This window comes from Conger conger, chromosome 16 (genome assembly GCF_963514075.1).
Source record: "Conger conger chromosome 16, fConCon1.1, whole genome shotgun sequence".
Classification (NCBI taxonomy): Eukaryota; Metazoa; Chordata; class Actinopteri; order Anguilliformes; family Congridae; genus Conger; species Conger conger.
The window spans coordinates 18,963,271-19,085,166 of record NC_083775.1 but is presented as its reverse complement, the minus strand read 5'-3'; the positions used below and the strand labels follow the sequence as shown (position 1 = coordinate 19,085,166).

General features: G+C 41.7%; 8 protein-coding genes and 3 pseudogenes across 13 annotated transcripts; 4 read left to right on the top strand and 7 right to left on the bottom strand.

Annotated features, from left to right (window-relative positions):
* The first annotated feature begins 3,870 nt into the window (after positions 1-3,870).
* LOC133114252 (GTPase IMAP family member 9-like) lies at positions 3,871-5,178 on the top strand (annotated as a pseudogene).
* A 1,962-nt stretch (positions 5,179-7,140) lies between these two features.
* LOC133114098 (medium-chain acyl-CoA ligase ACSF2, mitochondrial-like) lies at positions 7,141-25,305 on the bottom strand. The gene is made up of 16 exons (XM_061223288.1): positions 25,301-25,305; positions 23,671-23,866; positions 20,706-20,834; positions 18,008-18,061; positions 17,599-17,717; positions 17,059-17,221; positions 16,037-16,132; positions 11,825-11,976; positions 10,868-10,959; positions 10,668-10,744; positions 10,428-10,535; positions 9,828-9,979; positions 9,438-9,579; positions 8,851-8,961; positions 8,337-8,405; positions 7,141-8,162 (listed from the first exon to the last, which is right to left on the bottom strand). The coding sequence occupies exons 1-16, from the start codon at positions 25,303-25,305 to the stop codon at positions 8,112-8,114; spliced, it is 1,716 nt and encodes a 571-aa protein (XP_061079272.1). The 3' UTR covers positions 7,141-8,111.
* Positions 25,306-27,037: 1,732 nt separating this feature from the next.
* Positions 27,038-30,554, bottom strand: LOC133114247 (GTPase IMAP family member 4-like). Of its 3 annotated transcripts, XM_061223466.1 has the most exons (4): positions 30,447-30,531; positions 30,031-30,215; positions 29,235-29,505; positions 27,038-28,746 (listed from the first exon to the last, which is right to left on the bottom strand). In XM_061223466.1, the coding sequence occupies exons 3-4, from the start codon at positions 29,494-29,496 to the stop codon at positions 27,962-27,964; spliced, it is 1,047 nt and encodes a 348-aa protein (XP_061079450.1). In that variant the 5' UTR covers positions 29,497-29,505; positions 30,031-30,215; positions 30,447-30,531; the 3' UTR covers positions 27,038-27,961. The 3 variants fall into 3 exon arrangements, with proteins under 3 accessions (XP_061079450.1, XP_061079451.1, XP_061079448.1); XM_061223467.1 differs by lacking the exon at positions 30,031-30,215 and having other exon boundaries at positions 30,447-30,554; XM_061223464.1 differs by lacking the exon at positions 30,447-30,531 and having other exon boundaries at positions 30,031-30,437.
* Positions 30,555-32,931: 2,377 nt separating this feature from the next.
* On the bottom strand, positions 32,932-33,861 carry LOC133114097 (GTPase IMAP family member 4-like; annotated as a pseudogene).
* A 10,691-nt stretch (positions 33,862-44,552) lies between these two features.
* On the top strand, positions 44,553-48,549 carry LOC133114251 (GTPase IMAP family member 9-like; annotated as a pseudogene).
* A 3,663-nt stretch (positions 48,550-52,212) lies between these two features.
* LOC133114096 (medium-chain acyl-CoA ligase ACSF2, mitochondrial-like) lies at positions 52,213-64,150 on the bottom strand. Its single transcript, XM_061223287.1, has 15 exons — positions 64,142-64,150; positions 63,473-63,601; positions 60,772-60,825; positions 60,363-60,481; positions 59,815-59,977; positions 58,796-58,891; positions 56,142-56,293; positions 55,198-55,289; positions 55,020-55,096; positions 54,778-54,885; positions 54,179-54,330; positions 53,827-53,968; positions 53,239-53,349; positions 52,725-52,793; positions 52,213-52,549 (listed from the first exon to the last, which is right to left on the bottom strand). Exons 1-15 carry the CDS (start codon positions 64,148-64,150, stop codon positions 52,499-52,501), a joined length of 1,524 nt encoding a protein of 507 aa, XP_061079271.1. The 3' UTR covers positions 52,213-52,498.
* LOC133114249 (GTPase IMAP family member 9-like) lies at positions 64,125-68,566 on the top strand. The gene is made up of 2 exons (XM_061223470.1): positions 64,125-64,260; positions 67,285-68,566. The coding sequence occupies exons 1-2, from the start codon at positions 64,236-64,238 to the stop codon at positions 68,106-68,108; spliced, it is 849 nt and encodes a 282-aa protein (XP_061079454.1). The 5' UTR covers positions 64,125-64,235; the 3' UTR covers positions 68,109-68,566.
* Positions 68,567-71,000: 2,434 nt separating this feature from the next.
* On the bottom strand, positions 71,001-88,431 carry LOC133114094 (medium-chain acyl-CoA ligase ACSF2, mitochondrial-like). Its single transcript, XM_061223286.1, has 16 exons — positions 88,427-88,431; positions 86,819-87,014; positions 83,789-83,917; positions 81,091-81,144; positions 80,682-80,800; positions 80,142-80,304; positions 79,120-79,215; positions 74,961-75,112; positions 74,004-74,095; positions 73,804-73,880; positions 73,564-73,671; positions 72,964-73,115; positions 72,574-72,715; positions 71,987-72,097; positions 71,473-71,541; positions 71,001-71,298 (listed from the first exon to the last, which is right to left on the bottom strand). The coding sequence occupies exons 1-16, from the start codon at positions 88,429-88,431 to the stop codon at positions 71,248-71,250; spliced, it is 1,716 nt and encodes a 571-aa protein (XP_061079270.1). The 3' UTR covers positions 71,001-71,247.
* Positions 88,432-90,163: 1,732 nt separating this feature from the next.
* Positions 90,164-93,290, bottom strand: LOC133114246 (GTPase IMAP family member 4-like). Its single transcript, XM_061223463.1, has 3 exons — positions 93,121-93,290; positions 92,365-92,635; positions 90,164-91,872 (listed from the first exon to the last, which is right to left on the bottom strand). The coding sequence occupies exons 2-3, from the start codon at positions 92,624-92,626 to the stop codon at positions 91,088-91,090; spliced, it is 1,047 nt and encodes a 348-aa protein (XP_061079447.1). The 5' UTR covers positions 92,627-92,635; positions 93,121-93,290; the 3' UTR covers positions 90,164-91,087.
* A 3,939-nt stretch (positions 93,291-97,229) lies between these two features.
* LOC133114243 (medium-chain acyl-CoA ligase ACSF2, mitochondrial-like) lies at positions 97,230-116,298 on the bottom strand. 4 transcript variants are annotated; one of them, XM_061223452.1, is made up of 16 exons: positions 116,184-116,298; positions 114,430-114,625; positions 111,512-111,640; positions 109,232-109,285; positions 108,823-108,941; positions 108,275-108,437; positions 107,266-107,361; positions 104,572-104,723; positions 103,636-103,727; positions 103,436-103,512; positions 103,194-103,301; positions 102,593-102,744; positions 102,203-102,344; positions 101,615-101,725; positions 101,101-101,169; positions 97,230-100,925 (listed from the first exon to the last, which is right to left on the bottom strand). In XM_061223452.1, the coding sequence occupies exons 3-16, from the start codon at positions 111,578-111,580 to the stop codon at positions 100,875-100,877; spliced, it is 1,455 nt and encodes a 484-aa protein (XP_061079436.1). In that variant the 5' UTR covers positions 111,581-111,640; positions 114,430-114,625; positions 116,184-116,298; the 3' UTR covers positions 97,230-100,874. The 4 variants fall into 4 exon arrangements, with proteins under 4 accessions (XP_061079436.1, XP_061079434.1, XP_061079432.1 ...); XM_061223450.1 differs by lacking the exon at positions 116,184-116,298 and adding an exon at positions 115,204-115,848; XM_061223448.1 differs by lacking the exon at positions 116,184-116,298 and adding an exon at positions 115,735-115,842.
* On the top strand, positions 97,986-99,142 carry LOC133114093 (GTPase IMAP family member 9-like). Its single transcript, XM_061223285.1, has one exon. It carries the CDS (start codon positions 97,986-97,988, stop codon positions 98,538-98,540), a length of 555 nt encoding a protein of 184 aa, XP_061079269.1. The 3' UTR covers positions 98,541-99,142.
* Positions 116,299-121,896: the final 5,598 nt, after the last annotated feature.

Sequence of the window (121,896 nt, the reverse complement as noted above, 5' to 3'; positions counted from 1 at the left end):
GTAACCAGATAATCATAAGTGAATTGCATTGAAAAGTTTAATTGAAATTTGTAAAATGGAAATATTGTAACCTTATTTGGAGTGGGGGTGGGGGGGTTGCATTATTTTGTTATTGAAATATCTTTATACATACTGGTGTTCATGATCACCTCTATCACAGATGCTAACCATGATCACCTCTAACTTAAAACATTTAAGATAGAGAAAAATATTAAAGCATGTGGTTTTAATGTTGCAGCTGATCGGTGTATATACATTCACTGGGCACTTCATTAGGAGTACAGTCCAGGCTGGTGGCGGAAGTGTACAGTAATGGTGTGGGGAATGTTTTCTTGGCACACTTTGTGCCTGTCAAAACCAATCAATCATTGCTTGAATGCCACAGCCTATTTCAATATTGTTGCTGACCATGTGCATCCCTTAGAAGAATGTGCACATCTTCTAATGGCTACTTCTAGCAGGATAATGCACCATGTCACAAAGCAGCTGACAAATTCTGACAAGCTGATAGAATCATGGAACAGAATCTCAAAGGAACGGTTTCAACATCTTGTGGAATCCATGCCACAAAGAATTGAGGCTGTTTTGAGAGCAGGGGGGAGGCCCTACCCAGTCGTAGAGTAGTGTTTATAATAAAGTGCTCAGTGAGTGTTTATATACGGTATTATAGTATTAAGAATTTATTATAGAACCTAAGACAGGTTGAGGGAAATCAACCTTGACAGAACCTGCCCTCCCCAGAACGGTCTTTCCTGATTTGCTCTTCCATACTCCAGCTAACTAGCACCATCTTCAAGGGAAGTCAATTCCAGTCTAGAAAACTTATCTCTGCTAACCCAATGGGGTATTGCCAGAAATTCCACCTCTGGGTACATTGATTTTCACAAGGGAAACACTATTCGGAATGTTATTGCTCCTGTCTTTTCAATACCTTCTCTTTGGCTTTTCTATTGTTCCTCAAAAACATACACACTTGATACATTCTACAGCCTTTACTTCCCAGAACCTATGAGTATAATTATAGGAAAATGTAAGTGGTACTGTTAGCCACGGGTGTAGGTTTGCTTTTAAATTGTACAACATTGGTTAACAAAACAAAACAAAGAACACAAAAGCATCTCCAAATCCTACCAAGACATTACATGCTTTACAATGGAAATTTAGTCAGCCAGACTTAAGTCAAGTGTACAGCAAGACCCTTCATTGTATGGCTTAAGTACTGCATAAGTTGCAGGCTACCCACTGAGCAGGGACCTTCCCTCTCTCTCATGAGACCCTTAGAAGCTGCCAGAGCTCCCAGCACAGATTCATAACACTTGGTACTGCCAGCAACATTCAAACTGTCCAGCCGACGAACAAATAAACGCAGGTCCAGTCCCAAACCTCCCGCCTGTCTCAGCAGGCTACAGACCAGCTCTATCCACATTGTGATGGTAGAGTAGTCTTCGTGCTGCCTGCAGGCTCAATGCTGCAGCTCCACTCTCCGGGTTGGCGAGACCGTGTCCGCCTTCTTGGAGAGGCAAACATAACTCCGCTGCCCTCAGCCAGTGCTGTCCTGACCAGAAGGAATCAGGACCCTCTGCACTTCCTTTAGCATATGCTGTGAACTAGCTGCCATCAAATTGTTAATCACCAGGGCACTGTCCCAGTACAATAGTGGCCCAAGCCATTTCCAGTTGGATAGCCTGGTAGAAACATTCCCCAGGGTTTCCTCCCAGTTCTATACTCAGGTGAACTCCTAAAAACTTAAAACCATTTTACTAAAGTATGTTCTCCTCTCTATGTTCCTGTCAAAGAAAAGCCCAGGAGTAAATCTGCACATATCCAAAGTATACTGTCCAATGAGGTAAAAGGCTTGTGTAACCATTAGACTTTTGGTTATCGCTTAGCAGAAGCTGAAAGGATCTTCAGCGCACCCAGGAGGTTGAAAACCTAGCTCAGTATGGCAATGTCACCAATGCATTTAAACAATGTGGCAGTATGCCATGTCCTTCAGGAGCAGCAAAAACAATGTACGTCTTCTGTGTGTGTGTGTGCGCAACTACATAGTTATGCACATTAACACAATTAAAAGTGTCCCTCCTAATGATAACACCAAACCTACGCCCTTGGCTATAGTGCCACTTTCATTTTCTCTAGGCAGAGAAAGCTCTGGAGAGTTTCATGTGTTCATCTCTCTGTATAACTACAGAAAAGGCAAAGAGGAAGCATCGAAATGGCAGGAGCAACAACTGGCACAAGTGAGTATTTTTTCAATCTTCAGAACACTCTTGTTCTTACGCTCACCTTTGTGAAAATAAATGTACCCAGGGGTGGAACTTCCCCAGGGGACATGACTCCTTGAATGGCATTTCAAAAAGTATAAAAAACGAAACAAAAAACCCCACAAAAAACATGAAATACATGCAGACAAAATAGTAATACTTTTTGTCTCATAATCATTGCTTGATTTTAAATACAAATGTGGTGAGTACAGAGGAAAAAACACCATTTTGACAGGACATATTACATGACATAAGCTCGTTTCACTCTTTTTCACTCACAGATCACAATTTCTTATCAAGCCGCATTTCACAAAATTGCAAGAGCAAAGAAAGCTGCGGTGACTACAGAAGGTTTTTTCCTCACAAATACCGCGTTTCTTCTGATAGTGCTGAAACACGGGCAGCTTCCTCTGCAAACTCCAGAGACGATATGACCGTGAAATTCCCAGGAGATCAGCAGTATCTGAGATACTCAAACCACCCTGTCTGGCACCAACAATCATTCCACAGTCAAAGTCACTTAGATCACGTTTCTTCCCCATTCTGACATTTGGTCTGAAACACAGCTGAACCTCTTGACCTTGTCTGCATGCTTTTATGCATTTCGTAGCTGCCACATGATTGGCTGATAAAATATGTACATTAGCAAGCTGGTGTATCAGCCTACCAAATAAACTGCTCACTGAGTGTACATATACACCGATCAGCCACAACATTAAAAGCACCTGCTTAAACAAGTTTTTTCATGATTAAAAATGCTTTAAACTGTATAAACTTTCTATAGACACTTAATATTTCATTATATGATACAGTATGTGAGTTTATGTAACCAGATAATCGTAAGTGAATTGCATTGAAAAGTTTAATTGAAATTTGTAAAATGGAAATATTGTAACCTTATTTGGAGTGGGGGTGGGGGGGTTGCATTATTTTGTTATTGAAATATCTTTATACATACTGGTGTTCATGATCACCTCTATCACAGATGCTAACCATGATCACCTCTAACTTAAAACATTTAAGATAGAGAAAAATATTAAAGCATGTGGTTTTAATGTTGCAGCTGATCGGTGTATATACATTCACTGGGCACTTCATTAGGAGTACAGTCCAGGCTGGTGGCGGAAGTGTACAGTAATGGTGTGGGGAATGTTTTCTTGGCACACTTTGTGCCTGTCAAAACCAATCAATCATTGCTTGAATGCCACAGCCTATTTCAATATTTTTGCTGACCATGTGCATCCCTTAGAAGAATGTGCACATCTTCTAATGGCTACTTCTAGCAGGATAATGCACCATGTCACAAAGCAGCTGACAAATTCTGACAAGCTGATAGAATCATGGAACAGAATCTCAAAGGAACGGTTTCAACATCTTGTGGAATCCATGCCACAAAGAATTGAGGCTGTTTTGAGAGCAGGGGGGAGGCCCTACCCAGTCGTAGAGTAGTGTTTATAATAAAGTGCTCAGTGAGTGTTTATATACGGTATTATAGTATTAAGAATTTATTATAGAACCTAAGACAGATGCCACTCATCAAAACACTTTCACATTATTAAAATCATGTTCTGCCCTGTTTTTTCTTTTACCAGAGTTTCCCCTAAGGATGGTGCTGCTTGGTAAGAGTGGAGCAGGGAAGAGCGCATCAGGAAACACCATCCTGGGGAGGAATGCTTTTGAAGAGGATGCGTCCCCAATCCTGTAACCATGGCTTCAACATGTCAGAGTGCAGAGATTGATGGAAGAAAAGTTTCTGTGATTGACACCCCAGGGCTTTTCAGCACATCCATGGATGAAGTGAAAGTTAAAGATGAATTTGATAAGTGTATTCTTCGCTCAGTCCCAGGACCCCATGCGTCCTGGGACTGAGACGAGACGAGACGAGAAGTCTGCTGTGCGGTGGATCCAGAAGCACTTCGGGGAAGACACCTCACGGTACACATTGGTGCTGTTCACTGGTGCTGATCAGATAATGAAGAAATCACTGGATGAGTTTCTGAGCCCATCCAAGGAAATTCAGGACCTCATTGATTACTGTGGCGGCAGATATCATGCTTTCAACAATGAAGATAAACAGAACCTCACTCAGGTCCCCAAGCTGATGCAGAAAATAGAGAAGATGGTGATGAAGAACGGAGGAAAACACTACACCAATGAGATGTACGAGGAGGCTGAGAGAAAGATGAAAGAGGAGGAGGAGAGGAGGAAGACAGCTGAAGAATGGGAAGCAACAAAGAAAAATGTAACAGTGTTTGCGGTTGGGGCTGTGGCTGCAGGAGTAACAGTTGCAGCTGCTGCAAATCCAGCTACAGCAGCAAAGATAATCACCACAGCAGGAACAGCAGTGTGGAAAATGGCTGAAAAACACCTTGCAAATGTACGGTTGTGATGGATGGAATTTGGCAGCATTTAGCCACCATGGAGCAAAACTCGGGAATAATCTTCCAAAGGATGCAAGAGAAGCAGCATCTGTTGAAAAACATACCTTTTACTTAATCACACAAGCTGGTCTGTTTCTTATTTGAATTGTTATGTTTTTATTACAAATTGTCATTTCCAAGTCTAAAGTAATTTCTTAGTCTACGTTTATATATAATGATTTACTCGTTTCATTTTTAGAATGTTATTGTTGTTGATCTAGTCCCTTAGGTATTATTATTGGTATTCATGACTCCTACGTAAAATTTTGGGATACTGTGCAATTGCTTTTTATTTCCTTTATATTTCCTTTTGCTGTCATTGCTTACATTTTTTCTCTCATCTTTTGTAAAGCACATTGAGCAGCAATTGTTTGAAAAGTGCTATACAAATTAAATGTGATTGATTTAATTTGATTGATTGATCCCACTTTTTTGATTAAATTTTAATCTTGGATTACCTATGCCTCTGAAACTGTCTCTATTAAAACACACGATAGACATATATACATAATACTATGTATACTTCAGAAAATCTCACCAATCATTTAATATGAGGCGGAACGGATGGTGCAGTGGGTAGCACTGCCGCCTCACAGCAAGAAGGTCCTGTGTTTGAATCCCCATCCAAAGACATGCAGGTTAGGCTGATTGGAGAGTCTAAATTCCCTGTGGGTATGAGTGTGTGAGTGAATGGTGTGTATGCCCTGGCGACCTGTCCAGGGTGTATTCCTGCCTTTCACCCAATGTATGCTGGGATAGGCTCCAGCCCCCCTATGACCATGTTCAGGATAAGCAGGTTAGGATAATGAAAGAATTAATGAATGAATTTAATATGAATTGCTATGAAACAAGTCTTAAAGCCCTGAAAGACAGAGAAATGCAAGAAACGGGAAAAGGTGTGGCCTGAAAGTTGTATCCATATACAATGAAATACAATGAAAACTATGCCATGATCAAGAAAGGTTTGCTTTATGTCTGCATGTGGGTCAGTCGCAGATCTTAGGGGGGCACTTTTAATTCAGGGCACAATGTGGTGTGTTTTGGCACACTTACTGTTAGGTTGGGGCTGGGCGGAGAGCCAGAAGCAACCGAGGATAAAACCATCTAAAATGAACACGCGAACGTTTTCATCACTAGACCCCAGGGAACAACGGGAATGGGATATACACAACAGTAACTGAACAATAGAAGGAAAGAGAAAAGCCAAAAAACGGCTATAAGAAAACAAATCAACCCTTTTAAAACAGGGCGAACCGCACCACTGACTTAGGTGCCCCAAACGACTGTGGACCAAAATAAAATACAATCTAGCCGGGAACAAAGGCTAGGCACGAAAATAAAACCTCGAGACGCAGCTTGGGACCAAAACGCAAACCAAAATACATACCAGGGGACAACGTCCCCCAACCACTGACTCACACGAGTCCAAAGAAAGAAAAAAGAAAACCAAAACCTTTGAGGAAGGCGCCAGCCAGCACAACACCAGCTGAACGCCTTCCTTACCTTTTTAATCTTTTTTGTTTCTTGACAACGAAACACACACCAGCACAGTACCGGACTCTTAACTCTCACCGAGTCTACCATGTGCATTACCGGCTTTGTGTCAGAGCGCACAGTTAACACAAAAGCATTGGTAGACTGCCAGCACTGGCCTTAAATACTCTGTAGGAGGGGGAAAACTCCTCTGCCAATAATGACAACCAGGTGAAGCCAATGAGCACCAGCCCTCTGGTGGACACCATAGGTATTACCTCACAATGACACTTACCTGGTCACGTAAAGATTTCTAGCAATGCGGAAGCATGCTGAATTGATTATCTAGTCCCCCTAGTGGCTGTATCTACCACAGCTTTTTGGATGTCAAAATAAAGGTTCATTCATCATTCTGCCATGAAAAAAATGATGAGAATTATTTTTTTTACTTATTTTTTTAGAATTATTGGATCTTTTCTCTTGGTCCCAAAAACTTTTTAGTTTTTAAAATAATTTGCTTACCAATGCAGGCCTGTATATATCCACCCTCATTTCGAAAAATATGTGGAAAGGTGATCAGGCTTTGGCTGTTAGGGGCTCCGGTGCTTTGGAACAGCCTGCCTGAAGATAGCAAGCTGGCAAACTGTGTCTGCTTTTAAATCACTTCTTAAAACATACTTTTAGAGGACGGCATTCCTCTAGTTTTCTTTCATGCTGCTTTTAGCTGGTATTTATTCTGTTATTATAAATTCCGTTGCTGCCATTTATGTTTCTATGTGCTTGCTTTGTATTTTAATCACATTATTGTTATTTTATTTTATTTTGTGTCAAGCACTTTGCAACTTCTATTATTTTCATTTGCAAATATTATTATTATTATTATTATTATTATTATTATTATTATTATTATTATATCATTTGGATTTTTCCCATCCACATTCATGGAGCAACCCCATTGCACAGCACACACAGCTGTCATGCCTGAGTGCAGATCCACAAGTTTCTGGTCCCATCTTTTTCCCAGTTTCCTATTGTAAGATGTCTGATATCATCCACAAGGGCCGTGTAGTCCCCTGTAGTATCAGGCTGTTTCTAGGCTGATGGCTTCTTGCCCTGTAAATTTTGTCAAAAGAATCTTTTCATTGCCTGTTTCATGTTAAAACCTGACTTTGTTTGTAAAAGATGCATTGATTTAGTTTGATGCATGTCGAAAGAATCTGATGTATAATAGACCAAACAAAACAGAAATTCTGAATCTCCAGGCTATAAATTCATAAATGTCACTGACCTTGTCAGAAAATCAGAGAAGGGCAAGGCGTTTCAATGTCAGAACTCGTAAAGTTATTTTTCTTATTCTGAGATGCCATTTTTATGACATCCAGACAAATGGGACACCTTATATGGCATGTAAAAGGCTCATTTACGAAGATGTGGGCATCGTTTTCATCAGCATTTTGGACAGTTGTCTGAAGTTACAAGAGTGTCTGTGTTCAATCTGATGTGGCACACTGGTATGAGCTGCCCGTATGGAAAAAAAGTAAGAGAAATATATGATAATACTAAAATATTTTTGCATGAGGCCCAATGAAAGGTTCTACATGGAGGAATGGTCAAATCCCTCCAAATGTATTCTATAACTTATCTCAAATTACAGGAAAAGAAAAGACTCATAGCTGTCATCTTTGCCAGGTGTAGGTTGCACAAAGTATAAAATCAGAGGTGCTAATAATTGTGAAACCTGAGCTTATGGCAAAGACCTATGGGACATCCAATTTCTTGAAGAATACTCATCGATGCTGCCTTCAAATATAACCAGAATAAGGCACCTAAGAAGGATTTTTTTTTGATGATTTCAGTTTGGGACACGCCTACGAAGGACAAGTGTGTAAAATTGTGAAAATACTGAAAATGGTGCCTTCTGCTTGAGACACAGCCACACACTCAAACTGGCCCATCATACTCCCAGGCTCTTCTCCATCTCTGCACGCAGCTTGTGCTTCTGGACCTGAGGACGAGAACAGAGAACAGTTGGTGGGCGTCATGCGGTTGCAAGCAAATTTTTAAAATGTTTTTTTGCATTGATTAAAAAATAGATATTTTGTGATTGCCACAGTTAAGGACATAATGCTAATTTCCAGGAGTCTCCTTGATGTTCATGCCCTGAGAAGTCAGTTCTTACCTTTCCACTGATAGTGAGCGGGTAGTCCTGCACAAATGTCACATAGCGTGGGATTTTGAAATGAGCGATCTGCAGGAAGAGACAAGAAGTATTCACAGATTCATTAGGCCTCTTTGTGCAGGTACTGATGCCTTAGTACAAGGCACATGACTGAGTGCTAAGGCACATGACTGGGACACGGAAAGTTGGTGGTTCAAGCCCTGTAGTAGCCACGATAAGATCCGCACAGCTGTAGGGCCCTTGAGCAAGGCCCCCAACCCAGCATTGCTCCAGGGGGGATAAGTCACTTTGGATAAAAGTGTCAGTTAAATAACTTAAGTAAAATAAATATTATCACAGGTGTATCAGAGTGTGTCAGAACAGGTACAGGTGTGTAATAGCAGTTAGAGGTGTGTTATAACAGACATGTTATAACATGTGCAGATGTATTCGTACAGGTGCAGGTGAGTTGGAAAATATACATTTGTCTCGGGTGACCCTGTTCAGGTATCTCTGGACTGGGTGTGTCTCTGACCTGGCCCTTGCAGTAGGCTTTGATTTCCTCAGCAGTGCAGTCCTGTCCCTCCTTCAGCTTAATGCAGGCACATAACTCCTCCCCCATCCTCTCATCCCGCACCCCAACCATCTGCAGGGCACACACAGGAGAAAAGCATTTTCTTTGATTGGTTCCTGCCAGTCAGTGACTGATAGCATGTCAGTGTAAGTTGCCATTCCACTCAATAACTCCAGTGTGAAGAGTGAAGTGGGGCAGGCATAAATGCCACAGGTTGTAAAACTGGAAAGAAAATATCAGGTCATGGCTATGGACAGCCTCACAAACTTGTAACCTACTGGCATAGATGTAAAACTTGGTTCCAAGATACAAGTCCAGTGCTCAGCACCAAAGCATATGCAGTTATCTCAGGGTGACTCATGCTTCAATAGTACCTTTCCTGCTTGTACTATATTCAATATTCAGGCAATATTCTGGTCACAGTCAAATAAATGCGTTTCCTTCCTACAACAAAATCTTAGTCCTTACTTTAGCTCCACCCATTCTGGGGGGTGACAGAGCTGCAGTGTACCAACACACCAATCCCCACCCTCTATCCCATGACTTACCTGCACATCATGCACTTTGGGGTAGGTGTGAAGGAACTGCTCGATTTCGGCAGGATAGATGTTTTCTCCTCCTCGGATGATCATGTCTTTGATCCTGCCCTCGATTCGGCAGTATCCATACTTGTCTAGCCTTGCGATGTCACTGTATGTGAGGGGAGACGTTTTAACAGAGTGGTCATGTGACCACCAACAGGTAAATAGATTTTCATAATTTAAATTATAATAACTACTGCTTATAACAATATGAACTGAAAGCAAATCTTTTTTGGTAATATTTGCACAATGGCTGGCTTTAATCTTTTCTGACTCCTTTTTTCGTCTTTACTATGTTTGTGTGAACAGGAAATTTGTCCAGGTTCACTCTCCGAGTTCATTTTCACACAAACTCACCCGGTCTTGTACCAGCGGTCCTTGGAGATGCACTCCAGTGTTTTGTCAGGATCGTTCCAATACTCCTGCATCACACAATATCCCCGGATCATCAGCTCTCCTGATGTCCCCAGGGGCACAATATGCCCAGTACTGGGGTCCACCACCTTCGCCTGAAAAACACATTCACTTCAGACCATCATTGTGATCACCACCATCAGGATCATCACCTTCATTTTCACCATCGCCACCCCAACCATCACAGTGCTAGAGTAGAGTATCTAGAAAAGTGCTATATAAATGCTATGATCTATCTATCTATCACCACCATTGCCCACTGTCTCCCAAAACCTTATAAACGCTAAGAAATTAGACAAAAAACATATAGAAAAAACACAGAACCTGACCATTTTCATCACCAGCAAATCTGGCCAGGCCGAATGACTGAAAATGTTTCTCATGCAAGATGCACATGCAAGTGTAGGTACATATCAGAGTGAATGGTATAAGCAGACAAACAATGGTCGTGAAACAGATGTGGGAACACACAAAAACAGCTGTAGCTGACAAAAGTGCAATGAAAAAGGTATAGATGAACATTGGCAGAATTGGATACCTCACCTCAGTATGGTTCATGATACAACCTACAGTCTTTGTCTTTTTCTCCAGGTTGTCCAGTGGGTACCCCAAAAATGTGAGAGGGCTGTTCTCTGTGGTGCCGTACCCGATCTTCCCCATAGGAAAGCCATCAGCAGCAAGGAGGGGTGCAGACAGGGAGACCACATGTTCAGCTCTTTCTCAAGTCATATTGCTGTCCAAATGTACATTTTGACAGGGCCTGTGTGTGTGAGTGAGACTCACCACCACCTCCTTCATATTCATGGTAGTCATGACCTTTTTCATGACCTCAGGTAGACAGGGAGAGCCACCTATTAATCCTGCAGATGCACCATCAGATGCAATCATTTTAACATACAAGCAGTTGCCCCCACACACAATTACCCTCACACACATCATTATCATCATCACAACAGGTTTCCATCCTGACCCCTTTCACCTACCTGCTTCTAGAGAGGACAGGTCATACTTGTTCAGTTCTGGTTGCCCCAGCATGTCGATGTACATGGTGGGCGTGCCATAGAAAATGGTGCACCTGAGCAGAGATAAGACACACATTATTGTACGTCGCTTTGGATAAAAGCATCTGCTAAATAAAAGCATAAAAGCATCTGCTAAATAAAAGTAATGTGGAGATATTGCTTTATCAATTGCGGGGGTATTCCAAATCAATCCATTTCTGACCTCACCCATTTAGATTTGAATTATTTTATACATTAGACACACCCCTGGGAGGACAGAAGAGCTGAACATAGGGAGATACGAAAAACATTGGTTTTCACCACTGTTTATCTAGAGCAACAGGAGCCTCACAGGATTTGGGCTGGAATAACAAACAAAAATAACAAATGTAAAGAAAATAGCCCGACTTGCATAGTTTATAAGCTGGCTTGCGTCTCACATAGCTTTTAAGCTTTTCCACTTCGCATCTTGGCTCTCTCTCCTATTCCGTGTGTTCCCAGTCTCAGCCACACAGTTTTTTTGTAAGCCCATTTTTTGGCCTTTGTCTCAGTAAAGTTTTGTTTTCTCAGTCGCATAATGACTTTCCTGACTTTCACCTTTACAATACATTACATGAAATGACATTGCCATTTGGCAAATTCTCTTATCGAGAGTGACATACAGTGGGGTGTAAGAATGTGGGCTCCCCTGCTTTAGATGTATGTTTCAGAGACATTAGGGTAAAAGGGTAAAGGATTGGGAAGAAGGGTGTGGACTGGGGAGTTGGAATGCACACTGCAGACCGAAGAGTAACTGGTCCCGTCTGCCTATCCAAATCCAAATAAGTTTTTTAAGATGGCTCAAAATTAATTCAATTTTTGTCAGCAGGCTACTCCTACATGCGTGAAGGGTGAGAGGTGGGCATGGTAGCAGTGTGAATGACAGGTGGGAGGAGGTACCTCTCTTTCTGGATGGCCTCCAGGTTGGCTCGGCCGTCATAAGCAGTTGAGGGGAAAACGAGGGTGATGCCATGCTGGGCCATGTTTAGTGCTCCTACCACCGAGCCGAAGCAGTGATACAGGGGTACGGGTACACAAGCACGCACCTGTGGCTGATACCCCAAAATCACAGATGCCTATTACCCTCAAGCTAAGGCATTCACATCAACCAAGTGCATCTACTCATGGAGTTTTTATACATGTATAGAAGTCTAGGATACCTAGTTTTTTTATATCAAAAGGAACAAATGAGAAAGAGCAGAGAAATACATAAGAATTCTTCAAATGGTGAAGAAATATCAATTTGTAACTGCACAACAGATCACAATCATTCTCCAGTACGTAGGCATAGATAACCATCAAGGAAAGACTATGCCAGCATAATCTCAGAGGGTTCAAACCCCTGGCAAGCCTCAAGAATAGAATATTTGTTTGCACAGTTACAGATGCCAGAAATGTACATGAAGAAAAGGTGTTATGGACCGATAACATAAGGTAATGTAACAGGCCATTTAGCCCAGCAATGCTCGCCTTTTCCTATCCCTGTACCTCCTGGTTAGTTTGCCTAAATGATGAATCGTATCTAGCACTGTATCAAGCCTGGTCATCAAAACCCCCAGTATTTCTGCCTCTGCTACATGTCTTGACAAGCTTTTTCATGCGGTACCTTAACAAATGTTTTTTGGAAATCTAGATTTACAATATCATCAAAACACGTAGCTTCCTCAAAGAATACCAAAAGGTTTGTCAGGCATGACCTACCCTTTCGAAAACCATGCTGGCTAACCCTTAGAATGTTATTATTTTCAAGAAATAATTCCAGTTTGTCCCTAATGATAGATTCCAGTATTTTACATATGATGCAAATTAGACAAACAGGCCTGTAGTTTCCTAGATCAGTAAGGCCCCCTTTCTTATACATTGATATTATATTACCTTGTTTCCAGTCCTTTATATTTATCCAGTTTCTAAAGACTGTCTAATACTTGCCAGTGGTTTCAATATAATCACATTTAACTCCTTGAGTACCCTTGGGAATATGCCATCAGGGCCTGCTGCCTTATTTTTCTTAAGTTTATGTCATTTATCTAGTACTTCTTTATTCCCTAACTTGATATCGGCTGAGACATTCTGAGGATTGAGTATTCCTTCCGGTCTAATCGTAACCTCCTCCCTGGTAAAACTCTCAACAAAGTAGCCATTTAAGGCATCAGCAATATTTATATTCTTAAACAACAGTTCTACGTTGTTATTGTTAATGCAGTTAACCTCCTCTTGAAATTTGGCTAACCTTAGCACACACATTACAATATTCAGCTTTATTACTCTCAGTGCTGTCCTTTTCATATATTTTATACAGTTTATATGGCATCAGCAGGATGAATACTGAAGTATACAGAAACATTGGGCTCATAAGAAAAGACAGGGAAATAGAGAAAATGCTCATTAGGCAAATGGAATGACCTTGCTCCTTCAAAATCTGTTCGAAGCCACGTCAGTTACAGAAGTGCGGCAAATAGGGATCCACAGGTCGATCATTTATACATCAGACTTTCCTAAATTTATCCGCAAGGATGTGGTTTTCTTGCTCCTACTTCTAGCTCCTAGATGGAACATTTAAGGAGTTGGTATGTCCTTAAAGATGGGAGACCTTGATCAATTTTTGTCCAATTACTTTTGAGTCTATGTATAAAAAAGGCTGCCATTCCTACATGGTTCACCCAATATGGATATAAAAAAATATATATAGCTTAAAGCACTTTGCACTAATCACATAGTGATTGTTTTACTTCAACTGTTTGTTTGCTGGAGTATAGAGCAAAAACAAAAAATGTGTCACTGTCTAAATACTATTATGCACTGTATTAATGTTTCAATGGAACCAACCAAAATAAAAATAAAATAAAATGAATCACCAAAATGAAGGTTTGGAATTATTGGCACCCATGGTTTTGTACCTAGGGCATCTACCTCTGGCAATGGTAACAGCATGGAGTCTTTTCCTGTAATGCTTGATAAGTTTAACGAACACATTTGGAGGCATTTTCCTTTATGCCATTCCTCTATGCAGATCTTTGCACATTTGTAGATTTGAGCATATCAACTGCCCTCTTCAGTTCGGCCCACAGGATTTGTGATTGGATTGGATTGACATTTTATTGTCACAGAACCATTTCTGTGTGATTTTTGAGGTATGCTTTGGGTCTTTGTGTTGGAAAGTCCACCTACAGCCAAGTTTCAGCTTTGTGGCAGAGGCAACCAGATTCATTGTCAGCCTAAAATGTCTGATACTTGGTGGAATCCGTTGATATTAACCAGTTCCCCTGGACCTTTGGATTAAAACAGCCCAAAACATCACTGATCCACCAGTATATTTCACTGTGGGTATGAGGTACTCTCCTGTTATGCATCTTTGTTTCGATGCCAAACAAAACATATACATGTCACGTTTCAGGTCTGTCTCACCATGTTTTATGTTGATTTATGTTTATTCATGTTGTCTTAGTCACGTAGTGTTTTATCATGTATTATGTTAGTCTAGGTTCGTCATGTTGTTTAGTTTATTTCTTGTTACGATTTATTTTCTCGTCATGTCTAGTTATGTTTCGTTACGATTATATTACCTGGTTATGTTGAGTGATTATCGTCTTAGTTTCGCTTTGTGTTATGTTTCGATTTATGTTTATTGTACGTTAACTGGTCGTTGTTATGCATACACTTTTACATGTTTTTCCGCAAACCTTGCGTTCCGCCTTTTCTCTCTCTCTCTCTCTCTCTCTCTCTCTCGTTCTGTCCTTCACTCCCCTAATGTTTCTATTTGTCTATTTACTAAAACTACTAACGCTAGATCAGGATTGGGTAGAAACTAACAAGACTAATCATGTGTTCATGTTACCTTACGTTTCTCGTGCATGTCATTTACTAATTTACTAATGCTAGGGCAGGATAGGTTTATTACTAACGATTACTAATCTCCTTGTTAAACTTGTCATCCATCGCACCTGTTTTCCATTTCCTTGCTACGCTCTAACTAATTGTCTACACCTGTCTACACCTGCATTTATAGCCCAGTCGCGCAACTGTTCACTGCGAAATTGTCTGCCTCTGTTTACCACGCAACTCTTGAGCATTATTTACTGTTTGATTACACGTTACGATCCACGCCTGTTTACTGACCATCGACTATTGATTTCTGTTTTGTGACCTTCGTTTTGTTTCTTGACTACGTCCCCGCCTACCGTTTTTGTACTTTTGCCCCGCTGATTGTTTCATGGTTTCGACTCCCGCTTCGTCCACGACTACGCCTCTGCCTGCCGTCCGTCTGTTCATCTGCCCCGCTGACAGCTCTCCTGCTACCGGACCTCCCTGCACGCCTACCGACTACGAGATTGCCTCTTCCCTCGGCACCGTGCTTTTTGTTTGTTTTGTATTTGTTTGGCTGGATCTACGTGTATGGACTTTGCTTGTGTTGACTACTCTCCTGGGATTCGTCCCGAATAAAGCCCTGAGGGGTCTTTATATTACTATTGTTTCTGAGTCGTGCATTTTGGGTCCAACCCCCACGCACCCGTCTCAATACAAGTCTTATTTGGTCTCATTTGGTCATTGAAATCATGATTGAAAGAAGGTGTGGTCAGATGAGAAGTTTTTGTCAGATACAGCATCAGCATGTTTGGCATTGAACGAGAGATACATAAATTGAGTGGCACCTTATACCCAAAGTGAAATATGGTGGTGGGTCAGTGATGTTTTGGGGCTGTTTTAATTCCAGAGGTCCAGGAGCACTGGTTAAGATCAATGGCCTAGTGGATTCCATCAAGACATTGGGGGTTTTCAAGACCAGGCTTAAAATAAAATGTACATATTTAGTGCATGTGCAATTTCTATTTGGTTCCGAGCAGTCATTTATTGCTTATAGTTAATAAACAAATTAATCTCAAGCCTAATATACAGCTAGGTTTGACTTCCTAAAGTTTACTGTCAGACTAACCCATCAACAAGTTTGAAGACTCAAATATTTATTCTTTTGAATAATTGTCCATAATTGGCATTGTATAATAAGTTAGCACATATATGGCATATAGAGGTTTTCTGGGGACACCCTAAATTATGACCAGATCCTACTTGCCTGAAATGTGTGATGTATGTGTGCTTGTGTGCATCTCTACTTACCCTCCAGGCATAGCCAATACGCATCCCTATGAAGTAGGCATTATTGACGAGGTTGTGGTGGGAAAGAGTAGTACCTTTTGGACTACCTGTGGTGCCCTGCACTCAGACAGACAGATAGACAGAAAGACATACTGAGAAGTGATGTAGGGGGGCCTGTAGCATAGTGGTTAAGGTACATGCCTGGACCTGCAAGGTCGGTGGTTTGATCCCCGGTGTAGCCTCTATCCGCACAGCTGTTGTGCCCTTGAGCAAGCCCCTTAATCCTGCATTGCTCCAGGGGAGGATTGTGTCCTGCTTTGTCTAATCAAATGTACGTCGCTTTGGATAAGAGCGTCTGCCAAAAACGCCATTAATGTTGTCTCTCTACCAGGGAAATCAGGCTGAAATCACAGCATACTGCTTTCCTGTATAGCAACATTTAAGTGCTTAACTGAATGTGGAAATTTGAAAGAGTCAAATGTATTCCTCCATATGATTGTCAGTAGAAAAATAAATGCAGCTACGTCTTTCTTTCAAATAGATTGTGTAATATAGTAGAGGAACTAGTGGGTCTGTTCCCCAAGTACAGATCAACAAGAACCAACAACTGAGGGAGAATGGACCAAATGGCCATTGCCATGAATGAAAACACATCACAGGAAGTGACGAGGGGGGTGATTAGATCTTGTCTGGGGCTGAGGGATGGGGTAGAGTATATAACACAGAGGTACTGATCAAAGAAGTAAATTTGAATGGATTAGGGGCTCGATAGGGTTGTAGATTGACCAACAAAAAGGTCAGATACTTCAGGGAGTGGTTGACTGCACTGGACTTGGCTGCCATGTTTTCCAACATTGATGACTAGTTAGAGCCTTATTTCTAATAGTCTGCTTCCTGAAACCAAACCTGAAAAACCTGGAGCCACTATGGATCCTCAGGAGTGGAGTCTGAGGCCCCTGGTCGAGAGAGTATACCCGTGGATACAGACTGAAAGGCAGCATGGAAATCATTAACATGCACATTCATGTATGACTGATACTTACCGATGTGAACAGGATGTTAATGGGGTCATCGAAGGATAGTTTCTTCTGCAGACTATCCAGTTCCTGCCGATGGTGGCTGTCTGCTGCCTGCATCACATCGTCCATGTGGAACATTCCAGTTTGCCGGCTGTCTGTCACAATCACCATGCGCAGGTCTGGCAGTCTGGAGATGCACGTGAGAGAGAGTGTGTGTGTGTATGTGTGTGTGTGCGTGTGTGAGAGAGAGAGAGAGAAAACAAGAGAGAAAGAGAGAGAGCATAAACAAGTCTCAGAGCCACTCTGTGCCAAGGCAATTCATGTCTCGGGAACATTGTGCCAGTGTCCGCATCAGTATATCAGTGTCCATATCACGTGTTCATTTCCAGATTTTCCTAAACTGGCTCAAATTTGGAAAATGTGAGCTGTGAGCTGCTGTGTGATAACCCCTTTGTAAAGGGCCCTATACAAACTTGAAGACTGATCGACTGACAAATTATATTTGTCTGTCAATGTACTGCATCAGTGTTTTAATGCTCCAGGTCAGTGCAGCAGGGCACATACCTGGCACTCTTGAGGCCTCCAGGCGTGGCTGTCTCTACCTCAGGGCAGAGCTGCCTCAGCATGTCACAGTAGTTCTGGGTCTTAAACTTTGTGGGACACACGATCGCTTTGCACTGCACCTGCAGCCACAGGACCAGACACAGGATCAGGAAGCAGCCAAGAGCCTGATGTGATTCATCAGTGTGTGCTACACTATACTGGGTTCACTGTGTATGGGGTCAGTTTTTGCTGCACTGTACTGAAGTAGTCTGGGGTCAGTAAACCAGCCCAGTGCCAAGATTTATGCTGCAAACCTTTGACTTCTTCCTTTGGGAAAATTCCAGTTCCCTTTATATAACAGCCCAAGCGCAGACACGCACACATGCAGGCAGGGAAGCACACACAGACACAGACACCACCTTTTACCCACCTTCCTCAGGGCAAACTCCAGCTCCTGAAGCTGATAGGCTGGGTTCACAGACACCTGCAGAGGAAGACAATTGAAGGATACGAATCTATAAATTGACATGCAGTTTGTCTTGCATAAAAATTGTATAGTCAATGGAGCTACATTTTGGGCATCGTAGTGGGGGGAAAGGGAAAAGTGGAACTGAGTACAGGGGCCCCAGCAAAATGCTTTCCCCCAAGAAGGCCAAAAGATAAAAGGAAGGGAGACTAGAGAAACAAAGGAACATGAAGGAAGGCAATTATTAACAACTTTTATTCAGAAGAAAGGTGAGCGCAACTTGCTCACACTGTTTAAGTGTTAACATTTCATGTCATTTAGATTGAAGGCAATCCATGCAGCCAGGATAGTTTGTGCTTTAAATTAGAATTTCATTTGGGGCAAACTGAAACCACCTATCCAGGTATGTTGTTCATAGTTGTTAACATTAGCTATCCATTTTATTTTTATATCTAGCCATTCAAAACAGAGAGTGCAACAGCTGACATTAACACTAAAATGAAAGTCTATTGTATTTTGGAGTGTAATATAATAGAAATTGTTCTGAAAGTTAGGATGCTTTTTCTCATTTGAACTATGTGTTTACTAAACATGCGCATAAATAGCGTATAAATGCCAGTGGGGCGTGTGCTTCATATACACTCACTGAGCACTTTATTAGGTACACCTGTACACCAGCTTGTTAATGCAAAGATGTAATCAACCAATCATTTGGCAGCAACTAAATGCATAAAATCATGCAGACATGGTGAAGAGGTTCAGTTGTTTTTCAGACCAAATGTTAGAATGGGGAAATACGGATGGCCTGTAGCATAGTGGTCAAGGTACATGACTGGGACACGCACGGTCGGTGGTTCGATCCCCGGTGTAGCCACAATAAGATCCGCACAGCCGTTGGGCTCTTGAGCAAGGCCCTTTACCCTGCATTGCTCCAGGGGAGGATTGTCTCCTGCTTAGTCTCTGGTCTCTACATTGCTCTGGATAAGAGCATCTTCAAAATGTCATTAATCTAATGTAATGTAATGGAAGAAATGTGATCTAAGAGACTTTGACCGTGGAATGATTGTTGGTGCCAGACAGGGTGGTTGAATATCTCAGAAACTGCTGATCTCCTGGGATTTTCACACACAACAGTCTCTAGAGTTTGCAAATGATGTGAAAAACAAAAAACATCCACTGAGCAGCAGTTCTATGGGAGAAAATGCCTTGTTAATGAGAGAGGTCAGAGGAGAAGGGCCAGACTGGGCAAAGCTGACAGGAAGGTGAGAGTAATGCAAATAAGCACACATTACAACAGTGGTATGCAGAAGAGCAGCTCTGAACACACGTGTCAAACCTCTTAAGTGGATAGGCTACAGCAGCAGATCAATAAGTTTTTAAAAAGTCTAATAGTTAATATTGCTCACTGAGTGTACATGCATATGTACCCCAACATTTTCTTCCTTTTTTATACTGTACACAGCAAAGCTTTCTCCCAGATACACTTTAAGCAGACTGCTCTTCAGACAGGACACAATCTGAGAAGTGGTCTTCACAGATAGAGGGGTGTCAACAGGCCGAAAGATGGCCCCAGGTCTAGAAGTTCCAGACACCAGACATCTATTTAAAGAAGTCAAAGTCAACATATTTAGGAAATGTATCTGGAACGATAGGAAACCCGGAAAGAAAATGACGCAAAACCCCTTGATTTCATTTCCCCTGTGAAATTACAGAAATATTTCAAACCCTGGTTAGTTTTAAGTGACAACTCACCGGATATCCCCCCGTGGGATAACTATAAGTTTCCTCAGGGGGGAACGTCCTTGAAAAGAAAGGGTATTGTAAGACTGGTGTATGTGATGGGGCTTCAGGTGAGAAAATTATTAACTTTCTCACAAGCCAAGGCCAGCTATGGATAGAAACTTAACATAAATGCAGTTATGGTCACAGTTATTACGCTTTTGGGCCAAGTAGTGACTATACCAAAGCTGTCAAAAATAGAGGCTGATCAACCATCCACAAAAAAAAAAAGGAGGAGGTATACTCTGTGTGAGTGGGCCCCAGTGTAGTGGGCGGGGCTAGAATTGCCCATTCAGTGGGCATGGTCCAGTGGAGTGAAGCACTAAGGTGGCCTGGCTTATCAAGACAGCCTCTTAAGTTACACAATGCCTTCCTGGAGTCCATCAGAAGTGCAAAGTCCGACACCATTTTAACCATGTTTTAAAACACAGTTGTTTAAAGATATTGTTTTAGCCCTGCCTACTTACTATGGTTTCTTTATTTTTATCACTACGTTAGTTTTCAGTACCGTTTTGATCTCTTTTTATGATGGCACCAAACCTCATCATCTTCCATGTGCCTTTTTTCGTGTGTGTTTATAATTTGCCTTTTACTTAAACTGCTGCCTTAATTCTTATTTTTCACTGCATTCTTTGGTATTAAATTGTTTAAGGGAAAAAATATATAGATATAAAACACAATGTCACAATCACTGTTGGTAATTGAGAGCAACTACCAACATCAACACTGAAATAACAGCCTACCAAAGAAACTATTCTAGAACATGAAGAGCACCCTACTTAGTCCACTACACAGGGAACTAGTGGACTATTTGAGACACAGCCATTATTTGTGAGTGTATCTGTGAAGTGGGTGGAGTGTAAGTGCAGTGGACAGGGCTCACCAGTAGGATGCCGGCCTTGGCTGTGGCGAACTGGACCAGGATCCACTCGTAGATGTTCGGCCCCCACATCCCGAGCCGGTCCCCCCTCTTTAGCCCCAGAGCAAGGAGCCCAGCAGCCGCCTGGTCCACCTGTAAGGCCACACACCTCCGTCAGCCCTGTGGCTGCTGCGTGCCACCTCCTCAATTGTTAAGGCCGATACCACCCATATCTGGATTGTTTAAAGAATATTTATAAGAATTCAGGAAAGCCCACACAAATAATCAAGCTAATCAATCTAAGAGGCAATGTAACTGCAGCACACTCCCAGTAATAAATGAAACAACAATGTAATTCAAGGAGGAAATGTTCTTTTGAAGAAGGAAGTGTTTTTGTTCTTGTCCTTGTTCTGTAATATCATCCCATTAACTGGACTTTTATAAAGAAATAAACAGCAATTCAAAGAAATTCTGCAATACTCCAGAAATGTGGATGGAGGAGGGCCCCCTCTTGGGAATGAAATTGTGAATTTAAACATTCATATTTTTTGCAACCCATTACACAATCGCAAAGGTGATGTTTTGTCCTTAAAACTGGCAAAACACATGTACAGTATATGTTGGGTAGGTAAGTCTGAAGTAATAAATCCTATTACTTCAGTTTATCATCATATTTCTGAAAAACTGAAATTTTAAATGAAATCACATAACAAGGACGCCAAAGTCAGAAGACATGGGCTGTGTCAGAAACTGCATAGTAAATTTCAGGCTGATTTTCATTGAAACGTAGATGAAGTAGTATGCCAAATATGCAATTTCGGATCCAAACCAAGTCTTCACACCTTCACTAAGCAATATGAATATTGTTACTTTTCATTTTGAAGGGCAGATGATGCTTTGCTCATGTCAGGCAGAATGCTCTGCCTGTCGCTGTGGATACCTGGACAGGAAATGATTAATTTCTGATGGAATGCCCCACAAGTAAATAAAACATTAAACCACAGAACTATTATGCAACCTATTTTAAAATAAATGGTTTGCTGGGATGACGTGAATGGCCTTAAGGTCTGAAGTCTAGTGACTCCAGAAATGTGTTTTTATATCCACAAATATTGTTCAACTGGCCAGCTTCTTCTTTGGTTGTTGTGGTGTTTTACCAACCTTTCTTGGAACGAGTGTAGCTGCAAATCTTAGAGGACTGCTGCAAATCTACACTATTCCCATGGTCATCGTGATGTATCAACCTCTTATTGGATACAATGCTATCACATGACTGATACATAACATATACTTTCAGTTAACTTAATAGCTGATCACTAGCAAGGTACATATAGCTAAAAGGCCTGCCAAACTAATGAGCTAGCCATTGTGAATTCCAGGTGACAGCAAGTGTTAGTGAGCTGGGAACCTTCCAAAATCATTAAGTCAGGTACAGAAGTATAGCTAGCTTATGAGATGGTAAAATTCATATCACTTAATTGTTGGATTCACTCTGTGGAAAGGTGTCACAAAGACAGCCCTTACTGAGCACAATAAACGAAACCAAGGATCAATAGTTTGCCATACGTCATTGGAATTATGACTGGAAGAGAGTGCTATGGTGAGATAAGACCAAAATTGAATGTTTTGGCCATGCACACCATTGACATGGCACGAAACGGCAGCCTCAACTGGAGTTGTGACATTGAGATATACGGGTCTATTGTGGCCAGGGCGGGGCCCCACTGCTGTTCTCTACAACTCAGCATCAGTTTCACTGGACCAGACTGTCAGTGCAGGTCTGTCTCCATCGCCACCACCAAGGGAACCCAAGTCTTGAATCATTTGTGAATTTCTACAGGTGAGGAAACTTGCCGCCCACTCCCTTTCTGTCAATGGGAAAACCAGATCTGTCAGTTTTGGAAATGTTGACATGAAAATATTTGTAATATCAAACATTGCCTTTTCTGTCCATTAAATCAACAATCTTTTGTCCGGCAAATTGTTTTCATAAAAGCATATTACTTAAAGTCAGTCATTTTCTTCCCTTTTTCTCTCATATCTGTCAGTTTTGGCTGGGCACGCCTCTTGCGTCCAGCAATGGGGCGCACTCGGAGTGTGCCCACATGAGTGTTCGATTGCAGGAGCGTGTTCTCTCTTTCGGATTATATATTTCGGCCACACAGATTGGCTACAGCAGGGGACACTTTATTGTGCCCAGGGCCATAGATATACTACAGCCAGAGAACTTTCGCAAGAGCTGAGACTGCTTGCAGTTGGTCTCTAACAGTGAGGGTTCGATTGAGATACTAGGGTGCCTCACCAGTATCTCTGGCAAAGAGCGTAAAAGAAAGCTTAACCATAGCCTTGGTACCTCCACATATTTCCGGACAGGAGACGAGGAAAGGAGGTGAGGAGTGGAGTAGTGTAACGCACCCCGAGTTTGCCAGCCTGCTTAACTCATGTGTTCAACCTTGTTCTTTCACAATTCGACGAACATCTAGCTTGTAACCGGAGAACCAAGTAACTCACTTAGCCTTAAGCAGGTTTGTGCCCAAGACACTGCTGTCCCAGCAACAAGCCTATCTGAATTGTTTAATCTCTTTATGAAAATGAACATCCTGACTTCATCCGAAAACATCAACAACCTAATCAGGTTAACCGAGTTGGCGATGTTTATGAAATAGGGCCCTGGTCTTATTTCTCGTAACACAGACACCACAGATAATTCTTCATTATTTTATTAACCCTATTCACTTTACTAAGCGTCCAAGGTTAAGATTGCAAAAATAAATGTTTCTGTATATAGTTCATATTGGCATTGCTTTGTCTGTCCTTTGTAATTACGGAGGCTGGAGGTAGGATTTGCGTGCGTGTCCATGCGTGTGCACATAGCAACCCACATAAGTAAATGGCCACCAGTTGCCTCCGTGTCTGCTAGGACAGTAAGAAAGGGTTAGAGGCCTTAGATGATTGGTTGTTAAAGAACAGAAGGTTGAACCAGACTCACTTCTTGTTGGAACTGTGCGAACATCTTGCGGATGCCGTCCTGCAGGAAGACCACAGCCTCACGGTCAGGCCAGCGCTCTGCAGTGTTCTGCAGGGTTTGGCCAATGGTTTGGGACAGCAAAGATCTGGAGGAAGTGCCGTGGACATAGCTGGTGGTGACCTCTGGCACACTGGGAACACTGTCCACATGGAGGGCACTGGAGGGGGGCGGGGAATCATACTAATCATAGTAATACAGTAATAATAGTCATCACACTCTTCTAGAAAAGCAAGTGACAATTAAGCACAATGGTTAGGGAACTACACTTGCATGAGCAGTAGGGGAGACCAGGGAACAACTAAATACTTTTGGGTTTTCGCTGAATTAAAAAATATATATATATTTGAGCAAATGTTTTTCATCCTGAAAGAAGACTTTGCTATGACTGTATAGACCATCGGAAAAGTTCTAGGACATTCCTGGTGATGACAGTTCAGTGGAGTGAATCTGACTACGCGGAAAGTGTAAACAGCTCTGGGGCACATTGAAACAGCGTCCGAAATGTCGGAAAACGGCTTTAATACAGTAAAAGTTCTTCTAATACAGTAAAATGCAACATTCTTACCGTTTACATTTGCAATCTGATAACGCATATTTGTTAACTATTGATGGCGTTTTCAAATCATCCTGCCACTCACTCAAATTTTTCAACATGCCCCGTGTTAGTCTCCGCTACTCGACCTGAATTCGGTAAAATGTCCAGCTGAATAAATTGATTGAGAATATGCGCAGTGGATAGGAGCGTTTGCTGAACGCATACAAATCACACGCATACAAATCACAAAAACGTCACAATCAGGCAATGATTTGATGAGTGTCTGGACACCCAAATTAATTCCAAGAATACATGTAAAAGCTTACGCGACTCCAAGACAATTGGGGAGCGCAACACATTCATGTAAACATGGGTAATCGCTAATATCATTAACTACATGCCATGCAGCAGTGGTTCCCATCCGTATTCCTGGAAATCTACCGTCCTCTGGGTTTTCACCCCGAAGTCACACATAATTCAACATCCCGAGATCTCGTTGAGCTCTAAATCCACGAAAATGTGGCCAGTAGCCGTGTCTCTCACCGACACCCAATAAACTGCAGACTGGGTCGCTAGGATCTCCAAGGGGTCTGTGGAGCTTTCGCGCACTTAAATAATCGTAGTATGATGTATGACATATTTACGCATGCAGTGTCCCTTTCGCAATTCGAAATAGCGAGTTCCCTAGTCGGCTTGAACACAAGCGGTGTTTATATGCAGGTGCGATCTCTCTCTCTCTCTCTCTCTCTCTCTCTCTCTCTCTCTCTCTCTCTCTCTCTCTCTCTCTCTCACTCACTCACTCACTCCTCTCTCTCTCTCTCTCAGATTCAAATGTGCCCCCCCATCATCTGAACCCCCTAACAATCTTACTTTCCTCTTCTCCCTGCTCTGGGCAGCTGCCCGGAGCTCTAGCCCAACTTTCCTGAGCACCCCCTCCTGCCCCAAGCCCAAGACCAGCTGTGTACCTCCCTCCTGCCACTGTTGATTCAGCTGCAGCACCAAGCCTGTCCCCCTGCCTGACAGTGCCACCCATTGGTGTTCCTGCCATCCCTCTACCTCATATGTTCTTGGACTTCATTCATTCGGATTGGACATTTATATACTTTCATTCATCCGTTTATATTTAAAACCATTTTTTCAACAAACCGGTGTCAACCAGCGGCAGATGGGTTCCAATAGGCAACAGTGGCATGGAACAGGAAGAAACTTTGATTAGAACTGGAGTAACCGGTAAGCTCACTTTAAAATCAATGCACGTTCATAACCAGGCGTATTATTGCGGTTCTAAACTATTCTAAACTAGCAATCCACAAGTTTCTGTAGTTGGAGCAAGCCAATTCAGGGTGTTTAAAATGCAAACGCCACAGGGATTTGAATGCTTCCGTATTTGAGTTAGCAAATAATTTCTGTTACTGTTGGTTGACTAATGGCCTATTGTAACGTTATGTCGTTTCTTAAGATTCACAGAAGATCTGTGTTTATTCGTTGACACGCGAATTCAAACTACCATCAAACTGAACGTTTCCACTATGCGGTATCTAAAAAAATAAAAATGAACAAAGCAATACATCATTGGACAAATGTTGCAGGAAATATTACAATACGCTTTTTACATTCAATCCACAAGCTACAGTCGCGCAAGCAAGCAATCTGCGGCCATTTCAGAGGGTTAAGAATGCAAACACGGCATGGAATTGAATGCTATAGTAGCCTACTATAGTTGTCAAATAGTTTGTGTGTTTTAAATCCGTAGCTGTTCGTTCATTTATGGCTTATTGTATGGGGTTTTTCATCCGTGTTTATTCGTTGACACGCGAGTTCAAACTATCGGCAAACTGAACTTCGCTTTCCACTATGCGATATCTGCATAATAATAAACATAGCAATACATTATCATTAGGCTATTTATGCATCGGATATTGAAATCGAAAATTCGCTGCTTTCAGCGAAACTTTGATACGTTAATCTCATCACCACGATTGTCCCGCGCCATATAAAATGCATTGGCATTTTAAAATGCAAGTTTACCGTAACATACAAATGTATAATTGTACAGAGACCTGTACTGGCATGAAAGTAAAATCACTAGACCAGTTGCCTATGGTAAAATAGACCCGGTGTTATATCAGGCAAATGTTGCGTGACCACGGAATTTTGAGTGCACAACCCAGTATGTAACAATAACAGCAGCATATTTAATATACAGATTTCATGCCAGTCAGGTCTATCAGGCAGAAGCCATAGGGAAGAGGGAAGAAAAGATGGAAGAATTATCATTTTAATCATTTTATCATTTTTATCATTTTAACAGATGCATTTAAAATACACGTTCGACCACCATGCCTGGACGTAAACCACAGGGATTTAACTACAGATTTCTGCAACTGTTACACTGCACAATGTCAATGTAAATGTAAATATTTAATTTGGCTATTAGGCGGATTTACTATTATGTGACTTACAGTGTTGTCATTTAACTATTGAAATGGCTAAAAGTGACGTTTAAAAATTCAATAAAATTTCTCAGGAATCCGGTTAAAAAATAATAATACAACCCCTAGAGGTCATAAGCAGTATACATTAACTGGTTAACCGTTTAAAGAATTGGATGGTAACCGGTTTCAAAAACTGATGACTGGTGACTGATTTGTCACATCCCTCGTTCCAACTCTATCAGAAATAATTTACAGCTGAATGTAGTCCCACAAAGATAGATGAGACTGCACAATGATGTTGATATGAACCAATACATAATGGTATGTGTAATGATTATTGCTTGTTTAACAGACATGGTAATTATATCTTCATATTTATTTTTGTATTGATATTACACACAGTTTCTAAATTTAGACTGTTCATAATGTGTGGGACTGCAGCTATCATTTTAACTATAGTCACGTAATTTCTGTGTCTATTGTCAATCGTCACATTACGCACAGGGCAAGAAAAAGAACAAAATACAGTACCCCAGGGATCACAGTATAGGATGAGAACAGCCACAAACAATTGAAAAAAATAAATAAATAGATTAACTAAAAAATGTAAGTAAACAGTGAACAATAAATGCATGGAAGGTGTTCAATTATATTCTGCCTCACTTTATGAAGCACCAATCCTAGGGGACAAAATAAAACATTACTCCACATCCTCTCCATGTTGTCTAAAATCATGGCTGTGTGTACATATTTTAAAATATAAATCACAGAGCGGTCTCAATGTACTAGGACTAATGGAAATAAATCATCCCAACAAAACTGAAAGACAGGTGGGTACTGGAGTCCATCAAGGAATCTGTGGCTGTGAAATTATCCTTCCTTCACACAGGGTCGTTTGTAGTCTGAATCAGAATCCATTCCAAAATTCAGAATTGATCATATCCCTGAAATCATATCCCATGTGAAGAAATGTATCATCTCATTTATTTATTCCAAAAGGGTGAACTACACTCAAAATCAGGAAATAGTTCTGAGCACCATCTTGTGGCTCCGAACAACACTGTCACTACAGTTTCTCCTGAGCTGCTGGTATACTCGGCATTTTGTCTCCAAAGTGTTTCCCATAAAATGTTAAGCAGGGAAGCGGATTTGTTCTGGCATACCAGCATTATGTTCCTGAAAAAACATGATCAGTGAAATATTAGTGTGATTTCATTTCATGAGATCCGGGAGAGTGTAGAAAGAACAGTCTATGATTTCTTGCGATTATCGCAAGGGCCACTCATATGAACGGTAGTGGTTTATCTAAAAAATCTCTCACGTCATCTCTCACTCTTCTCACTTCCCTCATAAATTTACTTTCTCTGATCTGTCTTACAACCGTTTCCTGTCTCTCTTTCTCCTCTTCTTCTCTCCTCTTCCTGTCCTCCTCCTCTCTTATCCTTCGCTCCACCTCCTGATACATCTCATTGGTGTAGCATTGCCCTCCGTTTCCCTCCACCATTTCCTCCACCTTCCGCGTCAGCTCGGAGACCTGAGCACCGTCGCTGCCGTCTTTGTTGTTGAAGACGTGATACCCACCGCCACAGCTGCCGACAACGTCCTGGAGGTCGCGGCTGTAGCTGAGGAACTCCCACACCGGCTTATCCAGCTGATCCCCCCCAGTGAACAGCACCATGGTGTAGCGTGAGGCTTCCTCTCTGAACTTCTCCTGGATCCAGCGCACGGCGTTCCTCTCCTCCTGTGTGAAGCGGCCCAGCCTGATCACCAGCAGGAAGGCATGCGGTCCTGGGACGGACAGGGTGATGCACCTCTCGATTTCACGCTTAACTTCTTCCTCTGGCATGGAAGTGTCAAAGATCCCCGGGGTGTCAATCACGGTAATGCGCCCCCTGTCTGTTTCCTTGTTACTGCTCTCACTACTCCTGGTCACGGAACCCGGAGAGAACTCCGATTTGAAGGCTTTTCTCTCCAAGATGGTGTTTCCCGATGCACTCTTCCCTGCTCCACTCTTACCAATCAGCACCATCCTCAAGTCAGGAGAACAACGTCTCTCTCCAGACCACGCTGTGGGGAAAACACACCCGTTTACAATGCAGGAAGATAGGAGACTGGATCATAAGCCTGCCACTTAATAGCTTTCTGCACAAAGATTTGACACCAACAGTGACGAAAGCACATCTACAGAATCACAGTCTTCTTACAATTAAGCAATCTTTACTTGACATAGTTGTTGAGGATAAACCTAGGGCCTAAGCTTAATTAACTGCATGGAGGGTTTTCAATTATATTCTGCCTCACTTTATGAAGCACCAATCCTAGGGGACAAAATACTCCACATCCTCTCCATATTTGTCTAAAATCATGGCTGTGTGTACATATTTTAAAATATAAATCACAGCGCGGTCTCAATGTACTAGGACTAATGGAAATAAATCCACAAAAAAACTGAAAGACAGGTGGGTACTGGAGTCCATCAAGGTATCAGTGGCTGTGAAATTATCCTTCCTTCACACAGGGTCGTTTGTAGTGTGATATTAGATATTGATGCTTACTGTGATCTTTCTCCAGTCTCTGAGCGAGGTCATTCTGGTCCGCTTTCCTCAGGGCATGCAGTGCCACCTTCCCTGCATCTTTTTCCCCAAAGGCCGCTATCATCTGCTCCACTATGTCAACCACAGGTTTGTTCTCCAGTCTGCCCTTTCCAATGGGTTTAAAGCCCTCAGGCAAATCGTTTGAGAGCCAGAATTTAAACCTCCTCAGATCCTCTGCCAACATATCATCCAGGGTGGAAATGAGCAAGGACTGGACAGACATTGCAGGTCACTAGAGAATGTGGAGAAATGGGTAGATAAACCTCATATACTTGTGTACAATGTACAAACTATTGGATAGAAATAATGGAACTGGTATACACATAAAGAAGAAAATGCCCAAAAACTCAGATTTTCCTGCACTTTTAACAATTGTTACTTTATCTTTGTATAAAACTACGAAGTCCCCTTGCTACACTGAGTTTCCCCAATGTAAAACATCACAGTAAGACAGTTATTTACTCTTACTTACTTACTCTTGCTGTTAATTTTTTTTTAAAGATTTGAGTAAAGTACGCCCTGACACCACCGTACAAAACAATAAAACACCACTAGGACCACTTCAATAACATTCAGAAAAATAATAGGTAACCAAGTCCCGCAGCAGTAGCGTAAACTCTACCATATAAAGCATGGGTACACACAGCATGTCACTCCCCTGCTTACTTCCCTCCACTGGCTGCCTGGCGTGGCTCGCATCAAATTCCAAACATTGGTGTTAGCCTCCCAAACAGTTAAGGGGTCTGCCCTAGCTTACCTCCAAAAAATCATCAGACCCTACACCCCTGCCAGACCTCTTCATTCGGCTTCCACAGGCTGCACCCACGCTGGCCCTTTTAGGATAAGATTGAACACCACTGCTCTAGGGTCTGTCAACGCAGTTATCCCTGGTTATGGGTATGCACTTTGCACTTTCTTGTACGTCGCTCTGGATAAGAGGGTCTGCCAAATGCCATTAATGTAATGTAATGTAATGAAATGTAATCCAGCGAAACACGTGAATACAAAATCAAAATGAATATTAATCACTCGCAAATAGATCCTGACTGAATTTTTCCAAAGAAGCGCGTTTACCACCCGTTTTAGTCGAACATTAGCAGCAGTCACGGGTTAACTCACTGCACACGGCTCGTGGCGTTTTCAATCTGGTTCGAAATGCGGATTAACACTTACCAATTAAAAACGCAGTTATACAGACGCCGACCACAAAGTTACTTTACTTGAAAAACAAAAAAACAACGGGAACAATACGGTAGACTGTTAAGTGGAAGTGAAAGCATTCTTCACATCCGGAATATTTACGCAATGGGAATTTCCCGGTAGAGCGCTTCCCGTCAGAGCACGACAGTACAATTTACTGTAGGTCGCGAGGTGGAGGCAAGGCTGGACAATGGGCCAGGGATTGACATGAGAAAAAATATGAGCCGTCAGATATGGCCATAATTTCTGAATAAGTTATTCTTGTTCTGTCAATGACATATTTCGCCTATACCTATGCGTGAGGGTTCTAAAAAGAAAATAACATCACGGTCAATTTCAATTAAATCATTGCGGTTTCATAAAGCATTGCCGAGACGAGATAATGTGCATTGTGCTCATTATATAGTCAAATAAATGTACCTAAACACAGAGATTTCTGTTCTGCTCTGCAGTAATCCCTCAGGGACAACACCTCCCATCCTTCCATTGTTTTTGTACCCCACTAGATCACATTGCACATCCACTAGTCTGCCATCCCCCAGTTATCAGAGATTTTTTCGAAATGCATACAAATTCACCCTCATTTAACACTGCCCCTGCTAATCACCAACTTAACTCCTTGATTTTAATAAAAGGTTAATGCATTATTTTATTTTGAACAATTTATTTTAACTTAGCAATGTTTGTTTCCACTCCGATTGATTATTACATCCAATATATTTTTTTTTACATACTATACACCCCAAATATGAGAAACAAAATAACTACATTATGTGCTAAAATATGGCACAAAATTATATTCCTAAAATGCATAACTAATGTATGATGATATTTGTTCATTCTCAAAACTATTTGTATTATACAAACCCTGTACATAATCAATGTGATTTTACTCTACGGAAACAGTCAGTCCACACAAATTATGTATGTCCAAATCCCACAAAGAGGAAGTCCCTCTGAGCATATGTCACGTTTCAGGTCTGTCTCGCCATGTTTTATGTTTATTCATGTTGTCTTAGTCACGTAGTGTCTTATCATGTATTATGTTAGTCTAGGTTCGTCATGTTGTTTATTTCTTGTTACGATTTATTTTCTCGTCATGTCTAGTTATGTTTCATTACGATTATATTACCTTGTTATGTTGAATGGTTATCGTCTTAGTTTCGTTTTGTATTATGTTTTGATTTATGTTTATTGTTACGTTAACTGGTCGTTGTTTATGCATACACTTTTACATGTCTTTCCGCAAACCTTGCGTTCCGCCTTTTCTCTCTCGCTCCTTCTGTCATTCACTCCCTAATTGTTTCCATTTGTCTATTTACTAAAACGACTAACGCTAGATCAGGATTGGGTAGAAACTAACAAAACTAATCATGTGTTCATGTTACCTTACGTTTCTCGTGCATGTCATTTACTAATTTACTAATGCTAGGGCAGGATAGGTTTATTACTAACGATTACTAATCTCCTTGTTAAACTTGTCATCCATCGCACCTGTTTTCCATTTCCTTGCTACGCTCTAACTAATTGTCTACACCTGTCTACACCCGCATTTATAGCCCAGTCTGCCTCTAGTTTTACTACGCAACTCTTGAGCATTATTTTCTGATTGATTCACGTTAAGATCCACGTCCGCCTGTACATCTGCCCCGCTGACAGCTCTCCTGCTACCGGACCTCCCTGCACGTTTACCGACTACAAGTTTGCCTCTTCCCTCGGCACCGTGCTGTTTGTTTGTTTAATATTTGTTTGGCTGGATCTATGTGTATGGACATTGCTTGTTTTGACTACGCTCCTGGGATTCGTCCCGAATAAAGCCCTGACGGGACTTTATCTAACCTTTGTTTCTGAGTCGTGCATTTTGGGTCCAACCCCCACGCACCCGTCTCAGCATATACATTATTCATATCCCGTAATCTCATTTACATGAGTTTACATTAGCCACAAGAAAAATCATCACTTCTGGCACACAATACCTAAATAAGATTAAGAGAGCTGAGACAGCTTGAGCAGCACATGCAGCCTCCCTCCACCTAAACCACTGCATTAGTGTGAGTTCAAATTATTAGGATTATTTATTAGTTGTAGTATTTGGATAATATTAATGTTTGTGATATTCATGAAAGTATATAAACATCTAAAATGTAAGATTTGTATAATTAATCCCCACATTTTACAACTCTCACACATCTTACTTTAGATTTTTAAAAACAGCTATTCCAACTCCAAGAATTCCTGCACACAAGATGCCTGCTGCAGCTCCTTTGACCATGTTTCCCTTATCTCTATCTGACCTCAGTCTCTCTTCCTCTATTACACGTTTTCTCTCTTTCTCTGCTCTGATCTTTTCCTCCACCTCTTGCCTCTTTTTCTCCTCCTCTTCCCTAATATTTCGCTCAGTCTCCTTCCACTTTCTCTCCTCCTCTGCTCTGATCTTTTCCTCTTCCTGCCTCTTTATCTCTTCTTCTCTCTTCCCCCTGTCCTCCTCTTTGATCCGTCTCTCAGCCTCATTGAACATCTCAATGGTGTAGTGTTTGCCTCCGTTCTGCTTCATCATCTCCTCTATTTTCAGCATGAGCTGTGTGAGGTTCCTTTCATCTTCTCTGTCGAAGACATGGTATCTGCAGCCACAGCAGTTGATGAGCTCCTGAAGTTCCTCGGAACAGTTTAGAAACTCACCCACAGTTTTTTTTCTTTATCTGATCAGCACCAGTGAACAGCACCATCGTGTACCGTGAAGCCTCTTCCCCAAAGTGCTTCTGGAACCACTGCATGACAGATTTATCTTCCTGTGTGAATCTTCCCAACCTGACCACCAGCAGAAACACATTAGGTCCTGGGTCAGACAGTTTGATGGACTTCTTGATTTGATTTTTCACCTTTTCATCCATGTTTGCGCTGAAAAGCCCTGGGGTGTCAACCACATAAATTGATTTTCCCTCAAGCTCTGCAGACTGTCCTTTTGAAAATGTGGTTACAGCCTCAGCAGAATCATCCTCAAAAAAAACATCGTCCCCCAAAATGATGTTTGCTGCCGAGCTCTTCCCTGCTCCAGTTTTGCCGATCATCACCATCCTCAGACCATGCACTGAAGAAAATAAAAACAGTGCAGTACAAGGTAAACAAATGTGTTTGGTTTAAAAAAAAAAGCATTTATATAGCACTTTTATCCAAGGGGCTTTAGAATGAATACCTCTCATTCACCCATACTCACATGCCAATTGTGAAAGGCAGCCATGCAAGGCACCGATCATCTTGTTGGGGGCAATTGGGGGTTAGGTCTCACACTTTCACACACCCAGGGCAGGGAATTGAACCCTCTGACTGCCAGACAACCGCTCTTACCTCCTGAGCTAATGTCGCCCTGAGTGACACCTCGGTCAAACATGGTGTGTGCCTACATACAGTGCTGGGTATATTACATAGGAAATGTAATCTGACACTGATTAGAAATTACATGACTGAAATTAAGGCAGAAACGAGTTGTTAATGAGAGCGGTCAGAGGAGAAGGGCCTGTCGAAGCTGACAGTAAGGTGACAGTAACGCAAATAACCACACATTACAACAGCAGTATGCAGATGAGCATCTCTGAACACACAATGTGTAAAACCTCTAAGTGGATAGGCTACAGCAGCAGAAGACTGAATAAGTCTATACTATTTTTTTTTAATAAATACCTGCTCACTGAGTGTATATACACACACAGTATATACAGATAAAAGTTAAAAGATTGGGACAGTGTGACAAATTGATTGTCTTTCCTCTGTCATCTGTATATTTCAAATCACAGTGACTAAATCTGCACATATCCAAAGTATACTGTCCAATGAGGTAAAAGGCTTGTGTAATCATTAGACTTTTGGTTATCACTGTTATCACAGAAGCTGAAAGGATCTTCAGCGCACCCAGGAGGTTGAAAACCTAGCTCAGTATGGCAATGTCACCAATGCATTTAAATGTGGCAGTATGCCATGTCCTTCAGGAGCAACAAAAACAATGTACGTCTTCAACAAAAAATGTTTATTGCTATTTGGTCTGCATTTAATGTGGTTTTTAAATATATTTTAAATGCCATTCAATGAGACAAGTATACTTTTTTATTTTTTTATTTGGCAAGTACCATTTTTACAAACCAGAAAAGCTAGTGCATATATTAATTTTCACAAGAGTGTGCACAAAAACAGTGTACAGGACATTTAAAAAATACTTACTTTTGCCAGTTGTTGCTCTTGCCTTTTCAATACTTTCTCTTTTCCTTTTCTTTTGTTCCTCAGAAAGATGTGCGTGTGACACTCTCCGCATTTGTCTTGAGAAAATGAAAACAATTCTGTTAGCCACAGGTGCATGTTTGATGCCATCATTTTGAGGGATACTTTTTAAATGTCATTGTTCAATTAATGTGCATAGTCAGGCAGGTGTGTGCACACACACACACACACACACACACACACACACACGCATCCACGCAGAGAGGGGGAAGTTCTGCAAAACTATTGTTTTGATGCATTTTTGAAATTGAACCAGGTTGTCAATCTCCTGAGTGTGCTTTCAGTGTCTGCTGAGGCAACCAGGATAATAACATCTGGAGGTTTCTTCATTCCTTTTGCCTTGAGAACAGCTGATATACACGACTGCAGCCTGCATACCTGCAATGGAGCATCTCTCTTATGAGGCTTTATGGAGTCCAAGGACAGTTTTCTCTTTCTGGAAATGGTCTTGGAGACTATCAGCCCTATTCTGAATCATTAAGTAATCTCTTCCTGTCAGGGTTCAGTGAATGAATCCAATTGCAGAGTACAAAGGAACACCGAGGCAGAGATATGATAATTAAAAAATATATTTAATAGCATAAGCAGCAAAAAATTATACAACAAACCAAAGCAAGCGTGAATAATAACAGAATGGATCGTTCTTAATGCTCATCACAAACCATCATCTGCTATGTTGGAGGACAAGCTGGCATAGAACTAAATATATTTCCTCACCAAAACTGCACAGTTGAAGACTGGAAAAAAACATAGAATGGTCTTATGAATCTTGATTTCTGCTGAGGCATGCAGATGGTAGGGTCAGAATTTGCCGGCAACAGCATGAATCCATGGACCCAACCTGCCTCGTGTCAACAGTCCAGGCTGGTGGCGGTGGTGTAATAGTGTTTTCTTGGCACACTTTGGGCCTGTTAATACCAATCAATCATTACTTGAATGCCACAGCCTATTTGAGTATTGTTGCTGACTATATGCATCCCTTCACGGCCACAATGTACCCATCTTCTAATGGCTACTTCCAGCACGATGCACCATGTCACAAAACAAAAGTCATCTCAAACTGGTTTCATGAACATGACAATGAGTTCAATGTTCTTCTGTGGCCTTTCCAGTCACCAGATCTGAATCCAATAGAACACCTTTGGGATGTGGTACAATGGGAGATTCTTTTCTTTGGAAGGTCTCAGACACTCTAATTAGCACCAGTGTACTGTGAGGCTTCTTCTCCAAAAAGCTTCTGAATCCACTGCCAGGCAGATTTATCTTATCTGCCCAATCTGACCACCAACATAAACAGCAGAGGTCAGGCAGATCACTGCACCTCTTGATTTCATTTCTCACTTGTTCTTCATCTATGGATGTGCGGAAAAGCCCTGGGGGGTCAATCACTGAAATCCGTCTTTTGAAAATCTCAATTCACTCTGTCTTGTTGATACCATGGTTACAGGTTGAGGGAAATCAACCTCGACAGAACCTGCCCTCCCCAGAATGGTCTTTCCTGATTTGCTCTTCCAAACTCCAGCTAACTAGCACCATCCTCAAGGGAAGTCAATTCCAGTCTAGAAAACTTGTCTCTGCTAACCCAATGGGGTATTGCCAGAAATTCCATCTCTGGGTACATTGATTTTCAATCAGGGGAAACACTATTCGGAATGTTATCGCTCCTGTCTTTTCAATACCTTCTCTTTGGCTTTTCTATTGTTCCTCAAAAACATATGCACTTGTTACATTCTACAACCTTTACTTCCCAGAACCTATGAGTATAATTATGAGAAAATGTAAGCGATACTGTTAGCCACGGGTGTAGGTTTGCTTTTAAAGTATAAAACATTGGCTAACAAAACAAAAAAAAAACACAAAAGCATCTCCAAATCCTACCAAGACATTACATGCTTTACAATGGAAATTTAGTCAGCCAGACTTAAGTCAAGTGTACAGCAAGACCCTCCATTGTATGGCTTAAGTACTGCATAAGTTACGGCTTGCTCCACACCAAACTGCTTGAAAACTAAAATCTTTCCGCAACTGGGCATGAGCATATGGAAAACTGTACCCCAAAAAAAGTAATGAACCCCCAGCCACAGATACAATTCCTTAATAGCTCAAACTGTCCCAGGCTTATGGAGTGAAATGAAAAGATATATCCAACTGCTCTGCTATCGACCCAAAGGCCCTCCACCCTCTCCCCTCTGGATTTTGCAAAAGTGCACCAATTTACAGTTTCCTGCTCCGTTCCTGCAAACCAGCAATGGACAAGCCCCCCCCCCAAAGCCATCAGAGGGTTCCCAAATAGAGGTTCCTCCGATACCCACTGAGCAGGGACCTTCCCTCTCTCTCTCATGAGACCCTTAGAAGCTGTCAGAGCTCCCAGCACAGATTCATCACTTGGTACTGCCAGCAACATTCAAACTGTCCAGCCGACGAACAAATAAACGCAGGTCCAGTCCCAAACCTCCCGCCTGTCTCGGCAGGCTACAGACCAGCTCTCTCCACATTGTGATGGTAGAGTAGTCTTTGTGCTGCCTGCAGGCTCAATGCTGCAGCTCCACTCGCTGGGCTGGCAAGACCGTGTCCGCCTTCTTGGAGAGGAAAACCTAACTCCGTTGCCCTCAGCCAGTGCTGTCCTGACCAGAAGGAATCAGGACCCTCTGCACTTCCTTTAGCATATGCTGTGAACTAGCTGCCATCAAATTGTTAATCACCAGGGCACTGTCCCAGTACAATAGTGGCCCAAGCCATTTCCAGTTGGATAGCCTGGTAGAAACATTCCCCAGGGTTTCCTCCCAGTTCTATACTCAGGTGAACTCCTAAAAACTTAAAACCATTTTACTAAAGAATGTTCTCCTCTCTATGTTCCTGTCAAAGAAAAGCCCAGGAGTAAATCTGCACATATCCAAAGTATACTGTCCAATGAGGTAAAAGGCTTGTGTAATCGTTAGACTTTTGGTTATCGCTGTTGCCTTAGCAGAAGCTGAAAGGATCTTCAGCGCACCCAGGAGGTTGAAAACCTAGCTCAGTATGGCAATGTCACCAATGCATTTAAACAATGTGGCAGTATGCCATGTCCTTTAGGAGCAGCAAAAACAATGTACGTCTTCTGTGTGTGTGTGTGCGCAACTACATAGTTATGCACATTAACACAATTAAAAGTGTCCCTCCTAATGATAACACCAAACCTATGTAACATGGTTAGCTCAGCTAGTTCGCTAGTAAGCACGGACGTGCAGTGAAAGCGAAGGCTGGTAACAGATTACCTCGACAACACTCCCCGATGACGTATCCCTCAAATTCAAAAGAACGTTGTTGCCCTTGGTTAGTGGCGAGTTCGTCTTTAGCTGACTGGTAACGCGTTCGTTCAACAAATAATTTGGACAAGTGAGAGGCCGGGGTTCAAATCCCACCTCGGACTCAGGCAATTTCTCACCTGTTACACGCGGGGGCCAGTCGCGGATTGCCGTAACAGATTATTTGACCGAAGGTGACCCCTCTCTTGAAATAAGGGTTCGAATCCAGCTCCGGCTGTTATTTAAACATTATAAACCTCACCTTTTTAAGTTAATGTGATCCACTCAAGTGATGTTGAACAATAACCTTTTATAGCAACTTACTTTGGAATGTACATTTGTTTCCCCCCCTCAGATAACAGCCTTAAAAGGGTATTCAAAGCCATTCCTTATAGCGGGATTACGATAAAGTCCACTGAATCCAGAGTGCATTGCCTGTATCTGTGACAAATGCTGTTCCAGCAGATAAACATAATTTTTCAGTTAAAAAGACTTTTCATAATTAAAAATATTTTTTCATTTAATATTTGTTTTGTATAATTCCATAATTTGATAATAAACCAAGGAAGATTCATTCCTTTGAGGTCCTGACACTCATTAGATATTTGATATTTGAATGCTTTGCGATCGTGAGCATAATGATTTTTGATTCATTGATTTTATACAGGGGCCTAAGAGATAAATAGGCCTAACAATTATTTCATTGATAAAACCACCTTCAACTGCACAAAGAGCATGACTCTCTTAAAGGTCATTTTATTTTGATCTTTTGATAATTTAAATCAAAATGTTCTTAGTTGATTAGTTATATTACACAAAGTGGTTCAAGATAAAAAGTTTAGTTTCTTGACATTTCAGTAAAATAATCATAAAAATGAATATCATCAAGAAGAATACATTTCCTGCTTCAGTGTTCTTTGATGGTCACCTAACACCTCAACCCTACTCGATGATCAAAGGGGGTTAGGAACAACCATTTGGTTTCCTTCCACATCACATGCGTACAAAACAATGCATATTCGTCTGCCTGTCACCTCATCAGGGACAGGTACCTGCATTTTATTTCAGCATTTTACTTCAGGAGGTTTGGGGCATAAAAGCTCATTCTAATACAACATGATTTTGTGATTGAAATGATACGCTTCATTCTGTAATTAAGACTATTTTTGCTGTATTAATAAATTGTTATTGATCTGAATTTTGGACTACAAGTTTTACTTCACAAAGGACCAAATTCCTACACATATCAACACTGGAGTCATTGCTTTAATACAAACAATTTTTTAATTTCAGTGATATTAACAGACACACATACACATCCTGATACAGTACCCAATACACACACATATTAAGACACCCTTATACAATATAAACTCTTTAATTACTAGGTATGCAACATCTATGTAAAAAAACTGCGGCAACAGCACAAACATACACTTAAACAAAGGGAACGAATATATAAACCTTTCCCAAAAAAAGGCATTTTACAATGTTCCAATGTTCAATGTTGGGGGGTGGGGGCCTGGAAGAACCGTGTGTATCTGTGTGTGCGTGTGTGTGTGTTCATGTAAATATAATGAATGATGGCTTTTCACAGAGTATTTACTATTGGGTAAGATTCAATGCCATACTTTGCGCTACTGCTTCAGTGAGCGCCACAAACACACACAGAAGTTCCACTGGGACTGGAATGGGGGCCTTCACTGGCACTGAAGGTACATCAGTACCCTCTGTTCTTGACAGAATGGCTGCGGGCTGATTTTTGGAGGCTGTACATGGTGCAGGAGAAGCTATTCAGGCAAAGAAAAATCTATGTTAGGATCTAATTTCAGCATAAACAACTAAAGTGATGTAATGATTATGAATATATTTACCACGCAAGGAGGAGGCACGCACATATACAGGACTGCCTCTGGACACTGTTGCTGTGGGACCACTCAGCTCTGAAGGAAAAAGTCACATTAGAAAGAGTCAAGCTCACATTCTGAAACCATTTTTATCCCTTTTTATAAATGCTATATTTCAGAGATTACAATTGTAAACTCGCCAATCCATTAAAAGATGTTTGACACTGCAAGGTTCTCGCTAAATAGAACGTAAAGAAGTCAAGAAGATAGGCAGAACACGGCCAAAAAAACAAACCAAGGTAATAAAATATTTGTTATGAGAGGATAGCCTCTCCATACCTCTGCCTGTAGACTTAATTGGCGCTCTGGTGACTGCAGCAGGTGCTGAAGCTGAAGAAATAGACAAGACATTGCTCAGAGGACATGTAATTGTTCATGAGAAATAACCAAATTTGACAAGTAAAAAATCTTTTGGAGAAAAAGATTATTTAAATTTTAACAAAAGTCAGAGCAGCTTAGACCACACAAGCTGAACTGTAAATGTCTGACATTTGTATGTATGCACTATTACATCTGTAGAATGAAACAGGTGTACAAAAAGTGCCAATAGTAATAACAACAACAACAAAAATAATAATAATAATAATAATAATAATAATAATAATAATAATAATAATAATAATCGCTACCCCCTAGTAGTAGTAATCTAACTTCGTAGTAACGTTACACCCACAGCTGCTGTGAACAGCGTCCCTAGATACCACGGCTGCTGTGAACAGCGTCCCTAGATACCGTAAAAGTTAACTTTACAAATGACTCCCACTACTAGCTACCCAGACAGCTACCAAAAACTTTTCCCATCGACATTATTCAAAAGTAGCTTTTCATAAACGTTGTGCCACTTTCCATTCGCGCGACGAAAGGTTACCAATAAATTACGTTCACAATAAATTAACGTCGTGTTGCTATCGGATGAGGTAACTTACCTTAATAAGTAGACTGACTGACGACAGGATCGGCGATCCAGATGATTTAAGTGTCGATTCTTTCGTCCTGACGATGGCAATGGTCAAAAGAAATCTTCGGTTCGGTCGGTTTAAAAATGTAAACGCGAATAAAATATCAATAAAATCCGATCAAACTCGTCGCTCTCTCTCGCTCTCTCTCTGTGGCCGGCTCTCGCTCTCTCTCATTCCGTCTTCTCATTGGCCGCGGCGGAAAACGGGAAATAGCGCCAGGGCTCCGTCGGGTTCAACGCGGTGGCGGAAAATATATTACATCCGTAGTGGTTTAGGACTACCATCGAGAATGAATGGGTTTCGGTTTAGGGAGTTTTAGCTAAACAATACGCGGCTCCCGGGGAGCCATCTTGTTCATCTGACCATCCAGTAGACTTTCTGCTTCTGGTCAGCATCCTGAGTGCAGAGTGCTTGAGTTCAGCATTGAGCTGTAGGAGATGATTCAGGGTCAGAGGCTCAAGATCGTTCAGGTCATCTGACACGGTGGAAATGGGATGATCATTGAGGATGGCCTCGGCTTCACATAGGGCGGTTTGGAGAGCCTTGTCATCCAGAGTCTGCTGGCGCAACACTGAATACAACACCTTCTATATGGATCTTACAAGTCTCTCCCATACACCTCTGTGGTGAGAACCAGAGGGTGGTTTAATTATACACTGAATTCCTTCACTGAGCATTTCATGCTGGATCTTACTGTGGTTCAGGTTGGTAAGTGCTTCTCGCAATTCCTGCTCAGCTCCTACAAAGTTGGTTCCGTTGTCCGATACCATTTCTTTAACTTGACCTCTTCTGCAGATGAACCGCCGTAGTGCTGAAATGCGGGAGTCAGTATCTAAAGAATAGGCAAGTTCCAGGTGGACAGCACAACTGACCAGGCATGTAAAAACCAAGATTCCCCCACTTCCTTCTCTTCACTTCTATGGGTCCAAAATGATCTGTTCCCACATATGTGAATGCTGGTAAGTCTGGAGAAATACGATTCCTTGGTAGGTCGGCCATTTTTTGTTCTATTACAGTGGCATGCCATCGTCGACACAGAAGACAGTCGCTGACTATTTTCCTGGCAGCAGAGTTGACTCGCATTATCCAGTACTTCTGTCGGAGCTTTGAAAGCATATGGCTTCTTCCAGAATTACCTACAACCATGTGGATATGGCTCAGAAGAAGTCTGGATAGATGGCTGTTTTTAGGGAGGATGGCTGGATGTTTGGACCTATAGAAGTGAAGAGAGGGAGGAATCTGGTTAAAAGGTACGGAGTACTTTTTACATGCCTTCTATAAAATACCTGTTTCTAGTGTGGCAGTAAAAGAAACATTGACAACAAAAAGATCAGAAGGAACTTAGGGCCAGATTTACGTACATGGAACTCGCAGCACAAAATGCGGCCTGAAGAGGGTGTGTTGGTGCAGTTGCAGTCTGCCTGAAATTAGCATCTTATTTACAAAGGCTACAGCTCATTACGCAATCAGTGAATAGGACTGCCTATGCAACGCATGTCTTAAACAGCGTAGGTAAAACAATTAAAACACGGGTTTGAATATCTATCAGGTATTGAATATTCCTTGTTTCGGCTGCCACGTAAAAAGCACATTCAGTGCAAGAAAAAATGTGTACATATTCCAGCTGTGTCGGCTATTGTCGTTTGCCGGGATAGAATGGAAACGTTGTGTCGGAGGTTCCATGACACATTTTATTTCTCCCTGAAGCACAATTATTTATATGGTTGTTTTGTCACAGAAGTCTTTCCCTTTTTTTCCCTTTCCCTTTCCCTTTTTCTTTTCCGTGATTGTTTTGGAGGATAACTAATACAAACAAGCACACAACCCTGTTTTAAGGCAAAAAGCATGTCTTTCCACAATGGACAAAAGTGATTCTTCTCTGAAACGATTATTTGAAACTTCATACTTGTTACTGTGACTCTGATTGAGCATGTTATTTCAGTAATTTCCTACTGCTTCACATGAGATATTGATTAATTTCATAAATTATTTTCTAAATATTTTCTGTGACAAACACCCTGCTTTAATTATTGCTTGGCTGTGATCATTAATTAGTATTAAGCAGTTTGATGATTTCTTGGAGTTAAAATAGTGTGATTTTTGTTGGAAAGATTATTTTAAGTTACTTAAAGATTCAGAGCCTGTGTCTCTATCTCACTTATGCCTCAGTTTACGCCTGCTATTTAGAGGCGGATACATTTTTGAACAAATCGACCCTGATTCATTGGTGATCTGTAGTAAATTCAATGGAATACATAATCAGCCATACTATCTCCCCCCTTTATTTGTGCAATCCACCCTTAAATATACTGTATATGCATTAAGAAGAGAAGTGTACCTTACGACGACTCGCCTAGATCACACACATACGGCGGTTCCAGCCCCGTGCGCCAGTTTGATACATATCGCAACGCATCTTTCCTGGGAAGAATTCCTCATATGTGCACCTGAAAATCATCGCAAAGGGCATAGTAAATCTCCCATAATGCAGAACTGGACATCCCACAGCCTCAAGAACATTTTTCAGTAATTTCTAGCTGCAGGACTATGATATGTGCACAACACTAATGACATGGTGCAGATGTCATTGCAGTTCACAGAGATCTACAGAGCACTCTATGCATGTAATCCACTGAATAACATACACTTCTTCTAACAGTTTTTTCAGTGAAGATTGGTATTGGTACTTTAAACTCCTCTATGTGACTTAAAAACACATTGGATGTATGTACATAAAACTAAAAAATTTGGCCTGACAAGGGTATGTTGGTGTTGGTGTGTACCCCGTCTGCGCTAATTACAGTATGTGTATATCTTTCATATGAAGTGGAGCTTTAAAGGCATAGTTATATGAATATCGTCATTTGATGTATCTTCTGGTGTGATGTAAGAGCAACTGTGATATTCCAGCTGACCCGGTAATTGTAGATTGATTTAATCCAGAGATAGCGTAATGTTGAAAGGAGTTTGACATAATGGGAACATTTCATGGGAGGTTCTAGGTCATTTTTTATTTCTCCCAGAAGAGTAATTATTTCTACAGCTGGGTTTTTGTCACAGGGCGCAGGTGTTATCAATTCAATGATTTTTGTTTCCTGTTTTTAGTACTTTCTGTGATTCTTTTGCAGTTTTGGATGGTAACTATACACAGCCTGCCTGTCAGTTGTCATAAAATGTTGGATGCCGTTTGCTCCTTCTATAGCGACAGTAACAAATACTAAAACCACTCATAGCCAATTTATTCACTGAGACAAATTCAGTAAAGTCAAACCCCTGTGTGGGGAAAAAAAACAACCATTAATGAAGCAAACTGCATTAGCTAGCTAGAGGACAGTGGATGAAAATGATGTGTTCACTGTCATATTTGGAGTAGGCTACCATTTTTCAACATGTCAACAGATTATCAAAACACATTTTTCGTCAGTCTTCATAATACAGTCTTCATGTGAATCTATTTTTTTTTTATTGCGTTGAAGCAGAGAGTTTATTTTAGAATTACATTGGTTCGACAGTTATTTATTATTTAGATAGCTACTGTAGTTAGCTGTTGTTTGTTCAACTTCTGAAGCAACTGATTGATAGTGTTAGCTAGCTCAGTCATATCAGTCTGGGGAATATAAATATAGCCCTTATAAATATAGCCCTTGGCTATAGTGCCACTTTCATTTTCTCTAGGCAGAGAAAGCTCTGGAGAGTTTCACGTGTTTATCTCTCTGTATAACAACAGAAAAGGCAAAGAGGAAGCATCGAAATGGCAGGAGCAACAACTGGCACAAGTGAGTATTTTTTCAATCTTCAGAACGCTCTTGTTCTTACGCTCACCTTTGTGAAAATAAATGAACCCAGGGGTGGAACTTCCCCAGGGGACATGACTCCTTGAATGGCATTTCAAAAAGTTTAAAAAACTAAACAAAAAACTAAACAAAAAACATGAAATACATGCAGACAAAATAGTAATACTTTTTGTCTCATAATCATTGTTTGATTTTAAATACAAATGTGGTGAGTACAGAGGAAAAACCACCATTTTGACAGGACATATTACATGACATAAGCTCGTTTCACTCTTTTTCACTCACAGATCACAATTTCTTATCAAGCCACATTTCACAAAATTGCAAGAGCAAAGAAAGCTGCGGCGACTACAGAAGGTTTTTTCCTCACAAATACCGCGTTTCTTCTGATAGTGCTGAAACACGGGCAGCTTCCTGAAATAATCTTTGTGATAACGCCAACCCTTTCATAAAATGTAGGTGCGCATCTACATTGCGCTTTATGGTAAATCATGTTTTGAGGACAATATACACTCACCGAGCACTTTATTAGGTATTTATTATACTTTTACATTACATTAATGGCATTTGGCAGACACTCTTATTCAGAGCGACGTACAACAAAGTGCATACCCATAACCAGGGATAAGTGCGCTGAAAGACGCTAGAGGGAAGTACAATTTCAACTGCTACCTGTACAACAAAGATAAGGTGTCATGGTGGGAGGTAATTCTCACTGGTGCCACGAGAGGGCCGATGATCATTGTTTCCACCTGTTCCTCGTTTACTCCAGGGGAATTACCTCCCTGGAGAGCATTTAAGACCAGCATGGACTAGTTTTCAGTGCTTTTGTGTTCAACCGTTCGCCCTTGGCACAAAGCCGGTAAAGCGCCCGGTAGACTCTAAACCTATACGAGTCAGGTACGGTGCTGGTGGATAATTATCTCATTGCTAAGGAAGAGAAATATCTAAATGGCAAGGAAGGCGTACAGCTGGAAGTGTTGTGTGTGCTGGCGCCTTCCTCAAGGGTTTTGTTTTTTCTTTTGGACTCGTGTGAGTCGATGGTAGAGGGACGTTGTCCCCGGTGTTGTATTTTGGTTTGCATTTTTGTCCCGAGCTGCGTCTCGAGGTTTTTATTTTCGTGCCTAGCTTTTCTCGCTAGGTTGTATTTTATTTTGGTTTTCACTTAGTGCCCAGCTATTTGGCACGGTACCAAAGTTATTGGTTCGCCCTGGTTATTAAGGGTTGTTTTACGTTCTCTAGCCGTTTTTGAGCTACTTTTCTGTTTGCGATTTCGAAGATTGGTTTGTTTAATTTCTATTCCTCCCATTGTTCCGGGAGAAGTGCTGTTCCTAGCTGGGTATCCCTATTTCTGTTCTCCCTGGGATTTAGTGACGAACACGTTCGCGTGTTGGTTAAAAAAGATTCTACCCTGGCTCTCCGCTTAGCTTCCCACGCTGCATAAGGACCAGGGCCTATTTGAATTTTTTTTTTTTTTTAACAAACAAACAAAGCAAAAGTGACCGAACTTAGCTAGCCAAACACTGCTTACCTAGCCAACTAAAAATACTGATACACAAAGACGTAAATGCTGTTTTTTGCACCATCCTCTGCAAACTCTAGAGACGATGTGTGCGTGAAATTCCCAGGAGATCAGCAACATCTGAGATTCTCAAACCACCCATTCTGACATTTGGTCTGAAATACAGCTGAACCTCTTGACCTTGTCTGCATGCTTTTAGTAGCTGCCACATAATTGGCTGATAAAATATGTACATTAACAAGCTGGTGTATCAGTCTACTCGCTGAGTGTACATATACACCGATCAGCCACAACATTAAAACCACCTGCTTAAACCACTTTTTTCATGATTAAAAATGCTTTAAACTGTATACATTTTCTATAAACACTTAAACTCACATATAATATAATGAAATATTATCTAACCAGATAATCATAAGTGAATTGCATTGAAAAGTTTAATTGAATTTTTTAAAGTGGAAATCTTGTAACCTTATTTGGAGTGGGGGTGGGGGGTGCATTATTTTGTTATTGAAATATCTTTATACATACTGGTGTTCATGATCACCTCTATCACAGATGCTAACCATGATCACCTCTATCTTAAAACATTTAAGATAGAGAAAAATATGAAAGCATGTGATTTTAATGTTGCGGCTGATCGGTGTATATACATTCACTGGGCACTTCATTAGGAGTACAGTCCAGGCTGGTGGCGGACATGTACAGTAATGGTGTGGGGAATGTTTTCTTGGCACACTTTGGGCCTGTCAATACCAATCAATCATTGCTTGAATGCCACAGCCTATTTCAATATTGTTGCTGACCATGTGCATCCCTTAGAAGAATGTGCACATCTTCTAATGGCTACTTCTAGCAGGATAATGTCACAAAGCAGCTGACAAATTCTGACAAGCTGATAGAATCATGTCAACATGGAACAGAATCTCAAAGGAACGGTTTCAACATCTTGTGGAATCCATGCCACAAAGAATTGAGGCTGTTTTGAGAGCAGGGGGGAGGCCCTACCCAGTCGTAGAGTAATGTTTATAATAAAGTGCTCAGTGAGTGTTTATATACGGTATTATAGTATTAAGAATTTATTATAGAACCTAAGACAGATGCCTCTCATCAAAACACTTTCACATTATTAAAATCATGTTCTGTCCTGTTTTTTCTTTTACCAGAGTTTCCCCTAAGGATGGTGCTGCTTGGTAAGAGTGGAGCAGGGAAGAGCGCATCAGGAAACACCATCCTGGGGAGGAAAGCTTTTGAAGAGGATGCGTCCCCAATCCTGTAACCATGGCTTCAACATGTCAGAGTGCAGAGATTGATGGAAGAAAAGTTTCTGTGATTGACACCCCAGGGCTTTTCAGCACATCCATGGATGAAGAGAAAGTTAAAGGGGAATTTGATAAGTGTATTCTTCGCTCAGTCCCAGGACCCCATGCGTTTCTGCTGGTGGTCAGGTTGGGCAGATTCACACAAGAGGAGAAGTCTGCTGTGCGGTGGATCCAGGAGCACTTTGGGGAAGATGCCTCATGGTACACATTGGTGCTGTTCACTGGTGCTGATCAGATAAAGAAGAAATCACTGGATGAGTTTCTGAGCCCATCCAAGGAAATTCAGGACCTCATTGATTACTGTGGCGGCAGATATCATGCTTTCAACAATGAAGATGAACAGAACCTTACTCAGGTTCCCGAGCTGCTGCAGAAAATAGAGAAGATGGTGATGAAGAACGGAGGAAAACACTACACCAATGAGATGTACAAGGAGGCTGAGAGAAAGATGAAAGAGGAGGAGGAGAGGAGGAAGACAGCTGAAGAATGGGAAGCAACAAAGAAAAATGTAATAGTGTTTGCGGTTGGGGCTGTGGCTGCAGGAGTAACAGTTGCAGCTGCTGCAAATCCAGCTACAGCAGCAAAGATAATCACCACAGCAGGAACAGCAGTGGGGAAAATGGCTGAAAAACACCTTGCAAATGTACGGTTGTGATGGATGGAATTTGGCAGCATTTAGCCACCATGGAGCAAAACTCGGGATAATCTTCCAAAGGATGCAAGAGAAGCAGCATCTGTTGAAAAACATACCTTTTACTTAATCACACAAGCTGGTCTGTTTCTTATTTGAATTGTTATGTTTTTATTATAAATTGTAATTTCCAAGTCTAAAGTAATTTCTTAGTCTACGTTTATATATAATGATTTACTCGTTTCATTTTTAGAATGTTATTGTTGTTGATCTAGTCCCTTAGGTATTATTATTGGTATTCATGACTCCTACGTAAAATTTTGGGATACTGTGCAATTGCTTTTTATTTCCTTTATATTTCCTTTTGCTGTCATTGCTTACATTTTTTCTCTCATCTTTTGTAAAGCACATTGAGCAGCAATTGTTTGAAAAGTGCTATACAAATTAAATGTGATTGATTTAATTTGATTGATTGATCCCACTTTTTTGATTAAATTTGAATCTTGGATTACCTATGCCTCTGAAACTGTCTCTATTAAAACACACGATAGACATATATACATAATACTATGTATACTTCAGAAAATCTCACCAATCATTTAATATGAGGCGGCACGGATGGTGCAGTGGGTAGCACTGCCGCCTCACAGCAAGAAGGTCCTGTTGTCATGGTGGGAGGTTATTCCCGCTGTTGCCACGAGAGGGCCAAGGATCATTGGTTCCACCTGTTCCTTGTTAGCACCAGGGGAATTACCTTCCTGAGAGTATTTAAGACCAGCGGGAACTATCTTTCAGTGCTTTTGTGTTCAACCGTTCGCCCTTGACACAAAGCCGGTAAAAGCACCTGGTAGACTCTGCGCTATTACGAGTCAGGTTCGGTGCTGGTGGTTTATTCGCTAAAAAGAAAGTATTTATGAGAAAAGGTAAGGAAGGCGTTCAGCTGAGAGTGTTTATGTGCTGTCGCCTTCCTCAAGGGTTTTGTTTTTCTTTGGACTCGTGTGAGTCAGCGGTAGAGGGACGGTGTCCCCGGTACATGTATTTTGGTTTGCGTTTTGTCCCGAGCTGCGTCTCGAGGTTTTTATTTTCGTGCCTGGTCTTTTTCTCGCCAGATTGTATTTTATTTTTGTTTCTTGGTCTGTGACCATTTGTGCCCAGCTATTGGCACATATCCTGAGTTATTGGTTCGCCCTGTTTGTTAAGGGTTGTTTCCTGTTTCCCATAACCGTTTTTGGGCTATTTCTGTTTCCCCTTTATAAGTTTTGTGTTGTTTATTTCTTTTCCGAGAGAAGTCCTCCCGTGGCTGTGTACCCCTATCTCTGTCTACTAGTCTAGAAGGGTTCTAGCATTGGTCGCCCCTGGCTCTCCGCCCCGCTCGCCACCTTACACCTGTGTTTGAATCCCCATCGGCCCGTGTGCAGTTTTCATGTTCTCCCCTGCATGGGTTTGTGTGGGTTTCCTCTGGGTACTCACAGTCCAAAGACATGCAGGTTAGGCTGATTGGAGAGTCTAAATTCCCTGTGGGTATGAGTGTGTGAGTGAATGGTGCGTATGCCCTGGCGACCTGTCCGGGGTGTATTCCTGCCTTTCACCCAATGTATGCTGGGATAGGCTCCAGCCCCTCTACGCCCATGTTCAGGATAAGCAGGTTAGGATAATGAAAGAATGAATGAATTAATGAGAATGAATTGCTATGAAACAAGTCTTAAAGCCCTGAAAGACAGAGAAATGCAAGAAACGGGAAAAGGTGTGGCCTGAAAGTTGTATCCATATACAATGAAATACAATGAAAACTATGCCATGATCAAGAAAGGTTTGCTTTATCTCTGCATGTGGGTCAGTCGCAGATGTTAGGGGGGCACTTTTAATTCAGGGCACAATGTGGTGTGTTTTTGTACACTTACTGTTAGGTTGGGGCTGGGCGGAGAGCCAGATGCGACCGAGGATTAAACCCTCTAAAATGAACACGCGAACGTGTTCGTCACTAGACCCCAGGGAACAACGGGAATGGGATATACACAACAGTAACTGAACAATAGAACGAAAGACAAAAGCCAAAAAACGGCTATAAGAAAACAAATCAACCCTTTTAAAACAGGGCGAACCGCACCACTGACTTGGTGCCCCAAACGACTGTGGACCAAAATAAAATACAACCTAGCTGGGAAAAAAGGCTAGGCATGAAAATAAAACCTCGAGACGCAGCTCGGGACCAAAACGCAAACCAAAATACATACCAGGGGACAACGTCCCCCAACCACTGACTCACGAGTCCAAAGAAAGAAAAAAGAAAACCAAAACCTTTGAGGAAGGCGCCAGCCAACACAACACCAGCTGAACGCCTTCCTTACCTTTTTAATCTTTTGTTTCTTGACAGCGAAATACACACCAGCACAGTACCGGACTCTTAACTCTCACAGAGTCTACCATGTGCATTACCGGCTTTGTGTCAGAGCGCACAGTTAACACAAAAGCATTGGTAGACTGCCAGCACTGGCCTTAAATACTCTGTAGGAGGGGGAAAACTCCTCTGCCAATAATGACAACCAGGTGAAGCCAATGAGCACCAGCCCTCTGGTGGACACCATAGGTATTACCTCACCATGACACTTACCTGGTCACGTGAAGATTGCTAGCAATGCGGAAGCATGCTGAATTGATTATCTAGTCCCCCTAGTGGCTGTATCTACCACAGCTTTTTGCATGTCAAAATAAAGGTTCATTCATCATTCTGCCATGAAAAAAATGACGAGAATTATTTTCAAGAATTACTTTTTTAACTTATTTTTTTAGAATTATTGGATCTTTTCTCTTGGTCCCAAAAACGTTTTAGTTTTTTAAATAATTGCTTACCAATGCAGGCCTGTATATATCCAATTTTCACCCTAATTTCGATAAAATATGTCGAAAGGTGATCAGGCTTTGGCTGTTAGGGGCTCCGGTGCTTTGGAACAGCCTGCCTGAAGATAGCAAGCTGGCAAACTGTGTCTGCTTTTAAATCACTTCTTAAAACATACTTTTAGAGGACGGCATTCCTCTAGTTTTCTTTCATGCTGCTTTTAGCTGGTATTTATTCTGTTATTATAAATTCCGTTGCTGCCATTTATGTTTCTATGTGCTTGCTTTGTATTTTAATCACATTATTGTTATTTTATTTTATTTTGTGTCAAGCACTTTGCAACTTCTATTATTTTCATTTGCAAATATTATTATTATTATTATTATTATTATTATTATTATTATTATTATTATTATTATTATTATTATTATTTCATTTGGATTTTTCCCATCCACATTCATGGAGCAACCCCATTGCACAGCACACACAGCTGTCATGCCTGAGTGCAGATCCACAAGTTTCTGGTCCCATCTTTTTCCCAGTTTCCTATTGTAAGATGTCTGATATCATCCACAAGGGCCGTGTAGTCCCCTGTAGTATCAGGCTGTTTCTAGGCTGATGGCTTCTTGCCCTGTAAATTTTGTCAAAAGAATCTTTTCATTGCCTGTTTCATGTTAAAACCTGACTTTGTTTGTAAAAGATGCATTGATTTAGTTTGATGCATGTCGAAAGAATCTGATGTATAATAGACCAAACAAAACAGAAATTCTGAATCTCCAGGCTATAAATTTATGAATGTCACTGGCCTTGTCAGAAAATCAGAGAAGGGCAAGGCGTTTCAATGTCAGAACTCGTAAAGGTATTTTTCTTATTCTGAGATGCCATTTTTATGAATGACATCCAGACAAATGGGACACCTTATATGGCATGTAAAAGGCTCATTTACGAAGATGTGGGCATCGTTTTCATCAGCATTTTGGACAGTTGTCTGAAGTTACAAGAGTGTCTGTGTTCAATCTGATGTGGCACACTGGCCACATCAGCTGCCCGTATGGAAAAAAAGTAAGAGAAATATATGATAATACTAAAATATTTTTGCATGAGGCCCAATGAAAGGTTCTGCATGGAGGAATGGTCAAATCCCTCCAAATGTATTCTATAACTTATCTCAAATTACAGGAAAAGAAAAGACTCATAGCTGTCATCTTTGCCAGGTGCAGGTTGCACAAAGTATAAAATCAGAGGTGCTAATAATTGTGAAACATGTTTAACTGAAGTAAGAAACCTGAGCTTATGGCAAAGACCTATGGGACATCCAATTTCTTGAAGAATACTCATCGATGCTGCCTTCAAATATAACCAGAATAAGGCACCTAAGAAGGATTTTTTTTTGATGATTTCAGTTTGGGACACGCCTACGAAGGACAAGTGTGCAAAATTGTGAAAATACTGAAAATGGTGCCTTCTGCTTGAGACACAGCCACACACTCAAACTGGCCCATCATACTCCCAGGCTCTTCTCCATCTCTGCACGCAGCTTGTGCTTCTGGACCTGAGGAGGAGAACAGAGAACAGTTGGTGGGCGTCATGCGGTTGCAAGCAAATTTTTAAAATGTTTTTTTTGCATTGATTAAAAAATAGATATTTTGTGATTGTCACAGTTAAGGACATAATGCTAATTTCCAGGAGTCTCCTTGATGTTCATGCCCTGAGAAGTCAGTCCTTACCTTTCCACTGATAGTGAGCGGGTAGTCCTGCACAAATGTCACATAGCGTGGGATTTTGAAATGAGCGATCTGCAGGAAGAGACAAGAAGTATTCACAGATTCATTAGGCCTCTTTGTGCAGGTACTGATGCCTTAGTACAAGGCACATGACTGAGTGCTAAGGCACATGACTGGGACACGGAAAGTTGGTGGTTCAAGCCCTGTAGTAGCCACGATAAGATCCGCACAGCTGTAGGGCCCTTGAGCAAGGCCCCCAACCCAGCATTGCTCCAGGGGGGATAAGTTACTTTGGATAAAAGTGTCAGTTAAATAACTTAAGTAAAATAAATATTATCACAGGTGTATCAGAGCATGTCAGAACAGGTACAGGTGTGTAATAGCAGTTAGAGGTGTGTTATAACAGACATGTTATAACATGTGCAGATGTATTCGTACAGGTGCAGGTGAGTTGGAAAATATACATTTGTCTCGGGTGACCCTGTTCAGGTATCTCTGGACTGGGTGTGTCTCTGACCTGGCCCTTGCAGTAGGCTTTGATTTCCTCAGCAGTGCAGTCCTGTCCCTCCTTCAGCTTAATGCAGGCGCATAACTCCTCCCCCATCCTCTCATCCCGCACCCCAACCATCTGTAGGGCACACACAGGGAGAAAAGCATTTTCTTTGATTGGTTCCTGCCAGTCAGTGACTGATAGCATGTCAGTGTAAGTTGCCATTCCACTCAATAACTCCAGTGTGAAGAGTGAAGTGAGGCAGGCATAAATGCAACAGGTTGTACAACTGGAAAGAAAATATCAGGTCATGGCTATGGACAGCCTCACAAACTTGTAACCTACTGGCATAGATGTAAAACTTGGTTCCAAGATACAAGTCCAGTGCTCAGCACCAAAGCATATGCAGTTATCTCAGGGTGACTCATGCTTCAATAGTACCTTTCCTGCTTGTACTATATTCAATATTCAGGCAATATTCTGGTCACAGTCAAATAAATGTGTTTCCTTCCTACAACAAAATCTTAGTCCTTACTTTAGCTCCACCCATTCTGGGGGGTGACAGAGCTGCAGTTTACCAACACACCAATCCCCACCCTCTATCCCATGACTTACCTGCACATCATGCACTTTGGGGTAGGTGTGAAGGAACTGCTCGATTTCAGCAGGATAGATGTTTTCTCCTCCTCGGATGATCATGTCTTTGATCCTGCCCTCGATTCGGCAGTATCCATACTTGTCTAGCCTTGCGATGTCACTGTATGTGAGGGGAGACGTTTTAACAGAGTGGTCATGTGACCACCAACAGGTAAATAGATTTTCATAATTTAAATTATAATAACTACTGCTTATAACAATATGAACTGAAAGCAAATCTTTTTTGGTAATATTTGCACAATGGCTGGCTTTAATCTTTTCTGACTCCTTTTTTCGTCTTTACTATGTTTGTGTGAACATAGTAACTCACCCAGTCTTGTACCAGCGGTCCTTGGAGATGCACTCCAGTGTTTTGTCAGGATCGTTCCAATACTCCTGCATCACACAATATCCCCGGATCATCAGCTCTCCTGATGTCCCCAGGGGCATAATCTGCCCAGTACTGGGGTCCACCACCTTCGCCTGAAAAACACATTCACTTCAGACCATCATTGTGATCACCACCATCATGATCATCACCTTCATTTTCACCATCGCCACCCCAACCATCACAGTGCTAGAGTAGAGTATCTAGAAAAGTGCTATATAAATGCTATGATCTATCTATCTATCACCACCATTGCCCACTGTCTCCCAAAACCTTATAAATGCTAGGAAATTAGACAAAAAACATATAGAAAAACACAGAACCTGACCATTTTCATCACCAGCAAATCTGGCCAGGCCGAATGACTGAAAATGTTTCTCATGCAAGATGCACATGCAAGTGTAGGTACATATCAGAGTGAATGGTATAAGCAGACAAACAATGGTCGTGAAACAGATGTGGGAACACACAAAAACAGCTGTAGCTGACAAAAGTGCAATGAAAAAGGTATAGATGAACATTGGCAGAATTGGATACCTCACCTCAGTATGGTTCATGATACAACCTACAGTCTTTGTCTTTTTCTTCAGGTTGTCCAGTGGGTACCCCAAAAATGTGAGAGGGCTGTTCTCTGTGGTGCTGTACCCGATCTTCCCCATAGGAAAGCCATCAGCAGCAAGGAGGGGTGCAGACAGGGAGACCACATGTTCAGCTCTTTCTCAAGTCATATTGCTGTCCAAATGTACATTTTGACAGGGCCTGTGTGTGTGTGAGTGAGACTCACCACCACCTCCTTCATATTCATGGTAGTCATGACCTTTTTCATGACCTCAGGTAGACAGGGAGAGCCACCTATTAATCCTGCAGATTAACATACAAGCAGTTGCCCCCACACACAATTACCCTCACACACATCATTATCATCATCACAACAGGTTTCCATCCTGACCCCTTTCACCTACCTGCTTCTAGAGAGGACAGGTCATACTTGTTCAGTTCTGGTTGCCCCAGCATGTCGATGTACATGGTGGGCGTGCCATAGAAAATGGTGCACCTGAGCAGAGATAAGACACACATTATTGTACGTCGCTTTGGATAAAAGCATCTGCTAAATAAAAGCATAAAAGCATCTGCTAAATAAAAGTAATGTGGAGATATTGCTTTATCAATTGCGGGGGCATTCCAAATCAATCCATTTCTGACCTCACCCATTTAGATTTGAATTATTTTATACATTAGACACACCCCTGGGAGGACAGAAGAGCTGAACATAGGGAGATACGAAAAACATTGGTTTTCACCACTGTTTATCTAGAGCAACAGGAGCCTCACAGGATTTTGGCTGAAATAACAAACAAAAATAACAAATGTAAAGAAAATAGCCCGACTTGCATAGTTTATAAGCTGGCTTGCGTCTCACGTAGCTTTTAAGCTTTTCCACTTCGCATCTTGGCTCTCTCTCCTATTCCGTGTGTTCCCGGTCTCAGCCACACAGTTTTTTTGTAAGCCCATTTTTTGGCCTTTGTCTCAGTAAAGTTTTGTTTTCTCAGTCACATAATGACTTTCCTGACTTTCACCTTTACAATACATTACATGAAATGACATTGCCATTTGGCAAATTCTCTTATCGAGAGTGACATACAGTGGGGTGTAAGAATGTGGGCTCCCCTGCTTTAGATGTATGTTTCAGAGACATTAGGGTAAAAGGGTAAAGGATTGGGAAGAAGGGTGTGGACTGGGGAGTTGGAATGCACACTGCAGACCGAAGAGTAACTGGTCCCGTCTGCCTATCCAAATCCAAGATGGCTCAAAATTAATTCAATTTTTGTCAGCAGGCTACTCCTACATGTGTGAAGGGTGAGAGGTGGGCATGGTAGCAGTGTGAGTGACAGGTGGGAGGAGGTACCTCTCTTTCTGGATGGCCTCCAGGTTGGCTCGGCCGTCATAAGCAGTTGAGGGGAAAACGAGGGTGATGCCATGCTGGGCCATGTTTAGTGCTCCTGCCACCGAGCCGAAGCAGTGATACAGGGGTACGGGTACACAAGCACGCACCTGTGGCTGATACCCCAAAATCACAGATGCCTATTACCCTCAAGCTAAGCCATTCACATCAACCAAGTGCATCTACTCATGGAGTTTTTATACATGTATAGAAGTCTAGGATACCTAGTTTTTTTTTATATCAAAAGGAACAAATGAGAAAGAGCAATGAATTACAGAAGAATCCTTCAAATGGTGAAGAAAAATCTATTTGTAACTGCACAACAGATCACAATCATTCTCCAGTACGTAGGCATAGATAACCATCAAGGAAAGACTATGCCAGCATAATCTCAGAGGGTTCAAACCCCTGGCAAGCCTCAAGAATAGAATATTTGTTAGCACAGTTACAGATGCCAGAAATGTACATGAAGAAAAGGTGTTATGGACCGATAACATAAGGTAATGTAACAGGCCATTTAGCCCAGCAATGCTCGCCTTTTCCTATCCCTGTACCTCCTGGTTAGTTTGCCTAAATGATGAATCGTATCTAGCACTGTATCAAGCCTGGTCATCAAAACCCCCAGTATTTCTGCCTCTGCTAAGCTTTTTCATGCGGTACCTTAACAAATGTTTTTTGGAAATCTAGATTTACAATATCATCAAAACACTTGGCTTCCTCAAAGAATGCCAAAAGGTTTGTCAGGCATGACCTACCCTTTCGAAAACCATGCTGGCTAACCCTTAGAATGTTATTATTTTCAAGAAATAATTCCAGTTTGTCCCTAATGATAGATTCCAGTATTTTACATATGATGCAAATTAGACGAACAGGCCTGTAGTTTCCTAGATCAGTAAGGCCCCCTTTCTTATACATTGATATTATATTACCTTGTTTCCAGTCCTCCGATATTTATCCAGTTTCTAAAGACTGTCTAATACTTGCCATTGGTTTCAATATAATCACATTTAACTCCTTGAGTACCCTTGGGAATATGCCATCAGGGCCTGCTGCCTTATTTTTCTTAAGTTTATGTCATTTATCTAGTACTTCTTTATTCCCTAACTTGATATCGGCTGAGACATTCTGAGGATTGAGTATTCCTTCCGGTCTAATCGTAACCTCCTCCCTGGTAAAACTCTCAACAAAGTAGCCATTTAAGGCATCAGCAATATTTATATTCTTAAACAACAGTTCTACGTTGTTATTGTTAATGCAGTTAACCTCCTCTTGAAATTTGGCTAACCTTAGCACACACATTACAATATTCAGCTTTATTACTCTCAGTGCTGTCCTTTTCATATATTTTATACAGTTTATATGGCATCAGCAGGATGAATACTGAAGTATACAGAAACATTGGGCTCATAAGAAAAGACAGGGAAATAGAGAAAATGCTCATTAGGCAAATGGAATGACCTTGCTCCTTCAAAATCTGTTCGAAGCCACGTCAGTTACAGAAGTGCGACAAATAGGGATCCACAGGTCGATCATTTATACATCAGACTTTCCTGAATTTATCCGCAAGGATGTGGTTTTCTTGCTTCTACTTCTAGCTCCTAGATGGAACATTTAAGGAGTTGGTATGTCCTTAAAGATGGGAGACCTTGATCAATTTTTGTCCAATTACTTTTGAGTCTATGTATAAAAAAGGCTGCCATTCCAAAATATATATAGCTTAAAGCACTTTGCACTAATCACATAGTGATTGTTTTACTTCAACTGTTTGTTTGCTGGAGTATAGAGCAAAAACAAAAAATGTGTCACTGTCTAAATACTATTATGCACTGTATTAATGTTTCAATGGAACCAACCAAAATAAAAATAAAATAAAATAAATAATCACCAAAATGAAGGTTTGGAATTATTGGCACCCATGGTTTTGTACCTAGGGCATCTACCTCTGGCAATGGTAACAGCATGGAGTCTTTTCCTGTAATGCTTGATAAGTTTAACGAACACATTTGGAGGCATTTTCCTTTATGCCATTCCTCTATGCAGATCTTTGCACATTTGTAGATTTGAGCATATCAACTGCCCTCTTCAGTTCGGCCCACAGGATTTGTGATTGGATTGGATTGACATTTGATTGTCACATAACCATTTCTGTGTGATTTTTGAGGTATGCTTTGGGTCTTTGTGTTGGAAAGTCCACCTACAGCCAAGTTTCAGCTTTGTGGCAGAGGCAACCAGATTCATTGTCAATGGCCTAATGGATTCCATCAAGACATTGGGGGTTTTCAAGACCAGGCTTAAAATAAAATGTACATCTTTAGTGCATGTGCAATTTCTATTTGGTTCCAAGCAGTCATTTATTGCTTATAGTTAATAAACAAATTAATCTCAAGCCTAATATACAGCTAGGTTTGACTTCCTAAAGTTTACTGTCAGACTAACCAATCAACAAGTTTGAAGACTCAAATATGTATTCTTTTGAATAATTGTCCATAATTGGCATTGTATAATAAGTTAGCACATATATGGCATATAGAGGTTTTCTGGGGACACCCTAAATTATGACCAGATCCTACTTGCCTGAAATGTGTGATGTATGTGTGCTTGTGTGCATCTCTACTTACCCTCCAGGCATAGCCGATACGCATCCCTATGAAGTAGGCATTATTGACGAGGTTGTGGTGGGAAAGAGTAGTACCTTTTGGACTCCCTGTGGTGCCCTGCACTCAGACAGACAGACAGATAGACAGAAAGACATACTGAGAAGTGATGTAGGGGGGCCTGTAGCATAGTGGTTAAGGTACATGCCTGGACCTGCAAGGTCGGAGGTTTGATCCCCGGTGTAGCCTCTATCCGCACAGCTGTTGTGCCCTTGAGCAAGCCCCTTAATCCTGCATTGCTCCAGGGGAGGATTGTGTCCTGCTTTGTCTAATCAAATGTACGTCGCTTTGGATAAGAGCGTCTGCCAAAAACGCCATTAATGTTGTCTCTCTACCAGGGACATCAGGCTGAAATCACAGCATACTGGTTTCCTGTATAGCAACATTTAAGTGCTTAACTGAATGTGGAAATTTGAAAGAGTTAAATGTATTCCTCCATATGATTGTCAGTAGAAAAATAAATGCAGCTACGTCTTTCTTTCAAATAGATTATGTAATATAGTAGAGGAACTAGTGGGTCTGTTCCCCAAGTACAGATCAACAAGAACCAACAACTGAGGGACCAAATGGCCATTGCCATGAATGAAAACACATCACAGGAAGTGGGGAGGGGGGTGATTAGATCTTGTCTGGGGCTGAGGGATGGGGTAGAGTATATAACACAGAGGTACTGATCAAAGAAGTAAATTTGAATGGATTAGGGGCTCGATAGGGTTGTAGATTGACCAACAACAAGGTCAGATACTTCAGGGAGTGGTTGACTGCACTGGACTTGGCTGCCATGTTTTCCAACATTGATGACTAGTTAGAGCCTTATTTCTAATAGTCTGCTTCCTGAAACCAAACCTGAAAAACCTGGAGCCACTATGGATCCTCAGGAGTGGAGTCTGAGGCCCCTGGTCGAGAGAGTATACCCGTGGATACAGACTGAAAGGCAGCATGGAAATCATTAACATGCACATTCATGTATGACTGATACTTACCGATGTGAACAGGATGTTAATGGGGTCATCGAAGGATAGTTTCTTCTGCAGACTATCCAGTTCCTGCCGATGGTGGCTGTCTGCCGCCTGCATCACATCGTCCATGTGGAACATTCCAGTTTGCCGGCTGTCTGTCACAATCACCATGCGCAGGTCTGGCAGTCTGGAGATGCACGTGAGAGAGAGTGTGTGTGTGTGTGTGTGTGTGTGTGTGTGTGTGCGTGTGTGAGAGAGAGAGAGAAAACAAGAGAGAAAGAGAGAGAGCATAAACATGTCTCAGAGCCACTCTGTGCCAAGGCAATTCATGTCTCGGGAACATTGTGCCAGTGTCCGCATCAGTATATCAGTGTCCATATCACGTGTTCATTTCCAGATTTTCCTAAACTGGCTCAAATTTGGAAAATGTGAGCTGTGAGCTGCTGTGTGATAACCCCTTTGTAAAGGGCCCTATACAAACTTGAAGACTGACCGACTGACAAATTATATTTGTCTGTCAATGTACTGCATCAGTGTTTTAATGCTCCAGGTCAGTGCAGCAGGGCACATACCTGGCACTCTTGAGGCCTCCAGGCGTGGCTGTCTCTACCTCAGGGCAGAGCTGCCTCAGCATGTCACAGTAGTTCTGGGTCTTAAACTTTGTGGGACACACGATCGCTTTGCACTGCACCTGCAGCCACATGACCAGACACAGGATCAGGAAGCAGCCAAGAGCCTGATGTGATTCATCAGTGTGTGCTACACTATACTGGGTTCACTGTGTATGGGGTCAGTTTTTGCTGCACTGTACTGAAGTAGTCTGGGGTCAGTAAACCAGCCCTGTGCCAAGATTTATGCTGCAAACCTTTGACTTCTTCCTTTGGGAAAATTCCAGTTCCCTTTATATAACAGCCCAAGCGCAGACACGCACACATGCAGGCAGGGAAGCACACACAGACACAGACACCACCTTTTACCCACCTTCCTCAGGGCAAACTCCAGCTCCTGAAGCTGATAGGCTGGGTTCACAGACACCTGCAGAGGAAGACAATTGAAGGATACGAATCTATAAATTGACATGCAGTTTGTCTTGCATAAAAATTGTATAGTCAATGGAGCGACATTTTGGGCATCGTAGTGGGGGGAAAGGGAAAAGTGGAACTGAGTACAGGGGCCCCAGTAAAATGCTTTCCCCCAAGAAGGCCAAAAGATAAAAGGAAGGGAGACTAGAGAAACAAAGGAACATGAAGGAAGGCAATTATTAACAACTTTTATTCAGAAGAAAGGTGAGCGCAACTTGCTCACACTGTTTAAGTGTTAACATTTTATGTCATTTAGATTGAAGGCAATCCATGCAGCCAGGATAGTTTGTGCTTTAAATTAGAATTTCATTTGGGGCAAACTGAAACCACCTATCCAGATATGTTGTTCATAGTTGTTAACATAAGCTATCCATTTTATTTTTATATCTAGCCATTCAAAACAGAGAGTGCAACAGCTGACTTTAACACTAAAATGAAAGTCTATTATATTTTGGAGTGTAATATAATAGAAATTGTTCTGAAAGTTAGGATGCTTTTTCTCATTTGAACTATGTGTTTACTAAACATGCGCATAAATAGCGTATAAATGCCAGTGGGGCGTGTGCTTCATATACACTCACTGAGCACTTTATTAGGTACACCTGTACACCAGCTTGTTAATGCAAAGATGTATTCAACCAATCATTTGGCAGCAACTAAATGCATAAAACCATGCAGACATGGTGAAGAGGTTCAGTTGTTTTTCAGACCAAATGTTAGAATGGGGAAATAGGGGTGGCCTGTAGCATAGTGGTCAAGGTACATGACTGGGACACGCACGGCCGGTGGTTCGATCCCCGGTGTAGCCACAATAAGATCCGCACAGCCGTTGGGCTCTTGAGCAAGGCCCTTAACCCTGCATTGCTCCAGGGGAGGATTGTCTCCTGCTTAGTCTCTGGTCTCTACATTGCTCTGGATAAGAGCATCTTCAAAATGTCATTTATCTAATGTAATGTAATGGAAGAAATGTGATCTAAGAGACTTTGACCGTGGAATGATTGTTGGTGCCAGACAGGGTGGTTGAATATCTCAGAAACTGCTGATCTCCTGGGATTTTCACACACAACAGTCTCTAGAGTTTGCAAATGATGTGAAAAACAAAAAACATCCACTGAGCAGCAGTTCTATGGGAGAAAATGCCTTGTTAATGAGAGAGGTCAGAGGAGAAGGGCCAGACTGGGCAAAGCTGACAGGAAGGTGAGAGTAATGCAAATAAGCACACATTACAACAGTGGTATGCAGAAGAGCAGCTCTGAACACACGTGTCAAACCTCTTAAGTGGATAGGCTACAGCAGCAGATCAATAAGTTTTAAAAAAGTCTAATAGTTAATATTGCTCACTGAGTGTACGTGCATATGTACCCCAACATTTTCTTCCTTTTTTATACTGTACACAGCAAAGCTTTCTCCCAGATACACTTTAAGCAGACTGCTCTTCAGACAGGACACAATCTGAGAAGTGGTCTTCACAGATAGAGGGGTGTCAACAGGCCGAAAGATGGCCCCAGAAGTTCCAGACACCAGACATCTATTTAAAGAAGTCAAAGTCAACATATTTAGGAAATGTATCTGGAACAATAGGAAACCCGGAAAGAAAATGACGCAAAACCCCTTGATTTCATTTCTCCTGTGAAATTACAGAAATATTTCAAACCCTGGTTAGTTTTAAGTGACAACTCACCGGATATCCCCCTGTGGGATAACTATAAGTTTCCTCAGGGGGGAAAGTCCTTGAAAAGAAAGGGTATTGTAAGACTGGTGTATGTGATGGGGCTTCAGGTGAGAAAATTATTAACTTTCTCACAAGCCAAGGCCAGCTATGGCTTACAGGACAGAAACTTAACATAAATGCAGTTATGGTCACAGTTATTAAGCTTTTTGGGCCAAGTAGTGACTATACCAAAGCTGTCAAAAATAGAGGCTGATCTACCATCCACAAAAAAAAAAAGGAGGAGGTATACTCTGTGTGAGTGGGCCCCAGTGTAGTGGGCGGGGCTAGAATTGCCCATTCAGTGGGCATGGTCCAGTGGAGTGAAGCACTAAGGTGGCCTGGCTTATCAAGACAGCCTCTTAAGTTACACAATGCCTTCCTGGAGTCCATCAGAAGTGCAAAGTCCGACACCATTTTAACCATGTTTTAAAACACAGTTGTTTAAAGATATTGTTTTAGCCCTGCCTACTTCCTATGGTTTCTTTATTTTTATCACTACATTAGTTTTCAGTACCATTTTGATCTCTTTTTATGATGGCACCAAACCTCATCATCTTCCATGTGCCTTTTTTCGTGTGTGTTTATAATTTGCCTTTTACTTAAACTGCTGCCTTAATTCTTATTTTTCACTGCATTCTTTGGTATTAAATTGTTTAAGGGAAAAAATATATAGATATAAAACACAATGTCACAATCACTGTTGGTAATTGAGAGCAACTACCAACATCAACACTGAAATAACAGCCTACCAAAGAAACTATTCTAGAACATGAAGGGCACCCTACTTAGTCCACTACACAGGGAACTAGTGGACTATTTGAGACACAGCCATTATTTGTGAGTGTATCTGTGAAGTGGGTGGAGTGTAAGTGCAGTGGACAGGGCTCACCAGTAGGATGCCGGCCTTGGCTGTGGTGAACAGGACCAGGATCCACTCGTAGATGTTCGGCCCCCACATCCCGAGCCGGTCCCCCCTCTTTAGCCCCAGAGCAAGCAGCCCAGCAGCCGCCTGGTCCACCTGTAAGGCCACACACCTCCGTCAGCCCTGTGGCTGCTGTGTGCCCTACTGCGGCACCTCCTCAATTGTTTTCACAAGAACTACATCAATCTGGTTTTTAAGGCCGATACCACCCATATCTGGATTGTTTAAAGAATATTTATAAGAATTCAGGAAAGCCCACACAAATAATCAAGAGACATCATGAATCTAAGAGGCAATATAACTGCAGCACACTCCCAGTAATAAATGAAACAACAATGTAATTCAAGGAGGAAATGTTCTTTTGAAGAAGGAAGTGTTTTTGTTCTTGTCCTTGTTCTGTAATATCATCCCATTAACTGGACTTTTATAAAGAAATAAACAGCAATTCAAAGAAATTCTGTAACACTCCAGAAATTATAACAATGAAAATTGACTAAATTACAGTTCATAAATAATTTTATTCACCTAACTTTTATTTTGATAAATGCGAACCTGAAGTCTCCAGCAACATTTGCCAACTTCACGGAACTGCCCCTCCTAATGACAACACCAAACCTACGGCCTTAGTTATCGTACCACTTTCATTTTCTCTAGGCAGAGAAAGCTCTGGAGAGTTTCATGTGATTATCTTTCTGTATAACGACAGAAAAGGCAAAGAGGAAGCATCGAAATGGCAGGAGCAACAACTGACACAAGTGAGTATTTTCTAAATCTTTTTTTTTTTTTTTTTTTTTTTTTATCTAGCTCTTGTTCTTACACTCACTCTTGAACTTCCCCGGGGGACATGACTCCTTGACTGGCATTTCAAAAGGTTTAAAAAAACAAACAAACATGAAATACATGCAGACAAAATAGTGTGGCAAGCGCTGGATCCAAGGACTGAGGCCGAGACATAATGGTGTTTTCGAATCGCTTGGCAGCTTCGTTTTATTAACCCTCTAAAGAGGTTCGGGTCTGTGGGACCCGTTTTCAATGTTTACACAAAAAAAATGATACAAGAAATATTTTTTTCAACCTTTGACTCATAACCCTTGGCTCATTTTCTGTGAAGAACATGTAAATGAACTCATTTTCATTGAGTACACACTGTGCACCCCCCTACACATTTACATTACATACAGCTATTCGGGTCCACTCGACCCGAAGGCTATAAGTATGAGGTTTATATGTTTTATAAGTATAAGGTTTGCTGTGTACCTTTACCTGGTCTTCCTCCTATCTTGGACTATTGTGTGTGTGTGTGTGTGTGTGTGTGTGCGTGCGTGCATGCATGCATGCATGCTTGCCTGCGTGCGTGTGTACTTTCTCCTTTAGATTATTAGATTTAGATTTAGATCCACACTGTCAGACTGTGCCCCTCGTGTGGTGTGTAGATATTGTGTTCAATCAGGGCCGTTTGAGTAATGATTGGGTCTCTGAACTAAAGTCCACTGAAAGGGCCCTCCAGTTTTTTATGACTGGACTGCATTTGCCCCCTCCTTGTGGCTGGGCCCCAGAAAGCTTTGCTGTTTTCCACCTTATTGTGGGCATGTGTTCATTGTTAAATTTGTGTTCTGTATCCTAATTTAAATTTTATTTAAATCAATAAACACCAATATTGAAGACAGCCTTCTCTCCTTTATATTTATTGAAGAAAAACATGATTTATTCCTCCCAGTTTTGATTATTATTGATTTGTTTGACCAAAATCACATTTCATCACAAAAAACGAATACTAGTGAATTATGAATGATTTAGCAGGCGTAAATGGCACATATTAACCATATATGCTCTATGTTATGGTCTATATTGCTTGTAATTAAAATAAGGTCAACATCTGTGAAGTATTTTTACATAAATTGTTATGACTGTATTGTTTTAAGACCCCAATAATGGTATGGGTCCACCAGACCCGCGAAAAGGTCCTGAGTAACAGAAATATGTCCGCCGCACAAGGGTTAAAACAGACTAACAGTAATGCTCTTAACAGCATTGTTGTTTGATTTGAAATACAAATGTGGTGAGTACAGAGGAAAAACCACCATTTTGACAGGACATATTATAAGACATAAGCTCGTTTCACTCTTTTTCACTCACAGATCACAATTTCTTATCAAGCCGCATTTCACAAAATTGCAAGAGCAAAGAAAGCTGCGGCGACTACAGAAGGTTTTTTCCTCACAAATACCGCGTTTCTTCTGATAGTGCTGAAACACGGCAGCTTCCTGAAATAATCTTTGTGATAACGCCCACCCTTTCATAAAATGTAGGTGCGCATCTACATTGCGCTTTATGGTAAATCATGTTTTGAGGACAATATACACTCACCGAGCAATTTATTAGGTATTTATTAGACTTGTACTGCTGTAGCCTATCCACTGAGAGTTATGATGCCTTGTGTGTTCAGAGATGCTCTTCTGCATACCACTGATGTAATGTGTGGTTATTTACGTTACTGTCGCCTTCCAGTCAGCTTTGACGAGTCTGCCCATTTGTGTCTGCAGAATTGTTGTTCACTGTATTTTTTTGTTTTTTGCACCATCCTCTGCAAACTCTAGAGACGATGTGAGCGTGAAATTCCCAGGAGATCAGCAACATCTGAGATACTCAAACCACCCTGTCTGGCACCAACAATCATTCCACGGCCAAAGTCACTTAGATCACATTTCTTCCCCATTCTGACATTTGGTCTGAAACACAGCTGAACCTCTTGACCTTGCCTGCATTTCATAGCTGCCACATGATTGGCTGATGAAATATGTGCATTAACAAGCTGGTGTATCAATCTCCCGAATAAACTGTTCACTGAGTGTACATATACACCGATCAGCCACAACATTAAAACCACCTGCTTAAACCACTTTTTCATGATTAAAAATGCTTTAAACTGTATTAACTTTCTAGAAACACTTCATATTTCATTATATGATATGTGAGTTTATGTAACCAGATAATCATAAGTGAATTGCATTGAAAAGTTTAATTTAATTTTTTTTTAATGGAAATCTTGTAACCTTATTTGGAGTGGGAGCGGGGGGGGGGGTGCATTATTTTGTGATTGAAATATCTTTGTACATACTGGTGTTCATGATCACCTCTATCATAACAGATGCTAACCATGATCACCTCTATCTTAAAGCATTTTTTATCATGAAAAAAACTGGTTTAAGCATGTGGTTTTAATGTTGTGGCTGATTGGTGTATATACATTCACTGGGCACTTCATTAGGAATACAGTCCAGGCTGGTGGTGGACGTGCACTGTTGCACTGTTATGGTGTGGGGAATGTTTTCTTGGCACACTTTGGGCCTGTCCATACCAATTCATCATTGCTTGAATGCCACAGCCTATTTCAGTATTGTTGCTGACCATGTGCATCCCTTCATGACCACAATGTACCCATCTTCTGATGGCTACTTCTAGCAGGATAATGCACCATGTCACAAAGCAGCTGACAAATTCTGACAAGCTGATACAATCATGTCAACATGGAACAGAATCTCAAAGGAACGGTTTCAACATCTTGTGGAATCCATGCCACAAAGAATTGAGGCTGTTTTGAGAGCAGGGGGGAGGCCCTACCCAGTCGTAGAGTAGTGTTTATAATAAAGTGCTCAGTGAGTGTTTATATACAGTATTATAGTATTAAGAATTTATTATCGAACCTAAGACAGATGCCACTCATCAAAACACTTTCACATTATTAAAATCATGTTCTGCCTTGTTTTTCCTTTTACCAGAGTTTCCCCTAAGGATAGTGCTGGTTGGTAAGAGTGGAGCAGGGAAGAGCGCATCAGGGAACACCATCCTGGGGAGGAAAGCTTTTGAGGAGGATGCGTCCCCTGAGCCTGTAACCATGGCGTCAACATGTCAGAGTGCAGAGATTGATGGAAGAAACGTTTCTGTGATTGACACCCCAGGGCTTTTCAGCACATCCATGGATGAAGAGAAAGTTAAAGATGAATTTGATAAGTGTATTCTTCGCTCAGTCCCAGGACCCCATGCGTTTCTGCTGGTGGTCAGGTTGGGCAGATTCACACAAGACGAGAAGTCTGCTGTGCGGTGGATCCAGGAGCACTTCGGGGAAGACGCCTCACGGTACACATTGGTGCTGTTCACTGGTGCTGATCAGATAGAGAATAAAACACTGGATGAGTTTCTGAGCCCATCCAAGGAAATTCAGGACCTCATTGATTACTGTGGCGGCAGATATCATGCTTTCAAAAATAAAGATAAACAGAACCTCACTCAGGTCCCCAAGCTGATGCAGAAAATAGAGAAGATGGTGATGAAGAACGGAGGAAAACACTACACCAATGAGATGTACGAGGAGGCTGAGAGAAAGATGAAAGAGGAGGAGGAGAGGAGGAAGACAGCTGAAAAAAGGGAAACAAGAAATAAATATATTAAAGGGTTTGCGGCTGGGGCAGTGACTGCAGTAATCGGTGCAGGAGTAACAGTTGCAGTTGTTGCAAATCCAGCTACAGCAGCAAAGATAATCACCACAGCAGCAGCAGCAGTGTGCGAAAAGGCTGGAAACCACCTTGCAAATGTACGGTTGTGATGGATGGAATTTGGCAGCATTTAGCCACCATGGAGCAAAACTCCAGAATAATCGCAAGATTAATCGTGGATGCAAGAGAAGCAGCATCTGTTGAAAAACATACCCTTTACTTAATCACACAAGCTGTCTGTTTCTTATTTGAATTGTTATGTTTTTATTACAAATTGTAATTTCCAAGTCTAAAGTAATTTCTTAGTCTACGTTTATATATAATGATTTACTCGTTTCATTTTTAGAATGTTATTGTTGTTGATCTAGTCCCTTAGGTATTATTATTGGTATTCATGACTCCTAGGTAAAATTTTGGGATACTGTGCAATTGCTTTTTATTTTTTATTTCCTTTATATTTCCATTTGCTGTCATTGCTTACATTTTTTCTCTCATCTTTTGTAAAGCACATTGAGCAGCAATTGTTTGAAAAGTGCTATACAAATTAAATTTGATTGATTGAATTTCATTCATTGATCCCACTTTTTTGATTAAATTTTAATCTTGGATTACCTATGCCTCTGAAACTGTCTCTATTAAAACACATGATAGACATATATACATAATACAATGTATACTTGAGAAAATCTCACCAATCATTTAATGTGAGGCGGCACGGATGGTGCAGTGGGTAGCACTGCCGCCTCACAGCAAGAAGGTCCTGGGTTTGAATCCCCATCGGCTTGTGTGGAGTTTGCATGTTCTCCCTGTGTTTGCGTGAGTTTCCTCTGGGTACTCCGGTTTCCTCCCACAGTCCAAAGACATGCAGGTTAGGCTGATTGGAGAGTCTAAATTGCCCATAGGTATGAGTGTGTGAGTGAATGGTTTGTATGCCCTGCCGACCTGTCCAGGGTGTATTCCTGCCTTTCACACAATGTATGCTGGGATAGGCTCCAGCCCCCCTACGACCATGTTCAGGATAAGCAGGTTAGGATAATGAAAGAATGAATTAATGAATTTAATATGCCTTAAAGCCCTGAAAGACAGAGAAATGCAAGAAACGGGAAAAGGTGTGGCCTGAAAGTTGTATCCATATACAATGAAATACAATGAAAACTATGCCATGATCAAGAAAGGTTTGCTTTATGTCTGCATGTGGGTCAGTCGCAGATCTTAGGGGGGCACTTTTAATTCAGGGCACAATGTGGTGTGTTTTGGCACACTTACTGTTAGGTTGGGGCTGGGCGGAGAGCCAGAAGCAACCGAGGATAAAACCATCTAAAATGAACACGCGAACGTTTTCGTCACTAGACCCCAGGGAACAACGGGAATGGGATATACACAACAGTAACTGAACAATAGAAGGAAAGAGAAAAGCCAAAAAACGGCTATAAGAAAACAAATCAACCCTTTTAAAACAGGGCGAACCGCACCACTGACTTAGGTGCCCCAAACGACTGTGGACCAAAATAAAATACAATCTAGCCGGGAACAAAGGCTAGGCACGAAAATAAAACCTCGAGACGCAGCTTGGGACCAAAACGCAAACCAAAATACATACCAGGGGACAACGTCCCCCAACCACTGACTCACACGAGTCCAAAGAAAGAAAAAAGAAAACCAAAACCTTTGAGGAAGGCGCCAGCCAGCACAACACCAGCTGAACGCCTTCCTTACCTTTTTAATCTTTTTTGTTTCTTGACAACGAAACACACACCAGCACAGTACCGGACTCTTAACTCTCACCGAGTCTACCATGTGCATTACCGGCTTTGTGTCAGAGCGCACAGTTAACACAAAAGCATTGGTAGACTGCCAGCACTGGCCTTAAATACTCTGTAGGAGGGGGAAAACTCCTCTGCCAATAATGACAACCAGGTGAAGCCAATGAGCACCAGCCCTCTGGTGGACACCATAGGTATTACCTCACCATGACACTTACCTGGTCACGTGAAGATTTCTAGCAATGCGGAAGCATGCTGAATTGATTATCTAGTCCCCCTAATGGCTGTATCTACCACAGCTTTTTGGATGTCAAAATAAAGGTTCATTCATCATTCTGCCATGAAAAAAATGATGAGAATTATTTTTTTTACTAATTTTTTTAGAATTATTGGATCTTTTCTCTTGGTCCCAAAAACTTTTTAGTTTTTTAAATAATTTGCTTACCAATGCAGGCCTGTATATATCCACCCTCATTTCGAAAAATATGTGGAAAGGTGATCAGGCTTTGGCTGTTAGGGGCTCCGGTGCTTTGGAACAGCCTGCCTGAAGATAGCAAGCTGGCAAACTGTGTCTGCTTTTAAATCACTTCTTAAAACATACTTTTAGAGGACGGCATTCCTCTAGTTTTCTTTCATGCTGCTTTTAGCTGGTATTTATTCTGTTATTATAAATTCCGTTGCTGCCATTTATGTTTCTATGTGCTTGCTTTGTATTTTAATCACATTATTGTTATTTTATTTTATTTTGTGTCAAGCACTTTGCAACTTCTATTATTTTCATTTGCAAATATTATTATTATTATTATTATTATTATTATTATTATTATTATTATTATTATTATTATATCATTTGGATTTTTCCCATCCACATTCATGGAGCAACCCCATTGCACAGCACACACAGCTGTCATGCCTGAGTGCAGATCCACAAGTTTCTGGTCCCATCTTTTTCCCAGTTTCCTATTGTAAGATGTCTGATATCATCCACAAGGGCCGTGTAGTCCCCTGTAGTATCAGGCTGTTTCTAGGCTGATGGCTTCTTGCCCTGTAAATTTTGTCAAAAGAATCTTTTCAATATTTTTGCATGAGGCCCAATGAAAGGTTCTGCATGGAGGAATGGTCAAATCCCTCCAAATGTATTCTATAACTTATCTCAAATTACAGGAAAAGAAAAGACTCATAGCTGTCATCTTTGCCAGGTGTAGGTTGCACAAAGTATAAAATCAGAGGTGCTAATAATTGTGAAACATGTTTAATTGAAGTAAGAAACCTGAGCTTATGGCAAAGACCAATGGGACATCCAATTTCTTGAAGAATACTCATCGATGCTGCCTTCAAATATAACCAGAATAAGGCACCTAAGAAGGATTTTTTTTTGATGATTTCAGTTTGGGACACGCCTACGAAGGACAAGTGTGTAAAATTGTGAAAATACTGAAAATGGTGCCTTCTGCTTGAGACACAGCCACACACTCAAACTGGCCCATCATACTCCCAGGCTCTTCTCCATCTCTGCACGCAGCTTGTGCTTCTGGACCTGAGGACGAGAACAGAGAACAGTTGGTGGGCGTCATGCGGTTGCAAGCAAATTTTTAAAATGTTTTTTTGCATTGATTAAAAAATAGATATTTTGTGATTGCCACAGTTAAGGACATAATGCTAATTTCCAGGAGTCTCCTTGATGTTCATGCCCTGAGAAGTCAGTCCTTACCTTTCCACTGATAGTGAGCGGGTAGTCCTGCACAAATGTCACATAGCGTGGGATTTTGAAATGAGCGATCTGCAGGAAGAGACAAGAAGTATTCACAGATTCATTAGGCCTCTTTGTGCAGGTACTGATGCCTTAGTACAAGGCACATGACTGAGTGCTAAGGCACATGACTGGGACACGGAAAGTTGGTGGTTCAAGCCCTGTAGTAGCCACGATAAGATCCGCACAGCTGTAGGGCCCTTGAGCAAGGCCCCCAACCCAGCATTGCTCCAGGGGGGATAAGTCACTTTGGATAAAAGTGTCAGTTAAATAACTTAAGTAAAATAAATATTATCACAGGTGTATCAGAGTGTGTCAGAACAGGTACAGGTGTGTAATAGCAGTTAGAGGTGTGTTATAACAGACATGTTATAACATGTGCAGATGTATTCGTACAGGTGCAGGTGAGTTGGAAAATATACATTTGTCTCGGGTGACCCTGTTCAGGTATCTCTGGACTGGGTGTGTCTCTGACCTGGCCCTTGCAGTAGGCTTTGATTTCCTCAGCAGTGCAGTCCTGTCCCTCCTTCAGCTTAATGCAGGCACATAACTCCTCCCCCATCCTCTCATCCCGCACCCCAACCATCTGCAGGGCACACACAGGAGAAAAGCATTTTCTTTGATTGGTTCCTGCCAGTCAGTGACTGATAGCATGTCAGTGTAAGTTGCCATTCCACTCAATAACTCCAGTGTGAAGAGTGAAGTGGGGCAGGCATAAATGCCACAGGTTGTAAAACTGGAAAGAAAATATCAGGTCATGGCTATGGACAGCCTCACAAACTTGTAACCTACTGGCATAGATGTAAAACTTGGTTCCAAGATACAAGTCCAGTGCTCAGCACCAAAGCATATGCAGTTATCTCAGGGTGACTCATGCTTCAATAGTACCTTTCCTGCTTGTACTATATTCAATATTCAGGCAATATTCTGGTCACAGTCAAATAAATGCGTTTCCTTCCTACAACAAAATCTTAGTCCTTACTTTAGCTCCACCCATTCTGGGGGGTGACAGAGCTGCAGTGTACCAACACACCAATCCCCACCCTCTATCCCATGACTTACCTGCACATCATGCACTTTGGGGTAGGTGTGAAGGAACTGCTCGATTTCAGCAGGATAGATGTTTTCTCCTCCTCGGATGATCATGTCTTTGATCCTGCCCTCGATTCGGCAGTATCCATACTTGTCTAGCCTTGCGATGTCACTGTATGTGAGGGGAGACGTTTTAACAGAGTGGTCATGTGACCACCAACAGGTAAATAGATTTTCATAATTTAAATTATAATAACTACTGCTTATAACAATATGAACTGAAAGCAAATCTTTTTTGGTAATATTTGCACAATGGCTGGCTTTAATCTTTTCTGACTCCTTTTTTCGTCTTTACTATGTTTGTGTGAACAGGAAATTTGTCCAGGTTCACTCTCCGAGTTCATTTTCACACAAACTCACCCGGTCTTGTACCAGCGGTCCTTGGAGATGCACTCCAGTGTTTTGTCAGGATCGTTCCAATACTCCTGCATCACACAATATCCCCGGATCATCAGCTCTCCTGATGTCCCCAGGGGCACAATATGCCCAGTACTGGGGTCCACCACCTTCGCCTGAAAAACACATTCACTTCAGACCATCATTGTGATCACCACTATCAGGATCATCACCTTCATTTTCACCATCGCCACCCCAACCATCACAGTGCTAGAGTAGAGTATCTAGAAAAGTGCTATATAAATGCTATGATCTATCTATCTATCACCACCATTGCCCACTGTCTCCCAAAACCTTATAAACGCTAAGAAATTAGACAAAAAACATATAGAAAAAACACAGAACCTGACCATTTTCATCACCAGCAAATCTGGCCAGGCCGAATGACTGAAAATGTTTCTCATGCAAGATGCACATGCAAGTGTAGGTACATATCAGAGTGAATGGTATAAGCAGACAAACAATGGTCGTGAAACAGATGTGGGAACACACAAAAACAGCTGTAGCTGACAAAAGTGCAATGAAAAAGGTATAGATGAACATTGGCAGAATTGGATACCTCACCTCAGTATGGTTCATGATACAACCTACAGTCTTTGTCTTTTTCTCCAGGTTGTCCAGTGGGTACCCCAAAAATGTGAGAGGGCTGTTCTCTGTGGTGCCGTACCCGATCTTCCCCATAGGAAAGCCATCAGCAGCAAGGAGGGGTGCAGACAGGGAGACCACATGTTCAGCTCTTTCTCAAGTCATATTGCTGTCCAAATGTACATTTTGACAGGGCCTGTGTGTGTGAGTGAGACTCACCACCACCTCCTTCATATTCATGGTAGTCATGACCTTTTTCATGACCTCAGGTAGACAGGGAGAGCCACCTATTAATCCTGCAGATGCACCATCAGATGCAATCATTTTAACATACAAGCAGTTGCCCCCACACACAATTACCCTCACACACATCATTATCATCATCACAACAGGTTTCCATCCTGACCCCTTTCACCTACCTGCTTCTAGAGAGGACAGGTCATACTTGTTCAGTTCTGGTTGCCCCAGCATGTCGATGTACATGGTGGGCGTGCCATAGAAAATGGTGCACCTGAGCAGAGATAAGACACACATTATTGTACGTCGCTTTGTATAAAAGCATCTGCTAAATAAAAGCATAAAAGCATCTGCTAAATAAAAGTAATGTGGAGATATTGCTTTATCAATTGCGGGGGCATTCCAAATCAATCCATTTCTGACCTCACCCATTTAGATTTGAATTATTTTATACATTAGACACACCCCTGGGAGGACAGAAGAGCTGAACATAGGGAGATACGAAAAACATTGGTTTTCACCACTGTTTATCTAGAGCAACAGGAGCCTCACAGGATTTTGGCTGGAATAACAAACAAAAATAACAAATGTAAAGAAAATAGCCCGACTTGCATAGTTTATAAGCTGGCTTGCGTCTCACATAGCTTTTAAGCTTTTCCACTTCGCATCTTGGCTCTCTCTCCTATTCCGTGTGTTCCCAGTCTCAGCCACACAGTTTTTTTGTAAGCCCATTTTTTGGCCTTTGTCTCAGTAAAGTTTTGTTTTCTCAGTCGCATAATGACTTTCCTGACTTTCACCTTTACAATACATTACATGAAATGACATTGCCATTTGGCAAATTCTCTTATCGAGAGTGACATACAGTGGGGTGTAAGAATGTGGGCTCCCCTGCTTTAGATGTATGTTTCAGAGACATTAGGGTAAAAGGGTAAAGGATTGGGAAGAAGGGTGTGGACTGGGGAGTTGGAATGCACACTGCAGACCGAAGAGTAACTGGTCCCGTCTGCCTATCCAAATCCAAATAAGTTTTTTAAGATGGCTCAAAATTAATTCAATTTTTGTCAGCAGGCTACTCCTACATGCGTGAAGGGTGAGAGGTGGGCATGGTAGCAGTGTGAATGACAGGTGGGAGGAGGTACCTCTCTTTCTGGATGGCCTCCAGGTTGGCTCGGCCGTCATAAGCAGTTGAGGGGAAAACGAGGGTGATGCCATGCTGGGCCATGTTTAGTGCTCCTACCACCGAGCCGAAGCAGTGATACAGGGGTACGGGTACACAAGCACGCACCTGTGGCTGATACCCCAAAATCACAGATGCCTATTACCCTCAAGCTAAGGCATTCACATCAACCAAGTGCATCTACTCATGGAGTTTTTATACATGTATAGAAGTCTAGGATACCTAGTTTTTTTATATCAAAAGGAACAAATGAGAAAGAGCAGAGAAATACATAAGAATTCTTCAAATGGTGAAGAAATATCAATTTGTAACTGCACAACAGATCACAATCATTCTCCAGTACGTAGGCATAGATAACCATCAAGGAAAGACTATGCCAGCATAATCTCAGAGGGTTCAAACCCCTGGCAAGCCTCAAGAATAGAATATTTGTTAGCACAGTTACAGATGCCAGAAATGTACATGAAGAAAAGGTGTTATGGACCGATAACATAAGGTAATGTAACAGGCCATTTAGCCCAGCAATGCTCGCCTTTTCCTATCCCTGTACCTCCTGGTTAGTTTGCCTAAATGATGAATCGTATCTAGCACTGTATCAAGCCTGCTCATCAAAACCCCCAGTATTTCTGCCTCTGCTACATGTCTTGACAAGCTTTTTCATGCGGTACCTTAACAAATGTTTTTTGGAAATCTAGATTTACAATATCATCAAAACACTTGGCTTCCTCAAAGAATGCCAAAAGGTTTGTCAGGCATGACCTACCCTTTCGAAAACCATGCTGGCTAACCCTTAGAATGTTATTATTTTCAAGAAATAATTCCAGTTTGTCCCTAATGATAGATTCCAGTATTTTACATATGATGCAAATTAGACAAACAGGCCTGTAGTTTCCTAGATCAGTAAGGCCCCCTTTCTTATACATTGATATTATATTACCTTGTTTCCAGTCCTTTATATTTATCCAGTTTCTAAAGACTGTCTAATACTTGCCAGTGGTTTCAATATAATCACATTTAACTCCTTGAGTACCCTTGGGAATATGCCATCAGGGCCTATTCTAACTTGATATTGGCTGAGACATTCTAAGGATTGAGTATTCCTTCCGGTCTAATCGTAACCTCCTCCCTGGTAAAACTCTCAACAAAGTAGCCATTTAAGGCATCAGAAATATTTATATTCTTAAACAACAGTTCTACGTTGTTATTGTTAATGCAGTTAACCTCCTCTTGAAATTTGGCTAACCTTAGCACACACATTACAATATTCAGCTTTATTACTCTCAGTGCTGTCCTTTTCATATATTTTATACAGTTTATATGGCATCAGCAGGATGAATACTGAAGTATACAGAAACATTGGGCTCATAAGAAAAGACCGGGAAATAGAGAAAATGCTCATTAGGCAAATGGAATGACCTTGCTCCTTCAAACATCTGTTCGATGCCACGTCAGTTACAGAAGTGCGGCAAATAGGGATCCACAGGTCGATCATTTATACATCAGACTTTCCTAAATTTATCCGCAAGGATGTGGTTTTCTTGCTTCTACTTCTAGCTCCTAGATGGAACATTTAAGGAGTTGGTATGTCCTTAAAGATGGCAGACCTTGATCGATTTTTGTCCAATTACTTTTGAGTCTATGTATAAAAAAGGCTGCCATTCCTACATGGTTCACCCAATATGAATATAGCTTAAAGCACTTTGCACTAATCACATAGTGATTGTTTTACTTCAACTGTTTGTTTGCTGGAGCATAGAGCAAAAACAAAAAATGTGTCACTGTCTAAATACTATTATGCACTGTATTAATGTTTCAATGGAACCAACCAAAATAAAAATAAAATAAAACAAATAATCACCAAAATGAAGGTTTGGAATTATTGGCACCCATGGTTTTGTACCTAGGGCATCTACCTCTGGCAATGGTAACAGCATGGAGTCTTTTCCTGTAATGCTTGATAAGTTTAACGAACACATTTGGAGGCATTTTCCTTTATGCCATTCCTCTATGCAGATCTTTGCACATTTGTAGATTTGAGCATATCAACTGCCCTCTTCAGTTCGGCCCACAGGATTTGTGATTGGATTGGATTGACATTTTATTGTCACAGAACCATTTCTGTGTGATTTTTGAGGTATGCTTTGGGTCTTTGTGTTGGAAAGTCCACCTACAGCCAAGTTTCAGCTTTGTGGCAGAGGCAACCAGATTCATTGTCAGCCTAAAATGTCTGATACTTGGTGGAATCCGTTGATATTAACCAGTTCCCCTGGACCTTTGGATTAAAACAGCCCAAAACATCACTGATCCACCAGTATATTTCACTGTGGGTATGAGGTACTCTCCTGTTATGCATCTTTGTTTCGATGCCAAACAAAACATATACATGTCACGTTTCAGGTCTGTCTCACCATGTTTTATGTTGATTTATGTTTATTCATGTTGTCTTAGTCACGTAGTGTTTTATCATGTATTATGTTAGTCTAGGTTCGTCATGTTGTTTAGTTTATTTCTTGTTACGATTTATTTTCTCGTCATGTCTAGTTATGTTTCGTTACGATTATATTACCTGGTTATGTTGAGTGATTATCGTCTTAGTTTCGCTTTGTGTTATGTTTCGATTTATGTTTATTGTACGTTAACTGGTCGTTGTTATGCATACACTTTTACATGTTTTTCCGCAAACCTTGCGTTCCGCCTTTTCTCTCTCTCTCTCTCTCTCTCTCTCTCTCTCTCTCGTTCTGTCCTTCACTCCCCTAATGTTTCTATTTGTCTATTTACTAAAACTACTAACGCTAGATCAGGATTGGGTAGAAACTAACAAGACTAATCATGTGTTCATGTTACCTTACGTTTCTCGTGCATGTCATTTACTAATTTACTAATGCTAGGGCAGGATAGGTTTATTACTAACGATTACTAATCTCCTTGTTAAACTTGTCATCCATCGCACCTGTTTTCCATTTCCTTGCTACGCTCTAACTAATTGTCTACACCTGTCTACACCTGCATTTATAGCCCAGTCGCGCAACTGTTCACTGCGAAATTGTCTACCTCTGTTTACCACGCAACTCTTGAGCATTATTTACTGTTTGATTACACGTTACGATCCACGCCTGTTTACTGACCATCGACTATTGATTTCTGTTTTGTGACCTTCGTTTTGTTTCTTGACTACGTCCCCGCCTACCGTTTTTGTACTTTTGCCCCGCTGATTGTTTCATGGTTTCGACTCCCGCTTCGTCCACGACTACGCCTCTGCCTGCCGTCCGTCTGTTCATCTGCCCCGCTGACAGCTCTGCTGCTACCGGACCTCCCTGCACGCCTACCGACTACGAGATTGCCTCTTCCCTCGGCACCGTGCTTTTTGTTTGTTTTGTATTTGTTTGGCTGGATCTACGTGTATGGACTTTGCTTGTGTTGACTACTCTCCTGGGATTCGTCCCGAATAAAGCCCTGAGGGGTCTTTATATTACTATTGTTTCTGAGTCGTGCATTTTGGGTCCAACCCCCACGCACCCGTCTCAATACAAGTCTTATTTGGTCTCATTTGGTCATTGAAATCATGATTGAAAGAAGGTGTGGTCAGATGAGAAGTTTTTGTCAGATACAGCATCAGCATGTTTGGCATTGAACGAGAGATACATAAATTGAGTGGCACCTTATACCCAAAGTGAAATATGGTGGTGGGTCAGTGATGTTTTGGGGCTGTTTTAATTCCAGAGGTCCAGGAGCACTGGTTAAGATCAATGGCCTAGTGGATTCCATCAAGACATTGGGGGTTTCCAAGACCAGGCTTAAAATAAAATGTACATATTTAGTGCATGTGCAATTTCTATTTGGTTCCGAGCAGTCATTTATTGCTTATAGTTAATAAACAAATTAATCTCAAGCCTAATATACAGCTAGGTTTGACTTCCTAAAGTTTACTGTCAGACTAACCCATCAACAAGTTTGAAGACTCAAATATTTATTCTTTTGAATAATTGTCCATAATTGGCATTGTATAATAAGTTAGCACATATATGGCATATAGAGGTTTTCTGGGGACACCCTAAATTATGACCAGATCCTACTTGCCTGAAATGTGTGATGTATGTGTGCTTGTGTGCATCTCTACTTACCCTCCAGGCATAGCCAATACGCATCCCTATGAAGTAGGCATTATTGACGAGGTTGTGGTGGGAAAGAGTAGTACCTTTTGGACTACCTGTGGTGCCCTGCACTCAGACAGACAGATAGACAGAAAGACATACTGAGAAGTGATGTAGGGGGGCCTGTAGCATAGTGGTTAAGGTACATGCCTGGACCTGCAAGGTCGGTGGTTTGATCCCCGGTGTAGCCTCTATCCGCACAGCTGTTGTGCCCTTGAGCAAGCCCCTTAATCCTGCATTGCTCCAGGGGAGGATTGTGTCCTGCTTTGTCTAATCAAATGTACGTCGCTTTGGATAAGAGCGTCTGCCAAAAACGCCATTAATGTTGTCTCTCTACCAGGGAAATCAGGCTGAAATCACAGCATACTGCTTTCCTGTATAGCAACATTTAAGTGCTTAACTGAATGTGGAAATTTGAAAGAGTCAAATGTATTCCTCCATATGATTGTCAGTAGAAAAATAAATGCAGCTACGTCTTTCTTTCAAATAGATTGTGTAATATAGTAGAGGAACTAGTGGGTCTGTTCCCCAAGTACAGATCAACAAGAACCAACAACTGAGGGAGAATGGACCAAATGGCCATTGCCATGAATGAAAACACATCACAGGAAGTGGGGAGGGGGGTGATTAGATCTTGTCTGGGGCTGAGGGATGGGGTAGAGTATATAACACAGAGGTACTGATCAAAGAAGTAAATTTGAATGGATTAGGGGCTCGATAGGGTTGTAGATTGACCAACAACAAGGTCAGATACTTCAGGGAGTGGTTGACTGCACTGGACTTGGCTGCCATGTTTTCCAACATTGATGACTAGTTAGAGCCTTATTTCTAATAGTCTGCTTCCTGAGACCAAACCTGAAAAACCTGGAGCCACTATGGATCCTCAGGAGTGGAGTCTGAGGCCCCTGGTCGAGAGAGTATACCCGTGGATACAGACTGAAAGGCAGCATGGAAATCATTAACATGCACATTCATGTATGACTAATACTTACCGATGTGAACAGGATGTTAATGGGGTCATCGAAGGATAGTTTCTTCTGCAGACTATCCAGTTCCTGCCGATGGTGGCTGTCTGCTGCCTGCATCACATCGTCCATGTGGAACATTCCAGTTTGCCGGCTGTCTGTCACAATCACCATGCGCAGGTCTGGCAGTCTGGAGATGCACGTGAGAGAGAGTGTGTGTGTGTATGTGTGTGTGTGCGTGTGTGAGAGAGAGAGAGAGAAAACAAGAGAGAAAGAGAGAGAGCATAAACAAGTCTCAGAGCCACTCTGTGCCAAGGCAATTCATGTCTCGGGAACATTGTGCCAGTGTCCGCATCAGTATATCAGTGTCCATATCACGTGTTCATTTCCAGATTTTCCTAAACTGGCTCAAATTTGGAAAATGTGAGCTGTGAGCTGCTGTGTGATAACCCCTTTGTAAAGGGCCCTATACAAACTTGAAGACTGATCGACTGACAAATTATATTTGTCTGTCAATGTACTGCATCAGTGTTTTAATGCTCCAGGTCAGTGCAGCAGGGCACATACCTGGCACTCTTGAGGCCTCCAGGCGTGGCTGTCTCTACCTCAGGGCAGAGCTGCCTCAGCATGTCACAGTAGTTCTGGGTCTTAAACTTTGTGGGACACACGATCGCTTTGCACTGCACCTGCAGCCACAGGACCAGACACAGGATCAGGAAGCAGCCAAGAGCCTGATGTGATTCATCAGTGTGTGCTACACTATACTGGGTTCACTGTGTATGGGGTCAGTTTTTGCTGCACTGTACTGAAGTAGTCTGGGGTCAGTAAACCAGCCCAGTGCCAAGATTTATGCTGCAAACCTTTGACTTCTTCCTTTGGGAAAATTCCAGTTCCCTTTATATAACAGCCCAAGCGCAGACACGCACACATGCAGGCAGGGAAGCACACACAGACACAGACACCACCTTTTACCCACCTTCCTCAGGGCAAACTCCAGCTCCTGAAGCTGATAGGCTGGGTTCACAGACACCTGCAGAGGAAGACAATTGAAGGATACGAATCTATAAATTGACATGCAGTTTGTCTTGCATAAAAATTGTATAGTCAATGGAGCTACATTTTGGGCATCGTAGTGGGGGGAAAGGGAAAAGTGGAACTGAGTACAGGGGCCCCAGCAAAATGCTTTCCCCCAAGAAGGCCAAAAGATAAAAGGAAGGGAGACTAGAGAAACAAAGGAACATGAAGGAAGGCAATTATTAACAACTTTTATTCAGAAGAAAGGTGAGCGCAACTTGCTCACACTGTTTAAGTGTTAACATTTCATGTCATTTAGATTGAAGGCAATCCATGCAGCCAGGATAGTTTGTGCTTTAAATTAGAATTTAATTTGGGGCAAACTGAAACCACCTATCCAGGTATGTTGTTCATAGTTGTTAACATTAGCTATCCATTTTATTTTTATATCTAGCCATTCAAAACAGAGAGTGCAACAGCTGACATTAACACTAAAATGAAAGTCTATTGTATTTTGGAGTGTAATATAATAGAAATTGTTCTGAAAGTTAGGATGCTTTTTCTCATTTGAACTATGTGTTTACTAAACATGCGCATAAATAGCGTATAAATGCCAGTGGGGCGTGTGCTTCATATACACTCACTGAGCACTTTATTAGGTACACCTGTACACCAGCTTGTTAATGCAAAGATGTAATCAACCAATCATTTGGCAGCAACTAAATGCATAAAATCATGCAGACATGGTGAAGAGGTTCAGTTGTTTTTCAGACCAAATGTTAGAATGGGGAAATACGGATGGCCTGTAGCATAGTGGTCAAGGTACATGACTGGGACACGCACGGTCGGTGGTTCGATCCCCGGTGTAGCCACAATAAGATCCGCACAGCCGTTGGGCTCTTGAGCAAGGCCCTTAACCCTGCATTGCTCCAGGGGAGGATTGTCTCCTGCTTAGTCTCTGGTCTCTACATTGCTCTGGATAAGAGCATCTTCAAAATGTCATTTATCTAATGTAATGTAATGGAAGAAATGTGATCAAAGAGACTTTGACCGTGGAATGATTGTTGGTGCCAGACAGGATGGTTGAAAATCTCAGAAACTGCTGATCTCCTGGGATTTTCACACACAACAGTCTCTAGAGTTTGCAAATGATGTGAAAAACAAAAAACATCCACTGAGCAGCAGTTCTATGGCAGAAAATGCCTTGTTAATGAGAGAGGTCAGAGGAGAAGGGCCAGACTGGGCAAAGCTGACAGGAAGGTGAGAGTAATGCAAATAAGCACACATTACAACAGTGGTATGCAGAAGAGCAGCTCTGAACACACGTGTCAAACCTCTTAAGTGGATAGGCTACAGCAGCAGATCAATAAGTTTTTAAAAAGTCTAATAGTTAATATTGCTCACTGAGTGTACATGCATATGTACCCCAACATTTTCTTCCTTTTTTATACTGTACACAGCAAAGCTTTCTCCCAGATACACTTTAAGCAGACTGCTCTTCAGACAGGACACAATCTGAGAAGTGGTCTTCACAGATAGAGGGGTGTCAACAGGCCGAAAGATGGCCCCAGGTCTAGAAGTTCCAGACACCAGACATCTATTTAAAGAAGTCAAAGTCAACATATTTAGGAAATGTATCTGGAACGATAGGAAACCTGGAAAGAAAATGACGCAAAACCCCTTGATTTCATTTCCCCTGTGAAATTACAGAAATATTTCAAACCCTGGTTAGTTTTAAGTGACAACTCACCGGATATCCCCCCGTGGGATAACTATAAGTTTCCTCAGGGGGGAACGTCCTTGAAAAGAAAGGGTATTGTAAGACTGGTGTATGTGATGGGGCTTCAGGTGAGAAAATTATTAACTTTCTCACAAGCCAAGGCCAGCTATGGATAGAAACTTAACATAAATGCAGTTATGGTCACAGTTATTACGCTTTTGGGCCAAGTAGTGACTATACCAAAGCTGTCAAAAATAGAGGCTGATCAACCATCCACAAAAAAAAAAAGGAGGAGGTATACGCTGTGTGAGTGGGCCCCAGTGTAGTGGGCGGGGCTAGAATTGCCCATTCAGTGGGCATGGTCCAGTGGAGTGAAGCACTAAGGTGGCCTGGCTTATCAAGACAGCCTCTTAAGTTACACAATGCCTTCCTGGAGTCCATCAGAAGTGCAAAGTCCGACACCATTTCAACCATGTTTTAAAACACAGTTGTTTAAAGATATTGTTTTAGCCCTGCCTACTTACTATGGTTTCTTTATTTTTATCACTACGTTAGTTTTCAGTACCGTTTTGATCTCTTTTCATGATGGCACCAAACCTCATCATCTTCCATGTGCCTTTTTTCGTGTGTGTTTATAATTTGCCTTTTACTTAAACTGCTGCCTTAATTCTTATTTTTCACTGCATTCTTTGGTATTAAATTGTTTAAGGGAAAAAATATATAAATATAAAACACAATGTCACAATCACTGTTGGTAATTGAGAGCAACTACCAACATCAACACTGAAATAACAGCCTACCAAAGAAACTATTCTAGAACATGAAGAGCACCCTACTTAGTCCACTACACAGGGAACTAGTGGACTATTTGAGACACAGCCATTATTTGTGAGTGTATCTGTGAAGTGGGTGGAGTGTAAGTGCAGTGGACAGGGCTCACCAGTAGGATGCCGGCCTTGGCTGTGGCGAACTGAACCAGGATCCACTCGTAGATGTTTGGCCCCCACATCCCGAGCCGGTCCCCCCTCTTTAGCCCCAGAGCAAGGAGCCCAGCAGCCGCCTGGTCCACCTGTAAGGCCACACACCTCCGTCAGCCCTGTGACTGCTGCGTGCCCTACTGCGGCACCTCCTCAATTGTTTTCACAAGAACTACATCAATCTGGTTTTTAAGGCCGATACCACCCATATCTGGATTGTTTAAAGAATATTTATGAGAATTCAGGAAAGCCCACACAAATAATCAAGCGACATCATGAATCTAAGAGGCAATGTAACTGCAGCACACTCCCAGTAATAAATGAAACAACAATGTAATTCAAGGAGGAAATGTTCTTTTGAAGAAGGAAGTGTTTTTGTTCTTGTCCTTGTTCTGTAATATCATCCCATTAACTGGACTTTTATAAAGAAATAAACAGCAATTCAAAGAAATTCTGTAATACTCCAGAAATGTGGATGGAGGAGGGCCCCCTCTTGGGAATGAAATTGTGAATTTAAACACTCATATTTTTTGTAACCCATTACACAATCGCAAAGGTGATGTTTTGTCCTTAAAACTGGCAAAACACATGTACAGTATATGTTGGGTAGGTAAGTCTAATACATAAATCCTATGACTTCAGTTTTTCCATTTGTTTATCATCATATTTATGAAAAACTGAAAATTTAAATGAAATAACATAACAAGGACGCCAAAGTCAGAAGACATGGGCTGTGTCAGAAACTGCATAGTAAATTTCAGGCTGATTTTCATTGAAACGTAGATGAAGTAGTATGCCAAATATGCAATTTCGGATCCAAACCAAGTCTTCACACCTTCACTAAGCAATATGAATATTGTTACTTTTCATTTTGAAGGGCAGATGATGCTTTGCTCATGTCAGGTAGAATGCTCTGCCTGTCGCTGTGGATACCTGGACAGGAAATGATTCATTTCTGATGGAATGCCCCACAAGTAAATAAAACATTAAACCACAGAACTATTATGCAACCTATTTTAGTTAAAATAAATGGTTTGCTGGGATGACGTGAATGGCCTTAAGGTCTGAAGTCTAGTGACTCCAGAAATGTGTTTTTATATCCACAAATATTGTTCAACTGGCCAGCTTCTTCTTTGGTTGTTGTGGTGTTTTACCAACCTTTCTTGGAACGAGTGTAGCTGCAAATCTTAGAGGACTGCTGCAAATCTACACTATTCCCATGGTCATCGTGATGTATCAACCTCTTATTGGATACAATGCTATCACATGACTGATACATAACATATACTTTCAGTTAACTTAATAGCTGATCACTAGCAAGGTACATATAGCTAAAAAGCCTGCCAAACTAATGAGCTAGCCATTGTGAATTCCAGGTGACAGCAAGTGTTAGTGAGCTGGGAACCTTCCAAAATCATTAAGTCAGGTACAGAAGTATAGCTAGCTTATGAGATGGTAAAATTCATATCACTTAATTGTTGGATTCACTCTGTGGAAAGGTGTCACAAAGACAGCCCTTACTGAGCACAATAAACGAAACCAAGGATCAATAGTTTGCCATACGTCATTGGAATTATGACTGGAAGAGAGTGCTATGGTGAGATAAGACCAAAATTGAATGTTTTGGCCATGCACACCATTGACATGGCACGAAACGGCAGCCTCAACTGGAGTTGTGACATTGAGATATACGGGTCTATTGTGGCCAGGGCGGGGGCCCCACTGCTGTTCTCTACAGCTCAGCATCAGTTTCACTGGACCAGACTGTCAGTGCAGGTCTGTCTCCATCGCCACCACCAAGGGAACCCAAGTCTTGAATCATTTGTGAATTTCTACAGGTGAGGAAACTTGCCGCCCACTCCCTTTCTGTCAATGGGAAAACCAGATCTGTCAGTTTTGGAAATGTTGACATGAAAATATTTGTAATATCAAACATTTCCTTTTCTGTCCATTAAATCAACAATCTTTTGTCCGGCAAATTGTTTTCATAAAAGCATATTACTTAAAGTCAGTCATTTTCTTCCCTTTTTCTCTCATATCTGTCAGTTTTGGCTGGGCACGCCTCTTGCGTCCAGCAATGGGGCGCACTCGGAGTGTGCCCACATGCGTGTTCGATTGCAGGAGCGTGTTCTCTCTTTCGGATTATATATTTCGGCCACACAGATTGGCTACTGCCAGAACCCCAGCAGGGGACACTTTATTGTGCCCAGGGCCATAGATATACTACAGCCAGAGAACTTTCGCAAGAGCTGAGACTGCTTGCAGTTGGTCTCTAACAGTGAGGGTTCGATTGAGATACTAGGGTGCCTCACCAGTATCTCTGGCAAAGAGCGTAAAAGAAAGCTTAACCATAGCCTTGGTACCTCCACATATTTCCGGACAGGAGACGAGGAAAGGAGGTGAGGAGTGGAGTAGTGTAACGCACCCCGAGTTTGCCAGCCTGCTTAACTCATGTGTTCAACCTTGTTCTTTCACAATTCGACGAACATCTAGCTTGTAACCGGAGAACCAAGTAACTCACTTAGCCTTAAGCAGGTTTGTGCCCAAGACACTGCTGTCCCAGCAACAAGCCTATCTGAATTGTTTAATCTCTTTATGAAAATGAACATCCTGACTTCATCCGAAAACATCAACAACCTAATCAGGTTAACCGAGTTGGCGATGTTTATGAAATAGGGCCCTGGTCTTATTTCTCGTAACACAGACACCACAGATAATTCTTCATTATTTTATTAACCCTATTCACTTTACTAAGCGTCCAAGGTTAAGATTGCAAAAATAAATGTTTCTGTATATAGTTGGCATTGCTTTGTCTGTCCTTTGTAATTACGGAGGCTGGAGGTAGGATTTGCGTGCGTGTCCATGCGTGTGCACATAGCAACCCACATAAGTAAATGGCCACCAGTTGCCTCTGTGTCTGCTAGGACAGTAAGAAAGGGTTAGAGGCCTTAGATGATTGGTTGTTAAAGAACAGAAGGTTGAACCAGACTCACTTCTTGTTGGAACTGTGCGAACATCTTGCGGATGCCGTCCTGCAGGAAGACCACAGCCTCACGGTCAGGCCAGCGCTCTGCAGTGTTCTGCAGGGTTTGGCCAATGGTTTGGGACAGCAAAGATCTGGAGGAAGTGCCGTGGACATAGCTGGTGGTGACCTCTGGCACACTGGGAACACTGTCCACATGGAGGGCACTGGAGGGGGGCGGGGAATCATACTAATCATAATAATACAGTAATAATAGTCATCACACTCTTCTAGAAAAGCAAGTGACAATTAAGCACAATGGTTAGGGAACTACACTTGCATGAGCAGTAGGGGAGACCAGGGAACAACTAAATACTTTTGGGTTTTCGCTGAATTAAAAAATATATATATATTTGAGCAAATGTTTTTCATCCTGAAAGAAGACTTTGCTATGACTGTATAGACCATCGGAAAAGTTCTAGGACATTCCTGGTGATGACAGTTCAGTGGAGTGAATCTGACTACGCGGAAAGTGTAAACAGCTCTGGGGCACATTGAAACAGCGTCCGAAATGTCGGAAAACGGCTTTAATACAGTAAAAGTTCTTCTAATACAGTAAAATGCAACATTCTTACCGTTTACATTTGCAATCTGATAACGCATATTTGTTAACTATTGATGGCGTTTTCAAATCATCCTGCCACTCACTCAAATTTTTCAACATGCCCCGTGTTAGTCTCCGCTACTCGACCTGAATTCGGTAAAATGTCCAGCTGAATAAATTGATTGAGAATATGCGCAGTGGATAGGAGCGTTTGCTGAACGCATACAAATCCAAAATCGAAATAAACGTCACAATCAGGCAATGATTTGATGAGTGTCTGGACACCCAAATTAATTCCAAGAATACATGTAAAAGCTTACGCGACTCCAAGACAATTGGGGAGCGCAACACATTCATGTAAACATGGGTAATCGCTAATATCATTAACTACATGCCATGCAGCAGTGGTTCCCAACCGTATTCCTGGAAATCTACCGTCCTCTGGGTTTTCACCCCGAAGTCACACATAATTCAACATCCCGAGATCTCGTTGAGCTCTAAATCCACGAAAATGTGGCCAGTAGCCGTGTCTCTCACCGACACCCAATAGACTGGGTCGCTAGGATCTCCAAGGGGTCTGTGGAGCTTTCGCGCACTTAAATAATCGTAGTATGATGTATGACATATTTACGCATGCAGTGTCCCTTTCGCAATTCGAAATAGCGAGTTCCCTAGTCGGCTTGAACACAAGCGGTGTTTATATGCAGGTGCGATCTCTCTCTCTCTCTCTCTCTCTCTCTCTCTCTCTCTCTCTCTCTCTCTCTCTCACTCACTCACTCACTCACTCCTCTCTCTCTCTCTCAGATTCAAATGTGCCCCCCCATCATCTGAACCCCCTAACAATCTTACTTTCCTCTTCTCCCTGCTCTGGGCAGCTGCCCGGAGCTCTAGCCCAACTTTCCTGAGCACCCCCTCCTGCCCCAAGCCCAAGACCAGCTGTGTACCTCCCTCCTGCCACTGTTGATTCAGCTGCAGCACCAAGCCTGTCCCCCTGCCTGACAGTGCCACCCATTGGTGTTCCTGCCATCCCTCTACCTCATATGTTCTTGGACTTCATTCATTCGGATTGGACATTTATATACTTTCATTCATCCGTTTATATTTAAAACCATTTTTTCAACAAACCGGTGTCAACCAGCGGCAGATGGGTTCCAATAGGCAACAGTGGCAGGGAACAGGAAGAAACTTTGATTAGAACTGGAGTAACCGGTAAGCTCACTTTAAAATCAATGCACGTTCATAACCAGGCGTATTATTGCGGTTCTAAACTATTCTAAACTAGCAATCCACAAGTTTCTGTAGTTGGAGCAAGCCAATTCAGGGTGTTTAAAATGCAAACGCCACAGGGATTTGAATGCTTCCGTATTTGAGTTAGCAAATAATTTCTGTTACTGTTGGTTGACTAATGGCCTATTGTAACGTTATGTCGTTTCTTAAGATTCACAGAAGATCTGTGTTTATTCGTTGACACGCGAATTCAAACTACCATCAAACTGAACGTTTCCACTATGCGGTATCTAAAAAAATAAAAATGAACAAAGCAATACATCATTGGACAAATGTTGCAGGAAATATTACAATACGCTTTTTACATTCAATCCACAAGCTACAGTCGCGCAAGCAAGCAATCTGCGGCCATTTCAGAGGGTTAAGAATGCAAACACGGCATGGAATTGAATGCTATAGTAGCCTACTATAGTTGTCAAATAGTTTGTGTGTTTTAAATCCGTAGCTGTTCGTTCATTTATGGCTTATTGTATGGAGTTTTTCATCCGTGTTTATTCGTTGACACGCGAGTTCAAACTATCGGCAAACTGAACTTCGCTTTCCACTATGCGATATCTGCATAATAATAAACATAGCAATACATTATCATTAGGCTATTTATGCATCGGATATTGAAATCGAAAATTCGCTGCTTTCAGCGAAACTTTGATACGTTAATCTCATCACCACGATTGTCCCGCGCCATATAAAATGCATTGGCATTTTAAAATGCAAGTTTACCGTAACATACAAATGTATAATTGTACAGAGACCTGTACTGGCATGAAAGTAAAATCATTAGACCAGTTGCCTATGGTAAAATAGACCCGGTGTTATATCAGGCAAATGTTGCGTGACCACGGAATTTTGAGTGCACAACCCAGTATGTAACAATAACAGCAGCATATTTAATATACAGATTTCATGCCAGTCAGGTCTATCAGGCAGAAGCCATAGGGAAGAGGGAAGAAAAGATGGAAGAATTATCATTTTAATCATTTTATCATTTTTATCATTTTAACAGATGCATTTAAAATACACGTTCGACCAGCATGCCTGGACGTAAACCACAGGGATTTAACTACAGATTTCTGCAACTGTTACACTGCACAATGTCAATGTAAATGTAAATATTTAATTTGGCTATTAGGCGGATTTACTATTATGTGACTTACAGTGTTGTCATTTAACTATTGAAATGGCTAAAAGTGACGTTTAAAAATTCAATAAAATTTCTCAGGAATCCGGTTAAAAAATAATAATACAACCCCTAGAGGTCATAAGCAGTATACATTAACTGGTTAACCGTTTAAAGAATTGGATGGTAACCGGTTTCAAAAACTGATGACTGGTGACTGATTTGTCACATCCCTCGTTCCAACTCTATCAGAAATAATTTACAGCTGAATGTAGTCCCACAAAGATAGATGAGACTGCACAATGATGTTGATATGAACCAATACATAATGGTATGTGTAATGATTATTGCTTGTTTAACAGACATGGTAATTATATCTTCATATTTATTTTTGTATTGATATTACACACAGTTTCTAAATTTAGACTGTTCATAATGTGTGGGACTGCAGCTATCATTTTAACTATAGTCACGTAATTTCTGTGTCTATTGTCAATCGTCACATTACGCACAGGGCAAGAAAAAGAACAAAATACAGTACCCCAGGGATCACAGTATAGGATGAGAACAGCCACAAACAATTGAAAAAAATAAATAAATAGATTAACTAAAAAATGTAAGTAAACAGTGAACAATAAATGCATGGAAGGTGTTCAATTATATTCTGCCTCACTTTATGAAGCACCAATCCTAGGGGACAAAATAAAACATTACTCCACATCCTCTCCATGTTGTCTAAAATCATGGCTGTGTGTACATATTTTAAAATATAAATCACAGAGCGGTCTCAATGTACTAGGACTAATGGAAATAAATCCTCCCAACAAAACTGAAAGACAGGTGGGTACTGGAGTCCATCAAGGAATCTGTGGCTGTGAAATTATCCTTCCTTCACACAGGGTCGTTTGTAGTCTGAATCAGAATCCATTCCAAAATTCAGAATTGATCATATCCCTGAAATCATATCCCATGTGAAGAAATGTATCATCTCATTTATTTATTCCAAAAGGGTGAACTACACTCAAAATCAGGAAATAGTTCTGAGCACCATCTTGTGGCTCCGAACAACACTGTCACTACAGTTTCTCCTGAGCTGCTGGTATACTCGGCATTTTGTCTCCAAAGTGTTTCCCATAAAATGTTAAGCAGGGAAGCGGATTTGTTCTGGCATACCAGCATTATGTTCCTGAAAAAACATGATCAGTGAAATATTAGTGTGATTTCATTTCATGAGATCCGGGAGAGTGTAGAAAGAACAGTCTATGATTTCTTGCGATTATCGCAAGGGCCACTCATATGAACGGTAGTGGTTTATCTAAAAAATCTCTCACGTCATCTCTCACTCTTCTCACTTCCCTCATAAATTTACTTTCTCTGATCTGTCTTACAACCATTTCCTGTCTCTCTTTCTCCTCTTCTTCTCTCCTCTTCCTGTCCTCCTCCTCTCTTATCCTTCGCTCCACCTCCTGATACATCTCATTGGTGTAGCATTGCCCTCCGTTTCCCTCCACCATTTCCTCCACCTTCCGCGTCAGCTCGGAGACCTGAGCACCGTCGCTGCCGTCTTTGTTGTTGAAGACGTGATACCCACCGCCGCAGCTGCCGACAACGTCCTGGAGGTCGCGGCTGTAGCTGAGGAACTCCCACACCGGCTTATCCAGCTGATCCCCCCCAGTGAACAGCACCATGGTGTAGCGTGAGGCTTCCTCTCCGAACTTCTCCTGGATCCAGCACACGGCGTTCCTCTCCTCCTGTGTGAAGCGGCCCAGCCTGCTCACCAGCAGGAAGGCATGCGGTCCTGGGACGGACAGGGTGATACACCTCTCGATTTCACGCTTAACTTCTTCCTCTGGCATGGAAGTGTCAAAGATCCCCGGGGTGTCAATCACGGTAATGCGCCCCCTGTCTGTTTCCTTGTTACTGCTCTCACTACTCCTGGTCACGGAACCTGGAGAAAAGTCCGATTTGATGGCTTTTCTCTCCAAGATGGTGTTTCCCGATGCACTCTTCCCCACTCCACTCTTACCAATCAGCACCATCCTCAAGTCAGGAGAACAACGTCTCTCTCCAGACCACTCTGTGGGGAAAACACACCCGTTTACAATGCAGGAAGATAGGAGACTGGATCATAAGCCTGCCACTTAATAGCTTTCTGCACAAAGATTTGACACCAACAGTGACGAAAGCACATCTACAGAATCACTTCTTACAATTAAGCAATCTTCACTTGACATAGTAGTTGAGGATAAACCTAGGGCCTAAGCTTAATTAACTGCATGGAGGGTTTTCAATTATATTCTGCCTCACTTTATGAAGCACCAATCCTAGGGGACAAAATAAAACATTACTCCACATCCTCCATGTTTGTCTAAAATCATGGCTGTGTGTACATATTTAAAAATATAAATCACAGAACGGTCTCAACGTACTAGGACTAATGGAAATAAATCCACCCAACAAAACTGAAAGACAGGTGGGTACTGGAGTCCGTCAAGGAATCTGCAGCTGTGAAATTATCCTTCCTTCACACAGGGTCGTTTGTAGTCTGATATTAGACATTTATGCTTACTGTGATCTTTCTCCAGTCTCTGAGCGAGGTTGTTCTGGTCCGCTTTCCTCAGGGCATGCAGTGCCACCTTCACTGCATCTTTTTCCCCAAAGGCCGCTATCATCAGCTCCACTATGTCGACCACAGGTTTGTTCTCCAGTCTGCCCTTTCCAATGGGTTTAAAACCCTCAGGCAAATCGTTTGAGAGCCAGAATTTAAACCTCCTCAGATCCTCTGCCAACATATCATCCAGGGTGGAAATGAGCAAGGACTGGACAGACATTGCAGGTCACTAGAGAATGTGGAGAAATGGGTAGATAAACCTCATATACTTGTGTACAATGTACAAACTATTGGATAGAAAAAATGGAACTGGTATACACATAAAGAAGAAAATGCCCGAAAACTCCTGCACTTTTAACAATTGTATAAATTGTGCTATACTGAGTTTCCCCAATGTAAAACATCACAGTAAGACAGTTATTTACTCTTACTTACTCTTGCTGTTCATTTTTTTAAAGTTTTGAGTAAAGTACGCCCTGACACAACCGTAAAAAACAATAAAACACCACGAGGACCACTTCAATAGCATTCAGAAAAATAATATGTAACCAAATCCTGCAGCAGTAGTGTAAACTCTACCATATAAAGCATGTGTACACACAGCATGTCACCCCCCTGCTTACTTCCCTCCACTGGCTGCCTGTCATGGCTCACATCAAATTCAAAACATTGGTGTTAGCCTCCCAAGCAGTTAAGGGGTCTGCCCCAGCTTACCTCCAAAAAATCATCAAACCCTACACCCCAGCCAGACCTCTTCGTTCGGCTTCCACAGGCCGTTTGGCACCTCTCCCTCTCCGAAATTCCACCTCCCGCTCACGACTACTGTCTGTTCTGGCTCCACGGTGGTGGAACGAACTACCCGTGGAGGTCAGAGCAGTAGAATCTCTTCCCATCTTCAAGCGCAAACTGAAGACGCACCTCTTCAAGCTGCACCACTCCCTGTCCCTCCCTACCTCCCTGTAAACCTTACTCATGTCTTTCTGTGATTTACTTGTGTATTGGGCTGTTTACTTTGGCTAGGTATGCGGTTTGTTCACAAATTTGCGTGTTGCGGTTTTACGATTAAAAATAAATAAATAAATAAAATAAAATAAAAAATGAACTGATGATCAAATAGGCCCTGGTCCTTATCTTTGTTGTGCAGGTAGCAGTTGAAATTGTACTACCCTCTAGGGCAGGGGTGTCCAATCTTATCCAGAAAGGGCCGGTGTGTGTGCATGTTGTTGTTTTAGCACAGGACTAAGACAGCTGATTCTACGCATCAAGGTCTTGATTAAAGACCATGATTAGTTCATTAGTATAATCAGGTGTGTTACTGCTGGGTTAAAACAAAACCAGCACCCACGCCGGCCATTTTAGGATAAGATTGGACACCACTGCTCTAGGGTTTGTCAACGCACTTATCCCTGGTTATGGGTATGCACTTTGCACTTTGTTGTACGTCGCTCTGGATAAGAGCGTCTGCCAAATGCCATTAATGTAATGTAATGTAATGTAATGTAATCCAGCGAAACACGTGAATACAAAATCAAAATGAATATTAATCACTCTCAAATAGATCCTGACTCACCTTAGCATAGGCCTGTATCCTGCTGCAGCATATAAGGATTCAGTTATGAGTTTTTCAAAGTAGCGCGTTTACCACCCATTTTAGTCGAATATTAGCAGCAGTCTCTGATAATAAGGCTGGACAATGGGCCAGGGATTGACATGAGAATAAATATGAGCCGTCAGATATGGCAATAATTTCTGAATTAGTTATTCTTGGTCTGTCAATGACATATTTCACCTATACCTATGCGTACATCCAATATTTTTTTGTTTTACATACTATACACCCCAAATATGAGAAACAAAATAACTACATTATGTGCTCAAATATGGTACAAAATTATATTCCTAAAATGCATAACTAAAGTATGATGAGATTTGTTCATTCTAAAAATGATTTGTATTATACAAACCCTGTACATAATCAATGTGATTTAACAGTCAGTCCACACAAATTATGTATGTCCAAATCCCACAAAGAGGCAGTCCCTCTGAGCATATACATTATTCATATCCTGTAATCTCATTTACATGAGTTGACATTAGCCACAAGAAAATCATCACTTCTGGCACACAATACCTAAATAAGATTAAGAGAGCTGAGACAGCTTGAGCAGCACATGCAGCCTCCCTCCACCTAAACCACTGCATTAGTGTGAGTTCAAATTATTAGGATTATTTATTAGTTGTAGTATTTGTATAATATTAATGTTTGTGACATTCATGAAATATAATAGATTTTATAAGATTTGTATATATAATTAATCTCCACATTTTACAACTCTCACATCTTACTTTGATTATAGATAATCGATTTTTAAAAATGACAACTATTACAATTAGTATAACCAAGATGCCTGCTACAACTCCTTTGATCTTTTCCTGCATCTTTTTCTCTTGTTCTCTCTTCCTCCTGTCCTCCTCCTCTTTGATCCTTCTCTCAGCCTCATTGAACATCTCAATGAAGTGGTATTTGCTTCTGTTCTGCTCCACCATCTGAATGAGCTGTGTGAGGTTCCTTTCATCTTCACTGTCGAAGAGATGGTATCTGCCACCACAGCAGTTGATGAGGTCCTGAAGTTCCTTGGAACGGTTTAGAAACTCACCCACAGTTTTTTTCTTTATCTGATCAGCACCAGTGAACAGCACCATCATGTACCATGAAGCCTCTTCCCTAAAGTGCTTCTGGAACCACCGCACAGCAGATTTATCTTCCTGTGTGAATCTTCCCAACTTGACCATCAGCAGAAATACATTAGGTCCTGGGTCAGACAGAATGATGGACTTTTTGATTTCATTTTTCACCTTTTCATCCATGTTTGCCCTGAAAAGCCCTGGGGCGTCAACCACATAAATTGTTTTTCCCTCAAACTCTGCAGACTGTCCTTTTGAAACTATGGTTACAGCCTCAGCAGAATCATAAAAAACATTGTCCCCCAAAATGATGTTTCCTGCCATGCTCTTCCCTGCTCCAGTTTTGCCAATCATCACCATCCTCAGATCATACACTGAAGAAAATAAAAACAGTGCAGTACAAGGTAAACAAATGCGTTTGGTTTTTAAAAAAAAAGCATTTATATAGCACTTTTATCCAAGGGGCTTTAGAATTAATACCTCTCATTCACCCATACTCACATGCCAATTGTGAAAGGCAGCCATGCAAGGCACCAATCATCTTGTTGGGAGCAATTGAGGGTTAGGTCTCACACTTTGACACACCCAGGGCAGGGAATCGAACCCTCTGACTGCTAGACAACCGCTCTTACCTCCTGAGCTAATGTCGCCCTGAGTGACACCTCGGTCAAACATGGTGTGTGCCTACATACAGTGCTGGGTAAATTACATAGGAAATGTAATCTGACACTGATTACAGATTACATGACTGAAATTGGGGCAGAAACGAGTTGTTAATGAGAGAGGTCAGAGGAGAAGGGCCAGACTGGTCGAAGCAGACAGGACGGTGACAGTAACGCAAATAACCACACATTACAACAGTGGTATACAGATGAGCATCTCTGAACACACAATGTGTAAAAAAAAGTGGATAGACTACAGTAGCAGAAGACTGAATAAGTCTATTTAAAAAATAAAAAAAAACCTATAAATAATAATTTATTATTATTTAATACCTGCTCACGGAGTGTATATACACACACAGTACATACAGATAAAAGTAAAAAGATTGGGACAGTTTGACAAATTGGTTGTCTTTCCTCTGTCATCTGTGTATTTCAAATAACAGTGACTAAGGAAATGTTTATTGCTATTTGGTCTGCATTTAATGTGGTTTTCAATGAGACAAGTATACTTTTTTTTTTTCAATTTGGCAAGTACCATTTTTTTCTGGACAAACCAGAGAAGCTAGTGCATATCTTCATTTTCACAAGAGTGTGCACAAAAACAGTGTACAGGACATTTAAAAAATACTTTTGCCAGTTGTTGCTCTTGCCTATTCAATACCTTCTCTTTTCCTTTTCTTTTGTTCCTCAGAAAGATGTGCGTGTGACACTCTCCGCATTTGTCTTGAGAAAATGAAAACAATACTGTCAGCCACGGGTGCATGTTTGATGCTATCACTTTTTAAATGTCATTGTGCTATTAATGTGCATAGTCATGCAGGTGTGTGCGTGTGTGCACACACGCATCCATGCAGAGAGAGGGAGGTTCTGCAAAACTATTGTTTTGATGCATTTTTTACATTGAACCAGGTTGACAATCTCCTGAGTGTGCTATCAGTGTCTGCTGAGGCAACAAGGATAATAAGATCTGGAGGTTTCCTCATTCCTTTTGCCTTGAGAACAGCTGATATACACGACTGAAGCCTGCATACCTGCAATGGAGTATCTCTCTTATGAGGCTTAATGGAGACAGTTTTCTCATTCTGGAAATGGTCTAGGAGACTATCAGCCCTATTCTGAATCATTAAATAATCTCTTCCTGTCAGGTTTCAGTGAATGAATCCAATCACAGAGTACAAAGGAACACCGAGGCAGAGATATGAGAATTTAAAAAAATCTTTTGATAGCATAAGTAGCAAAAAATAATACAACAAACCGAAGCAAGCGTGAATACTAACTGAGAATGGATTGTTCTTAATGCACGTCACAAACCATCATCTTCTATGTTGGAGGACAATCTGCACATACAGTGGTGTGAAAAAGTGTTTGCCCCCTTCCTGATTTATTTTTTTGCATGTTTCTCACACTTAAATGTTTCAGATCATCAAACAAATTTAAATGTTATTCAAAGACAACACAAGTAAACACAAAATGCAGTTTTTAAATGAAGGTTTTTATTATTAAGGGAGAAAAAAAATTCCAAACCTACATGGCCCTGTGTGAAAAAGTGATTGCCCCCCCTGTTAAAACATAACTTAACTGTGGTCTATCAAACCTGAGTTCAATTTCTCTAGCCACACCCAGGCCTGATTACTGCCACACCTGTTATCAATCAAGAAATCACTTAAATAGGACCTGCCTGACAAAGTGAAGTTGACCAAATGATCCTCAAAAGCTAGACATCATGCCGAGATCTAAAGAAATTCAGGAACGAATGAGAAAGAAAGTCATTGAGATCTATCAGTCTGGAAAAGGTTATAAAGCCATTTCTAAAGCTTTGGGACTCCAGCGAACCACAGTGAGAGCCATTATCCACAAATGGTGAAAACATGGAACAGTGGTGAACCTTCCCAGGAGTGGCCGGCCGACCAAAATTACCCCAAGAGCGCAGCGACGACTCATCCAAGAGGTCACAAAAGACCCCACAGTTGCTGACCATGTGCATCCCTTCATGACCACAATGTACCCATCTTCTGATGGCTACTTCTAGCAGGATAATGCACCATGTCACAAAGCAGCTGACAAATGCTGATACAATCATGTCAACATGGAACAGAATCTGAAAGGAATGGTTTCAACATCTTGTGGAATCCATGCCATGAATAATTGTTTTGAGAGCAGGGGGGAGGCCCTACCCAGTCGTAGTGTTTATAATAAAGTGAAGAGGATGCGTCCCCTAATCCTGTAACCATGGCTTCAACATGTCAGAGTGCAGAGATTGATGGAAGAAAAGTTTCTGTGATTGACACCCCAGGGCTTTTCAGCACATCCATGGATGAAGTGAAAGTTAAAGATGAATTTGATAAGTGTATTCTTCGCTCAGTCCCAGGACCCCATGCGTTTCTGCTGGTGGTCAGGTTGGGCAGATTCACACAAGACGAGAAGTCTGCTGTGCGGTGGATCCAGAAGCACTTCGGGGAAGACACCTCACGGTACACATTGGTGCTGTTCACTGGTGCTGATCAGATAATGAAGAAATCACTGGATGAGTTTCTGAGCCCATCCAAGGAAATTCAGGACCTCATTGATTACTGTGGCGGCAGATATCATGCTTTCAACAATGAAGATGAACAGAATCTCACTCAGGTTCCCGAGCTGCTGCAGAAAATAGAGAAGATGGTGATGAAGAACAGAGGAAAACACTACACCAATGAGATGTACAAGGAGGCTGAGAGAAAGATGAAAGAGGAGGAGGAGAGGAGGAAGACAGCTGAAGAATGGGAAGCAACAAAGGAAAATTTATAGTGTTTGCAGTTGGGGCTGTGGCTGCAGGAGTAACAGTTGCAGCTGCTGCAAATCCAGCTACAGCAGCAAAGATAATCACCACAGCAGCAGCAGCAGTGTGCAAATGTATGGTTGTGATGGATGGAATTTGGCAGCATTTAGCCACCATGGAGCAAAACTCAGGAATAATCTTCCAAAGGATGCAAGAGAAGCAGCATCTGTTGAAAAACATACCTTTTACTTAATCACACAAGCTGGTCTGTTTCTTATTTGAATTGTTATGTTTTTATTATAAATTGTAATTTCCAAGTCTAAAGTAATTTCTTAGTCTACGTTTATATATAATGATTTACTCGTTTCATTTTTAGAATGTTATTGTTGTTGATCTCGTCCCATAGGTATTATTATTGGTATTCATGACTCCTAGGTAAAATTTTGGGATACTGTGCAATTGCTTTTTATTATTTATTTCCTTTATATTTCCTTTTGTTGTCATTGCTTACATTTTTTCTCTCATCTTTTGAGCAGCAATTGTTTGAAAAGTGCTATACAAATTAAATGTGATTGATTTAATTTGATTGATTGATCCCACTTTTTTGATTAAATTTTAATCTTGGATTACCTATTCCTCTGAAACTGTCTCTATTAAAACACACAATAGACATATATACATAATACAATGTATACTTGAGAAAATCTCACCAATCATTTAATGTGAGGCGGCACGGATGGTGCAGTGGGTAGCACTGCCGCCTCACAGCAAGAAGGTCCTGGGTTTGAATCCCCATCGGCTTGTGTGGAGTTTGCATGTTCTCCCTGTGTTTGCGTGGGTTTCCTCTGGGTACTCCGGTTTCCTCCCACAGTCCAAAGACATGCAGGTTAGGCTGATTGGAGTCTAAATTGCCCATAGGTATGAGTGTGTGAGTGAATGGTTTGTATGCCCTGCATACTGTTTCACACAATGTATGCTGGGATAGGCTCCAGCCCCCCTACGACCATGTTCAGGATAAGCAGGTTAGGATAATGAAAGAATGAATTAATGAATTTAATATGCCTTAAAGCCCTGAAAGACAGAGAAATGCAAGAAACGGGAAAAGGTGTGACCTGAAAGTTGTATCCATATACAATGAAATACAATGAAAACTATGCCATGATCAAGAAAGGTTTGCTTTATGTCTGCATGTGGGTCAGTCGCAGATCTTAGGGGGGCACTTTTAATTCAGGGCACAATGTGGTGTGTTTTGGCACACTTACTGTTAGGTTGGGGCTGGGCGGAGAGCCAGAAGCGACCAAGGATAAAACCCTCTAAAATGAACACGCGAACGTTTTCGTCACTAGACCCCAGGGAACAACGGGAATGGGATATACACAATAGTAACTGAACAATAGAAGGAAAGAGAAAAGCCAAAAAACGGCTATAAGAAAACAAATCAACCCTTTTAAAACAGGGCGAACCGCACCACTGACTTAGGTGCCCCAAACGACTGTGGACCAAAATAAAATACAACCTAGCTGGGAACAAAGGCTAGGCACGAAAATAAAACCTCGAGACGCAGCTTGGGACCAAAAACGCAAACCAAAATACTTACCAGGGGACAACGTCCCCCAACCACTGACTCACACGAGTCCAAAGAAAGAAAAAAGAAAAACCAAAACCTTTGAGGAAGGCGCCAGCCAACACAACACCAGCTGAACGCCTTCCTTACCTTTTTAATCTTTTAATTCTTATTCTGAGATGCCATTTTTATGAATGACATCCAGACAAATGGGACACCTTATATGGCATGTAAAAGGCTCATTTACGAAGATGTAGGCATCGTTTTCATCAGCATTTTGGACAGTTGTCTGAAGTTACGAGAGTGTCTGTGTTCAATCTGATGTGGCACACTGGTATGAGCTGCCCGTATGGAAAAAAAGTAAGAGAAATATATGATAATACAAACATATTTTTGCATGAGGCCCAATGAAAGGTTCTGCATGGAGGAATGGTCAAATCCCTCCAAATGTATTCTATAACTTATCTCAAATTACAGAAAAAGAAAAGACTCATAACTGTCATCTTTGCCAGGTGTAGGTTGCACAAAGTATAAAATCAGAGGTGCTAATAATTGTGAAACATGTTTAACTGAAGTAAGAAACCTGAGCTTATGGCAAAGACCTATGGGACATCCAATTTCTTGAAGAATACTCATCGATGCTGCCTTCAAATATAACCAGAATAAGGCACCTAAGAAGGATTTTTTTTTGATGATTTCAGTTTGGGACACGCCTACGAAGGACAAGTGTGTAAAATTGTGAAAATACTGAAAATGGTGCCTTCTGCTTGAGACACAGCCACACACTCAAACTGGCCCATCATACTCCCAGGCTCTTCTCCATCTCTGCACGCAGCTTGTGCTTCTGGACCTGAGGAGGAGAACAGAGAACAGTTGGTGGGCGTCATGCGGTTGCAAGCAAATTTTTTAAATGTTTTTTTTGCATTGATTAAAAAATAGATATTTTGTGATTGTCACAGTTAAGGACATAATGCTAATTTCCAGGAGTCTCCTTGATGTTCATGCCCTGAGAAGTCAGTCCTTACCTTTCCACTGATAGTGAGCGGGTAGTCCTGCACAAATGTAACATAGCGTGGGATTTTGAAATGAGCGATCTGCAGGAAGAGACAAGAAGTATTCACAGATTCATTAGGCCTCTTTGTGCAGGTACTGATGCCTTAGTACAAGGCACATGACTGAGTGCTAAGGCACATGACTGGGACACGGAAAGTTGGTGGTTCAAGCCCTGTAGTAGCCACGATAAGATCCGCACAGCTGTAGGGCCCTTGAGCAAGGCCCCCAACCCAGCATTGCTCCAGGGGGGATAAGTTACTTTGGATAAAAGTGTCAGTTAAATAACTTAAGTAAAATAAATATTATCACAGGTGTATCAGAGTGCGTCAGAACAGGTACAGGTGTGTAATAGCAGTTAGAGGTGTGTTATAACAGACATGTTATAACATGTGCAGATGTATTCGTACAGGTGCAGGTGAGTTGGAAAATATACATTTGTCTCAGGTGACCCTGTTCAGGTATCTCTGGACTGGGTGTGTCTCTGACCTGGCCCTTGCAGTAGGCTTTGATTTCCTCAGCAGTGCAGTCCTGTCCCTCCTTCAGCTTAATGCAGGCGCATAACTCCTCCCCCATCCTCTCATCCCGCACCCCAACCATCTGTAGGGCACACACAGGGAGAAAAGCATTTTCTTTGATTGGTTCCTGCCAGTCAGTGACTGATAGCATGTCAGTGTAAGTTGCCATTCCACTCAATAACTCCAGTGTGAAGAGTGAAGTGAGGCAGGCATAAATGCAACAGGTTGTACAACTGGAAAGAAAATATCAGGTCATGGCTATGGACAGCCTCACCAACTTGTAACCTACTGGCATAGATGTAAAACTTGGTTCCAAGATACAAGTCCAGTGCTCAGCACCAAAGCATATGCAGTTATCTCAGGGTGACTCATGCTTCAATAGTACCTTTCCTGCTTGTACTATATTCAATATTCAGGCAATATTCTGGTCACAGTCAAATAAATGCGTTTCCTTCCTACAACAAAATCTTAGTCCTTACTTTAGCTCCACCCATTCTGGGGGGTGACAGAGCTGCAGTGTACGAACACACCAATCCCCACCCTCTATCCCATGACTTACCTGCACATCATGCACTTTGGGGTAGGTGTGAAGGAACTGCTCGATTTCAGCAGGATACATGTTTTCTCCTCCTCGGATGATCATGTCTTTGATCCTGCCCTCGATTCGGCAGTATCCATACTTGTCTAGCCTTGCGATGTCACTGTATGTGAGGGGAGACGTTTTAACAGAGTGGTCATGTGACCACCAACAGGTAAATTGATTTTCATAATTTAAATTATAATAACTACTGCTTATAACAATATGAACTGAAAGCAAATCTTTTTTGGTAATATTTGCACAATGGCTGGCTTTAATCTTTTCTGACTCCTTTTTTCGTCTTTACTATGTTTGTGTGAACAGGAAATTCGTCCAGGTTCACTCTCCGAGTTCATTTTCACACAAACTCACCCGGTCTTGTACCAGCGGTCCTTGGAGATGCACTCCAGTGTTTTGTCAGGATCGTTCCAATACTCCTGCATCACACAATATCCCCGGATCATCAGCTCTCCTGATGTCCCCAGGGGCACAATCTGCCCAGTACTGGGGTCCACCACCTTCGCCTGAAAAACACATTCACTTCAGACCATCATTGTGATCACCACCATCATGATCATCACCTTCATTTTCACCATCGCCACCCCAACCATCACAGTGCTAGAGTAGAGTATCTAGAAAAGTGCTATATAAATGCTATGATCTATCTATCTATCACCACCATTGCCCACTGTCTCCCAAAACCTTATAAACGCTAAGAAATTAGACAAAAAACATAGAAAAACACAGAACCTGACCATTTTCATCACCAGCAAGCAAATCTGGCCAGGCCGAATGACTGAAAATGTTTCTCATGCAAGATGCACATGCAAGTGTAGGTACATATCAGAGTGAATGGTATAAGCAGACAAACAATGGTCGTGAAACAGATGTGGGAACACACAAAAACAGCTGTAGCTGACAAAAGTGCAATGAAAAAGGTATAGATGAACATTGGCAGAATTGGATACCTCACCTCAGTATGGTTCATGATACAACCTACAGTCTTTGTCTTTTTCTCCAGGTTGTCCAGTGGGTACCCCAAAAATGTGAGAGGGCTGTTCTCTGTGGTGCCGTACCCGATCTTCCCCATAGGAAAGCCATCAGCAGCAAGGAGGGGTGCAGACAGGGAGACCACATGTTCAGCTCTTTCTCAAGTCATATTGCTGTCCAAATGTACATTTTGACAGGGCCTGTGTGTGTGTGAGTGAGACTCACCACCACCTCCTTCATATTCATGGTAGTCATGACCTTTTTCATGACCTCAGGTAGACAGGGAGAGCCACCTATTAATCCTGCAGATGCACCATCAGATGCAATCATTTTAACATACAAGCAGTTGCCCCCACACACAATTACCCTCACACACATCATTATCATCATCACAACAGGTTTCCATCCTGACCCCTTTCACCTACCTGCTTCTAGAGAGGACAGGTCATACTTGTTCAGTTCTGGTTGCCCCAGCATGTCGATGTACATGGTGGGCGTGCCATAGAAAATGGTGCACCTGAGCAGAGATAAGACACACATTATTGTACGTCGCTTTGGATAAAAGCATCTGCTAAATAAAAGCATAAAAGCATCTGCTAAATAAAAGTAATGTGGAGATATTGCTTTATCAATTGCGGGGGCATTCCAAATCAATCCATTTCTGACCTCACCCATTTAGATTTGAATTATTTTATACATTAGACACACCCCTGGGAGGACAGAAGAGCTGAACATAGGGAGATACGAAAAACATTGGTTTTCACCACTGTTTATCTAGAGCAACAGGAGCCTCACAGGATTTGGGCTGAAATAACAAACAAAAATAACAAATGTAAAGAAAATAGCCCGACTTGCATAGTTTATAAGCTGGCTTGCGTCTCACGTAGCTTTTAAGCTTTTCCACTTCGCATCTTGGCTCTCTCTCCTATTCCGTGTGTTCCCAGTCTCAGCCACACAGTTTTTTTGTAAGCCCATTGTTTGGCCTTTGTCTCAGTAAAGTTTTGTTTTCTCAGTCGCATAATGACTTTCCTGACTTTCACCTTTACAATACATTACATGAAATGACATTGCCATTTGGGAAATTCTCTTATCGAGAGTGACATACAGTGGGGTGTAAGAATGTGGGCTCCCCTGCTTTAGATGTATGTTTCAGAGACATTAGGGTAAAAGGGTAAAGGATTGGGAAGAAGGGTGTGGGAGTTGGAATGCACACTGCAGACCGAAGAGTAACTGGTCCCGTCTGCCTATCCAAATCCAAGATGGCTCAAAATTAATTCAATTTTTGTCAGCAGGCATCCTACATGTGTGAAGGGTGAGAGGTGGGCATGGTAGCAGTGTGAGTGACAGGTGGGAGGAGGTACCTCTCTTTCTGGATGGCCTCCAGGTTGGCTCGGCCGTCATAAGCAGTTGAGGGGAAAACGAGGGTGATGCCATGCTGGGCCATGTTTAGTGCTCCTACCACCGAGCCGAAGCAGTGATACAGGGGTACGGGTACACAAGCACGCACCTGTGGCTGATACCCCAAAATCACAGATGCCTATTACCCTCAAGCTAAGGCATTCACATCAACCAAGTGCATCTACTCATGGAGTTTTTATACATGTATAGAAGTCTAGGATACCTAGTTTTTTTTTATATCAAAAGGAACAAATGAGAAAGAGCAATGAATTACAGAAGAATCCTTCAAATGGTGAAGAAAAATCTATTTGTAACTGCACAACAGATCACAATCATTCTCCAGTACGTAGGCATAGATAACCATCAAGGAAAGACTATGCCAGCATAATCTCAGAGGGTTCAAACCCCTGGCAAGCCTCAAGAATAGAATATTTGTTAGCACAGTTACGGATGCCAGAAATGTACATGAAAAAAAGGTGTTATGGACCGATAACATAAGGTAATGTAACAGGCCATTTAGCCCAGCAATGCTCGCCTTTTCCTATCCCTGTACCTCCTGGTTAGTTTGCCTAAATGATGAATCGTATCTAGCACTGTATCAAGCCTGGTCATCAAAACCCCCAGTATTTCTGCCTCTGCTACATGTCTTGACAAGCTTTTTCATGCGGTACCTTAACAAATGTTTTTTGGAAATCTAGATTTACAATATCATCAAAACACGTAGCTTCCTCAAAGAATGCCAAAAGGTTTGTCAGGCATGACCTACCCTTTCGAAAACCATGCTGGCTAACCCTTAGAATGTTATTATTTTCAAGAAATAATTCCAGTTTGTCCCTAATGATAGATTCCAGTATTTTACATATGATGCAAATTAGACGAACAGGCCTGTAGTTTCCTAGATCAGTAAGGCCCCCTTTCTTATACATTGATATTATATTACCTTGTTTCCAGTCCTCCGATATTTATCCAGTTTCTAAAGACTGTCTAATACTTGCCAGTGGTTTCAATATAATCACATTTAACTCCTTGAGTACCCTTGGGAATATGCCATCAGGGCCTGCTGCCTTATTTTTCTTAAGTTTATGTCATTTATCTAGTACTTCTTTATTCCCTAACTTGATATCGGCTGAGACATTCTGAGGATTGAGTATTCCTTCCGGTCTAATCGTAACCTCCTCCCTGGTAAAACTCTCAACAAAGTAGCCATTTAAGGCATCAGCAATATTTATATTCTTAAACAACAGTTCTACGTTGTTATTGTTAATGCAGTTAACCTCCTCTTGAAATTTGGCTAACCTTAGCACACACATTACAATATTCAGCTTTATTACTCTCAGTGCTGTCCTTTTCATATATTTTATACAGTTTATATGGCATCAGCAGGATGAATACTGAAGTATACAGAAACATTGGGCTCATAAGAAAAGACAGGGAAATCGAGAAAATGCTCATTAGGCAAATGGAATGACCTTGCTCCTTCAAAATCTGTTCGAAGCCACGTCAGTTACAGAAGTGCAGCAAATAGGGATCCACAGGTCGATCATTTATACATCAGACTTTCCTAAATTTATCCGCCAGGATGTGGTTTTCTTGCCTCTACTTCTAGCTCCTAGATGGAACATTTAAGGAGTTGGTATGTCCTTAAAGATGGGAGACCTTCATCGATTTTTGTCCAATTACTTTTGAGTCTATGTATAAAAAAGGCTGCCATTCCTACATGGTTCACCCAATATGGATATAAAAAAATATATATAGCTTAAAGCACTTTGCACTAATCACATAGTGATTGTTTTACTTCAACTGTTTGTTTGCTGGAGTATAGAGCAAAAACAAAAAATGTGTCACTGTCTAAATACTATTATGCACTGTATTAATGTTTCAATGGAACCAACCAAAATAAAAATAAAATAAAATAAATAATCACCAAAATGAAGGTTTGGAATTATTGGCACCCATGGTTTTGTACCAAGGGCATCTACCTCTGGCAATGGTAACAGCATGGAGTCTTTTCCTGTAATGCTTGATAAGTTTAACGAACACATTTGGAGGCATTTTCCTTTATGCCATTCCTCTATGCAGATCTTTGCACATTTGTAGATTTGAGCATATCAACTGCCCTCTTCAGTTCGGCCCACAGGATTTGTGATTGGATTGGATTGACATTTTATTGGCACAGAACCATTTCTGTGTGATTTTTGAGGTATGCTTTGGGTCTTTGTGTTGGAAAGTCCACCTACAGCCAAGTTTCAGCTTTGTGGCAGAGGCAACCAGATTCATTGTCAATGGCCTAATGGATTCCATCAAGACATTGGGGGTTTTCAAGACCAGGCTTAAAATAAAATGTACATATTTAGTGCATGTGCAATTTCTATTTGGTTCCAAGCAGTCATTTATTGCTTATAGTTAATAAACAAATTAATCTCAAGCCTAATATACAGCTAGGTTTGACTTCCTAAAGTTTACTGTCAGACTAACCCATCAACAAGTTTGAAGACTCAAATATTTATTCTTTTGAATAATTGTCCATAATTGGCATTGTATAATAAGTTAGCACATATATGGCATATAGAGGTTTTCTGGGGACACCCTAAATTATGACCAGATCCTACTTGCCTGAAATGTGTGATGTATGTGTGCTTGTGTGCATCTCTACTTACCCTCCAGGCATAGCCGATACGCATCCCTATGAAGTAGGCATTATTGACGAGGTTGTGGTGGGAAAGAGTAGTACCTTTTGGACTCCCTGTGGTGCCCTGCACTCAGACAGACAGACAGATAGACAGAAAGACATACTGAGAAGTGATGTAGGGGGGCCTGTAGCATAGTGGTTAAGGTACATGCCTGGACCTGCAAGGTCGGAGGTTTGATCCCCGGTGTAGCCTCTATCCGCACAGCTGTTGTGCCCTTGAGCAAGCCCCTTAATCCTGCATTGCTCCAGGGGAGGATTGTGTCCTGCTTTGTCTAATCAAATGTACGTCGCTTTGGATAAGAGCGTCTGCCAAAAACGCCATTAATGTTGTCTCTCTACCAGGGAAATCAGGCTGAAATCACAGCATACTGGTTTCCTGTATAGCAACATTTAAGTGCTTAACTGAATGTGGAAATTTGAAAGAGTTAAATGTATTCCTCCATATGATTGTCAGTAGAAAAATAAATGCAGCTACGTCTTTCTTTCAAATAGATTGTGTAATATAGTAGAGGAACTAGTGGGTCTGTTCCCCAAGTACAGATCAACAAGAACCAACAACTGAGGGAGAATGGACCAAATGGCCATTGCCATGAATGAAAACACATCACAGGAAGTGGGGAGGGGGGTGATTAGATCTTGTCTGGGGCTGAGGGATGGGGTAGAGTATATAACACAGAGGTACTGATCAAAGAAGTAAATTTGAATGGATTAGGGGCTCGATAGGGTTGTAGATTGACCAACAACAAGGTCAGATACTTCAGGGGACTTGGCTGCCATGTTTTCCAACATTGATGACTAGTTAGAGCCTTATTTCTAATAGTCTGCTTCCTGAAACCAAACCTGAAAAACCTGGAGCCACTATGGATCCTCAGGAGTGGAGTCTGAGGCCCCTGGTCGAGAGAGTATACCCGTGGATACAGACTGAAAGGCAGCATGGAAATCATTAACATGCACATTCATGTATGACTGATACTTACCGATGTGAACAGGATGTTAATGGGGTCATCGAAGGATAGTTTCTTCTGCAGACTATCCAGTTCCTGCCGATGGTGGCTGTCTGCCGCCTGCATCACATCGTCCATGTGGAACATTCCAGTTTGCCGGCTGTCTGTCACAATCACCATGCGCAGGTCTGGCAGCCTGGAGATGCACGTGAGAGAGAGTGTGTGTGTGTGTGTGTGTGTGTGTGTGTGTGTGCGTGTGTTAGAGAGAGAGAGAAAACAAGAGAGAAAGAGAGAGAGCATAAACAAGTCTCAGAGCCACTCCGTGCCAAGGCAATTCATGTCTCGGGAACATTGTGCCAGTGTCCGCATCAGTATATCAGTGTCCATATCACGTGTTCATTTCCAGATTTTCCTAAACTGGCTCAAATTTGGAAAATGTGAGCTGTGAGCTGCTGTGTGATAACCCCTTTCTAAAGGGCCCTATACAAACTTGAAGACTGACCGACTGACAAATTATATTTGTCTGTCAATGTACTGCATCAGTGTTTTAATGCTCCAGGTCAGTGCAGCAGGGCACATACCTGGCACTCTTGAGGCCTCCAGGCGTGGCTGTCTCTACCTCAGGGCAGAGCTGCCTCAGCATGTCACAGTAGTTCTGGGTCTTAAACTTTGTGGGACACACGATCGCTTTGCACTGCACCTGCAGCCACAGGACCAGACACAGGATCAGGAAGCAGCCAAGAGCCTGATGTGATTCATCAGTGTGTGCTACACTATACTGGGTTCAGTGTGTATGGGGTCAGTTTTTGCTGCACTGTACTGAAGTAGTCTGGGGTCAGTAAACCAGCCCTGTGCCAAGATTTATGCTGCAAACCTTTGACTTCTTCCTTTGGGAAAATTCCAGTTCCCTTTATATAACAGCCCAAGCGCAGACACGCACACATGCAGGCAGGGAAGCACACACAGACAAAGACACCACCTTTTACCCACCTTCCTCAGGGCAAACTCCAGCTCCTGAAGCTGATAGGCTGGGTTCACAGACACCTGCAGAGGAAGACAATTGAAGGATACGAATCTATAAATTGACATGCAGTTTGTCTTGCATAAAAATTGTATAGTCAATGGAGCTACATTTTGGGCATCGTAGTGGGGGGAAAGGGAAAAGTGGAACTGAGTACAGGGGCCCCAGCAAAATGCTTTCCCCCAAGAAGGCCAAAAGATAAAAGGAAGGGAGACTAGAGAAACAAAGGAACATGAAGGAAGGCAATTATTAACAACTTTTATTCAGAAGAAAGGTGAGCGCAACTTGCTCACACTGTTTAAGTGTTAACATTTTATGTCATTTAGATTGAAGGCAATCCATGCAGCCAGGATAGTTTGTGCTTTAAATTAGAATTTAATTTAAAATGGGGAAATAGGGCTGGCCTGTAGCATAGTGGTCAAGGTACATGACTGGGACACGCACGGTCGGTGGTTCGATCCCCGGTGTAGCCACAATAAGATCCGCACAGCCGTTGGGCTCTTGAGCAAGGCCCTTAACCCTGCATTGCTCCAGGGGAGGATTGTCTCCTGCTTAGTCTCTGGTCTCTCCATTGCTCTGGATAAGAGCATCTTCAAAATGTCATTAATCTAATGTAATGTAATGGAAGAAATGTGATCCAAGAGACTTTGACCGTGGAATGATTGTTGGTTGAATATCTCAGAAACTGCTGATCTCCTGGGATTTTCACACACAACAGTCTCTAGAGTTTGCAAATGATGTGAAAAACAAAAAACATCCACTGAGCAGCAGTTCTATGGGAGAAAATGCCTTGTTAATGAGAGGTCACAGGAGAAGGGCCAGACTGGGCAAAGCTGACAGGAAGGTGAGAGTAATGCAAATAAGCACACATTACAACAGTGGTATGCAGAAGAGCAGCTCTGAACACACGTGTCAAACCTCTTAAGTGGATAGGCTACAGCAGCAGATCAATAAGTAAAAAAAAAGTCTAATAGTTAATATTGCTCACTGAGTGTACATGCATATGTACCCCAACATTTTCTTCCTTTTTTATACTGTACACAGCAAAGCTTTCTCCCAGATACACCTTAAGCAGACTGCTCTTCAGACAGGACACAATCTGAGAAGTGGTCTTCACAGATAGAGGGGTGTCAACAGGCCGAAAGATGGCCCCAGGTCTAGAAGTTCCAGACACCAGACATCTATTTAAAGAAGTCAAAGTCAACATATTTAGGAAATGTATCTGGAACGATAGGAAACCCGGAAAGAAAATGACGCAAAACCCCTTGATTTCATTTCCCCTGTGAAATTACAGAAATATTTCAAACCCTGTTAGTTTTAAGTGACAACTCACCGGATATCCCCCCGTGGGATAACTATAAGTTTCCTCAGGGGGGAAAGTCCTTGAAAAGAAAGGGTATTGTAAGACTGGTGTATGTGATGGGGCTTCAGGTGAGAAAATTATTAACTTTCTCACAAGCCAAGGCCAGTTATGGCTTACAGGATAGAAACTTAACATAAATGCAGTTATGGTCACAGTTATTATGCTTTTGGGCCAAGTAGTGACTATACCAAAGCTGTCAAAAATAGAGGCTGATCTACCATCCACAAAAAGAAAAAGGAGGAGGTATACTCTGTGTGAGTGGGCCCCAGTGTAGTGGGCGGGGCTAGAATTGCCCATTCAGTGGGCATGGTCCAGTGGAGTGAAGCACTAAGGTGGCCTGGCTTATCAAGACAGCCTCTTAAGTTACACAATGCCTTCCTGGAGTCCATCAGAAGTGCAAAGTCCGACACCATTTTAACTGTGTTTTAAAACAGTTGTTTAAAGATAATGTTTTAGCCCTGCCTACTTACTATGGTTTCTTTATTTTTATCACTACGTTAGTTTTCAGTACCGTTTTGATCTCTTTTTATGATGGCACCAAACCTCATCATCTTCCATGTGCCTTTTTTCGTGTGTGTTTATAATTTGCCTTTTACTTAAACTGCTGCCTTAATTCTTATTTTTCACTGCATTCTTTGGTATTAAATTGTTTAAGGGAAAAAATATATGGATATAAAACACAATGTCACAATCACTGTTGGTAATTAAGAGCAACTACCAACATCAACACTGAAATAACAGCCTACCAAAGAAACTATTCTAGAACATGAAGGGCACCCTACTTAGTCCACTACACAGGGAACTAGTGGACTATTTGAGACACAGCCATTATTTGTGAGTGTATCTGTGAAGTGGGTGGAGTGTAAGTGCAGTGGACAGGGCTCACCAGTAGGATGCCGGCCTTGGCTGTGGCGAATTGGACCAGGATCCACTCGTAGATGTTCGGCCCCCACATCCCGAGCCGGTCCCCCCTCTTTAGCCCCAGAGCAAGGAGCCCAGCAGCCGCCTGGTCCACCTGTAAGGCCACACACCTCCGTCAGCCCTGTGGCTGCTGCGTGCCCTACTGCGGCACCTCCTCAATTGTTTTCACAAGAACTACATCAATCTGGTTTTTAAGGCCGATACCACCCATATCTGGATTGTTTAAAGAATATTTATAAGAATTCAGGAAAGCCCACACAAATAATCAAGCGACATCATGAATCTAAGAGGCAATGTAACTGCAGCACACTCCCAGTAATAAATGAAACAACAATGTAATTCAAGGAGGAAATGTTCTTTTGAAGAAGGAAGTGTTTTTGTTCTTGTCCTTGTTCTGTAATATCATCCCATTAACTGGACTTTTATAAAGAAATAAACAGCAATTCAAAGAAATTCTGCAATACTCCAGAAATGTGGATGGAGGAGGGCCCCCTCTTGGGAATGAAATTGTGAATTTAAACATTCATATTTTTTGCAACCCATTACACAATCGCAAAGGTGATGTTTTGTCCTTAAAACTGGCAAAACACATGTACAGTATATGTTGGGTAGGTAAGTCTGAAGTAATAAATCCTATTACTTCAGTTTATCATCATATTTCTGAAAAACTGAAATTTTAAATGAAATCACATAACAAGGAAGCCAAAGTCAGAAGACATGGGCTGTGTCAGAAACAAATATGCAATTTTGGATCCAAACCAAGTCTTCGCACCTTCACTAAGCAATATGAATATTGTTACTTTTCATTTTGAAGGGCAGATGATGCTTTGCTCATGTCAGGCAGAATGCTCTGCCTGTCGCTGTGGATACCTGGACAGGAAATTATTCATTTCTGATGGAATGCCCCACAAGTAAATAAAACATTAAACCACAGAACTATTATGCAACCTATTTTAGTTAAAATAAATGGTTTGCTGGGATGACGTGAATGGCCTTCAGGTCTGAAGTCTAGTGACTCCAGAAATGTGTTTTTATATCAACAAATATTGTTCAACTGGCCAGCTTCTTCTGTGGTTGTTGTGGTGTTTTACCAACCTTTCTTGGAACGAGTGTAGCTGCAAATCTTAGGACTGCTGCAAATCTACACTATTCCCATGGTCATCATGATGTATCAACCCCTTATTGGATACAATGCTATCACATGACTGATACATAACATATACTTTCACTTAACTTAATAGCTGATCACTAGCGAGGTACCTATAGCTAAAAAGCCTGCCAAACTTAATGAGCTAGCCATTGTGAATTCCAGGTGACAGCAAGTGTTAGTGAGCTGGGAACCTTCCAAAATCATTAAGTCAGGTACAGAAGTATAGCTAGCTTATGAGATGGCAAAATTCATATCACTTAATTGTTGGATTCACTCTGTGGAAAGGTGTCACAAAGACAGCCCTTACTGAGCACAATAAACGAAACCAAGGATCAATAGTTTGCCATACGTCATTGGAATTATGACTGGAAGAGAGTGCTATGGTGAGATAAGACCAAAATTGAATGTTTTGGCCATGCACACCATTGACATGGCATGAAACGGCAGCCTCAACTGGAGTTGTGACATTGAGATATACGGGTCTGTTGTGGCCAGGGCGGGGCCCCCACTGCTGTTCTCTACAACTCAGCATCAGTTTCACTGGACCAGACTGTCAGTGCAGGTCTGTCTCCATCGCCACCACCAAGGGAACCCAAGTCTTGAATCATTTGTGAATTTCCACAGGTGAGGAAACTTGCCGCCCACTCCCTTTCTGTCAATGGGAAAACCGGATCTGTCAGTTTTGGAAATGTTGACATGAAAATATTTGTAATATCAAACATTGCCTTTTCTGTCCATTAAATCAACAATCTTTTGTCCGGCAAATTGTTTTCATAAAAGCATATTACTTAAAGTCAGTCATTTTCTTCCCTTTTTCTCTCATATCTGTCAGTTTTGGCTGGGCACGCCTCTTGCGTCCAGCAATGGGGCGCACTCGGAGTGTGCCCACATGAGTGTTCGATTGCAGGAGCGTGTTCTCTCTTTCGGATTATATATTTCGGCCACACAGATTGGCTACTGCCAGAACCCCAGCAGGGGACACTTTATTGTGCCCAGGGCCATAGATATACTACAGCCAGAGAACTTTCGCAAGAGCTGAGACTGCTTGCAGTTGGTCTCTAACAGTGAGGGTTCGATTGAGATACTAGGGTGCCTCACCAGTATCTCTGGCAAAGAGCGTAAAGGAAAGCTTAACCATAGACTTGGCACCTCCACATATTTCCGGACAGGAGACGAGGAAAGGAGGTGAGGAGTGGAGTAGTGTAACGCACCCCGAGTTTGCCAGCCTGCTTAACTCATGTGTTCAACCTTGTTCTTTCACAATTCGACGAACATCTAGCTTGTAACTGGAGAACCAAGTAACTCACTTAGCCTTAAGCAGGTTTGTGCCCAAGACCCTGCTGTCCCAGCAACAAGCCTATCTGAATTGTTTAATCTCTTTATGAAAATGAACATCCTGACTTTATCCCAAAACATCAACAAGCTAATCAGGTTAACCGAGTTGGCGACGTTTATGAAATAGGGCCCTGGTCTCGTAACACAGACACCACAGTTAATTCTTCATTATTTTATTAACCTTATTCACTTTACTAAGAGTCCAAGGTTAAGATTGCAAAAATAAATGTTTCTGTATATAGTTCATATTGGCATTGCTTTGTCTGTCCTTTGTAATTACGAAGGCTGGAGGTAGGATTTGCGTGCGTGTCCTTGCGTGTGCACATGGCAACCCACATAAGTAAATGGCCACCAGTGATGATTGGTTGTTAAAGAACAGAAGGTGGAACCAGACTCACATCCTGTTGGAACTGTGCGAACGTCTTGCGGATGCCGTCCTGTAGGAAGACCACAGCCTCATGGTCAGGCCAGCGCTCTGCAGTGTTCTGCAGGGTTTGGCCAATGGTTTGGGACAGCAAAGATCTGGAAGAAGTGCCGTGGACATAGCTGGTGGTGACCTCGGGCACACTGGGAGGACTGTCCACATGGAGGGCACTAGAGGGGGGCGGGGAATCATACTAATCATAATAATACAGTAATAATAGTCATCACACTCTTCTAGAAAAGCAAGTGACAATTAAGCACAATGGTTAGGGAACTACACTTGCATGAGCAGTAGGGGAGACCAGGGAACAACTAAATACTTTTGGGTTTTTGCTGAATTAAAATATATATATATATATTTGAGCAAATGTTTTTCATCCTGAAAGAAGACTTTGTTATGACTGTATAGACCATCGGAACAGTTCTAGGACATTCCTGGTGATGACAGTTCAGTGGAGCGAATCTGACTACGCGGAAAGTGTAAACAGCTCTGGGCACATTGAAACAGCGTCCGAAATGTCGGAAAACGGCTTTAATACAGTAAAAGTTCTTCTAATACAGTAAAATGCAACATTCTTACCGCTTACATTTGCAATAGTTTTTTTTAGAAACGGTCTACATTTTGTTAAACACAGCGTTCAAATGTGCCCCGGTTGTGCTAGTTGTAGTTACTACTGCCTGGCTCACAGTTTCTTACATTACATTATTACATTAATTATGCAGAGCGACGTACAGTTGATTAGACTAACCTGAAGCAATGCAGGGTTAAGGGCCTAACGGCTCGATCTTATTACTATATTATGACTGGGGACTGAACCACCAACCTTGCGGGTCCCAGTCATGTGCCTTATTTTTCAACATGCCCCCTGTTAGTCTCCACGCTACTCGACCTGAATTCAGTAAAATGTCCAGCTGAATAAATTGATTGAGATTATGCGCAGTGGATAGGAGCGTTTGCTGAACGCATACAAATCCAAAATCGAAATAAACGTCACAATCAGGCAATGATTTGATGAGTGTCTGGACACCCAAATTAATTCCAAGAATACATGTAAAAGCTTACGCGACTCCAAGACAATTGGGGAGCGCAACACATTCATGTAAACATGGGTAATCGCTAATATCATTAACTACATGCCATACAGCAGTGGTTCCCAACCGTATTCCTGGAAATCTACCGTCCTCTGGTTTTTCACCACGAAATCACACATAATTCAACAGCCAGAGATCTCGTTGAGCTCTAAATCCACGAAAATGTGGCCAGTAGCCGTGTCTCTCACCGACACCCAATAAACTGCAGACTGGGTCGCTGGGATCTCCAAGGGGTATGTGGAGCTTTCGCGCACTTAAATAATCTTAGTATGATGTATGACATATTTACGCACGCAGTGTCCCTTTCGCAATTCGAAATAGCGAGTTCCTAGGTGTTTATATGCACGTCTCTCTCTCTCTCTCTCTCTCTCTCTCTCTCTCTCTCTCTCTCTCTCTCTCTCTCTCTCTCTCTCTCTCTCTCTCTCTCTCTCAGGCAACAGTGGCAGGAAGAAATGTCACGTTTCAGGTCTGTCTTGCCATGTTTTATGTTTATTCATTTTGTCTTAGCACGTCATCCATCGCACCTGTTTTTCATTTCCTTTCTGCTCTCTAAACTAATTGTCTACACCTGTCTACCTGTTTCGTTGACCATCGTTTGTTTTTTGACCACGTCTTCGCCTGCCGTTTTTGTACCTACCGTATCGCCCTCGACTACGACCCTGCCTGCCGTCCGCCTGTACTTCTGCCCCGCTGACAGCTCTCCTGCTACCGGACCTTCCTGCACGTCTACCGACTACGAGTTTGCCTCTTCCCTCGGCACCGTGCTTTTTGTTTGTTTTGTGTTTGTTTGGCTGGCTCTACGTGTATGGACATTGCTTGTTTTGACTACGCTCCTGGGATTCGTCCCGAATAAAGCCCTGACGGGATTTTATCTAACCATTGTTTCTGAGTCGTGCATTTTGGGTCCAACTCCCACACACCCGTCTCAAGAAACTTTAATTAGAACTGGAGTCAGTAAAGTCATTTAGCTGACAAATCTGTTCCAAGGGAGTGTGGACAGTTAAACATTTAACCGGTAAGCTCATTTTAAAATCAATGCACGTTCATAACCAGGCGTATTATTGCTGTTCTAAACTAGCAATCCACAAGTTTCTGTAGTTCGAGCAAGCAAAATTGCTGTTACTGTTGGTTGACTAATGGCCTATTGTAACGTTATGTCGTTAAGATTCAGAGAAGATCTGTGTTTATTCGTTGACACGCGAATTCAAATCCAAATGTTGCAGGAAATATTACAATACGCTTTTTAAATTCAATCCACAAGCTACAGTCGCGCAAGCAATCTGCGGCCATTTCAGAGGGTTATAGAATGTTTATTCATTGACATGCGAGTTCAAACTATGGCAAACTTAACTTCGCTTTCCACTCTGCGGTATCTGCATAATAAACATACCAATACATTATCATTAGGCTATTTATGCATCGGATATTGAAATCGAAAATTCGCTGCTTTCAGCGAAACTTTCATACGTTAATCCTATCACCACGATTGTCCCGCGCCATATAAAATGCATTGGCATTTTAAAATGCAAGTTTACCGTAACATACAAATGTATAATTGTACAGAGACCTGTACTGGCATGAAGGTAAAATCATTAGACCAGTTGCCCCGGTGTTATATCAGGCAAATGTTGCGTGACCACGGAATTTTGAGTGCACAACCCAGTCTGTAACAATAACAGCAGAATATTTAATATACAGATTTCATGCCAGTCAGGTCTATCAGGCAGAAGCCATAGGGAAGAGGGATGAAAAGATGTCATTTATCATTTTAATCATTTTAGAATTTTTATCATTTTAACAGATGCATTTAAAATACACGTTCGACCAGCATGCCTGGACGTAAACCACAGGGATTTAACTACAGATTTCTGCAACTGTTACAATGCACAATGTCAATGTAAATGTAAATATTTAATTTGGCTATTAGGCGGATTTACTATTATGTGACTTGCAGTGTCATTTAACCACTGAAATGGCTAAAAGTAAAGTTTAAAAATTCAATAGAATTTCTCAGGAATCCGGTTAAAAAAATAATACAACCCCTAGCGGTCATAAGCCGTATAAATTAACCGGTTAACCGTTTAAAGAATTGGATGGTAACCGGTTTCAAAAACTGGTGACTGATTTGTCACATCCCTCGTTCCAACTCTATCAGAAATAATTTACAGCTGAATGTAGTCCCACAAAGATGGATGAGACAGCACAATGATGTTGATATGAACCAATACATAATGGTATGTGTAATGATTATTGCTTGTTTAACAGACATGGTAATTATATCTTCATATTTATTTTTGTATTGATATTACACACAGTTTCTAAATTTAGACTGTTCATAATGCTGTCTGTCCTGGTCCCACGGTGGTGGAATGACCTCCCGGTGAATGTCAGAACGGCAGAGTCTCTGACCTCCTTCAAGCGCAGACTGAAGACCCATCTCTTCAGGCTACACCTTTCCCTCCCCAACTCACAATCACTGTGATTAGCCTTAGACCGTAATGGCACTTATGTATAGATATTGTTACTTGTATAGGTATTGTTGCTTAATGCATTCTTCTCTAGATTTGAATGTGATAACCTGTTCAGTCTCAGCAGTGCTAAGTCTTCCTTAATAACGGCTCATAATATCGCCATCAACCAGTCAGAGGTTTTCAAACTGTTCAGAAGCTGTAATACACATAAAAGCCCAGGCCCAGACAATATCTGTGGTAACGTGTTGAAATATTGTGCAGAACAACTGTCTCCCATTTTCAGTTCTATTTTTCAGTCTTCTCTGGATCAGCATACTGTACCACTTTTATGGAAAACGTCCATCATTGTTCCCATTCCCAAGGTTCCTAAACCCTCTGAGCCCAACGACTACCACCCCATAGCACTAACTTCATTAGTGATGAAATGTTTTGAAAGAATAATTAAAAGGCATATAGTATCACATACCCAACATTCACTGGACGCCTTACAATTTGCCTACCAGCCTAGTAGGGGGGTAGATGATGCCATTTTAACCCTGTTGCATCTTGTCCACTCACATCTTGAGGCTCCAAAGACGCACGTAAAAATTTTATTCGTAGATTTTTCTTCCGCCTTCAAAACGATTCAGCCTCATATCCTGGCCCAGAGACTAGCGGATGAGTTTTCCCTGGATGGTGGTCTTATTCTCCGGCTGCTGGACTTTCTAAGTCAGCGAGTACAGCAGGTGATAGTGGGCCTTGCACTGTCCAATAAAATATCTACTTTTATAGGCTCTCCTCAAGGCTGCGTTTTATCTGCCTTGTTTATTTCATACGCAAATGGCTGTACCAGATCCTTCCCTGGAAGATTTTTAGTTAAGTTTGCCGACGATATGGCACTGGTTAGCCTTCTTCAGGGTGATGAGGAGGAGCATGGCCCTGTTTTAGAGGCATTTATCAAATGGTGTGAGGACTCACATCTCCTCCTGAACACTTCTAAGACAAAAGAGATGTCTATTGATTTTAGGAAAGAGCCCACATCCTGTCTGATTAGTATTAGAGGACAGCCTATACAGTCAGTCACGGAATATAAATACCTCGGGGTTGTCTTAGATAATAAGCTGAAGTGGGACAAATATACCGAATCCATTAACAAAAAGAGCCAGCAAAGGCTTTACTTTCTTAAAAAGTTAGCCTTATTTGATGTCAATCTCACCATGCTTAAGATGTTTTACAGTGCCTTTGTTAAGAGTGTTTTAACCTTTGGCCTTATTTGCTGGTTTGGTAATGCAACAGAAGCACAGAAAAAAACCCTGAGGAAAACTGTAACCAGTGCCGGCAAATTGCTGGGCTTTAAACTGACCAGCTTAGAAGAGAGTTACAGAACCAGGTCTCTCAAGAAAGCAGAGAAAATCATCTCTGACCCCAAGCACCCTCTGTGTACAGCCTTCGACCGGTTACCTTCTGGGCGTAGGTTCCGGCAGCCAGCCTTTTCAAAAAACAGGTCCAAACATTCATTCATACCACAGGTGATTAAATCCCTGAATGGTAAGGTCTAACCCAAATATTTTATATATATATATTTTTTAATATTTATATTTTATTCACTTAGTTTAACTCTGTCTAGCGGGTCCAGCCAGAGCACTACTCTTATTTTGTTATATATGTCGTAACTACCAGCAGCTGCTTTAGTGCACCGTGTTTTTTTATATTTTTATTAATTTTGGACTTCAGATCTGATCTGTTGATGTTATATGTCTGTCTCTATGTGCTGTGCCTGTTTTTATGTAACGCCGCCAACAATGATTTTCTACCAAAAGCCAATTTCCCCACAGGGACAATAAAGTACCTACTACTTGTTTTTATTGGCTGTTGTTGTATTCTAGCTGCCAACAGTGGTATGCTAGTTTGAATGTTGATTGTACTCTTCAAGGGTTCTGAATTTCTGTATGTTTACACTAGGACTCGGAACTGTACTGTCCTCTCAGGTCTACTTTTGCACTTGTTCTTGTGATTGATTTGCACTTTGTTGTACGTCGCTCTGGATAAGAGCGTCTGCTAAATACCACGTAATGTAATAATGTGTGGGACTGCAGCTATCATTTTAACTACAGTCATGTAATTTTTGTGTCTATTATAATTTTTGTGTGAACAATAAATGCAATGTATGCATTTTCCTTCTTGTGGGATTTATATCAAATGGTAAATGGCTGAAATTTATATAGCGCCTTTATCCAAATCTCATTCTCCCTTTCATAAATATGCTCACACACCAACAGCGATTGTTTGTTAGCTAGTTTGTCAAGAGCATTTTTGGGTTAGGTGTCTTGCTCAGGGACACATCGACAGACCCAGGGCGGGACCGAACCGGGAACCCTCTGACTGTCAGAGGAAGGACTAAGGTACAGTTTGAAAAGATGTGTTTTCAGTCTGCGTCGAAATAGGGGGAGGGATTCTGCTGTCCTGACAGTGGTAGGCAAGTCATTCCACCACTGCGGAACCAGAACGGAAAACAGGCGTGAACATGCAACTCGACCGGCAGGTGCTCGTAGTGAGGGAACCATAAGGTGACCAGAGCTGGCAGACCGGAGTGGTCTGGCTGGGGAGTAGGGAGTGATTAAGGATCATATGTAAGGTAGGGCAGTCCCCTTAGCAGCCTGAAATGCCAACACTAGGGCCTTTAATTGGATGCGTGCAGCAATAGGAAGCCAGTGGAGGCCAATGAGGAGTGGGGTGACATGAGCCGACCTGGGCTGACTGGTGATCAGGCGGGCTGCAGCATTCTGGACCAGCTGGAGGGGCTTGATGGCACACGCTGGGAGACCGGCTAAGAGGGAGTTGCAGTAATCCAGGCAGGAAATTACAAGAGCCTGGACTAGGAGCTGGGTGGCTTTCTCCGTCAGGAGATGACAGATACGGCATATATTGAGGTCAAGACTGTCAACTGGCTTTTGAGTTGCATGGGACAGTCCCAAAATGTGCTATACGCCATAGAATCGGCAGTGACTTGCCCCTTAGAACAGGGTTGAGCACACTGGAGGAAAATGGGAAAATGGTGTACTTGTCTGACCAGAAAACTGTAATTGTAACTACACAATAGTAATGCTCTGTTTGCTGTTGCCACAGGGCTACTCTCTTCACTGCATTGTGCTGGTAGCAGTGTGGGTCAGCCTGGTTTAAATGAACCCAGAATTTCAGTGCTCCTTTTTCAATTGCCAGCAGGAGGAGGAAGCAGCCTAATTCGGCCCTGTGCGCATTAGTTGGGGCATTTCTGCGGATATATAATAGTTTTGCCAAATTCAAGGTGGATTTCAATTTGATGTTCATCCCATTTTTTGGTGTGGAATAGGGGGCCCCATATTTCACTCCCATAAAGGAGGATGGGTTGGATGATGCTGTCAAATATTTTTTGTCAAATGTTTATAGGGGGGTTGAATTTGGAAAGAGTTTTTTTGGATTGCATAGTAGGCCCTGTGTGCTTTGTCCCTTAATGCATTTACTGCCATGTTGAAACACCATGAATCACTAATCACCAGACTCAGGTAACTGTTCCAATGTGATGCCAATCCATTGATGTAATTGTTGAAGAGTGTTGGACTCCGACTGCAGCACCTTCTCACTGCATGCCTCTGAGTGTTGTTCCGTTCAGTTCTTTTATTTCCAATTCTGATACGGCACTAATTTTCAGAGTACATCAATTTTATGATCTATACGCACAATGCAGAGCATTAAATTATATACAATAGTATTGTCCTCACAGAAGTGGGCATGACCTTAAGGATGAGAGTATGTTGTTAATATGAATTATAAACAGAACGGAACCTAATAAAAACTCAAGACTGAACATTCACCATTCACTGAATGGTTTTACACACTGATGCCTCCCAGGTAAGTAGTTCT

Excerpts from the sequence above, each read along its gene's own strand:
- LOC133114094 (XM_061223286.1), bottom strand. Across the intron at positions 73,881-74,003 it reads CCTGTCCTCTCTAGAAGCAG|GATTAATAGGTGGCTCTCCC; the intron begins GTAGGTGAAAGG and ends GTGCATCTGCAG. Across the intron at positions 73,672-73,803 it reads TGAATATGAAGGAGGTGGTG|ATCGGGTACGGCACCACAGA; the intron begins GTGAGTCTCACT and ends CCTATGGGGAAG.
- LOC133114096 (XM_061223287.1), bottom strand. Across the intron at positions 55,097-55,197 it reads CCTGTCCTCTCTAGAAGCAG|GATTAATAGGTGGCTCTCCC; the intron begins GTAGGTGAAAGG and ends GTTAATCTGCAG. Across the intron at positions 52,550-52,724 it reads CGCTCACTATCAGTGGAAAG|GTCCAGAAGCACAAGCTGCG; the intron begins GTAAGGACTGAC and ends TCTCCTCCTCAG.
- LOC133114247 (XM_061223467.1), bottom strand. The coding sequence starts at position 29,496 with ATGTCTGTCCAGTCCTTGCTCATTTCCACCCTGGATGATATGTTGGCA. Across the intron at positions 28,747-29,234 it reads GAGACTGGAGAAAGATCACA|CGTGGTCTGGAGAGAGACGT; the intron begins GTAAGCATCAAT and ends TTTTCCCCACAG.
- LOC133114249 (XM_061223470.1), top strand. The coding sequence starts at position 64,236 with ATGGCAGGAGCAACAACTGACACAA. Across the intron at positions 64,261-67,284 it reads AGGAGCAACAACTGACACAA|AGTTTCCCCTAAGGATAGTG; the intron begins GTGAGTATTTTC and ends TCCTTTTACCAG.
- LOC133114246 (XM_061223463.1), bottom strand. The coding sequence starts at position 92,626 with ATGTCTGTCCAGTCCTTGCTCATTTCCACCCTGGATGATATGTTGGCA. Across the intron at positions 91,873-92,364 it reads GAGACTGGAGAAAGATCACA|AGTGGTCTGGAGAGAGACGT; the intron begins GTAAGCATAAAT and ends TTTTCCCCACAG.
- LOC133114243 (XM_061223448.1), bottom strand. The coding sequence starts at position 115,829 with ATGTCATACATCATACTAAGATTATTTAAGTGCGCGAAAGCTCCACAT. Across the intron at positions 114,626-115,734 it reads CTGCAGTTTATTGGGTGTCG|TGCCCTCCATGTGGACAGTC; the intron begins GTGAGAGACACG and ends GCCCCCCTCTAG. Across the intron at positions 104,724-107,265 it reads GTATCGGCTATGCCTGGAGG|CCACAGGTGCGTGCTTGTGT; the intron begins GTAAGTAGAGAT and ends TTGGGGTATCAG.
- LOC133114093 (XM_061223285.1), top strand. The coding sequence starts at position 97,986 with ATGGCTTCAACATGTCAGAGTGCAGAGATTGATGGAAGAAAAGTTTCT.
- LOC133114098 (XM_061223288.1), bottom strand. Across the intron at positions 11,977-16,036 it reads GTATTGGCTATGCCTGGAGG|CCACAGGTGCGTGCTTGTGT; the intron begins GTAAGTAGAGAT and ends TTGGGGTATCAG. Across the intron at positions 10,960-11,824 it reads GAGGCCATCCAGAAAGAGAG|GTGCACCATTTTCTATGGCA; the intron begins GTACCTCCTCCC and ends ATCTCTGCTCAG.